The sequence below is a fragment of the Podarcis filfolensis genome (genome assembly GCF_964270895.1).
Source record: "Podarcis filfolensis genome assembly, chromosome: 16".
NCBI classification, from domain to species: domain Eukaryota; kingdom Metazoa; phylum Chordata; class Lepidosauria; order Squamata; family Lacertidae; genus Podarcis; species Podarcis filfolensis.
This window is the reverse complement of record NC_139620.1, coordinates 4,899,481-5,017,076: the sequence shown is the minus strand read 5'-3', so window position 1 is coordinate 5,017,076 and position 117,596 is coordinate 4,899,481. Positions and strand designations below refer to the sequence as shown.

Below are 117,596 nucleotides of genomic sequence, written 5' to 3'. Positions count from 1 at the left end.
CTGAACTACAGCCTTTCTGCTCTCAGAAAACCAGCAGACAGGTTGATTGAAGGGCCATGGGACTGGCATAAACAGCAAGTCTGTTTTCTCTTGCAGACAGCCTGGTACTAGATTGCAATGGAAGGTTCTTTTCCTTGACAAGAGGGATGGTAGCATAGCCATCTTCTAAAGGACAGTTGCAATGGAAGGTGGAACAAACTTGTCTTTGGCTGCCCCGGAGGGGAGGACCATAACCAATGGATCCAAATGACAAGCAAGGAGAGTCTGACTCAACATTAGGAAGAACTTCCTGACTGAGCTGTTTGACAGTGGAACAGACTCCTGCAGAAGGCAGCGGGCTCTCTTTCATTGGAGGTTTTTAAGCAGAGGTTGAATGGCCATCTGTCAGTCACTCCTGAGCTGTGGTTCCTGCATTGCAGAGGGTTGGACTAGATCAGGCATCCCCAACCTGCGGCCCTCCAGATGTTTTGGCCTACAACTCCCATGATCCCTAGCTAACAGGACCAGTGGTCAGGGATGATGGGAACTGTAGTCCAAAACATCTGTAGGGCTGAAGGTTGGGGATGCCAGGACTAGATTGTGTTTGGGGACACCTTCCAACTCTACGGTTCCTATCCTTCATGATCCCATGTCCACCCAGCTCACTGCCTGACACAATCTTTGCTTGGGTGGGTCGATTTCAGAATAGTGGAAGTGACCTGGAGAAGCATATATTCAGGGTGGGAAGTGGGTAGGTGAAGTCTCTAGTGGTGCAGAAAGGTGTTGGGTGGCTTTTTCAGATAGGATTGGACAAATTCATGGAGGAGGAGAGGGCTGTTAATGACTGTTGTTGCTGTTGTTTAGTCGTTTAGTCGTGTCTGACTCTTTGTGACCCCATGGACCAGAGCACGCCAAGCACTCCTGTCTTCCACTGCCTCCCGCAGTTTGGTCCATAGCTGTCAACTTTTCCCTTTTCTTGCAAGGAATCCTATTCGGAATAAGGGAATTTCCCTTAAAAAAAGGGAAACGTTGACAGCTATGGTTTGGTCAATCTCATGCTGGTAGCTTCGAGAACACTGTCCCACCATCTCGTCCTCTGTCGTCCCCTTCTCCTTGTGCCCTCCATCTTTCCCAGCATCAGGGTCTTTTCCAGGGAGTCTTCTCTTCTCATGAGCTGGCCAAAGTATTGGCGCCTCAGCTTCAGGATCTGTCCTTCCAATGAGTGCTCAGGGTTGATTTCCTTCAGAATGGACAGGTTTGATCTTCTTGCAGTCCGTGGGACTCTCAAGAGTCTCCTCCAGCACCAGAATTCAAAGCTGTTGACTACTACTAGCCGCAATTGGCTATGCTCTCAGTACCAAGGCATCTCAATACCAGTTTCTGGAAATTGCAGGAGGAGAGAGGGTTCTTATGCTCAAATCCTGCTTGTGGGTTTCCCAACTGGTTGGCCACTGTGAGAAGGGGATGCTGGGCTGGATGGGCCATTGGCCTGATCCAGCAGGCTCTTCTCACCCTTCTTCTGTTAGGGACCAACCTTGCACCAGACCAGGTGGCCGTTCTCCTCAATGATGCCAGAGAACTGAGCCTGGGAAACTGACACCAGCCACAGACCCTTATCTCACGTGTCCTCATCTTGCTCTTGGTAACCAGACCAGCTCAGCTTTCTCCGCTTTGCGTAATTAGATAAGAGGAGGCTTTATTACTCTCCCGGCAGCGCTGTCCCTTCAGACTCGTGGGGCGGAATCCCCACATGGCCAAGCAGTGGAAACTGCTCCATCAGGGCACACAGGACACTGCTTTGCTGATGTCCTGGTCTGTCTTCAACCAGCATCCACCGGCTGGCCTTCCTCCTTATGTGCAGTCCTGGGTGTGTCGATCCTGGCCGTCTAAGGTTGTGCATGCATTAATCATAGAATTGGTGAGTTGGAAGGGACCCTGAGGGTCATCTAGTCCAACCCCTTGCTACAACGCAGGAATCACAGTTCAATAATCCCTGACAGGGATCCAACCTCTGCGTAAAAACCACCACAGCCTTCCGAGGGTATTCCACTGCTGAACAGCTCTTTCCTTCAGAAACTTATTCAATTTATTGAGAAAGTTTGTTTAGGAAATATTAGGAAGAACTAATTTGGTCAGAATCTCCTTTCTTGTAACTTGAATCCATTGGTTCAAGTCCTACCCTCCAAAGCAGGAACAAACAAGCTTGCTCCATCTTCCATGTGTCAGCCCTTGAAACATTTGAAGGTATCTAGCATATCTCCCCCCAGTCTCTTCTTTTCTAAGCTAAACACCCAGCTCCTTCAACCATTCGTCATAAGACTTGGTTTCCAGACCCTTGATCATCTTGGTCACCTCTGCATATGTCCCAGCTTGTCAATAGTCTTCTTAAACTGTTGAGCCCAGAACTGGACACAGTATTCCAGGTGTGGCCTGACCAAGGCAGAATCTAGTGGTACTATTACTTCCTCTGATCTGGATGCTACATTTCTGTTGATGCAGCCTAGAATAGCATCAGCTTTCTTTGCTTCTGCAAAGAAATGGGCCCAAGTTACTGTAGCCATGTGCATTAATTTCAATGGGTCGGTTGAATAAAGTCTTAAGGTACTGCTGATCCCCTCAGCTCCCCTTGTGAGCACTGTGACTGTCATACTGAATCAAAGCGGGTGCAAAAAAATGCAAAACACCTCTCTTATCTTTTTTGACCAGCAAATTCTGGTTGGACATGTTAGAGGATTTACGACCAAATGCTTGGAGTGGAGCCAGTGGGCTGTCCAGATTTGTCCTCAGAAGCAGGATAGCCGATCTACCGAAAGCATCCCAGGCTGATGCTTGCCCAATCATCTTTGAAAAGCCGCCAAATAAAGAGATTCCGCCACATCCTTCGCATCGGCCTTCATTCCTGAGCATTAAGTTCTTAAGCTTCTTGTCATTTAAACACAATTGCTTTTTTGGGGTGGGTGGGAGGGAAGAAAACCTGATTCCCAGAATCCAGGATGAGCAATCTTTCTTTCTTTTGTCCCTTTTAAATATTTGAAAACAGCCAACGTGGTCTTCGCTATCATCTCCTTCTGCATAGCAGGGGGTTGGTCTAGATGACCCTCTTGACCCCTTCTATCTTCTCAGCACATGTGATATCCAGACTTTCCTCAGGAGATTTCAGCCTTCTGGAGCACTGATCATCTCTTGATGGCTTCCCCCTCAATCCTTTCCATTGTGTTGATGGCGGGTCTTGCAGCTCAGTGGCAAAGCATCTGGTTTTCATGGATAAAGTCTTGTGTTCAAATCCTGATGGCATCTCCTGGTAGGGCTGGGAAGGGGCTCCGTGCCCCAAATCCTGGATTGCTGCCGACATTCAATGCAGATAATAATGTGCCAGACAGACCAAGGGCCTGACTCTATGTATATGAAGCAGCTTTCTATTTTCCCGTGTAAATCAGTGTTCAGAAACATGAGGACTAGAAACTTGCTTTATTTTTAGGGGAAGGGCTGCAGTAAGTGGCAGAACACACACTTTGTGTGGCATCTCCAGGCAGGGCTGGGAATATGCCCTGCCCTGCAAATCTGGAGAGCTGCTGCTAGTCAGTGCAGACAGTACTGGTACAGACTGGCCCCCATGGCCTAGCAGCTCCCTAAGTCTATTTTATTGGCATGAGCATCAGGCATTGAATGCAACCCTGTCTTAGCAGCGGCTGTGCAGAATGACAGCTACCAGTTCTTCAGCTTTGAGACTGAGGTTGCAGTGAGTGCCGCTAGCTCACACCTCTGCCCCCAACCCCCTCCCGCAATATTGCAAATTATCCGAAAGGGATCTATGCTGCCGATTGCAGACAGCCTCATCTCTTCTCTCCCCACCAATTATATGGCAAGAGTGGCATGTTTGTCGGTAAACACGCCAGTCAGGAAAGTGCCGTCGTTCCTTGCCGTTCTGGCTAATTAAATGAAATTAACTAGTGGCAAAGAATGCTCAAATGTGCACAGGGCAGCTCTATCCCTTGAGCCGCTAAGACCAAGTGGCCTGGATCCAGCCTCTGCTTATTAACCTCCTATGAAGGAGTGTCCACCACCTTCTGAGAAAGTCCATTCCAATGTCAAACAGAAATGTCAAACAACCAGAAAGCTCAAGTTTAGTCAGAATCTCTTTTCATTTGGATCCATTTGCTCAGGTCCACCCCCTCTGGAGCAGAAGAAAAGAGCTTGCTCCGTCTTCCATGTGATGGCCCTTCAGATTTTGGAAGACGGCCATCATCTCACTTCTTAGTCTCCTCTTCTTCAGGCTAAACATCCCCCTCAACTGTTCCTCATTAGGCTTGGTTTCCAGACCCTTGATCATCTTGGTTGCCCTCCTCTGCACACATTCTAGCTTGTCAATATCCTTCTTAAAATGTGGTGTCCAGAACGGTCACCTTCTTCCAGTCCAGGTTGACGTACTGGGCGGAAATCTCTCTCTCTGCTTCAGTTCCCACAAGCACCGACTCCTCTCAGCCCTTCAGAGTTGCTTCCTCAATCCTGTGGGGTTCACCGAACCCTTTGACCATCTTTGTAACGTTCAAGCAACCGTGGTGATCAAAGGAAGACTCAAAGTGGTGAGGAATGTTCTGGTTTGGGGCTTGATTTAGACCCTGAAATTTAGGGGGAAGGGTGCATTCCCAAGAACCACAGTTTAAATATTTTCTCTTTTCTTCCCAAGACATACGAAATGGGTCCTTTCTCTAATCATCGCTTTTTATTTCAACATTTGGTTTCTTCATGCCCTCATAAACTCGGGGGGTGGCAGAGTGCAGAATCTCCCAGTTTTTATTACAGTTCCAGAGATTTCATTCCAGATTGGAGGAGGGGGAGAGGCCCGTCGGTCGTATTCCATTCCATTCCTCCTATTTATTTTGTGTGTGTTACGTGTGTTGTGTGTGTATGTGTGGTCCGAGCTAACAACTGTTAAAAAAACAACTCCAGGTGGGGTTAGCTACGCTAGTCCGTGGTAGCTAAAACAACAGCACGTCCTTTTAGCAACGAGCAAATGTATTGTGGCGTCAGCTTTATAAGGGCTTCAACGGCTCCCCATCAGATGCATGGCTACTCCAATACAGCAACCCTTCTCGGTGTGGACCCACAGCTGGGGTGGATCGGTGGAAGCTTACTTGTAATTAAAGTAGGCAAAAGCTGAAATATGTGTCAAGGGAGATCAAGGGTGAGGGGGAAGAAGGCCGGAAAGGATGGGAGGCAAATCCCCAAAGAGGATTGTGTCCCAACTAAATCCGGCTCAGAGTAGACCTATTTAAACCAAGGGTCATTGGTAACTTACATGCACCAGCTTAGATGCCTTTAAAAGAGAACTGGGCAAATTCATGGAGAAGGCTATTGAGGACAGCCAGTGTGGTGTAGTGGTTAAGAGCGGTGGACTCGTAATCTGGTGAACTGGGTTCAATTCCCCGCTCCTCCACATGCAGCTGCTGGGTGACTTTGGGCTAGTCACACTTCTTTGAAGTCTCTCAGCCCCACTCACCTCACAGAGTGTTTGTTGTGGGGGAGGAAGGGAAAAGGAGATTGTAAGCCGCTTTGAGACTCCCTAGGGTAGTGATAAAGCGGGATATCAAATCCAAACTCCTCCTCTTCTTCTTCTTCTTCTTCTTGATAACTACTATGGCTACTACGCCCAGCAATGCTTCTGAATCCCAGTTGTGCTTGAATCCAAAATTGACTTCAATTGGGGGCGGAAGGTGTCCGGATTTTCACTTTTTGAAATATGGCAACCCTAATAACAGGAATCTGGTTGGAAAACATGAGAACAGGATGCTGGACTAGTAGGGCCATTGGCCTGATCCAGCAAGCTTTTCTCAGGTCAGCCCCTTGATTTTGGTGCATTTACTCTGAGTAGAATTTAGTTTGCAGCAACCAGGAGGGTCAGCTCTTGACCCAAGATAGGCAAGATATATTCAGCTGCCCGTTAGAAGAGCTTAAGTAGGAGTCCTAGCCAATCCGAAAGCGGGATGGAGGAGCCAATCTTGGGGGTGGGGTGGGGGGCTGCAGGAAAGAAGGGGGGAGCATCAAGCTTGTGGCGCTCCCAGGAAGTGGGGAACATTGGCAGCCACCCCAATTCCAAGCCCACATCCTGCATGAGTGGCATGGCTGGACTCTGGGCGCAATGCATCTGTGCATGACTCCTGCACGTGGGAGAAACAATTCAAAACGCTGCATCCCAAAAGCCGAGCAATGCATGCACTGCAACACGCCCTGTCCCCTGTACGCGTTCCCTTTCGTGTGATTCCCTCCTGTGCCGCTTTATGCAGGCAGTCTTAGATGGGGACAATGTCTGTGCGGACAAGACAGTGCTCTGTGCGCCTTCCACCCTCAGAGCTACGAAATCTATGGCCTTGTCCTTCCGAAAAATATCCACGTGGGACAGCGAAGAGTTCCGACTACCTGTTGCTGATGTTTGCTTTGCTGCTTTTCCGAAAGTTCTGTGGATGCTACAAAGCCAGCTTTTTAAAAAAAAAGAAAAACACTATGCAAACCACCCAATAAAATCTTAAGTTTTTCTTCCTTCTCTTTAAATATCTCTATATATACGTATATTGTTTCTTGAGCCCTCTCATTCCAGGCAGAGATTCTCTCTCTCTTTTTTTTTTCTCTGCGAGGTTTCCACAAGAGCTTTGCACGTACGAGTGTATTAAACCCCATATGTGATTAAGCTGGGGCTTTTCTTCTCCAGCAAAACTGGCGCGGAATCTCGGCTCCCGGCGCCAAGAAGCAAACGGTTGGCCTTTTGTCCTCCTCTGCCCTTAAAAAGCGGGTCTGTGGTGAGCCGTGTGAGAAACTCTTTTTACTGCAGCTCTGCAGAAAGGCCTCTGAGCGAAGAAAGAAACTTGCCAGTAAATGGAACGGCTGCAGGGAGACGAAGAGGAGGGACATTTGCAGAGAAGAGAAGTTTTGGCAAACGGGGTTTTGGTCCCTTTTGCAATTAAGCGCTTAATGGCGCAAGCCTGCTCCCGAGGTTTCCTTGGGGGCGGGTGAAATGTGTAAGCTAAGGCTGTGTACACACTTCGATCTACGCCCAGTGTCCTTCCACCACTGGTTCTGGAAGCGCTGTTCACAGAGTGTTAGCCACAATCCGTCTCTATTGAGAAGTTTTTAAATGTTAAACATTTTGTGCATTTCATATACGTTGGAAGCTGCCCAGAACGGCTGGGGTAACCCAGTCATATGGGCAGGGTACTAATAACATTATTATTATTATTATTATTATTATTATTATTATTATTATTATTAGTTTACAAAACTCAGCTTTGGTCCTTATTAAGAAAATAATGACCGGGCTGTGATTTTATCATAGAAACATAGAATGAGTTGGAAGGGACCCCTGGGGTCATCTAGACCAACCCCCTGCTGCAGTGCAGGGATCACAGCTAAAGAATCCCTGACAGATGGCCACCCAACCTTTGTTTAAAAATCTCCCATAAAGGAGAGTCCAGCATCTTCCAAGGTTGCTCATTCTACTGTAGAACAGCTCTTATTGTCAGGAAGTTCTTCCTAATGCTGGCGATGTGTACACAGTCTAAGGATGCAATAATTGCATTGCTGGGTTTCAGTCTCTCTTTTATTGTGCAAGCTTTCTGCTTCCGCCAAGGCCTTCTGCAGGCTCACAAGCAGCCAGGTTAGGAATGGTGAGCATATCCACTTCCTGTTTTCAGGCCCTTCGTCACAGGTATTCTGCTCCCGAATGTGGAAGCTCTGTTCTTAACTGTTGCTGCTGATAGCCACCTGTCCCACACAAATTTCTTAATCCTTAAAAAAAAGGGGGGGAGGCATCGATGCTAGCAGTCATCACTGCATTTTTGCAGAAGTCAATTCAATAAGCTGTTCATACCTTGACTCGAACCACATTTTCTTTTGTTTGTCCTGTACTTACTGCTAATTACTTTCACAGGGTATCTTCTCCAGGGCGGGGAAAATCCATGATTTTGTAAGCCTCTATCATGTCTCCTCTTCATCATGTTCTGCGTTGAGTAAACTAAAAAAGCCCCAACTTTCTTTGATTTGAGTTTTCTCTTTTCTGTGTCTCCTTCTCCTCCAGCTCGGGGATATGTGTTTGGCAAAAGTGCAAAAAAAAAAACCCCTGATCCGGCAAATGGCTTTGATCGCCCATAATGCAAAGCCATGATTTATTAAACTGCTGGTGAAACCATGGCTTAAGTGTTGTGCTTCAGCCCTGCCCAACGGTTTCACTGTGCTTCATTCACTGTTGGCAAACCATGGTTTGTTGTTGACTGATGAACCTTGGTTTGTTTTAACTACAGGGTGATGTTATGAGTCAACCAGGCCTCCCCTCCTTAACCATAGCTTGTTTTCACCACATTGCCCTAGAAGCTTGCCAAGCTACTAAGGAACAAAGCAAGAGCAGCAAGGAAACAAAGCAAAGTTTGGACCACTGTGGTTTGTTTAATCATCTGTGAGACAAACCATGGTTTGCCAAACAAGCCATTGCCTGGTGTTAAGCACAAACTAGGTTTGTACATTTGTTTTGTCTATTTCCTCTTTCTCTTTGCCGTTTGTGCATTTCTCCCCCTGCCAGTTCTCAATGCCTGCCTTTCCTCTCTCAAAGTAAGCCTAACTCTGCACTGATTTTTATTGTGAAATCTTTTTTAAAGCCCTCCCGGTTCTTTGTATATGCTGTGTTGCTCCAGCCTGCTGCAGCTCTCCTTTGATATTTAAGGCTGTGATGAAGATAAGAATAAAAACACTGAATGTTTTTAAAGGCGTGTCCTTTTCCTTTCTTTGCAGGTGTTGAGTTGGAATTTGGTGTTGTGCTTGTTCATTAACGTGCTTAAACAGAAGCAGATTTAAAAGTCTAAGAGCTAAGCCACATGTCCAACAGAATTAGCTGATACTGCTTTTCTGCTGCAGGACCGATTCAGACATGCGGGAACACATCCTTGAAATATTTTCCATTAAGCACACACATCTGCAGGTAGAAATCTAGCATATGGAGGCAAAAGGTTCCAGCGCAATCTAGAACCACATTTTCTTAAAATGTGTGGAAGCATTTAAAGAATACTTGGTACACTCCCATCTTTCTTTTGCCCATCCTGGGTCTCGCAACATCCAGCTTCATTGGATGCTTGTGAGTTTTAGTGCTACAGTGCACTAAAGGTAAAGGGACCCCTGACCATTAGGTCCAGTCACGAATGACTCTGGGGTTGCGGTGCTCATCTCGCTTTATTGGCCGAGGGAGCCGGCGTACAGCTTCCAGGTCATGTGGCCAGCATGACTAAGCCACTTCTGGCGAACCAGAGCAGCGCATGGAAACGCCATTTATCTTCCTACTGGAGCGGTACCTATTTATCTACTTGCACTTTGACATGCCTTCAAACTGCTAGGTTGGCAGGAGCTGGGACACAGCAATGGGAGCTCACCCCGTCGCGGGGATTTGAGCCGCCGACCTTCCGATCAGCAAGCCCTAGGCTCTGTGGTTTAGACCACAACGCCACCTGCGTCCCTTTACCTTTAACCATCTTCAAATATCTCAAGGGCTGTCACACGGAAGAGGGAACAAACTTGTTTTCTCCTGCTCCGTGGCTTCAAGTTACAAGAAAGGAGATTCTGACTAAACCTCAGGAAAAACTTTCTGACAGTAAGAGTTGATCGACAGAGGAACGGTCTCCCTAGGGCAGGGGTCTGCAACCCGCGGCTCCGGAGCCGCATGTGGCTCTTTTACACCTTTGCCGCAGCTCCGGGGCAGATACTAGCGAGGGGAGGAGGCGCATTGTGTGCCCCGACACTCCCCACTGTGGCGGGTGCTGTACTGGCTGTGACGTCACATGGGGGCGGTGCGTGCGTTAGTCACGCACCGTCCCGACGTCACCTTCCCACCCGCCCACCCGCTACATTGTAAGGGGCATGTACGCTGGTCACTGTTTTGAAGGGGAGTGAAGAACACACACACACAAAAAGGTAACTTGTTAATTTAACGTTTATTTCTATGAGGAGGAGTAATTCTGAGGGGTCAAACAAAGAAATAATAAAAAAGTGACAAAAAAGTTATTTTTATAATGACGAGTTTTGCGGCTCCCAGTTTTTTTTCTTCAGAAACGCGTCCAAGTGGCTCTTTTTGTCTTAAAGGTTGCAGACCCCTGCCCTAGGGAGGTTGTGAGCTCACCCCGTCCCATCGTGGGGGTTCAAACCGCTGACCTTCTGATCGGCAAGCCCTAAGCTCTGTGGTTTAACCCACAGTGCCACCTGTGTCCCTTGCTACAGTGCAAACATAAACAGAGCCTGGCTCTCTCAACTGGTTCAGCATCCTGTTATCACAGTTGCCGTTCAGATGCCCCAATGGGAAACCAGCAATCAGGATCTGAACACGGGGAAACTCTCTCCTCCTCTGGTTTCCCAAAACTGGTATTCAAAATCACCACTGCCTCTTGTGGGAGGGAGTTCCATAGTTTAACAATGCGCTGAGTGAAGAAGGGCTTCTTTTTATCTTCCAACATTCAGCTTCCACGAATCGTAGTTTTGTATGAGAAGGTCTCCTCTTTCGTGCCTTTTCTCAAAAAGTTGCAGCTTTTCCTTATAGGGCAGTCACCCCAGCTGCTTGAACGTTTTGCCAGCCGTCCTGGGTGTCATGAATGTCATTCTGCCTCCATCACCTTGGAAATGTGCATTCTGCAGCGCCGAGTGCGGCGCCCTAACAGCGGGCCAACAATGGGACAGCACCACACGTATGTGTTTGCCTCTGGCAACGCTCTCTCAACTCTCTCCGCCAAGAGCATTGATAAACCTCCCCACAGCCTCGGCCGCCTCATCGGCGTGACAAGAGACAGCCGTTCCTGGTAGGAGACGCTTGCATTGTGTCTTCGCAGGGCTCCATCGTTTTTGATTTGCTAACAACGGGTTGCATTTTATTCCATTATGTAACGGAGGCACCCGGCAGTGCGGCAGAGATACGGCGGACATTCCGGCGGTGGTTCATTGTACGACATCCACAGTACCGTCACATTTAGGAAAGGGGGAGGTGGAGATGGTGGTGGTGAGGGGGACCTGGTGCAGAGCAGTTTGGATTTGGCTCACTTTCCTTACTGGCATCAGAAACAGCCAGTGTGCAGCCCTGCTGAGAGTGGCAATGGTGGGGAGGCTCTCTATAAACAGCTGCAATTTGCTTGACACATTTTCGGTTGTTGTTGTTTTTTCCAGAGCATGTGATGCACCCAGATTCCTTGTCATCTGCCATTCAAGACCCTTGATTGCTCCCTCTCTCTTCTTTCCTTCTTGTCACCCCCTTTCTTGCTACCTCTGGGGTGTCTGCTGGACCAGCCAATCGGCAGCTTCCTTAAGCTTCACACCATATAAGGAGAAGTAGGAGCCAGGAAACCCTAGTGCACCACATGTGTGCAGCTCTCTGTACACACACAGAGAGACAGACAGCTCCTGGTCACCTGATCGGCAGAACAGACACTAATCTTATTAGAGGCCAAATGAAGCAGAACTTCTGTTCTCCCCTGCCTGCTGCCTGCCTTCCTCACTCCTCATAAAAACAAGGACAGAGCAAAACGATATTCCTCTCTCTCCAGTCTCCACTGTGTGCCAGGCAGTGCTTTGGAGATCCCCAGGGGCAACACCGACCTCTGGGACTGGTAAAACAGGTGTCTTGGCATTGCCAAAACCAAAACCAAAAAATAAATTTTAAAAATGGTGACGGTCTTGGAATAAAGTAAAAATGGTCATCGGCATGGTGAGTTTATTCGCATGCCGCTTCCCTGTGGCCGAGCCATGTTTGAAGTGGCCCAGAACAACACACAGCATAAAATATAACGACATTCCAAGATAATGCACGAACAATTGCAAAACAGAGCCACAGCAAAAAGCCACGCTAAGGACAGATCTTGAAGCTAAGGCTCCAATACTTTGGCCACCTCATGAGAAGAGAAGACTCCCTGGAAAAGACCCTGATGTTGGGAAAGATGGAGGGCACAAGGAGAAGGGGACGACAGAGGACGAGATGGTGGGACAGTGTTCTCGAAGCTACCAGCATGAGTTTGACCAAACTGCGGGAGGCAGTGGAAGACAGGAGTGCCTGGCGTGCTCTGGTCCAGGGGGCCACGAAGAGTCGGACACGACTAAACAATAACAATATCAATAGGGCAAACAAACATCTCATGTCAATAAACATGTAAACAATGCCCAAGAATAAAGTACAAAAGAGCCACAAACTATACCTTCCCCCCCTAGTAGGGGGTGGGACAAAGCAGGTAGAGAAACTTGCCAGTGGCTGTTCTAGCAAACTCTTCCCAAGGTTGCAAAATCAAAATTAATTGTGCTGGTCCCGGGGGGAAGGTTACCGTTGGCGTAGTCAAAGTCCGGTCCTGGGTCACTAGCCTGGAAACAGTTCACAAGGAGCGGGGCGAGGTCCGAAGCAGGAAGCCGGGCAGGGACAGGAACACTGGAGGGTCAGGTCTGGGTCCGGGCAGGAACAGGTACTCAACAACGACGTTGCTCCCGCAACCTGGGACCGGGCTGACTGGCCTTTATCTTCTCTGAGGCCAGGGGCGGTCCCGGCCCCCAGGAGACCCGCCTCTCCTGGCCTTAAGGCGAGCACTCCTCCTGGGAGAAACCAGTTTCCTTCGCCTCTCTGCCCTGAGCCTCTGCAGTTCAGGAGAGGCCGAAGGGTTACTGGGCCCAGGGGGAGACTCACCTGTAGGCACTGAGTCCTCAACCACCTCTGGAGCCAGAGTGGATTCACCTGGTGCCTGCTCCTGAGGATCCGGCACAGGTGCAGGCGCTTCAGAATCAAGGCCCTGCCCCAGTTCAGCTGGCCCTGGAGGCGGGGACTCCTGTGCAGGCTGGGATTCCTCCGGTTCAGCCTCTGAATCAGATTCCCAGGCCATCACATTAATGCATAATGAACAATGGCTATGGTCTGCGTCCACAGTCAGAGACAGCAATGCTTCTGGATACCAGTTGATGGAAGCTTCAGGAAGGGGGAGTCCTCTGGTGCTTGAATCCTGCTTGTGGGCTTCCCACGCCCACCTGGTTGGCGACTGTGAGAAATGGATGCTGGACTAGATGGGCCAGTGGCCTGATCCAGGAACAGGCTCTTCTTGTGTTTTTAGGGTTGTACAGAAGCAACCATCCACAGCAAGATCACCTTCTCAAAGTATGAAGAAGGAAACACAGTCACAACATCCATATCTGTAGCGATGTAGGTGATTACATATCTTGTAGACCCATTTCTGGGTTTCCTTTGTGGAATTCAAGGCAGCGTGAATGAGATTCCCATAAAGTCACTATCCAGGCCATGACTGGACCCAAGTCTGGTTTGCTTCTTCAGTGCGGAAGTCTCAGATACCTTCCAACAAGAAGTGGTTATGCTGTCTCAGTGGCATGCCTTCTGGTGTTGGCAGAACCTCAACAGTCTGGATGTGAGTGCAAAGGGGACTTCCATCCAGGAAAGAGAGACAATCACCCCGGGTGCAAATCTGATCAGTTAAAAGGGAGCCTTGATTAACCTGTTGAACAAGTTCCCCTGAACCTGTCCTAGAGCATCCAACCCATTAAAAAAAAATTTTTTTAATGGAGATTCTTCATAGATATAGGCATATATTCATGCCATGAAGAACCCTGTTTCTGTCCTCCCTCTGCCCTTTCCAACTTCTCTTGGCTCAGAGAAAGCAACAAAGAAATCTTGTCATTTGCCTGCTTCCGCTTTGAGAAAATTCCCGTCTGAGGAGGCTTGATAAGGTCAGCAACATACGCCAGTCAAAAAAAAAAACCTCCCAAATGTCAGCTGTCTGGACTTGCTGGGGTCTGGGTGGTTTGTAAGATTTCACTGGAATATTGTTGTCTATTCATCTGGGGTTATTTGTTGAGTTAATTGACTATGACTGGCCTCCTCTGATAGTTTCTGATGGAGGGCGGGATAAAAAAAAATTATAATAACTCTTTTATCCACCCCCACCCCACCAATGAACTTCTTTCTCCGATTTCTTTTATTTTGGTGTTGCTTGTTTTGCTTCATTCTGGAAGTAATGTCTCTACCACCAGACTGGTTGAAAGAGGCAGGGAACTTTCTTAGCCCTGCTGAGAACTCAAAATAAAGGACTGGTGCTTTATTTTTTATTTTTTTTTGTAAGAATGGACTGGATCCAGACTAATGTTCAGTAGATCCATCACACTCAATAGGACTTAGTAATAGGGTCACCATATTTTGAAGAGCAAAAAAGAGAGCACATTTGCCGACTTCTGCTGTTCACTATGGATCACTATGACGAATCTACCCATGAAAAGAGGATTTGTCCTGGGAAAAGAGGACATATGACAACCCTAATTTTAGTGGTTCTACTATTAGCATGACTAAGGCCACTGGGTACACATTACTCCTCCTCCAGCACTCTCCCATTTGAATCTGCTTTCACACCACAATCCACACCAGGGGTTAGCAAACTTTTTCAGCAGGGGGCCGATCTACTGTCGCTCAGACCTTGTGGGGGGCCAGACTATATTTGGGGGGGGGGAGAAAAAAGAATGAATTCCTATGCTCCACAAATAACCCAGAGATGCATTTTAAATGAAAGGACACATTCTACTCATGTAAAACCCATTGATTCCCAGCCCATAAGTGGGCTGGATTTAGAAGGCGATTGGGCCGGATCTGGCCCCTGGGCCATAGTTTGCCTACCCATGATCCACACTGTGTTTTGGTGTGTGCCCCCCCCCCGGCGCAAACCAGCTTCAAGCCGATTTGAGAACACAAACCTTAGACATCGAAAGAGACATCTCATAGAAGATGGAGTGAGCTTGTTTTCCCCTGCTCCGGAGGGTAGGACCCAAACGAACGGATTCAAATGACAAGGAGATTCTGACTTAACTTTAGGAATAACTTTATGTTCGGCAACAGGATGGACTCCCTTGGAAGGTGGTGGACTCTCCTTCCCTGGAGGTTTTTAAGCAAACGTTGGAAGGCCACCTGTCTGGGATTCTTTAGCTGTGACTCCTGCATTGCAGGGGGCTGGGCTAGATGACCCTCCCAACTCTATGATGCTGTTATCCTATATCTTTCTGCCCACTTGTGCGTGGACAGACGGTGGGCAACAAGGAAACACATGCAACACAACTGATGCATACGGCAACATGCAAATGCCATTTGAAATGCAGCAGCAGCGGTGGGGAACAACCTCACTGCATTTTAAGCTGGTAATGTGCACAGCCTCTCCGCCTCCCCGCAACCCCCTGACCTCAGCTTTGATTTCAGCAAAAGGGGCTCAGGAAGCCCTGCCATTTAGATAATTAGAAACTGACAGATGGCTTCAAATGTGCTCTGCCATCCTCCTTATCCAGCCTCCTCCTCCTCCTCCTCCTCCTCAGAGCGGACACCTGTACTTCTCTGCGTTTTTGCTAGTTCCATATTTGCAAAGGCCACCTTTTCTCCCCCTAATTTCCCATAGCTCTTCTTTTAAAAAGTAAAACAAATGAGACGGCCGGCTTTAATTCTGTAAGAAATAGCGCTCCTTAGGCTGCAGCACCCGCTCTCCAATGAAGTTGAATGCTGGACGATTCGGGACAGATAAAAGAAAGGACTTCATTGTAGCACAGAGTTAAATGGTGGAACTCGATCTTGCAGGAAACAGTGATGGCCACTAATCTTGGTGGATTTAGAAGAGGACTGGACAAATTCAGGGAGGACAGGGCTATCGGTGGCTACAAGCCATGTTGGTTATGCTCTGCCTCAACAGTTGGAGGTAGCAATGCTTCCGAATACCACATGAAGCCACAGGAGGGGAGATTTGTGCTCAAATCTTGCTTGGGGGATTCCCACAATAGGCATCTGATTGGCCACTGTGCAAACAGGATACTGGGGTAGATACACCATTGGCCTAATCCAACAGGCTTTTCTTATGTTCCTTGCTACCAGACAATTCTCATTCAAAGTATGCCTGGGATGAAGCTTAAAACAGTGACATCTTCTGCGGCTCACGGTAGGCATTCCAGATTCTGTCCATTTAGCTAAGAAGTCAAAGACCTTCGTGGACTTCTTTCTTTTCTCAATGCAATGGGTGAATAGTGGCTCTGAGTGCCTACCCTCTCTAGATCCTTTCTTCTGGAGACAGCTTCTGGGGGAGGGTGTTTCTGTCCCTTCACAGCCGGTCTTGCAACTTACACCAATGCTCTTTTGCGTGCCTTTCCCCACCACCACTGCACTTATCTCACACTACTGTTCAAAAGGGGTTCAAGGCAATGAGAGGATGTATAAATATATATTAAAAAGAAGACTGTGCATGCAGGTTGCAAAATTCAGCCCAGCAGGCGCTGCCTGCAAGTTATAGCAAATACACTTGGGAGAGTGATCTGCCCTCCTCTGCTCCTCCCAATTAACCTCCGTCTCCAGGGCCTGCCCCCATGGCATCACTGGATGTCAGCCCATGACATCACCAGAGGCCGCTCCATGTCTCAGGTTTGGGCCCTGAACTCTCAGGCTCTGGGATGCTCCTGACCTGGCAACTCTACTTGACACTGACCCTGCTGCTAAGTAATCATTTCCCCCCTCTTGCAGCTGCATCCAGGAGAGACAGGGGACCAGGGAGAGCTACATCCGTACCGTCTTCATTTAGCAATATTCTATGCTTGCTGTCTTCTTTTTTTGCAGCCAGGTTTAAGCAGCACGCTTTGAACTATGCAGGGATCACAAAGTTCAGCATGAGATTAGCTAGACCTAAAACTGTCTCTGGCAAATGTTTGATCCTGTTATCCTGCCTCTTCTTTTAAACCTCCGACGAAGGAGTTTCCGCAGCTTTGCTCGGCTGCTTGTTCCTTGCTCCCAGCGAGACAGCCGGGCCTTCCCATCTGCTCCTCCATCGCGCTGCACGGCTTCCCGCTGATAGCAGCCGGGGCACGTGCTTTGCCTTCCATCGCGGTGCAGCAGCCAAGAGAAAGTGGAGCACACCCGTCCGCAGAATCTGGCTGTGAAATCTGGGTCCCAGTTACAGCCAACCTCATTGCTCACTCCAAGGCGATGTAAAAGAATCGAAATAAGCAACGTAAGCATCCTGACGTTTTTTCCTTATTTGAAGTTTAAGCAGGCCAAGGTTGGCCCAGGCCCAGATAGAAGACTTTGAGAATGTAAGATGAGCCTGTGGGATCAGGCCAATGGCCCCATCTAGTCCAGCATCTTTTTCTCTCAGTGGCCAACGAAATGTGCTATGCTCTTATGAGAGCGCTCTTACACTCAGGTCCAGCTTGTGGTTTTCTCATAGGCATTTGAAGCTGGACTAGATGGGCCATTGGCCTGATCCACAATGTGCCACAATGGGAAACCCACAAGCAAGACCTCAGCACCACAGAACTCTGTACCCCTGCAATTCCCAGCAACAGGCATTCAGAGGCATGATACCGCTAATGGTGGAGGCAGAATATAGTAATCACAGCTAGTAGTCGCTGATGCTAACCTCCTAACCTCTGCCTGTACCAGTTCAGAGGACTCATAGATTTGTAGAGTTGAAAGGGACCCCAAGGGTCATCTAGTCCTACCCCCTGCAATGCAAGAATCTCAACACGTGGTTCCCCCATACCAGACCCTGCTTAGCTTTGCAAATGTGGTAGCATTTTTATTGCTGCACCACTCTAGACAGACTTTCTGTGGTCCCTGGTATGTGCAGAGAGATAATACAAAAGCATGGAAACAATTCTGGCTGTTATTGGAAATGGAATGTCACTGAGAGTGAAGGGAGAGGGGTATCCCATCAACACCCCTTTATTCTGCCAAGGATAGATGTATTTCCAGATGCCACTATGAATCTCTCTCCACAGTGAATCAGCTGGGAGTGGGGTGGAGTAGGTGGCTCAGCCCGATTTCTGAGCAGGATGGCTTCTCATCCAGCGATCCAGGTAAGATGGAACTGTCCTGTTGCCTGCAGTGGAACAAATCTTGGGTGTCAAACTAAGGATTGGGTGCTGAAGTGAGCTTTGCAGAGAGGATGTTACAAAGTGCTGGTTACCTGCAGCTAGCAAGCAAGGAGTAGAAGAGCAGGTGGACCCCCCCCCCACCAGCCTGAAAGAGGAAGTTGCAGGAACACTCAAAATGTACACACACAATGATGATGTTTTGCAAGGCAAAAACAGTGGTGAAATGAAAACAGCCCATAATTTCGCTTAGATGAATCAGTAGCGATGCAGAGACAGGAAGCTGTTCAGAGTTGCGAAGGGAGGAAGGCGGGAGAGGAGCTGGGAATGGTGTGTGCGCGCAGAAAAATCCAGTTCACTAACAACTGGGTCAATGGGTTAGTGGATAAAGAAGCTTTGAAGGATAATACATGTTATTATTTCATGTTCGGATTATGAATATGGTAATTTGAGTGTTCCTACCCAGATTGCCTGTATCAAGTAAAGGGCAGGCTCTCTGTCGCATCTATGCTGCTGAGTCAGTTCAAACATAAATATTTTTCATATAATCATAGAACTGTAGAGTTTAAAGGGACCCAAAGAGTCATCTAGCCCAACCCCCTGCCATGCAGGAATCATGTTTATTTAATAAATCCGTTGGTGGAAGTTTGATTTGCTTCTCCAAGTTCATGCAGTTATGACTGTTACAGTCTTTTTTTCCTGCCCCCCTAATGTATCATTACATGCCACCAATATCTCTGAGTGATGTGAGACTCCAGACACACACACACACACACACCCTGAGAACAAGACAGAGTGACTCACAGCATTAACACCCCAACAAATCTTGCTTCTCCATTAGTAAGAGCTTTGGATCCCGCACAGATCAAGCATGTCTCTGTGTCTCCGGCTTCCAGCCTGCTTCCAGCTCAGTTCACACATGCCCAACTGGCTTTTGTTCTCCTACCTAGAAGCTAGTTGGGAGTGGAAATGGAGAAAGGGCTAGAGGGTAGCACCATTTAAGTATCCTCATCAGCATCCCAAAAGAATGAGGTAGGTTGCAAAAGATACAGCTAAGTAGCCAGCTAAGGTCACTGTCTTACAAAGAAACTTGTCTGACTAGTTCGGCGATAGAAACCTCTATTAGATTCTAACCCTCTCTGGGTGCAGGACCCCAATAACTAAAACGGGCTCAGGGCAATCACCCAGACTGACCCCCCCCCACACCAAACCCACAACAGTATCCTGCTTCTGTTCTAGTCTGTCTCCCTGGCTCCATTCTGTTTCCGCCTCCTATTTCATGTTTGAGGGATCAGCAACTGACAGTCCCTGGCCAAATCAAGCTCCCTGCAGGCTACTGTTATTTGCTATCCCGAATCATAATCAAGAAGGTGAATCAGAGGGCACCAGAACTGGGGTTTCTGTGACTGCTTGTCACAATCCGCTACATGTTTCGCATTACCAGTGGTGCAACTGTCCGGTTTCCTTCAACCCCCTCGGGCCCCTTCTGATTTATTAGCACCCTTCTTAAAACTGCTGTGGTGGGAACTGGCCATGGTACTTTGAACAAGTCTAAACTTCGCAGTTCTGAAGTTTATTTTTCTTTTCTTTTGGGAGTCAAAGCTTTGCACTTCTCACTTTCTAATCAGGTTGCAGGTTGCAACTTACTTACTTAAAAGGCAAACCACCACCACGTTTTTGGTTCTTTCTGCTGTTAAGGATTTGGAGATATTAAATCGAGAGCATGCCCCTGGAATCGCTTTGAAAATTCATACATTTAATTAGGGCAATTTTTTTTTTTGGTATTTGCATAGTTGCTACTCTAGCGTAGTTTCCACATCCCGCTAACTTCCCCAGGAGTGTTATATTCCCCCCACTGCTTGTTTTTTAAAAAAATAGAGAGATAAGAGCATCTTTTCATCTGTTAATATCATTATACTCCTCCACATACTCATGAGAGTAAAGAACATGAATAAATCTCAATCAAAACCAGAGATTCCCTAAGCTATAAATATTCAGCAATTTCCCCAACAAGGGGATGCATAATTTTGCCTTTTGGAAAGGTTTGTCATTGGGTTGTTCTCACTTGCAAAATATATTGGCTGCACACAGTTTATTCTCTTATTCTCTAGCCATGTTTGTGATGTTCACATTTCCCCCTAGGCTTTTTAACTACTACTGTAAATCAATTTCTGCGTGTTTCTTGAACAAAAAACCACATTGTACATTCATTAAGGTGCTGTTCTGACCTGGTAGATTCCAGAAGACAAGTGATGAGAAGGATCTGCAAGGTTGATTATATTTTCTAGGCAGCCCACAAAGATCTTGCCATTGGTTTTAGTTCAACAGTTGTTCTGTCTCCATTCCAGTCAGGCTTGTGCAGGGAATGATGCAACTGTTCCCAAGTTTTGAATGTCAAGGAGAATTCAGCTGTCTTGCAAATTATTGTTACACACCACTCCAATCTCTGAGTGGTGAGAGATTCCAGGGGTTCTAGGCACTTACCCAGGTTTGGTTTCCTTGAAATGAAGGTCAGTGGAGACCTTGGTGTCTTTAGGATATATGGTTTTATTTACACAGTTGTTGTTGTTGTTGTTGTTGTTGTTGTTGTTTAGTCGTGTCCGACTCTTCGTGAGCCCCTGGACCAGAGCACGCCAGGCACTCCTGTCTTCCACTGCCTCCCGCAGTTTGGTCAAACTCATGCTGGTAGCTTTGAGAACACTGTCCAACCATCTCGTCCTCTGTCGTCCCCTTCGCCTTGTGCCCTCAATCTTTCCCAACATCAGGGTCTTTTTCAGGGGGGTCTTCTCTTCTCATGAGGTGGCCCAAGTATTGGAGCCTCAGCTTCAGGATCTGTCCTTCCAGTGAGCACTCAGGGTGATTTCCTTAAGAATGGAGAGGTTTGATCTTCTTGCAGTCCATGGGACTCTCAAGAGTCTCCTCCAGCACCATAATTCAAAAACACAGATGTACAACCTGAGCATAAGATGGAGGGGCTCACAGAATTAGCATCTCAACAGATCTTGCTTTAGATCCCACACAGATATAGGATCCCAAGAATTTGAACTGACTCAGGGCTTCATCCAGACTAACCCACCAAAACCCACAACCATACTAGTTAATTAAGCCCATGAAACTAAATGTGAATTTTCCTTCAGCAGTTGGGTTTCTCTGAAAGGAAAAGGGCAAGATCCTCAATTAATTCCCAGGCTGCACCCTCATTCTTCTCTAACGGTGTGGTAGCAAAATAGCAAACCTTAAGCCAATCTTGCATATACCAAAAATAAACCAACCCTTATATTTCCCTTTATCTTTAGTGACTTGAGAGACAGAACTGGGAAGACAAAATACACTCGCAGATCATCGCTACTATATCAGATGCTGAGAAAGGAGAATTCCTATTATCAAGCTCAACTGAAGTGCAGGGTAGAAAACACATTGCTTCTTTGTTTTCATGGGGAGGCATGACCTACCACCAACAGCAAACAAATAGCCTCTGGCAAATGCGTATCAGCAGTGTCACTAGGAAAACAAGAAGCACTCATTCTGCTTGGTCACTGCAGACAGAAATAAAGAGATGCTTTTTCTCATGAAATCGAAAGATGTGAATCAGTCTTGCTTGGAACTGGGAGAGAAAAGAGACTGTTAAGTTTGTGCTTCATGAGAAGGCAGTGCAGCGCCTTCTGGGCTTTCAAGCACATCTCAACAAACAGAAGGCAGATAGTAAACTCCAGATAATGTTCTCACTTGGTGCTGGAGCTTGCAATGGAACAAGATCTGTGTGAGAGAGAGAGGGCTGTAATGTGCAAGATAGGGCTCCCGAACCTTTAACAGTTGGGCTGAATAGGGAATTTCAACAGACGTAGCTAATATTAAATTTGCAGGAACCCTGCCAGTGCCTTCTGTTGCATCTAACTACCCTATATGGCACATGTTTGCTTATGATATGGCATTTGGTATCCATCAGGACGACTTGGGCCTTGAACCACGAAACTGTGGTTTGTATGCTCATACCTCTGATGCAGCAGAGCTACTCAAGACTATCATGTGAAGGACTAAGAGGCTTAGCCTCTTCAGGGCCAGCTCAGTTCTGTCCTCACACATAGGCCAATGAATCTCTGTGACCTGGCCCTACAAATGATTCCAGGAACTCGGCTACATTTTGACTTTGTTGTTGTTTAGTCGTTTAGTCATGCCTGATTCTTCGTGACCCCATGGACCAGAGCACGCCAGGCACTCCTGTCTTCCACTGCCTCCCGCAGTTTGGTCAAACTCGTGTTGGTAGCTTCGAGAACACTGTCCAACCATCTTGTCCTCTGTCATCCCCTTCTCCTTGTGCCCTCCATCTTTCCCAACATCAGGGTCTTTTCCAGGGTGTCTTCTCTTCTCATGAGGTGGCCCAAGTCTTGGAGCCTCAGCTTCAGGATCTGTCCTTCCAGTGAGCACTCAGGGCTGATTTCCTTCAGAATGGATAGGTTTGATCTTCTTGCAGTCCATGGGACTCTCAAGAGTCTCCTCCAGCACCAGAATTCAAAAGCATCAATTCTTCGGCGATCAGCCTTCTTTATGGTCCAGCTTTGACTACATTAGTCAAAAAACAGTGTTTTGAATGTGTTATAATAACATGCAGCACCAGATGGTGCTATAGAGCAGAAAGCTTTCTATGTGGTTTTACATAGCGTTTCCCCCCCTTTCATTATAACAATTTAATTTCTGACTTATTTATAGCATTTTTTCCCGGTGTGTAGATCCACCCATGGATCAGTTGTTGCTTTTTTATTTGGGTAACAGTCTTCTTAGTGGTGGGATCCACCTTTGTGTGTGCTAATTGCTGGTTTTGATATTTGATTTCTTGGCTCAGCTGTTTTCCATGCTTATTTTTTTGTGTAGTGTTGATCTGTTTTATATATTGTCTGGCTATTTTATTGTTGTAGGCTGCTGTGACTTCTATATTGAAATAGGCGAGGTATGCATTTATTAAATACATATCATGCATACTGTATCCCCCATGCTAGTTTTATATATACCAATGCTGCATACATGCCATACATTTAAAGCACACCCATCCACCAAGAATCCTGGGAGTTGTAGTTTGTTAAGGGAATAGTTGCTAAACTACAGCTCCCAGGATTCTTGGGTGGAAATTTCAAGTTTGCATACATTTTCAGCTGAATTTAAGGGAATTTTTACATGAAATCAAATATGTACACTGGTATCTTGAATTCAGAATGATTTCCTGCACCTGATGTATTGGTAGCACAGAAAAGCAGCTTCTTATGAAGGTCAGTTAGATAATTGGAGCTGGGCTGGATCAATTTGGATTAGCTTTGATCGTATTCAGCTGTCCTCTCTCTCACACACTTCCCCCCACCGCTTCTCTCTCACACACACCACTTGCATTGTATAGTACAATTAGAAATGGGAGGAGGACATATGGTGCAAGCAAATGGCCAACTAGTAGTAGGCAGGTATTAATGCAATGTCTAATTTTAACCCTGAGCCTAGGCTTGCAGCTACTCTCTTAAGGCTAAGTGAGTGGGAAACTGGACTGGCCCTTCCTTCTTATCCAATAAGAGTTTGTTGGTATTAAGAACACACCACACACAGAAAGAACTCCTCACTACAATCTATTAAAAATGTATTTAAAAAAAACTGGGGAAACTATTTTTTCTCCTTTTTGTACTCCCACAGAAAACAGCAGATGCGGACAAATGAAAGGAGTCACTAAATGCATTTTGGTCCCTTAAAATGGCAGCTGTGTTTCAATTCTATTAGTAACACCAGCAAATAGATTGCGCTGATTCAGAGTTGTTCTTGGGGCATAATTTCAAGTGGGGCTGGTTTAGCCCCCAGATAAAGCACCACTGAGCAACAACTATCTGCTGGCACCTTGCTGGGATTGGGGAATAAGAGGCTTCTTGGTGTGAAGGACATAGCTCTCTGACATTCTCTAACTTTGTTGCAATGTTTCTTACTATAGAGATTATTGTGGGGGGGGGGTGTACAGGAAATAGATTTGTTTGCTATTATGTGTCAAGAATATGCTAGTTTCTAAGCTGCTTCACAAGCACACAACCTGGGAAGCCAAATGGTGAATTACATGAAGTTCTTCTGTCAGCTCTGTACCTCCCCATCCCAGGCCAATTTTCTATGAATTCAGTTTCACTGGATGTCCCACAATTGTTTCCTTTCCCAAGAAATGTGGCTTGCTGACTAAAAGAAAAAGCCCTGCTTGCACAAGAGCCATTCACATGAGCAATGTTAACACTGGAGCCATAAACACGCACAATACTGTAGCTCTTCTACGAAATGGAAAATTGCAGGTTGCATGTTGGCATATTGGTGGAACTGACTTCCAGAGTTTTGAGTGTCATTTTTAAAAATATATATATTTACAGTCTCTATGCTGTATAAAACTCAGTCCTGTCTTCCCAGTTACCGGTAATTGGTCACATGGATTGATCAGCTGTTGTAGGTATGTTTTCAGAGACTAGGGCCTTTTCTGTATGAGTGGGTGGTGCCCATTGCCTGGAATGCCCTGCCAGTCAATGTGTCAAGCAAGCCTCATTGTTGTCCTGTTTTAGGCAGGTAGTGAAAATATAACAGTGCAAAAATGTCATTTGGCTGGTCATTTCCCTTTTTCTTGTTTCTCTTTGATTATTTAGTTCTGGTGGTAGCTTCTGGAATTTGTTGTTCAGGTTTTGGCTTTTTACATTGATATTTTGCTTTTATGATGGGATGTCAGAATGGGGATCGTTACATATTTTAATAATGGCATGATGTTTGGATTTGTTAGCTGCCTTGAGCTCCTTTTGACTGGATACTAGGCACCGACCATAATGTAGAGATTGAATGACATATCAGATTAAACAGCCAAGCCAAGGCCTCTTAAGGATACCATAGTGCTTCATGCCAGAAAAGGCATCTTTTTGTTGGAGAGAATGTACATTTTTGAAACACTTTTTTACAAGGCCATCACATACCAGACAAAGTGGCAAAAGGCCCTCCAGGCTGATGGGTGAAGTGATGGCTTTCAGCCACTGGACACTGCCCCACTTATTTTCTAAGGGAGTGATTTACAGCCACTAACCTCTCAGCTGGTGAGCAAAGAGGAAGTTGGAGCAAGTCCATGTGCAACTCCCCCCCAAAAAAACCCCAACAACACAAACCCTTAAGCATGTCTTACAGCTGTCCCTTGCTGAATAGTATTTTTGATTCTGCACATCTAACAATATTGAAAACATGCTATTCATTCAGGGCAGAAGAGTTTAAATGATACTGATTTCTTGGCTCCAATGCTACTACACATGTGAATGGTCTCTGTGCCACTGGACTACAAGTGTAGCCTTATGACCTTGCTTTGTCACCAAAGAGCTCTTAAGCAGCAGCTCATATCCTTGGCTCCAACTCCTGAACTATACCGGTTCTTAACTGAAGAACTGAGAAGTGCTCTAGGCTGGCTTTCAGACACAGCTGCTCAGTGCTGCAACTTCTTCTGTTATCAGCCACTGACCTTATGAAGCTTGTCTCTTTAAGGAGGTATGGACTGTAAGCTCCTAACTCTTTCCTCTTTGACTGGAAGCCGGAATACCAACACACCATCTAGTCAGCGCCTATGAACTTTTGTTGATTTATTGTGCCAAGGGAAAGACAATAGGGCAGGGGTGATGAACTTGTGGCTTGCGGTTTGGCCAGTGTTGATTAGTGCATCTTGCACTGTTGCTCCATAATAATAAAAAATAATCATAATAAATTTTTATTTATACCCCGCCCTTCCCGGTTCAAAAACCGGGCTCAGGGCAGCTAACAACAAATTTAAAACACTTTAAAACACTTAATTAGAAAAGCAGCATAAAATACAGTATAAAAACATGAATAACAATGAAATTCAAAAATCAAAAATCAATTAGATAATCTCCAGGGCTAGCTAGCTGAATTGGTCCTACTTGGGCCAGCGAGGAGGCCAGGGGAGAATTAGCTGTGGGGTCTCAGAGCAGGTGATCTTCATAAAAGGGGAGGGGGAAGGAAGAGAAGGGAAATAAAAGATCAGGCTGAATTCAAATTAAAGGTCAGGCGAAATAGCTCTGTCTAACAGGCCCGACGGAAGGAGGTTAAATCCTGCAGGGCCCTAGCATCACAGGAGAGAGCATTCCACCAGGTCGGAGCCATCACTGAAAAGGCCTTGGCCCTGGTGGAGGATAGTCTGACTTCCTTAGGACCCGGGACCTCTAAACTATGGTTATTCATGGACCTTAAGGTCCTCTGTGGGGCATACCGGGAGAGGCGGTCCCGTAGATATGAGGGCCCTAAGTGTAAATGGCTTTTACACTTAACCTTTGTGGCACTTGTATGGGCTGATCTGTGGAGGCCAATAGGTGCATTGTCTCGCTCAATGGCGTGGAGGGGTCTTTGACACAGTTGGAAGAGAAACCCATTCTATGACATGTTATGTCATCTTCCTGAATTCAAGAAACACATTTAGAAAAACTTATGGACTCCCTCATAAGCCTTTGCTAACCAAGTGCCAGAGGCAGATTTAGGGCAACGTAATACCCTTACCTTTTAAGCGATGTTGCAAGGGATGCAGGTGGCGCTGTGGTCTAAACCACTGAGCCTCTTGGGCTTGCCAGTCAGAAGGTTGGTGGTTCGAATTCCCGTGACGGGGTGAGCTCCCGTTGCTCGGTCCCAGCAGTTCGAAAGCACGCCAAAAAGTGTAAGTAGATAAATAGGTACCGCTCCGGCGGGAAGGTAAATGGCATTTCCATGTGCTGCTCTGGTTTCGGTGTTCCGTTGCGCCAGAAGCGACTTAGTCATGCTGGCCACATGAGCCAGAAAAACTGTTTGTGGGCAAACACTGGCTCCCTCGGCCTGTAAAGCAAGATGAGCGCCGCAACCCCCGAGTCGTCTGTGACTGGACTTAACTGCCAGTGATCCTTTACCTTTACATTTAAGCGATGTCACAGTACTGGGTGAGCAGCTGAGGAGGGCGCTTCTCACCTGGCTTAAGCCAGTGCCAAGAGGGCTTGAGGAGGGGGTCAAATGCTGGCCTTGTACAGGGCAGTATATTACCAAGGTCTGCTCCTACTGGCACCCTTCAGATGTTGCTGGCCTCCAACTCCCGTGAGCCCTAGGCAGCATGGCAATGTCTGCTCTAGGACCTAGAGTCTATAGGCCACTATTGTATCCCCAGGAAAGGCAGCGCTCATATTTTTATAAAAATGGAATTTTAGAAGAATTACGTTAAGCACGATAGTATTGTAAATGCAAAACTTGATGTTCCGCATATGGAAATAGGGACATCCTTGTGACATCATGGTTTTCATACCAAAGATCCCTTCCCAAGCCTCTTTCTTGCTGAAGGCTTTTCACTGACCCGACATATATTGTGTTCATTTACTTGTGTTATGGGGAGAGGAAGAATCCACAAGCTTTACCTTGGGCTTCCTGCCCCCCACCATTTCAACTGTAGCATGCTGCGCCACTATAGTCTTTTAAAACAGTAGCTCAGGAAGCATTGTAAAAAGTAAAGGGATCAAGGACACCCCGGCCCTGAGCCCTCAGTACTGTTTGAACTTCCCTGGAGAGGCAGCTGAAAACAGGAAGCATGGCAGTGCTAGCAAATAACATTAATAATATTTTAACAAGGTGTCCGTATCAGGCAAAAAACCAGGGACAAAATAACATCACGCAGGGCAAGGCATATGGTGGTATAACTATGTAACTGAAATGCATCCTGTGGAAACTGACCGCCATTTGGCTTTTGAGCCTCAGATATCATTACTGACAGAGACAGTTGGGAATTTGCTTTCATTACTCTTTGAGCCCGCCCTTGACATTAATTAAAATAGTTTCACTAGGAACACTCTACTGCCTTTTTCCACAACTGCTACTATCTCTGTTAAGATGCACTTTCCATAAAAACTGGTCACTATTTGGACCATCTGCCTTCTGAACCCTATCTCAAACACTCCTCAGTGCTGTAACTTCTGTGCTTTTACTGCCCCCTACTGCTTGTTTTATAACCACTTATTTATCCTCAAAATATACTAGATTTCTAAAAAGGGTTTGCCATGAAGAAGTCCATAATGTAAATAGCTGTGGCTAAAGAAATATATACAGATGATAAAGGACTTTGAATAAACATTCAGATGTTTATCATCTCTTACTTAATATGTTATAGTAACACTTCAGGAGTCAAAGTGGGTTCTGCAGATCAGAGAGACATGCAACTTCTTCTCCTCAAGCACTTTGAAGAGTTTACATGCAAAGTACGAAAGAGGAATTATTCTTTCATCATTCAGGCTGAAGGCTCATTTTCCTCCCCCAAACCTGTTTCATGTAGAAACACAAGTGTGACAAAAAAAATTCCCAAACCATAGTTGACACCATAAGATGTAAAGGCAGTACTTTTAAAAGTACTGTATGAAATTATGAAAGCATATTTAAGGACAAGTAAGAGCCTTTAAAAAACAAACAAACTGTTGCAAGTTTCCTCTGAAACTGAAATTGGCCTAGCTGGAATGAGACTTAAAGGATTTTGCCTTGTTTCATATTAATGGTGATTACACCCACCCACTTTCTTGTTGTATCTCCGAGTTCCAAGTGATTTGGTGCATTTGAAGTCAGGAATGTTAGAGTGGTTGATGATTCCAGCTGCACAAATAAAAGGTGGGGGGCACCTAGCTTGCCAGTAGTACATGTGAGAAGGATCTTAGTAAACGACAAGCTGAACATGAGTCAAAAGTGTGATACAGAAGCAAAACAACGACAATGCTTATGCCATTCTGGGCTGCATTAACAAAAGTCTAGTGTCCTGATCAAGTTCTGGGCACCACAATTTAAGAAGGATGTTGACAAGCTCGAATGTGTGCAGAGGAGGGCGAGCAAGATGATCAAGGGTCTGTAAACTAAGCCTTATGAGGAATGGTTGAATGAGCTGGGTATGTCTAGCCTGGAAAAGAGGAGACTGAGAGGAGATATGATAGCCATCTTCAAATATCTAAAGGGCTACCACATTGAAGACGGAGTAAGCTTGTTTTCTCCCACTTTAAAGGGTAGGACCCAAGTTACATAAAGGAGATTCCAACTAAACATCAGGGAGAACTTTCTGGGTAAGAGCTGTTTGACAGTGGAACAGTATCCCTCAGGAGGTTGTGGACTCCTTGGATGATTTTAAGCAGAGATTGGATGGCCATCTGTCATGGATGATCTAGTTGAGATTTCTGCATTGCAGAGATTTGGACTAGATGGCCCCTGGGGTATCTTCCAACTCTACAAACCTACAATTTTATTATTCCTTCTCCTATGACTACTGTCATGGTGCATCTTTCTTACAAGGAGCATTTTCCAGAGTAATGTCATTTATTAGGAATTATTTTAGTATTTTTTCAGTCGTTTATCCAAAAACTTTTTCTAATACGAGCTATAAACCAACATTATGATTTAAAGACTAATTAAGCCAAAATAAAATTACTAAACGTATTATCAGGATTTTTATGTAACAAAATAGCAACATGTTTTTAAATTCAGCAATATTAGCGCTCTCTACTTTTGCGAGCCAGAAACTGTGGTTGAATAAACAATGTTATTTAGTGATTGTAGTAGTATTTGCTGCTCCAACAGCTTAATGAATAACTTTAATTCATCTAGGAGTTCATGCATGTAGGTGAGTTTTTCATCTTTTGACATGTTATTGGATGGGTCTGACAGACGGTCTACCATGTTAGATAATTTCTCTTGAGATTTTAAGGTTTTCAGTTTAAGACTTACATTTCTGACCGACTGTGTTTCTCTGGCTTCTCTTTTCTTTGGAAATGCTCCCATTTTTCTCTCTCTTATTTTCTGTTCCTTTGTGTTGATCAAAAATGTATCCTCAAAACTACCTTCTTTTTTATGAAAACTGGAAACGTTTCTCTTCATTCTTCTTGATAATGTACTCTGGGAGCTACTTGGGGTAAAATAAGAAGACAAACTGTAAGAAGAACTATAGCTATCAAAGGGTTTTGAAGAAACCAAGTGTGGCTTCCCTGGGTATGTTGATCTTCTTCTTCTTGTTCTTCTTCCCTTTAGTCCTAAGAGTTGTCCTTCCTTGACATTATAAGTGATGACTTCATTGGCTTTTCTTCTTTTACGTTCATTGGAATGTGTGGAAGTTGCCTGTGATTTAGATTCCTTCTCACCAACATAGGTACTTCTTACACATCTAAGATTTTCTTTCTGCTCTATGGCTTTCTGAATTTCGTCTTCGCTATTCTGTATGTTTCTGATCCTACATTCGTGCCTTTTGAACCTTCTGGGAATCCAGTCCTGTCTGTCTGCAAACCTTGGTTTTGTACTTCTTTCCAAATGCTTTCTAAATCTTCCCCTTCTTTTATTGGAAGGTTTTTTCCCCCTTTTGTTATGTGTCCAACGCTTCTTCCTCTGCAAAATGCCAACCATGACTTGAGTAAAACATCCATAAATGCTTAAGTTTGAAAGATTGTATTAGAAATAGCTCAGACACATACTCTGCACCTCCTAGGCCACTATGCTTGTTAGATCACTGGAAAGATAGAAACTGAGACCCCTGTCTCCTATTTCTCCCTGTGGGAAAATATGGAACAAAGCCTCAGTCAGGCTCTAGGGTCTCTAGTACTCCTTCTCACATAGGGGCAGAGCTTGAAGCTCAACAGGGGAAATGGCATATAAAAGAGCCCAATCAATCCCAGTTCTGTATGTGATCATTTCTCCTCATTTTTGGCCTCCCCACATGTGATTTTATTTAGTTATTAATCCCTGTATTTTTATTAGACTGGAGGAGTCCACACCAGTTTGAATTAGACTGGAGTAGTTCATACCAGCAGGCATCCCTTTTGTGTTTCTCCTTGCCTTCTAATTGGTCGATTCCCTTATGCCAATTAACTACGGTACTAACAGGGTATGTTCTCAGATGGTGGCATACAACTTAAAAATAAAATTCCCCACCCAGTAAGTGTGCAAAAGCACAGTTAGGCAATGGTAAATTCTCAATGCACATTTCTGCAGTTTTGTTTTGTTCAAATCTGAGGGATCCAAAGAAGTGTGTGTGTGTGTTGCAAGGCCAGGCTTCTCTATCCAGAAGCACACCACAAATAGTGACAAGCATGGCCAGAAAAGAAACAAAAGAACCAAGGAAGTCACAGGTGTTGAAACGGATGTGGCAGAAAGTGACTGACCCACTCACCCACCAAAACTGTCTGCCGCCCCAAGTGGAGTAGTTTGAAACCCAATTTCCTGCAGTTGATTGTATTATCCCTGAATTGGGTAAACTCGAATTTACAGGAGACAGCGATAAGACTGGTGTTTGAGGGTAACATCATGCGTACTACACAAATTAAATGAGGACACAAAACAGCTATCAACACGTAGTAAGATCCAATGTGAACAAGCTCTTTATATCATGATTTACCTGCCACATTAACTGCTTCCAAAGCACTGGTTTGCTGGGCTGCAAATCGCTAAGAATTTTTGACACCACTTCATTTGATTCTTGAACAGCCTGGGGGACATATGATCCAAACGGTGCCTCTACTGAAAGAAATTAATGTGAACAAAAGCCTGTTTCTAAGGACATATTACTCTGAATCCTACCTTAAAAGCAACTGAATGAGAGCAGCAATGGCTTAAAGCAGTGGTTCCCGAACTCTTTTCTCCACAGACTACCTGAAAATTGCTGAGGGTCCTGGTGGACCATTTAATGATTTTTCTGCCTGCTGTAGGAAATGTAATGTGTTTTGCACAGTGCTATATGATTTTTAATTTTATTTTTATTGCTTTGTAATACAAGAAACAAAATATACAATAAATATACAATTAAAAATCAGTATTAATATTCACTATACAAGCAGAAGACTACCTGAATGAAGCTCCCAGACCACTTTGGGAACCCCTGGCTTAAAAGTGTAATGGAACATTTTGCTAAAAGCAAACTTCTCCCATGATAATGAGATGTTTATCATGCACCTTTTAATATAGTAGAAGTCCAACGAAGTTCAATGAGGTTACTCTTTTGTAACCTTGTAACCTTTATATTATTTGTGTGGACGCTGCATGCCAATGAATGTTCTAGCCTGGAGTACCAAAATCCCTCTTGGAACACAGCTCTTCCTCCGAAACCTTCATCCTCTGTTCCTGCTACCCACATATGCCCAGTTTCTTGCCAAACAAGTCATTTAAGGTACCCCTCTCCTGATACTCCTCCTCTGGTGGTGTTGTACCAGCTTCTTCTAATCTACCTCATCACTATCACCTGTTCCAGAAACACTACATTTCATGTGGACTAGGGACAGTGGAGATTCTCTTCACTTGCAACTTTGCTTCGTTATCACACAAAATGGTTTTCTGTGTCTGCAGGAATACAACTACAATACTAAAGCTATACTCAAGAAATATAATCTCTTAGATATCCCTGCAGTCAATACATTTGGGAAGTATTAGTGAAGACCTGGTTCAGCAATGTTAGGTTCAGCAATGTCTCAGTTACCATAGGGACTAGCAAGTTCCTTTAAAAAATTCCCAAGGCTTCTAACAAATACCTTGTTCACGTGTGTTATGTTTTCAGCCAGATCCAGCATAAATATATAGCTGGAAGTCTACATACATATATTCAGCATATTACTGTTATTTGGGAAATGCTGACCAATGACTTATAAGCACATCTGTGGTGGTGATAAACATTTCATACCTGATTCCTTTTGGATGATGATAATATCAGGTTGAGCTTCTTGTGCCTTCATGGATTCGCTGGTAAACTTATCCATTTGTTTAACTCTAGCCTTAAACAAGCAAACAAAATACCACAATAAAAGGGACTTGTAAAATACTGTGTTTACATTGCTAAAAACTTTTGACAGTATATGTTTGCTGGCTCATAAATGCTAAATGCTTTCTTAAATTCCGAGATCTGTGTACATTACTGACCAAGGCAGATACAAAATAAAATTCACAACTTTTTTATCATAAGCAACTTCATAATTCCTTAAAACATCAGGTCACCATGATGTCTTGGCAAATTTCAACATGGACATATTTACTTACGGTCCAGTTGTAAGGTTGGTGGGGTGATAACATGTAGGACAGAATGAACCAATAGGTACACCAATGCAAGGTCATAATACTTGTTGCTAGGCCAGTATCTCGTAAAAGATGTAATCTCAGGCATCAGAGGCACTGCTCCAAACAATTGGAATAGGAGTGTTATAACCTCTTGTAGCTGTTTAATTTGCTGAAAATGATTTTCACAGATGTATTCTCCGCTTTCCTAACAGTTCAAAGCAGCTGATAACCATAGAGAAATGCCATCCATAAAGCCAATTAACAAAAAAAGAAATAAAGACATTTTAAGGAGGGTGTTGCCTATTTTCTTAACTTTAGTTGATAACCAAAGTGTCAAGATCTTCTCATACAGCTGGAAGAGGTGCACTAGATAATCCTTGATCTTCTGAAGGAGCAGCAATTGAAAAGATTATATATATATATATATATATATATATATATATATATATCCCCCGCACATCTGGCTGGGTTTCCCCAACCACTCTGGGCGGCTCCCAACATTGTATTAAAAACACAATAAAACATCAAACATTAATTTATTATTTATACCCCACCCATCTAGCTGGGTTTTCCCAGTCACTCTGGGTGGCACCCAGCACGTAAAAAATAAAAATAAAAAGTCAAGCATTAAAACTTCTGTGTCTTCCAAAAGTCAGATAGTTGTTTATCCCCTTGACATCTGATGAGAAGGCATTCCACAGGGTGGGTGCCACCACCGAGAAGGCCCTCTGCTTTGTTCCCTGCAACCTCACTTCTCGCAGCGAGGGAATCGCCAGAAGGCCCTCGGAGCTGGACCTCTGGTGGGCTGAATGATGGGGGTGGAGACGCTCCTTCAGGTATACTGGACCGAGACCCTTTAGGGCTTTAAAGGTCAGCACCAACACTTTGAATTGCGCTTGGAAACGTACTGGGAGCCAAGGTATGTCTTCCAGGACCAATGTTATGTGGCAGTGGTGTCCAAACTTTTTTCAAAGAGGGCCAGATTTGATGAAATGAAGGGCCATGGGGGCCGACCAAAGGGCCAACCAAAGTTGTTGACCTGGATTGAAGTTGTTGAGCTTTTTTTAGGATTGAAGTTGTTGAGGTTTTTTTAGGATTTTACCCCAGGAAATAAACTGCCACCGGGGCCGGATTAAACTGACCGGCAGGCTGGATTAGGCCCCTGAAACAGACTTTGGACATGCCTGTTATATGGTCTTGGCGGCCACTCCCAAACGACTCATCTTGAACACCCAGAAGGATAGTAACTGAAATGGCCTCAAACAAGAGGATGAACAAAGCCAGCCCACCTGGATTCCCGTCTTCTCGCCTCGGGTGGCAAAATGGCCCATGATGCCATCCCTGAGGATGAGGGAAGTTCAGCAAGCCAGGTAGCGGGTCCAGGATGCCAAGATGAAATTGGGCCCCAACCAGCAGCCCTGAAAATAATGTATCATGGAGGCCCAAGAGCCTTTCGGATTTCTAATGCCAGGCTTGTTGGACAGCCAATAATAATAATAATAATAATAATAATTTATTATTTATACCCCGCCCATCTGGCTGGGCCTCCCCAGCCACTCTGGGCGTCTTCCATAGAGACCCAAAATACACTAAAATATCACACGTTAAAAACTTCCCTGAACAGGGCTGCCTTAAGATGTCTTCTGAATGTCAGGTAGTTGTTTATCGCTTTGACATCTGCTGGAAGGGCGTTCCACAGGGCGGGCGCCACTACCGAGAAGGCCCTCTGCCTGGTTCCCTGTAGCTTTGCTTCTCGCAGTGAGGGAACCGCCAGAAGGCCCTCGGCGCTGGACCTCAGTGTCTGGGCAGAACGATGGGGGTGGAGACGCTCCTTCAGGTATACTGGGCCGAGGCCGTTTAGGGCTTTAAACGTCAGCACCAACACTTTGAATTGTGCTCGGAAACGTACTGGGAGCCAATGTAGGTCTTTCAAGACCGGTGTTATACGGTCTCGGCGGCCGCTCCCAGTCACCAGTCTAGCTACCACATTCTGGATTAGTTGCAGTTTCCGGGTCACCTTCAAAGGTAGCCCCACGTAGAGTGCATTGCAGTAGTCCAAGTGGGAGATGACCAGAGCATGCACCACTCTGGCGAGACAGTCTGTGGGCAGGGAGGGTCTCATCCTGCGTACCAGATGGAGCTGGTAAACAGCTGCCCTGGACACAGATTTGACCTGTGCCTCCATGGACAGCTGTGAGCCCAAAATGACTCCCAGGCTGCGCACCTGGTCCTTCAGGGGCACAGTTACCCCATTCAGGACCAGGGAATCCTCCACACCTGCCCGCCTCCTGTCCCCCAGAAACAGTACTTCTGTCTTGTCAGGATTCAACCTCAATCTGTTAGCCGCCATCCATCCTCCAACCTAGCTTTTTGGGACGGATTTGTCTCCAAAAGATCTGAAGTTAACTCCTGAAAATTACATCTTGTCTAAGCTTAGCTCCGCAGGCATTCTGAATCCCTTCCAAGTTGAATATGGAGCGCTCCTAATTTTTATTTCTCCAATCTCACCCCCCGCTCACATAAAAAATAAACTTGTTGCTTTCTAGGAACAGGAAAGAGGTTTTTACCTGATATCTTACCGAGTTACCTAAGGAAAGGAAAAATGGGGAGAGTTGCACGATTTAACAAGGCAATGGCAAGAAAGATGACTTTACACACTTCTTCATACAGAATTGATTAGAGAATCAAAGCAGAATCATCATCCTTTTAAGAAGGGTTGACATGAAATAGATGACAGCTGAACAGTTGACATTTTGATTTTATTACAGATATGCCAACTTAAAACAGTTGCTCTGAGAATGTACCATTTAGTCTTCAAATCTTTTAATATATCTTGCTATTTTCATTCTGTGCTCTCACAGATTATTATTTTTTTTGCAAATTAGGGGTATGATCCAAAGTTAAGCACAAATTGCAGAGCAATTTGATGTATATAACTCAGAATGTCAATGGAACTTATCTCAGTCACAAACATGTTTAGGGTTCCAAGCTTAATTTAAATATATTGAGAATGTGGTTTTTTTGAAATAATGGTGTTTAGGCTGGTTAGTCAACCCGCATACATAATTTTCTCTTTTAGAGTGAGAAAAAGCAATTTATTCACAGCTGGGTGACTCATGACTAAATTGCATCACTTGGCAACACTTGTGGTTGGACTACTTTTCAGGTTATTTATTCCCCTTAATGAACTATTTCTACCTTGGTTAAAGATACTTGCCTGCGCAAAAGCTTACCTGAAATGGGATAAAAAGGAAAAATTAACATAAAAAAGACAAAGACGAATGTCTCCCTAGTGGCCATAATCCTCAAGACAGCAGGTGAGAAAAACAAGAGAGGAATAGTAGGAACCTTTAAAAGGCAAGGGGAAAAGATGAAAAGTTAACATTTTAATGAGGGATCCCAATTCCTTAGAAATGTGTATTTCCTTGTATTGATCTATTTTTTAAAAAAAGCAAAAATTGAAACGTGTGTAAGGATTAGTTTTAAGCCCCAGTCAAAAAGGGAGTTATTTTCAGTCAGGATGGAAGGATCGCCTATTCAGTGGTCTGGGCTAAAAGCTCATTTTTATGTAGCAGTACTTAGAGGGGAAAAAACCACGCAGTAGTAATAAATAGGGGGTGCTTTGCTTGTTCAAAGAAATGTCTAATGCCCCTTCTGGCATTCGTTAATCGCAATTGCTTCAAGAGGCTGGAAGGCGAGGGGACAATTCTGAGGTAAAAATAACACAAAACCCGAGCGCACCTGAGGTAACGACGGTTGGAAATGCGCGGGAAAAGCTAGCTCTCCCTCGCGCGCCACTTCAAAGCCTCCAACGCCTCTTTCCTCCCCCGCCAACAGCCAGCTGCGCCTCTCGAGGCTCGGATTGGACAGAGGGCGGGAGGGAAAGGGAGACTGCGCCAAGCGCCAGCCAATCCCCGGCGACGCACGACCCCTGCGGGAAACCCCGAGCGAGAAGCGGCGTTTGTTTGTGTTCTGTCGTCGTCGCCGCCGTCTTCTTCCCGCCTTCTCTGAGGGAGTCTTGGCCACGGAGCTTCCGGTTTTCCTCTGCCATTTTGAAATGCCCCATTCCCAGGGCGGAAGTGGAGGCTGCCCGTAGAAATGAGTGGGGGAAATGAAACTCTGCTCGTGTTTTGTATGCAATTCTCTTTGCATTGCGAGTTTTTCAATGCAGTATTCAAAAATAGACTGCAATCCATTATCTTTCCATTCCAGGTTGGTTGTGCTTGGATGGCAGACAACTTTGCAGTGTAGTTCACTAAATCTGACAGTGGTTTCGACAGCCCTGCAATGACTCTTAATGACCCCAAATATTTCCTCTGCAAAAGAAAATATCTTGGGGGAAATCTCTCCCAGTAGTTCTTTTCACTCCAGTCAAAAGAAACACGTTGTGTATGATTAGGGGAGCTGACAATAATTCCAGAAACTAGAGTATTTGCCATTGCAAAATAATGACCCACACTGGCCAAAGTGAAGTGATCTGCAAACCTTTTTAGATATCTTGACAGGAGGCAAGCTACACTCTCAATTTTTTTCTTGTAGACTGCCCTTTTCTGTGATCCTTGCGTGTGGTCTTTTCTACAGTCTTCTCAGTACATAACCACACCCTTTATATTTCTTTATTTCCCAGTGGCCATTTCTGAGGAGGTATATAGACAAATTAGGGCTACTGGTTCAGGGGTTTGGAAAGCCAGCCCTGTGAGGAAAAGTTGAAGGAACTGGGCTATGTATTAGACCATGGGTAGGTAAACTATGGCCTGGGGGACGGATCCGGCCCAAACGCCTTCTAAATCCGGCCCGCGGATGGTCCAGGAATCAGCGGGTTTTTACACGAGTAGAATGTGTACTTTTATTTAAAATGCACCTCTGGGTTATTTGTGGGGCCTGCCTGGTGTTTTTACAGGAGTAGAATGTGTGCTTTTATTTAAAATGCATCTCTGGGTTCTTTGTGGGGCATAGGAATTCATTCATTATTATTTTTTCAAAATATAGTCCGGCCCCCCACAAGGTCTGAGGGAGAGTGGACCGGCCCCCTGCTGGAAAAGTCTGCTGACCCCTGTATTAGACTGAAGGCAAGTAGGATTGGGCTCTTCAAAGACCGGAACGGTGCTCACCACATTCAGAAGAGGGCAAAATCAAGTAGGCTTAGTACAGTGGTGCCCCGCAAGACGAACGCCTCGCAAGACGAAAAACCCGCTAGACGAAAGGGTTTTCCGTTTTTCGATGCGCTTCGCAAGATGAATTTCCCTATGGGCTTCCTTCGCAAGACGAAAGCCCATAGGGAAATCTCCAGGACAGCGGGGAAGCGCAGCGCGTCTTCCCCACTGTCCTTGGACCTCCTCCGAAGGCTGGCGGTGGGGCGGAGACCTCCTCCCGCCGCCAGCCTTCGGAAGGCTCCTCCGAAGAGAGACCTCCTCCGAAGAGAGACCTCCGAAGAGAGACCTTCTCCCCGCGCCAGCCTTCGGATGGCTGTCCTGAAGACTTGAGGTGGGAGGAGGGTTTTCCTTCCCACCGCCAACATTCAGAATGCTGTTCTGAATGTTGGCGGTGGGGAGGAAAAACCCTCCTCCCACCGCAAGCCCCGGGAACAGAGGAGAAGCGCTGTGCGCCTTCCCCTCTGTTCCCGTACCTGTCCTGAAGGCTTGCAGTGGGGAGAAAAGCCCTTCTCCGCACCGCCAGCCTGGCAAGCGGTCTCCATAGGAACGCATTAATTGATTTTCAATGCATTCCTATGGGAAACCGTGCTTCGCAAGACGAAAAACTCACAAGAAGAAAAAACTTGCGGAATGAATTAATTTCATCTTGCGAGGCACCACTGTATATGCAAAGGTTGATTTGGGCTAAATATAAGGAATCTTGACTACTGCAATAGCAGGTTGGCAATAGGGCAAACTAGTCAAAGCAGTGGTGGGATCTCTTGTACTCCAGCTCTCCAAATTTATAGGAAGCTGCCTTGCACTGAGTCCATCTAGTATTGCCTGCACTAACTGGCAGCATATTCCATGTTCTCGGACAACCAATCTTTTCCCCAGCCCTACCTTCACGGCCTAGGACCCTCATACCTACGGGACTGCCTCCCCCGGTATGCCCCATGGAGAGCCTCAAGGTCTATAAACAGCAGCACCCTAGAGGTCCCGGGCCCTAAGGAAGTCAGATTAGCCTCAACCAGAGCCAGGGCCTTTTCAACACTGGCCCCGGCCTGGTGGAACGCTCTGTCTCATGAGACCAGGGCCCTGCAGGATCTGATTTCTTTCCGCAGGGCCTGTAAGACAGAGTTCTTCCGCCTGGCCTTTGGCTTGGAGCCAATTTGATTCTGGGGAAACTCAGGCAGATGGGTGGGGTATAAATAAATTATTATTATTATTATTATTATTATTATTATTATTATTATTATTTTCCTTTCTCCTACATTTTAATATTTTAATGTTTCAATATTTTAATGTTGTATTTTAATTTCGTTTTTAAGTTGTATTCATTCAACTTGTTTTTATTATTGCTTGTTAGCCGCCCTGAGCCCGGCCTTGGCTGGGGAGGGCGGGGTATAAATAAAAATTATTATTATTATTACCTGGAGATACCAGGGATTGGACTAGACAGCATCACAATACTTTTATAGGGGTTTACAGGCTAAGTAACTATGGTAAACCCCAACGGATCTAGGCCCTCTGGGGTGTACAGGAAAGTTCTCAAATAAGGATTGATACACACCTCCCTTCCAAGTTTTCAAAACAGTAATTTTACTTCCAAGAAGTTCAGACTACCCCCCCCAATAACAAATCCTCACATTTTCAGATTGAAAATCTTTAATTTAAAATTTACATCACACGGGGGGGGGGGGGGAGGGCAGGAGGAACACTCACATTCTGTTACAACTAAAATCCATCAGAAGTGTGCTGTAGGTATTTATTTAACACTGTCATGGCTTTTTCTCCCCCTCCCAAAACACAGTTGCACAAAAACCAATTACCTCCAAGTTTGTGTCTTTTCTCTCTCTCTTTAGAATTTGAAAAGGAATCGAACACACTATATACATACTGCCATATAAAGAGCATCCAAATAGGACAAAATTGCTACAAAATATAAAACCCACCCTTACGTATTTTCATTAAAGAACCCACCAAGCCAAAAAAAAAAAGTTATCCAGAGGCTCTGTAATACTCACCCCCCACCCGTTTTAAAAAGAAGAAAAAGTTCTATTTTGCTCACACACTAAAGCTGACAACTCAAAACTGTGGCAATGTAGTTAGCTGGTTGTTACGTTTACTACATAAAAGATCCTTAGAGAAGATGTAAAACTATTGAAATACATACTATGTATAACCATGCTGGTGCGCTTGGTTTCATTTTACTCCTCTGTAAAAAAATAACACACAAAACCACCTTTCAGCCTTATAAATGGTCAAATACAGACTAGTAGTAGTCATTCATTGAAGGTAACTTGGGGGGGGGGAATCTTCTAAAAATCACTGATTCGGCCATTCATGTTTTTGAACCAGTGCAGGAGTTTGATGCACACTTGAGAGATCCCTCAACCACTAATTTTAAAATATGAAACTGGAGCAGAAGGCAGATTTCCTGCATAAGGAAATCTACTCCCATTGAGATGAATTGGGTTAAGATGGCTGCTCAGTTGTTCTGTGGTGTCAATCACAGCTCAGATAGTACTATAGCCAGAAAACCTTACATGTGCAATGGATTAGTACAAGCCAGATCCAACATTTAAATACTCTCTTTGTAATGGAAGGGTTTTATTATTTGCCGAGCCTAACTAAATTAAAAACAAAAGGGTATGTGGAAAGGTGAGGGGGAATCTGAATGAATACAAAGTAACTGTTTTTAAACACAGAACCAGCAGGACAACAGTATACGCTTTTTAAAAGTTTCTAAGATTCATTCATACACAAATGTAACAGGATTGGAATAAAGCTTTACCAAGTCCTTTCAGCTAAGTCATTTTTTAAAAAATCCAAGTCTTCCTATTAAAATGCCTTTTTGCATTTCCTTCTGTTCAAATGCCTCTTTAGAGTTAGCTGTGAATATTTCTGGGGGGCGGGGGAGAGAAATACTGTTTCGCAGAGCTTCTCAAATGCAGTGTCATCAAAACTTAAGAGTCCAATGTCACATACTAAACATGTCAGAACGTGTGTCTAATGTGTTATTTATATTCACAGGCAACTGTAGTAAGGGGAGGGGCAACTCCCATCCATCTATGTAAAAATACCCCTTTTTATCTAAAACCACATTAGTGACAGCTTCTCCTAAGCAGGACAGATAATAAAAAAATAGTATCTCTGGAATACAGCTGTGTGTTACTATTTGGGTAAAATATTTAACAATCCAAGTTAGTCTATCGTTTAAGTAAGAACAGCAGGAGTTCTCAAGAGCCCAGTATGCCGTTTGCTGTTTTTTGTTGTTAAAAAGCAATCTGCAAAGAAGATCCATAAAAACAAGTTTTGTTGCCAGCCCAAGGCTCATTGTCTTTGCTTTGCTGAACAAATTTCTGAAGGATTCTTGCCCAAATGTTTTCCCACAGCATGACCTGCACTTCTAAGGGAAGCAACTGCAGGCCTGTCATCAGCTTAAGGTTAGCATGCAGACAATTGCAAGGTTGATCCACCACAGCCCTTTTCAGGACACCTTCTGACAACAGCCAACCTCACTGCAAGCTTCACCGAGGGCAGGGAAACAGCAAGGCATTTCAGTGACCCTTTCCCAGAAGTAAGCTGCTTGCCCACCCTCCCCACCCCAAATGATGTGCTCTAGGCCTCGCCACATGGCTTAGTCTACCTGCCAACTGTTCCCTTGAAAGGTGACATATAAAGAAATGTGCCTCTCCTATGTATATATTTTAATGAAAGCCTGAAAAGCTTCAGGGTTTAAAAATAAAAACGAAGGGAGGGGGGAGGCGTCTAGAATTTGCATCAGAAATATGAATCCTGTTTCCACCTTATAATGATCAGAAAGATAACACAAAGGAAACAGCAAACTTGAAAGAACTTTTAAGTAAGCATTTCCAGGTTACTGGTGTGGGTGTTAATGAAATGTTGGTTTTGCTTTCTCTCTTAAGCGTTTTGGGTCTCGCCTTTTCCAAAGAGCTCTGCTCAATCGGGCCAAAGCCAAGTCCAGTTCAGTGGAGAACCAAATGCCTACGGGAAGCCCACAAGCAGAACAGCATTCTCCACATTTGTGATTCCCAACAGCTGGCATACAGAGGCATTCTGTCTCCAACAGTGGAGGTAGGACAGAGCTTTATATCTTCTGTGAATTTGTCTAACGCTCTTTGAAAGCCATCCAGGTTGGTGGCCATCACTGCCTCCTGTGGGAGTCTTTTCTCAACAGCAAGAACAGGATGGGCCTTGGGCCTGATTCTGTAGGTCTCTTCTTACATTCTTATGGAAAAGGTCTGACTCAAGAGAGCTGATCCCATGCTTTCCATAGTTACATAGATTTTTTTTAAAAAAATGAAAAGAGGTGTGTGTGTGTATATAAAGTGTATGAGAAAGCAGAAGAGCAAAGACTTCACCTGTTTGTGCATTCTTCAGATGCCCTTTTAAAATAAGCCAATTGCTATTATCCAAATTCTTGACTTCATGCAGCCTTTGGTTCACATCATATATAAGCCTCTCTAAGGAAAAGCTGGATTATCGCACTGCAGTGGATCTTAATTCAGTGTACAATCTTTAAAAGTCTGGATTAAATTAGTTAAATGTTTTGCTTTAACTGTTACTAGAACTAACAGCATGCTCACATAAAAATAGGGGGGAATCTGGAGTAAAATGTTTCTAGGGGAGGTGGAGGGGGGGGGAGACAACTGGTTCAGTGATTAAAAAGGGATGAAACAGTGTTCTCTCTGCACATGATCCAGAGTGGGCTATTATGTCTTAGTTGGAATGATAAAAAGGGCAAAAATAGTAAAAACACACTTCCTATAAAAAGTTAACACATTAATATCTTCTGTAGGGATACCTAGGATACATGGAGACATACAAGTCTGCATATCGCTATTGCGTATCCTGCAACAAAAAATGCACCTGGTCCTATTTTCTTTTCCTACAACTTAATCGTCGTCATCGTCTCCCTCATCTTCTGCTGCACGTTTTCTCTTCTCCCCTCTGACGCCTTCCGCTGCAAAAAGGAAAGGAGAATGTTCACTGATGTTAAAGCTAAGGCTAAGCACACTACAGGGACGCGGGTGGTGCTGTGGTCTAAACCAAAGAGCCTAGGGCTTGCTGATCCCCGCGACGGGGTGAGCTCCTGTTGCTCGGTCCCAGCTCCTGCCAACCTAGCAGTTTGAAAGCACGTCAGAGTGCAAGTACAAGTAGATAAATAGGTAAAGCTCCAATGGGAAGGTAAACCTGTTTCCATGTGCTGCTCTGGTTCGCCAGAAGCGACTTAGTGATGCTGGCCACATGACCCAGAAAAACTGTTTGCGGACAAACGCCGGCTCCCTCGGCCAGTAAAGCGAGATGAGCACCGCAACCCCAGAGTCTTTCACGACTGGACCTAACGGTCAGGGGTCCCTTTACCTTTAAGCACACTACAGCATGTCACACACACACTGCCTTATTTCTACCTCTTCTGGACACTTACACCTAGTTTATCAAACACAAAACAAATACCTCGACATGAAATTGGCTGAACAGAAAGAAGAAATTATGCGTAGTCTGAGCCATCAACTGTTCAATGTATCAGAGCAACTGGCATATTACTTCCTTCTATTTTAAGTATATAAAAAAATACAGATCAGATGTTTTCCTAAAGGCAATGAATCAATTACGGTATTGTTAGTCTCTCCCCCCCCAAAACAGTCCATGAAACAGAGGTTAAGGGCTGCTGAGAAGTCTTCACTAGAAACCTTCACCCAAATCAATTCCCCAAATTTTGTGAGCTGATAACCTGGGTGCCTTGGTTTACAGTGTAGATACACCCCAAGACAAAACTAAACAACCTCAAAAGCAGGACATTGGCTGTATGGTGACCTGTCAGGTACCAAACAACCCCACAACCCCTGTTTTTCCAGCATCATCTGGACAGACAATGGGAGAATCTATGAAGTCTTCAGGGCAACGTCTTATGTGGCTAATGAGTCATGTATTGAAGTCTATTTCAGCTCTTGTCTTTTGTTGTACGGGAAGATAAGCACTTCAGTAATAAAAGGAGGCTATTTCTAGTGGACCACAGAAAAATCTCTCCCAGAAATCCCCTTCTGTTGTGGAAAAATTATGGAATGAAAGCTGGATGTTACAGAAAGGAAAACACTAATTTAACACTTCCATTTGATTGCACCAACTTACAACCTTTTAGAAAAATATAGTCCAGCTGTAGCAACTTTATAAAACCTAAATATAGGTTGCAAAAAAATTATCAGCTATTTAAGGCAGAGATGGCAAACCTATGGTCCTTCAGATGTTCTCAGCTCCCATCAGCTAGCATAGCCAATGGCCTGGGATGATGATGATGGGAGTTGCAACCTCACAACTTCTGAAGGGCCAAAGGCTTCCCTCCTCTGATTTACATCAACCAAGTATAAATTCAACTTATGTTGGCTTCAGATGCCCCCTTCCTCTAATGGAATGTAGCTCTTTCAAGCCTGAGGAAAGGAACCTTTTGGATCCAAATTAGGAAGTTTCAGACGTTTTAAGAATTCAAATGCAACTTTATTTACATTCAGTTGAATATGAAACTTACCTTCTTCTTCTTCATTCTCCTTCTCCTCTACGTAATCATCATCATCTTCTTCATCCTTAAGAGGGAAAGAAGTTGATGGTCTCAGAAGTTCAGTATGATTTACAAAGTGAAACCAATACTCCTAATCGTACTCTAATAAGGCTGCAAGACATGGCATTCCCAGACTGTTGCATTCTATAAAAAGCAAAGTCAAATTTCTCTGTGCTCAACTAAGGCAAAAGTCAAAAACAGCTAAGTCAAGAGGGTCAACTCATTCCAAAATGCTTGGGAGTTGTTTAAGAACACACTATTAGAAACTCAGTTGAGGTGTATATCACAGGTCAGGAAAGGTACCACAAGGGCCAAGATGCTGGCATCAAGCAGTCAGAGAAGCTTTTAGAGGCAAGAAGGCGTCCTTCAAAAAACCAAAGTCTTGTCCAAATGTAGAGAATAAAAAGGAACACAAACTTTGGCAAAAAAAAAAAAGTGCAAGCAGACAGTGAGGGATGATAAAAAAGGTAAACATTGCTAAAAACATTAAAACTACCAATAATAAGTTTTTAAAATATATTAGTAGCAGGAACCCTCTAGGGAGGTGGTTGGACCCTTGGCTGACAAGGGAGTGAAAGGAGGACAAGGAATTTGTGTAGAAGCTGAATGAATTTTTTGCATCTGTCTTCACAACAGAAGAGACGAGATAGGCCATTGGCCTGATCCAGCCAGCTCATCTTATGTTCTTAAATTTTTACAATTTGGAGAAGCCGATTACAAAAATAATATGCAATGGACAAACTGTTTGCTACTGAATTGCAGGATTTCTCTGGTGTGCAGGGAGAATATAGCCAGTGTCTTGTACCTGCCTTGACATGCACCTCAGCGACATATAGCCAGAACCAAGTCAAGTATCTTGCCTTCCTGTTTCACTGCTCATTTGCTTATCTTGTTCTCAATTTGTACTCTTGGGACTTCTCACTAACTTGTCCTCAGCCATTTCATTTCCCGCTAGGATTCATATTCCCTTCACACATCTGCAGCATTTGTGGCGCTGAGCCCCCGATAAAGAAAACACTCGTTTTGTCGGGATCTATAAAGTACATTTTCAGATGTGGGTACATTTTTAATGCAATACAACAGTCCCTGAGTTCTATAGCGATAATTTCTCAGCCATGGGATTGTACACTTATTCCCGTCTTCCTCTGATGACTCTTTACCCGTTTCCTAGGGTTCCCTGGTCTAATCCTAGTAACATTACTTTTAGTCTTCTGTCATTCACAGCTTGGTTGATTTATTTTGAACAGTCCCATCAGCAGCATTCTCTCGCAAAATAGGCTAGAGTCCAAGATCTCAAACCACAGCTTTTGCTTCAACAATATATATGCCGGCACATTTATACAATTTCCATTATTTCTGTGCTGTCCATGGGAGCATGGCGTGGACAAAATATACTCTTTTCTGCACAGCATGCACCATTATCTAGGTTGCATGTTTTGGAACTTGAGAGGGGAGGGAAGAAGAGCATAAAATTTACCTGAATCTCTTCTTTCATTAAGTACGAGAGGCCCACTTCTTCCTCCTCTTCCTCGTCTTCCCCTTCACCCTCCCCCAAGTCTGAGCCATCGTCGTCTTCCTCATCATTCTCTTCATATTCTCCTGGGGGACCAGCTTTGTCCTCATCTTCTTCATCCTCATCTTCATCCCCATCTGAAGGAAAGCTAACGCTAATGAGATGCACATGGCATGTGCTTCCAACTTCTGACACAGAATTTACAGGTTCAAACCCACAGACTCAAAAAACAAGCACATGGTAACAGTCCTCCTGGGACATGACTACTTCTGAATGCATCGCAGCAATTTGCAGGCTTGGAGGCTCAAGAACGTCCCCACCTGTGCTATCGTGTCAAGGAGGATTTTCGTTTAGCCTTCATCCCAATGTGTGTGTGTGGGTTTTTTTTTGGGGGGGGGGGGCAACATTTCAAAACGTGATTCTCCACCTGCATTCCCAGGAGGACTATAACACGTACAATTTTTTTGGAATGTATAGATCAGTTCAACATCCAATCAAATGTTAGCTCTTTTCCAGACGTTAGAACAGCGATTCTAGGAACAAAACCGAATATATGAGTGGCTTGTACAACGTTATATATAGCAAACAATTTTTTTAAAAAAACTAACAAAATGCATTCTTTACGCGACATTTACGTTTTGCTGCTAGGTGCACTGTAAGTCTTTTTGGCACATATATAAAAAGTATAGTGTGAATAGTGAATGTTAAACCACACAATTGACATGCCATTTGCTCCAAGCCTGTGACTTGATATCCAACCTAGAAAGGGTATAATAACTAATCACCAGACGCGTTTACAAAGAGTTACCTTCATCCTCTTCATCTTCTGAGTCGGGGGCCTCGTTATCCTCCTGATCAAACCCATCTAGATACGTAATTTGCTGGAGCAAGTCAAACACGCTTTCTCTGTAATCCTCCAGGTTTGTGATCTCACAGTTAAACAAATCAAGACTCTTCAAATTCTTAAGATTTTGCTGAAAAGAACAGAACGGCACATTAGATTTCTACGTCAACAGAAAACACCTTTTAACGACACCTTTAGATGCTTCATTATTAGGCCTGCCAACTCTGCACAAATGTTGGTAGCCCAGTCTGTAACATTACATCTGCAATCTAGGAATTAGCCCTAATTAACTTACTTCCAAGCAAGCGTGGGTTGGATTGTTCTTTATTTTATATACACACACCCCACAACTCCAACCAAAATGGTCAAAGGCCTGGAAACGATGCCTTATGAGGAACGGCTAAGGGAGCTGGGCAGGTTTAGCCTGGAGAAGAGGAGGTTAAGGGGTGATATGATAGCCATGTTCAAATATATAAAAGGATGTCACATAGAGGAGGGAGAAAGGTTGTTTTCTGCTGCTCCAGAGAAGCGGACACGGAACAATGGATCCAAACTACAAGAAAGATTCCACCTAAACATTAGGAAGAACTTCCTGACAGTAAGAGCTGTTCGACAGTGGAATTTGCTGCCAAGGAGTGTGGTGGAGTCTCCTTCTTTGGAGGTCTTTAAGCAGAGGCTTGACAACCATATGTCAGGAGTGCTCTGATGGTGTTTCCTGCTTGGCAGGGGGTTGGGACTCGATGGCCCTTGTGGTCTCTTCCAACTCTATGATTCTATGATTCCACAAACTAACATGACTTACAAACATAAGCAGGCAAACATCAGTGAATTTTCTAACTGTAACCCTACCACTGAGCTAGAATGGTGGTTTCCTCCAAAAAATTGGCCACTGCCCCCTTGGACCTATAAACTCATCCCCAGTGCCCTCTACTCTATAAAAAGCATTTATCAGAATAATGGTTTCCACAACCCAGTAGGGAAGATAATAATAGAGATATAGAGACTTCCCTATATATTTAAGTCATGATTCTGGGTAGATGACTCTGTTTTGAACACTTCTACAACATTTACCATCATTATTTATTAAATTTCTACACCGCCCTTCGTAAGAGGATCACAGGGCAGTTTGCAATATGAAAACACAAAAATACATACCATAGTAACAAACAAAACAATTAAACCCTCTACACAGCTTAAAAGGCCATAAACTGATTAATTAGCTAAAGGTCTAGGAGAAGCGGAATGTTTTTGTCTGGCATCTAAAGGTATGTAACAAAGGTGCCAGGAGAGCCTTTCTGGGGAGAGCATTCCACAAATGGGGAGCCACCGCAGAAAAGGCCCGTTCTCATGTTGCCACCCTCTGGACCTCTCACAGAGGAGGCACATGAAGAAGGACCTCAGAGGATGATTGCAGGGTGCTGGTGGGTTTACATAGGGAGAGGCTGTCAATACATTCCTTCAGTGCTCTTAATAATTTATTCGTGTAGGGAGACAGTTGTTGGCAAAAGAGCTCTACTATGAAGGTGGAGTTACATGTTCCAGGCTCCAGTCTGATGGAGGCAAAACTGATTTAACCACTCCATGCATGCAAACTGTGCAACAACATGCAAAATAGTCGCAGCTACCCTTCTTGAAGCTGATCTGTCCATCTCCTGTCCAGAATACGAACCTCTAAAGACATCTAGACTGTCCTTTATAAATTATGTCGACTTGCTTTAGCATTGTGCTTTAAACTCAGCTTATGAGATTTGTGCCTTTATATACCTGGTTACAAGCAGAGAAACATTTACCAACACCTATTGTGCAGTCATGCCATCTAGTTATCCTGTCCAGCGATGCTGGGCTGAAATTATTCCAGGTTTCTAAACACCACGATCCTACGCAAAGCTGCCAGTTTTGAGTATGCTCCAGTGGACACAGCAACACTGATTTCTAAGTAAATATGAAATCGGGACTACTTTGTACAAATACTGCTTTATACTTACAAGGGCTTCCACGGTGCTGAGATCTTTGATTTTATTACCACTCAGATTTAGGTATGTGAGATTCGGACATCTCTCTGCCAGGACTTCCAGGCCTCCGGAAATTAGATTATCACTCAGTTCCAGCTACGGTGCAGAAAAGTATCATATGATCAGGCAGATGTTTTCCAACTTTTCCCATGTCCATATTTTAGTAAAACCATGCAGCTCTAGGAATCTAAACAAACTTTTTTTAGATACTATCTAAGGATGGTTGATTGCATTTTGACTTCTTCAGAGCCAGACAAGAATAGCAGTTCTAATAATCTTCCTCACATCATTATCCAAGTTTGCACCTAACCTACAAGTATACAATCATTTCCCTGCAAGCTTAACTGTAACAATTTCTGCTCAGCCATGAAGCTTGCTGGAGTGGGCAGGTTGTTGCTTCTCCACTTAACCCACCTCCACAAGGCTGTTTTTGAATGGACACGAATATAAGAAACAATGAAGGTAAATTTAATCCCTTTAAACCTTGGAACTCTCTGCCCATTGCTATCAGGCAGTTGCCTTTGCTGCGAGTTTCAATCCGTTCTTAGTCTATTGTTTTTAACTTTTCAAAAGTATTAAATTATTGTTATTTTTTTCTATTGATAATTTCTGTAAACCGCTGCAATATTTTTTCCACGATCAAGTGGTATACAATTTTCATGAAATAAATGAAAAATAAAAAGTCATGTGCAAACATGTTTAAAATGATATTGCCAGGAAAAACACCCAAAAATACAGACATGCAATTGAGAGCAACACAGTGTCCTCAAAATGTCCTGGACCACAACTCACACCAGCCACAGCCAGCAGCACTATGCTAAAGAAGGCTAGGATAGTGTCAAGAGCAGGCCTGGAGAGACCTAAATTCATAGACGAGCCGACAGGACCCGCACTCCTGCTATGCAAGCAGCATCGCTAACTGAGCTCAACAGGAATGGGCTAAATATACCCAAGGATTTAGGGAGCTAATCCTATGCGCTTGCAACCCACTGGCCAAACAGAACTAACTCATTGTTGCATTCTGGTCAATACTCACCTTTCGAAGCTTAGTCAAAGTGGGGAGCTTGGCGAGTGATGACAGCTCCACGTTGGCCATGCTGAGAAACTCTAGCTCTTTGAATGTGTCATTCAGACCTTCGATTTCGCCATTGCTAGACCGGCAATTGTCCAGAACCAGCTCAGCCACCTACAAAAACAGGACACAAGTCAATTTCAAGCTGAAGAAAGACCTATGCTCCCTGTCACATTCGAACAGATATTATGGGTGTTGCTCAACTAACTTTTACTCGCAGACCTGTTGAAATTAATGGACCTAACTTAAGAACAAAAGAAGAGCCTTCTGGATCAGACTATGGCACATCCTAGTCCAGCATCCCACTCACCCAGATACCCCAAATGCGAACCCACAAACAGGACCCGAGCACAAGAGTGCTCTCTCCTCCTGGTATCCAGAAACATTTCTGCCTGGCTGTGGAGGCAAAGCATAGCCATCATGACTAGCAGCCACTGACAACCCTCTCCTCCATGAAGAGTCAAGTTCACTAATTTCAGTGGGTCCACTCAAGGATAAAACTTAGCCAAAGTAAATGCAACGAGTGCTACTCAAACTACGTACAGTCATATCTCGGGTTGCAATCGCTGCGGGTTGCGCGTTTTCAGGTTACGGACGCGCCAAAACCCGGAAGTACCAGAACAGGTTACTTCTGGGTTTTGGCGCTTGCGCATAAGCGGCGAATCGCATCACGCACGTGCGCAGATACGGCACTGCGGGTTGCGAACGTGCCTCCCGCACGGATCACGTTCGCAACCCGAGGTTCCACTGTACTGAAAAGAGGCAACAACATTTTTGGAACAGCTTGATTCATTCCCACCCACCCCTCTTCAAGAAACCAGAAATGCACAATTGAGTTCTTGAAATGCACAATTTAGTCAAGTTTAAAACAACACATGGCTTACTTTTTGTCTTTACAGTACCGTACTCTCAACAGTGCAGAGTTGCTTTGCATTACTAAATGCCACAGGAGCTGTTAGCTCTTCAAGGCTTAACCTGCAAGGAGCAGGGAGGAAGGGAAGGAAGACTTTCCCTGCTGCCAATCAACTGCAAAAGGGGCGAGACAGAGCAAGTGTTTGTCCTGACCTAAATGCAGGAACATCTGCTGGAGCCAGAGTGTCGTGAGTTGAGCAGCAGGGAATTGGAAAAGGCCACAAGGGGGTTGACTCTGCTCTTTGAAACAACACATGGCAGTGGAATTATAACTGAAGTTTAGCCAGGCCACCGCTGCCCCAGCCCCAGCAGAAAGCAAATTGTGATCTTTGTTCACAACTGAATTTGACATATTTCATAAGAGCCTGCTGCATCAGGCCAGTTGCCCATCTAGTCTGTTCTCACAATGGCCAACCGGATGCCTGTGGGAAACCTGCAAGCGGGAATCAAGCACAAAAGCAACACTCTTCCCCCCACCTCCTGCGGCTTCCAGAAGCATCCCCGCCTCCGATTGTGCATGGCTAATAGCCACCCGTAGCCTAATCCTTCTCCAAAAACTTGCCAATCCTCATTTGAAGCCATCCGTGCTGGTGGCCATTACTGCCTCCTGTGGGAGTGAGTTCCACAGTTTAACTACGTCCTTGTTACTTTATTATTTATTAGATTGATGTACAGCCCTTCATCGCAAGATCTCAGGGCAGTTCACAAAACGTGCATGCTTTTATCTGTCCCGAACCGTCACAGGATATCCACATGAGAGAGGGAGAAAAACTTTTCCCTATCCACTTCCTCAACATCATGCATAATTCTATACAATTCCACCATGTTGCCTCTTACTTGCGTCTTCTCTAAACTGAAAAGCCCCAAACGCTGCAACCCTTCAGAAAGTCCACACACATTTTGTGGGAAGCAGCTGGGAGAAAATCTAAAAAACGAGTTTCCCCAGCCCCAGCCTCTATACCCAGGAGGTTTCCCCCAGCGCCATATCCATCCAAAGGCAGGGTTCAAAGAAGACACCTGAGACTTCTGTGCCAAGCCTTTTGGGGGGCTGTAACACCCAGGACTGCCCCTATCCATTATGAACCGGAAGGCACAAAAGGGGAAATATTTGCAACCAGTTTGGGTACATTTGTGGCTTGGGGCAGCCACCACATCCCGTTCTCTTTTCTGCTTTCTCTGTGGCTGGGAGTGAGCTTGGAGCAAACCAGGCCATGCAGCGTTACCTGTAATACTCTTTTGACACCAGCACTTCCACGGAAGAGACATTATGAGGCGGAGGAAGTTACGAGCTTCCCTCTCTCCCTCCCTCTCTGGCAAGGCTGATTCTCTGCGAACTCCTGCCATGAACCTTAGCTTTTAGAGAGGGCGGAGGGAAGAAGGCGGTCGCTTTTGTCTCATCCCCACCCACCCACCCCCAGCGCGGAGCAAAAGGGACTCAGCCACAACGCAATCGCCTTATCTTCTGGAACCATTAGGGGAGCGAGCTTGCACAGGGAAGCGAGCCGGGGGGGGGGGGGCATATGACGCCAGCCATGTGCTCTCTCTCCGAGAGCAGGGCAGAACGGCACCCGAGGAAAGGGTTGGGCAAGACACGAATAATTAAAAATAAAGCCGAGGCTTCATTTCTCAGTGCGTCAAAAATGCCTCGTTTAAAAAGGGCGCGGGTAGCATGTTAAAAAAAATTAAAATCCTCCCCCATCGCTTTTTTGTGCAAGGCTACAGGAAAGCCCAAAAGCATCTGCGTAGTTGGACTAAGATGGATTCGGCGTAAGCCCAGCGACTTGTTTATCAAGCAAGCAATCTACGCAGCCAAGTTAAACTCGCATAAATAAATGCCCCCTTCTAACAACAGATTTTTTTATTAAAAAAAAGTTTAAAGGGGGGGTTCCCAGAAGGGCTCTCCTGAATATTTCCTCGGGGTGTTACAGAACAAAGGGGCCCTCCCTAGTTTTGTTTTGCAAAAAAAGCCACAACCCAGCCAAAGCCCGATCCTTTTCCCCACCGTCGGCGAAAGGGGACGCGTGACCTAGATTTGACGGAAGAGCAGTTAACTAATGCAAAGAAAGCGAGGGAGGAAAACTTTTAATTCGGAAATACTTTCTTACGCGTTGCCGGGGGGGGGGGGATTCACGCTCTCCTAGCTTGGCGGTTACGTACATAGATATATATTTAATTAACCGCTTTCGGGGCGGGGAGAGATGGCACCGAAGCATGACCCAGATTTCTATTTCTTTTTCCTTTTGCGCCCATCATGGGGAGAAGGCGGCGCCAGGAGCGGAAGAGTTAACCCCCCCATGTCCTCTTTCAATCACGGTTGGCAAATTTACTTAAGCTCGCCACGCAAACCCCCGTTTTAGAGGGGCAGAGAGAGACAGACAAACCGGGCGGAGATGGGGGTCTTGTTTCCAGGCGCAGCGCCGGGAGGGTGGAAAGGAACCAGCGCCAGCACGAAAGCAAGCAGATGCCATCATTTGAAAAATAAAACCTCGCCTTTGGGGAGACTTTGCATTGGATCGCATACGCGGCCCCCCCACAAAAAGGAGATAAATTAGCCCAAGTTGTCCTTTTGCAGAACGGGAGAGGAAGTCCAGCATGGCGAAAAAAATAAGCGCGATCGAGTCCAACGCGCCCTCTCCAAATGCGCCCATCATCGCGCACTTTTAGCGCAATGGAGATTTCGCCTCGCCAAGAAGGCAGCGTGGAGGAGGGAAACCCACCATTTAAAGAGAGAAAGGGATTAAGGGGAGGCGGAGAGCCGTTTGGGATATTCCGCGGGGGGAGGGCTAAGGGATTTTTTTAAATTTTCATTTTGGAGTTTGTTCTCACCTTCTCGGGCGCCCGGTTCCTCATCTCCAGGTTGATGCGCTTCTTCATCTCCATCGCCCTCCCGCCTTTGCGCGCCGGCCCTGCGTTGGAAAAGCCCCTCTCCAAAAAAACAAAAAAAAGTGGAGGGAGGAGCGCAAAACAAAAAATATTACCCAAAGGAAGGGACCCCCCCAAAGCGGGGTGGAAATGTATAAAAAAGGAAGGAGCCCCGTCCTCCTCTAAATCAACCCAAAGGAGCCGGTGCAAATGAAAGTTGGGAACTCCCAGGTGCTAAGGCTGCTGCCGCGGCTCCTCTTCCAGCCCAGAGCCCCCCCACCCCCGATCCCTCCTCCTCCTCCTGCGAAACACGCAGCTCCTTTCCCTTCAATGGCCGCTCGCACACTGAGCCTCCATGACACGGCGCATGGGGCCCCCTGGCAGACGCCCCGCCTCCGCCCGGCCAGTCGCCCTTGCGCGCGCGCGCGCGCTCTCTCTCCAAGCTCAGCGGGAGGAGAGGCCGGGGCTCCCCTCCTCCCAAAGCCGATTGGCCGCGAGCGGAGAGAAAGCAGCCGCCAGTGGCTGGGCTAGGCGCCCATCGAAACCTTGCCTCCCGCCTTCCCGATTCCGCCTCCTCCTGCTGATGCCGCCGCGCTGTGTTTTCTTTTGTGTGCGCCTTTGGCGCGCTGGAAGCAACGCGCGGCTGGGCTGCGGCCATTGCAAGAGCTGCGCGGCGGGCAAACGTTGGGGCTGGCACGGTGCCTTGCAGTGGCCTAAGAGGTCGCCCTTGCTGGTTTTTTTGCACGCAAGGCCTCTGGCTCGCTTCCAAGGACCTCTCCCTTTTTCCTTCCATGAGCTTTACTGCATATATAAGTACATACAGTATATATGTGTGTGTATATGTATATACACACAATATATATATATATATATACATACATACATACATACATACACACACACTATATATATATATAGAGAGAGAGAGAGTTGTTGTTTAGTCGTTTAGTGGTGTCCGCCTCTTGGTGACCCCCTGGACCAGAGCACGCCAGGCCCTCCTGTCTTCCACTGCCTCCCACAGTCTGGTCAAACTCATGCTGGTAGCTTCGAGAACGCTATCCAACCATCTTGTCCTCTGTTGTCCCCTTCACCTTGTGCCCTCCATCTTTCCCAACATCAGGGTCTTTTCCAGGGAGTCTTCTCTTCTCATGAGGTGGCCAAAGTCTTGGAGCCTCAGCTTCAGGATCTGTCCTTCCAGTGAGCACTCAGGGCTGATTTCCTTCAGAATGGAGAGGTTTGATCTTCTTGCAGTCCATGGGACTCTCAAGAGTCTCCTCCAGCACCAGAATTCAATAATAATAATAATAATAATAATAATAATAATAATAATAATAATAATTTTTATATCCCGCCCTCCCCAGCCGAAGCCGGGCTCAGGGCGGCTAACAACAATAAAACAGTACAAAAGTACAACACAACACAACACTCTAAAATCATTCATTATAAATTAATTCATATCAAGCCACTGGCAACCATTGGGCCAGAGCTCCATGAAGATTGCCGAAGGAGGGGGTCAGGCTGTGCCCTGGCCAAATTCAAAAGCATCAATTCTTTGGCCATCAGCCTTCTTTATGGTCCAGCTCTCACTTCCATACATCACTACTGGGAAAACCATAGCTTTAACTATATGGACGTTTGTTGGCAAGGTGATGTCTCTGCTTTTTAAGATGTTGTGTTCATTATATTATATTATATTATATTATATTATATTATATTATATTATATTATTATGGATTATGGACCTAATCCAGTGGTTCCCAAACGTTTTGAGGTGGCCGCCCCCTTGGGTTCCGTAAATTCACCCCACTGACCCTATAGCGCAGGCGTCAGCAAACTTTTTCAGCAGGGGGCCGATCCACTGTCCCTCAGACCTTGTGGGGGGCCGGACTATATTTTGAAAAAAATATGAACAAATTCCTATGCCCCACAAATAACCCACAGGTGCACTTTAAATTAAAGCACACATTCCACTCATGTAAAAAAACCAGGCAGGCCCCACAAATAACCCAGAGATGCATTTTAAATAAAAGGACACATTCTACTCATGTAAAAACACACTGATTCCCGGACCGTCTGCGGGCTGGATTTAGAAGGCGAATGGGCCGGATCTGGCCCGCAGGCCTTAATTTGCCTACCCACGCTATAGCGGTTCGCAGGACCCACTAAGGAAGATAAAAACCCAGTAAAATTCAAAACAGGGACAATTAATTGCTTCTTTAGTCAAAATCTAGTTAAAACCTAATATACTTTAGTTAATTCAACAAAATGGGTGAACTTGATGCATGGATACCAGCTTTTCAAAGGCTGATTTTACACCTCCAGTGCCCCACTACCATCCCACTGCCTCTTAGTGCCCACCCCCAGAGGGGGGTTATACCACCCACTTTGGGAATAAAGTGAGATGAGCGCCGCAACCCCAGAGTCGGTCACGACTGGACCTAATTGTCTGGGGTCCCTTTACCTTTACCTATGTTTGTGTACAGTTCTCTTCAGTGACAATTTGCTGTGGAGACAATTTTTGGTGCTTGTCAAACAGGAGGAGAAAGACTTGGAGAACAGAACAAATTTATCGGGGGCTTTTATATGCATCCCCCCCCACCTTTTTCTCCAAGGAGCTCAGGGTGGTCTGTACATGGTTCTCCCCCAATCATTGATCCCCACAATTTCATGGGATACCTTAGGCTGAGAGGCAATGACTGTCTCCCCCCCCCCCCCCAAGTCACACCTGTGAGCTTCATGGCCGAATGGGGATGTGAACCCTGCTCTCTCAAGTCTAAGTTCTACACTCTTCAGCACTGCACCACATTTAAAGTGCGTCTCCCCTGCCTCAAAAATCCCGGAAATTGGTTTTTTTAAGGGTGCTAGGAATTTTACCTGTAGGGTTTATCATTTATTGAATTTACTCCATGCTTCCTCTCAAGGAGCCCAGGGCAGCAGACACTCTCAATTTTGAAACAAAAACATTATTATACAGGTAAAATGTTCCCCCCAAAAGTTGATGATGGAGAGAGGCACGCCTTGTTAGGGAGAGCAATTCCACAACTGGGGAACCACCACTGAAAAGGCCCCATTGCAAGGCAGCAGCAACCAGGCTTCCTCCGAAGGCGGCACCAGCTACCAGGTCTCACCTGCCAGTCATAGGGGCCAAGATGTTTGGTCCAGGAGAAGGCCCAGGCTGTATCATATTTTTTCTGACATACACACAAACACACCCATAGTGTAGTGGCAAATTCAGAAGTACAGTATCCCTTCATGATAAGGTAAAGGGACTCCTGGCCATTAGGTCCAGTCGTGACCGACTCTGGGGTTGCGGCGCTCATCTCGCTTTATTGGCCGAGGGAGCCGGCATACAGCTTCCGGGTCATGTGGCCAGCATGACTGAGCTGCTTCTGGCGAACCAGAGCAGCACACGGAAATGCCGTTTACCTTCCCGCCAGAGCAGTACCTATTGATCTACTTGCACTTTGACGTGCTTTCAAACTGCTAGGTTGGCAGGAGCAGAGACTGAGCAACAGGAGCTCACCCTGTCGCGGGGATTCGAACCATCAACCTTCTGATCGGCAAGTCCTAGGCTCTGTGGTTTAACCCACAGCGCCACCCACGTCCCTATCCCTTCATGATAGTCACAGCCAAATCCCCTCACATTGGGGATTTTAAAAGCAGAGCTTAGATGCCCACCTGTCGGAACCTTGAGATGTGATTCCTGAATTGTAGGGGGTTGTACTAGGTGACGAATCCCTTCCAGCTGTACAACAATTCGATGGTTCTATGAAACACTAATAGAATTGTAACACACACACACACACACACACACTATGTATAGAAGATCTATTAAAACATATAGTTGCAATAAAATCACCACAGTCCTTTCCTTAGATGCAGTCAGTTCCCCATACCTGTTGCAATAGAAATGTCTTCCCCCGCTGGCAGAAAGACAACAAGGAAGGAGCCTGTCTATAACTTCTATTGGAAGGCAAATTATATAATGATATAATTTTCCAAGATTATGCAATCACCTTATGATTATGTAATGATCATAATTGGGGCTGTTTTGCATTGATCAATGAAGATCTCTTGGCATTGCCTTTCAGTTAGCTCTAGAGGAAGAAGAAGAGTTTGGATTTGATACCCCGCTTTATCACTACCCAGAGGAGTCTCAAAGCGGCTAACATTCTCCTTTCCCTTCCTCCCCCACAACAAACACTCTGTGAGGTGAGTGGGGCTGAGAGACTTCAAAGAAGTGTGACTAGCCCACGGTCACCCAGCAGCTGCATGTGGAGGAGCGGGGAATCGAACCTGGTTCTACTAGGATAAATGATTTGGATTGCTCCTATGGTCTTGTTCCTGAGTGACTTGCGTTGTTATGTAAATTCCACTTGTCCTTAACAGTACTTGACCTTGTTCTCCTGAAGCCCCTTTGCCTTTCCGTGTTCTTAGATGCTTAGCTTTGAAGCATGCAGGACAATTCTGCTTCAGTGTCCTAGTGACCCTGGGAGCCGATCCTTAATGGCTGTCTCACCTTTTACTCTGATCGGCTTCAATCGGCTTCCCTTTCGTGCTGATTGGGCAGCTCTGTGTTTCTGGAGACAGGAATCCTGGTGCGGTGCTCATCTCGCTTTATTGGCCGAGGGAGCCGGCGTACAGCTTCCGGGTCATGTGGTCAGCATGACAAAGCCGCTTCTGGCGAACCAGAGCAGCACACGGAAACGCCATTTACCTTCCCGCCAGAGCGGTACCTATTTATCTACTTGCACTTTGACGTGCTTTCGAACTGCTAGGTTGGCAGGAGCAGGGACCAAGCAACGGGAACTCACCCCCATCGCGGGGATTCGAACCGCTGACCTTCTGATCGACAAGTCCTAGTCTCTGTGGTTTAACCCACAGTGCCAGCCGCGTCCCAAGAGAACAATAGAGGGCCATTAACAATACAGGAGAACTCCTTCCCTGTTGCCCTGAGGTGTAAATAGAGACAGGGGTTGCCAAGGTGATGGGGTGTATTTTTGAGCAAGGGTAATGGGAAGAGGAGAGATCCATCTTTGGAGGGGACCGGCTGCAGACTGCTTGCGCTGCTTCCTCTTGAAATGACCATGCGGTAAGATCTGGACACCCTCCATGCAGACTGAAGGTGTAAATAAGTGAATAAACCATATTTCTTAAAGCTGTGACAGTCTCCACTGCAACTTCAATTCTAAAAAAGGACACACACCCTGCGTGGGTGCCTGGGGAACCCATGGGCTCTCGCCACCACTTGGCAGAAAGAGGGGCAGGCACCCGACTTTTGTAGCTATATGCTGTAAAGAATCTTGAAAGGTTTGGGGGCTGCTTTTTTAGCAAATCACCACAAGGTGGCACGATAAAGCCACCAATACCAAATTACTTCAAAACATTTACTGTAATACAGTACACTGTAATAGGGCTTTATGGTGTCAGGGAACTGGAGAATCACAGTCCAGTTGCATAATACTTATTTTTGCAGAAGAAAGTCCCACTCGTGTTCTGTAGGGGCTTACAGTGGCACCTCGGGTTAAGTACTTAATTCATTCAGGAGGTCCGTTCTTAACCTGAAACTGTTCTTAACCTGAAGCACCACTTTAGCTAATGGGGCCTCCCGCTGCAGCTGTGCCGCCGGAGCACGATTTCTGTTCTCATCCTGAAGCAAAGTTCTTAACCCGAGGTACTATTTTTGGGTTAGCGGAGTCTGTAACCTGAAGCGTATGTAACCTGAAGTGTATGTAACCCGAGGTACCACTATAATCCCAAGTAAATATGCTTAGGAATGAAGCCGTAGTCTTAAATGTTTTTTTAACAGGCCTGTAAACCAATTAATTAGAGAATCCTTAGAACCTGTTGACTGATCAATGAACTAATTAATTGATCTGCAATACAGGTGTCCTTTTAGAGATATTGAAGGAAGTACAGTGATACCTCCGGTTGCAGACAGGATTCGTTCCGGAGGTCTGGTCGGATCCCGAGGTTTCCGCAACCTGAGAATCGCTTTTGCACATGCACGCACAGCGAAACCCGGTAAAATACTTCCGGGTTTGCCGCGAGGGCACCCCAAATCTTGTCTGGGGCTGTTTAAGCTCTGGTTTTGAATGGCATTCCCTGTTGAGGAAAACAATTAACCATTCTTGGCCGGGGTGGGGGGTCATGTAGTGAAGCTCTGACAGGCCACCAAAAAGAAAAAAACTGATCAGAAGTCCTTGAAAGATGGGGGACTCTCCAATATTAGAGATTTTTAAGCAGAGGTTGAGACTGATTCCTGCATTGCAGGTGGCTGGGCTAGAGGTGTCTCTTCCAACTCTACAATTCCATGATTTGGCTGGTCATCTAATTTGAAGGCAAGCTCTGCATTCATCACTGGTGCAGGAGTTTAGCTCAGGGGTGGTCAGTCTTCAGATTTGGGAAGATTTACTTTGTTGTTGCTTTTTAACAGAGCCCTGCAAGACCCCCCAACCAATATCAGAAACACTTAGAATGAAAGGATTCCAAGCCAAAGAGTTTGAGTATCGGAACCGAACAGAACTCTCTATTCCCTCCGTACAAAAATCTGCACCTAGCTTACCCTAAGCCAGCAGTGTCCAAACTTTTTTCAAAGAGGGCCAGTTTTGATGAAGTGAAGGGCCGTGAGGGCTGACCAAAGGGCCAACCAAAGTTGTTGAGCTTCTTTTAGGACTGAAGTTGTTGAGGTTTTTTGGATTTCCCCCCAGGAAATAAACTGCCACAGGGGCCGGATTAAACTGACCGGCGGGCCGGATTAGGCCCCCGAAACAGACTTTGGACATGCCTGTCCTAGGCTTTCTTCATTTCGTAGTGTAATTCATGGCAAAGTTGAGTGTGGCTGGGTGTCTCTTTGTTGCTGCTACTCTTAAAAAGATTAGGTACCGAAAATCCTTACCGCTCAACTGCAGATTACCCAGAGATCTCCCAGGATATTTCCTGGTAAGAAGATTGGACAAATTCATGGAGGAGGGGGGCTCCTCCATAGCAATGATGGCTATGCTGTGTTTCCACAGTCATAGAGAATAATGCTTCTGAATCCTAGCTGCTGAAAAACACAGGAGGGGAGGGTTTCCTTGTGTTCAGTTTCCCAGAAGAGGCATCTGGTTGGCCACTGTGAGGATAGGATGCTGGACTGGATGAGCCTTTGTCCTGATCCTGCAGGCTCTTCTCGTGTGCTTTTATCTAGATTTACACACACCCACACCCCGCCTAGTGTAATCTATGAAACCTCGTGTTATAAATGTCTTCTGGGATCTTGAGAGGGTGAAATCTTAAAACATGTCAACAAAGCGTTCTTCTGTGCTAATCTGGTGTCCTTACAATCATTGAAACGATCTCTCAAGTGATTTTTCTACTGTAGATTCTCTATCAATGGCTGAGAATATGCAACTGTTCCCCTTACAAGAGAGTGTGATAGGAATTTTGTGGTCTTAGATATATGTTAAATGTTCATAAGTGTGCCAGCCAAGCATGTACATAGATCAGCACAGGAAGACCGACCTGAAACCATTTTGATTCCCAAACTGAGCAAATGTTTTCTCTGCAAGGTCAAAGGAAAATGGAAAATCCTCCCCATTGTCTTTTCCTTCACAAATCCTGTCTTAAGGGCACATTTAAGATATGAATAGGGTGTGAGGCTGTGACCTGGCTCAGGAACTAAATATTTATCATTACAAAAGACTGGCCAGGTTCCCCAGGCAATCCAATCAAGTGACCATTAAACAGGTAACGTGGCTGACATGAGGTAAACAAACCATTCAGATTTCTGCTGTAAACCGCCCTTTCTGTTTTGTAGGTATGATGTATCTGGGGTGGTGGTCTTGGGTTACACCCCTTCTGTGATGTATGTATGAAGTATGGAGGGGTAGTCTTGAGCTCCAGGGCAGGGAATTTAAAATGTCTATATAAGGCCTTGTGCGCCATTGTTCTGAGTTCCTCCTCCCTCCTGCGTGTGGTGAGTGAGGACCCTGTTGCAACAGATCAATAAAGATCAGGCTTACTAACTGCTTTGCTTCTCAGTATTCTCTGGTTGGCCTCTGTTATTTTCTCCCACCAATAGGGAACCTATGTAAGGACTCTATATTGGCTCTTGGATACCCCATAAGGGAAAAAGGGCAGATTTTTGTTCACAACAAGAGTTTCCTGGTTGACCTTTAAAGACCCTTTTGAGCATCTTCCGAGAGGGGGTCTCATAAATCCGTAACCAAGCAGCTGACAATATACCTGTATGTTCTGGTACCTCTTAAACCCGCTATGATTGTGAACTCCTAGCCTATCATCTTCGTTCTCCTGAGGTTGTGATGTTGTATAGATATATTTATAATACGTCGTAATTTATTTGGTTGACCATAAATAAATATTTGACTGGACTAAGTTTGTATCTGCACCAGGAAGTGTGGATCGGTTTCATTATAAACGCCAGGACAATTTGTTGTTTTGCAACAGACACATTATATCACCCTCTCATAGTCCACACGCAAATAGGCACATCACACGTAAGGAAGAGAATGGGAGAGAAACAGATGGCTGACCTAAACTAGCCTTTATGGTGCTTTTTCCAGCTTCCCTCTGAATAACAATGTTGGTATTCTTGAGGTGTCCTGCTTATGAGCATTGCCCTGGATCTACCCAACCCTGGGAGTATCCTTAACATTTGAGCTAAGACAACAATGCCCATTTACACCACAAAGAACTCATAACCCACCTACTTTCAGCAGCCAGAAACACCATAACCAGACACTGGAGAGACCTGTCAGGAGTAAGCATGGACCAATGGTACCAAATAGTATGGGAAACAGCCCTACTAGAAAAATTAACTAATAAACTGAAACTGACACGGGGACAAACAGAAGAAGACACCTTCACCCCGGTATGGCTCCCCTTTATCACATACACAGCCCAACAGGACAATGACAATAATCCACCAACAGCATACAAATCAATATGGCTAACCTGATCCAAAACACCCACCCACCTCACTCACACACGAAAACAAAGATCACCACAGCCAATCACAAACAAACAATCACACCCTAGGCCAACCCCAACCTCTCTCACCACCAAAGGAACACAAGTGAACAACACAAGCATGCTGACACCAAACTCTACATACATTAAGCATAATAGAAACACCGCTACCCGACCCCACCCCCATCCATCTCCCCTCCCTCCACCCCCCTTTCTTTTTTTTCTTTTTTTTTTCTTCTCCCCCTAATGCCTCAACAAACGAAACGGATTTGTAAAAATGTTACATGGAAAAAAAATACACGAGGCATTACACTTACACTGTAAAACAAGAAAACCCTTAATAATAATAATAAAAATAAAAACCTTAACATTTGAGCTTGTCCACACATACCCTAAGTAGCACACTGTGAGCAGTTGTTGTCAGGATCTACTCAGAGGTCGCCAGCTAAGTTGCTTTTGCCAGTTTCCCATATGGGCATCTAGCCGGTCGCTGTGAGAAGAGGATGCTGGACTAGATGGGCCCCTTTTTTCCTTACCCAGCAGCGGGGCTTTTCAGATGTTTCTATGGAGGCTCTGAGTTCAGAGGCAGTCTATCAAGATTCCAAGGTTCTTAGGGGCATTTGGTTGTTGTGAGAACAGGAAGCTGGGCTAGAAGGACCATTGGCTTGATCCTGCAGGTTATTATTACGTTGCCACCTTGCTGAAGCTGTCAAGCAGTGCTGGAACCACAGAAACCACACAGTCAAATCTTCCAACATGGAACTCAGCCGATTTTCAGTGGCTGCCATTTGCCGATAATGCGGGCCAGTTGTTTGAACAGTGAATGGATATTGCCGACAACTCTTGCCATTAAGCAGGTGCCAGATGGTAGGCAAATACCGTATTTTCCGCTCCATAAGACACACCTTTTTCCACCTAAAAAGTTAGGGGAAATGTCTGTGCGTCTTATGGAGCGAATGTGTGGTTGATCACTGGCTCCCTTTCTGTTGTTTTTTTTAAAGATATTTATTGAAGTTTTACAAAAACATAAATTTACAAAATGAAAAAAGGTCATATAAAAAGAAAAAGATACCAAAAAAAAATACATGAAAAAGAAAAAAGAAGAATAAAAATACAAAACACAGAAGACTAATAGCTAAAAAAGAATTAAAAACAAATCCATTTTTTGTAACTTTAAACTCATTATCTTATTTCCTTGGCCTCCTCACACCTCCCCTTTTTGTATTCCCATTTAAATAATCAAATCAGCAAATCCTTACCCTCTTTTGTTTATCTTAACTCTGTATCTTAACATATTATAACTCTGTATTTTCATCCATTATCAAATCAATTTTGCATATTCTTGTTAACTTTGTTGCTAATGCCACTTATTTTCAATCCAACATCATTTTAACACTCATTAATTTTACAGTATTTCTGAAATAGTCTTTAAATTTCTTCCAGTCTTCTTCCACCAACAATCACTGGCTCCCTTTCTGGCCCCGTCCCCTTGCCCAGGCCTCTATTGTTGAATGTTCTGCAGATGGAGGCTGTTTGTTTCCCCAGCGACATGTGACTGGCTGATTAGATTATCTGTCTGGAAACTGTAGAAATGGCTCCCTTTCCTTTCCTAAAGAAGCTGCAGAACTGTGAGTTGAACCCCATAAAAACAGGATTTTTTCCCTTTGCGAAGTAAGCTCAACAACTTTGAGCTGATCCTCAAAAAAACAGGGCTTTCCCCCTTTTCTCCTCTAAAAACTAGGTGCGTCTTATGGTCAGGTGCATCTTATGGAGCGAAAAATAATGTTTTTTTAGATGAGCAGAAGGTAGGGGTGTACAAGGGAATCGTTTCCTGTTGTATGCAGCACTGCTTCTGTTTTGCTGCAGGCCGCCTTCTGCCAAAAACGACACTGTTCATTCTGCTGCTTGCTATGGCAGACTTACATAATTTATTACATAATTTACATTGGCGTTACGGCTTGCTATGGCAGACTTACATAATTTATTACATAATTTACATTGGCGTTACGTTATTCTGCCACCATTAATTTCAATGCAAATGGGCAGGGGAGACTCATCAATTACGTATCGTTTGCAGATTCCATCTGAATTTTCCAATATCCTTTGCCGAAAAAGACATAGGCAGGGACCACACTAGGATTCTTTGCTCCCTCCCACCCCCAAACATCAAAATGCTTTCGATGCTTCCTAGAATTTAACAAACAATGTCCCGTGAAGAGCCTGTGTGCCTTGCATACAAAAGTTGTTGTGCCCATGGAAGAAGTTGTGTGGTTCTTTTGATCATAGCAGTACTGTAGGAAAATAAGGCATTTCATTCACAGGTGTAGGAAAGTTCCTCTTTGGCACTCAGGAAGACATTAAAACAACAAATCCTGTCACCCAAGCAAGCAGATTGCATCAGATCTGGAACAGAGAGAGAGAGAGCAAAGAGAATCCATTAAAAATAATTCAACAAAGGTAGAATCCACGGACCTATGAATTACCCAGGCTTATCTAGAGACATTCCCTCACTTTAGCTTTGCACATCTGCAGAAATTAAGTCACCTACTCAGACAAAAAGCATGCCTGCATTATCAGAGCTGGATGCCTGATTTAGCAAGAAGGACAGGATGCCTGTTCTCTTGCAGACTAGCACAAGGCCATGTTTTTCCTGCACAAACTTTCTTTGAAATCCAGAACTGTGGAGTTGGAGGGATCTATCCCTGCCACCTACAATGCAGGAATCACAGCTCTCGACACATCCTTCATACAGTCTGAGCAAGCAGATTGTCCTAACAATGTCTTTTCACGAAGAATTGCCGATGAAAGAAGAATGGCAAATGAAATTAATGGACTATGCAGAATTAGATAAATGAACAGGAAGGATTCGAAACCTGCGGGATCAGAGATTCTTAGAGGACTGGAGTAAATATCTGAGCTATTTGAAAAGCAATTGTGATAAACAGATTACGCTAGTAGGACTGCAAGAAGTTCTGTAAGGAGGATTATGTGAAATATTGCAAGGAAGACTTTGAAAAGAATTCTCAGTTAAGGACAATTAAAAGTAATAGAGAAATTATGAAATGCAGAACAAGTGATAAAGAACGGAAAATCTTCAGAGGCTGTTGACGGAAGTCTAAAATATTGTATAAGATAAGAAGTTATGTTAAATGATTGTTGGGATTTATATGTTACAAAATTATTAAATATGTAAAGGTAAAGGGACCCCTGACCATTAGGTCCAGTTGTGGCCAACTCTGGGGTTGCGGCACTCATCTCACTTTATTGGCTGAGGGAGCCGGCGTACAGCTTCCGGGTCATGTGGCCAGCATGACTAAGCCGCTTCTGGCGAACCAGAGCAGCACACGGAAACGCCGTTTACCTTCCCATCGGAGCGGTACCTATTTATCTACTTGCACTTTTGATGTGCTTTTGAAATGCTAGGTTGGCAGGAGCAGGGACCGAGCAACGGGAGCTCACCCCATCGCGGGGATTTGAACTGCTGACCTTCTGATCGGCAAGTCTTAGGCTCTGTGGTTTAACCCACAGCGCCACCCGTGTCCCAATATATATATAAAAAACCAATGTCTTTTCACGCTATCTCTTACAGTCAAGAACGTAAGAAGCCAGCTGGTTTAGGCAAATGACTCCTCCAGTTCAGAATCCTGCTGTTGCAGTGGCCACCCAGATGCCGCTTTTGGGAAACCCGCAAGCAGATTCCAAGCAGAAGAGCAAGTTTCCAGCAACTGGGATACAGAAGCATTGCTGTCTCAGTGCAGCCTTCCCCATGAATTTGTCTAATCCTCTTCTAAAGCCTTCCAAGTCGGTGGCCTTCTCTACCTCCTGTGGCATTCCAACACTTTTTTTACATCTCTTCACAGTGTATTACTTATGATCTGTGTGTGTGTGGTTTGGGAGCTGCATGGTCAGGGGAAAAACAATGCTGTCCAGGGTTGTAAAGACTGCGGAGAGAATAATTGGGTGCACTCTTCCCACTTTGGATCAAATCTACGCTTCCAGGTGCCATAAGAAAGCTGCAGAGATAGCGCAGGATAGTGCGCACCCCAGAAATGATCTCTTTCAGCTTCTGCCTTCTGGAAGAAGGTACAGGGTTATAAAGACTAGGACTAGCCGCCTGAGAAACAGTTTCTACCCAAATGCGACTTTGGTTTTAAACGCAATGTAAGGTAGTCTGTATGGGAGTATATTGTATTTAATTATGGGGTATCAGAGTTTTTAGGGGGCTAACCAGGCTGGGATAACTGGGATAGCAGGCTTGTTGGTTTTGAATGTCTTATGTAGATTTTTTTTTCTCCCCCAATTTCGTTGTTCTGTATGGGACAATGGCAATAAAGATTATTGTATCGTATCTACTCCACAGGGACATTGTCAAAGCAGATAAATACGATGAGAACTTCTGTACCTCCTAGTGTCGCGCATCGAGGAATCGCAGGATGACAGGTAGAGTGTGGAGGAGACTAACGAAGAACAGGGCACAGCTGCAAGGGTGCAAAGGCCCGGTGGAGTCATTGGGGTGCTGCAAAAGGAAACAGAAGGCTGTGCGTTACTTCGCAAACATGGATCTTTGGTTCTAGGGCTGGCAGGGAAGGGCTGTATTGCTCGGAAGCTGCCACTGCCCCCCTCCAGTTGAGGCACACCCCTCACACCAATATTTCGTGTCTTTCTGCCCCTGGTGCTCCTCTGCCTCCTCTTTGCTTGCTGACCTGCCCTCTCTGAGCGAGCCACTGGCGAAAGGAGCGAGAAATCGATCTTTCAGTGTGGCAGAAACTAAAATCTTTGGAACATCCCTGCCTATTGATTTCAGGCAGGTGCCTTCAACTGTTCTCTATTTGGTGCTTGCAGAGAAATATTTTTATTTGGGCAAGCCTACCCAGATGTTTTAGAGAGCTGGTGCAATTTTACTCTATTATTTTAACTTTCCGAAAGTTTAATTTTTTCCTCAATGGTAATTTTTTACTTTAAACTTTTTTGGGAAACCGCTTTGAGGTTTTTTTTCTTTTTCTTTTTTACAACCAAGCAGTATATAAAGGTAAAGGGACCCCTGACCATTAGGTCCAGTCGTGGCCAACTCTGGGGTTGCGGCGCTCATCTCGTTTTACTGGCCGAGGGAGCCGGTGTACAGCTTCCGGGTCATGTGGCCAGCATGACTAAGCTGCTTCTGGCGAACCAGAGCAGCGCACGGAAACGCCGTTTACCTTCCCGCTGGAGCAGTACCTATTGATCTACTTGCATTTGACGTGCTTTCGAACTGCTAGGGTGGCAGGAGCAGGGACCGAGCAATGGAAGCTCACCCCGTTGCGGGGATTCGAACCGCCGACCTTCTGATCGGCAAGTCCTAGGCTCGGTGGTTTAACCCGCAGTGCCACCTGCATCCCCAAGCAGTGTATACATTTTATTAAATAAATAAAAAAGAGAAGGTGTTAGCCTCTATGCACATTGCCCCAGAGGAGGCATCTACTGGGCCAACCAGGAAGGAAGGGGGACACTCAGCGATGGCGTGGGGAGGGAGGGAGGATGGCTAGCAGCATTCTGTACTGCAACACTCAGTGCCTAGCCTCTCGACTTGCTCCTACAGAGACTTAACACCCCACTGAGGAGTGGGTGGGATTTAACCTGTAGATTCCCCAAAAAGCGACTTACTTTTTCTATTTCTTCGAACTCATAATAATCCAATGTATCTGGAAAGGTAAAAAAAAGAAGTAAACACTTAATTTATGCATTTATTAATTTATATGTTTATTTATTAATTTATGTATTTATTAAACTGCCTTTACTGAATATGTGGATGGACAACGTGGATGATTTTTGCTCTAAAGTGCTTTGGACACTGGTGTCAGCTGCAGCCGGGATTTCAACAGTCCAGCAATGAAAATCCTTGGAGGTCATAAATCATAGAATTGTAGAGTTGGAAGGATCTGACCTGAGGATCATCTAGTCCAACCTCCTGGAATGCAGGAATATACAGCTGTCCCATACAAGGATCAAACCTGCAACCTTGCCATTATCAGCACCACGTTCTAACCAACTGAGTAGGGGATCTACAGTTGATTTTTGTGGTATACAGTCATACCTCATGTTACGTTTGCTTCGCGTTGCCGCTTTTCAGGTTACGAACGTGGCAAACCTGGTAGTGTTTACTTCCAGGTTCACCGCGCACACAGAAGCGATCTGCATGCTTCTCACATGCACAGAAATGCTCTATCGCACTTCGCACATGCACAGGACCAGCACTCTCCTTACGGACTTTTCAGGGTGCGAACGGCACCCCGAAACAGATCGCACTCGTAAGTAGAGGTACCACTGTATAAGAACTTCAGATTTAAGCCACCTAAGATACATGGGAGCAAGTGGGATGATATTTTTAAACCAGCAATTGTAGAATTTTAATTATTATTATATTACTAATGTAATTACCTGGACGTAGTTGGGGCTGGTTTTTTTTGGGGGGGGGTGTAGGGAAAAACTGTATTTGATTGCTTGTATTTGATTATATGTTGTTCTTATATTCAACAAATAAAATATTATTTTTTTAAAGTATGCACTTTAACCACTGCGGGGGGCGGGGGGAGAACTTCAGCTATTGTGGAAAAAAATACACATAAACCGCATGTCTCTGAGGGGCTGGATTAGAACCAGAGGTACCCTTTTAGGTCATCTGGTCTGGTGGGATTTTATTTCCTATGCTTTGGGCTTAGATGCTCAAAATTAACCATCCTCTTGTAAGCATTCCAAGTTGGTAGTTATCACTGCCTCCTGTGGGAGGGGGTTCCAAAAGTTAAATACAGTTGTACCTTGGATCTTAAACGCCTTGGCTCCCAAACAAACTGGCTCCCAAATGATTGAAACCCGCAAGTGAGTGTTCCGGTTTGGGAACGTTCTTTGGAACCCGAACATCCGACGCTGCGTCCGATTGGCTGCAGGAGCTTCCTGCAGCCAATCTGAAGCCACGCTTTGGTTTTTGAATGTTTAAAAGTCAAACGGACTTCTGGAACGGATTCCATTTGACTTCCAAGGTATGACTGTATGCACTGTGTGAAAAAAGGCCTTTTATCTCTCCTGATATTTCCCAATTTCCAACATTCAGTTGATGAAGAAAAGGTTCCCTTGCAGCTGAAAGTTCAAAAACGGTGGCTTTAAACTGGCCCTGCTTCACTGAGGCCCCCAAACCCGAGGGTCTGACCCCAAACCTTCTGGTCGGTTGGGGTGATCCAGTCAGATTTGGCCAGTCCATAGGCCCCAAGTGGGCCAAATGACACTCTCCACACTGTTACAGTAGATCCTTCCAGATCATCATACCATAATAGTCGCTGTCGTTCATGTAAAAGTCCTCAAAGGTATCTATGAGGAAAAAGTTGTAAGAATACTGAAGTGAGTAACAGAAATCATTGAAGACCAGGGTACTAATTCTGAATATTGACAAATATTCCTTTCCCACTTGTGCAAAGAATAGTCGTAATGTGAATCCCCCTCTGCCACTGTTAACTCTGAGGTCAGGTCAGAACAATTAATTTAATCGTGTTTATTAATTCATTGCGTTTATATCCCAGCTTTCCACCCAAGGAGGTGTACTACATGATTCTCCCTCCTTCTCATTTAATCCCCACAACCCCCCTGTGAGGTGGGTTAGGCTGAGAGGCAGTGACTGGCCCCCAAGGCCACACCCAGTGAGAGCTCCATGGCCAAGTGGGAGAATTTGAACCCAGGTCCTAGTCCAACACTCTAACCACTACACCGCACTGAAATAAAAACCGAAATGTACAATTGCAGTCATTAGAGACTTCCAATTCCATTAATGGAACAGGCAGGTGCCAAGTATATTATTATTATTATTTTCTTTTTAATGGAACATAATGAAATAAAATAAGGAACCCCATTATTACTACCGTTACTGTTATTATTACCTTACCCTCCCTTCACCCTAGGTTGCAACCATAAAACACAACACGGTTTAAAACGACTTACAATCACCAAAATAAGTGCGTCCTAAAAACATCTACCTCAAGGATCAAAGGTGTTCACTGGAAGCTACAGTATACAATGCAGGTTCCAGGGCACCTTTGTGGGACCACAACTTGGGGGCCACCACAGAGACGGCCCTCTCCCCCTGGTTTCCAAACTTTTGGGGGCCGCCCCCCCTTTGTTCCATAAATCACCCTCCAGTGCCCCCTACCGTATAAAAAGCATTGTTCAGAATAACACTTTGCAGGAACCACTAAGGAATATAGTATGATACAGTTCTAAACAGTCAAAATTATTCAAAACCCAATGAAACCAGTTTAGTTTAATGAATTCAAATGAAACTGACATATTTAATCCAGTGAGACCAGCTTTTCAAAGTCAATGTCATCTCCAGAGCCCCTTGCCTCTTCGCAACCCCCTAGGTAATCCCACCAACCCCCAAAAAGTGGTATCTCCCAATTTGGGAACCACTGGTCTGAATGTTACATTGTGTGATGTATTTGGTAAGACTTCCAATTTGTTTTCCGACGCACCTGCCAAAACACTGGTTTGTCCTACCGTACCTCCAAAGCACAATTTGGGAAAACCAGCATGCAGTATAATGGTTGGTGGTGATTAACAGATAGCTCTCTGTGCAGTTGTTAATACTCCCCTTAAAATTGCCAAAGTATGATGGATTTTCGTACCGTTGATATAAAAGGAGTAATTCTCGCCGGCTTCCTCGAATCGTATAGTCACGCCAGCGGTGTTCCTTTCTAACAAAGCAAAATTTCAAGCCTGTGAGCACGACACAAGAGATTTGTTCCGGATATTGACAAATGCCTCTTCTACACATAAGCCATTGGGGTCGTGGCCCAGATACAGAATCCTTAAGAGGCCTCCGATGATGGCATCCTTGATGATGGGTCAAATCCTTGGTCTGCCCCATGCTGTTCCATGGTCCCTGGTACCCGTATCTCTTTCCCATGGAAAATACCTCTGCTCCCAGACCTATGCTGATCAGTCCAAATACCGTATTTTTTGCTCTATAAGACTGACTTTTTCCCTCCTAAAAAGTAAGGGGAAATGTGTGTGCGTCTTATGGAGCGAATGCAGGCTGCGCAGCTATCCCAGAAGCCAGAACAGCAAGAGGGATTGCTGCTTTCACTGCACAGCGATCCCTCTTGCTGTTCTGGCTTCTGAAATTTAGAATATTTTTTTTCTTGTTTTCCTCCTCCAAAAACTAGGTGCATCTTGTGGTCTGGTGCGTCTTATAGAGCGAAAAATACGGTGCGTCTTATTGAGCGAAAAATACTTCCTTAATGGTAATAATAATAATATTAATTTTTTTTATTTATTCCCCGCCCTTCCCAGTTTAAAAACCAGGCTCAGGGCGGCTAACAGCAAATATAAAACATTGATTAAAATGCAACATAAAACAGCATAAAACAGCATAGAATACAACATAAAATGCATCATCAATATCAATAATATTCAAAAATTCAGGGGTCATTTTTGCAAAAACAAAACTAAAACCCAGTCAGTAGACATTGAATGATCACCAGGACTAACTGGCCAAGTTGGTCCTACTAGGGCCAGCAAGGAAGTGTGTGGAAAGGAATTTAAATGTGGCTCCCAGAAAGGGTTTCTTCATAGAAGAGGAAAAGAAAAAGGGAATAGAGGATCAGGTTAATTCAAATTGAAGGCCAGGTGGAATAGCTCTGTCTTACAGGCCCTGCGGGAGGAGATCAAGTCCTGCAGGGCCCTAGTCTCGTGGGACAGAGCATTCCACAAGGTTGGAGCCATCACTGAAAAAGCCCTGGCCCTAGTGGAGGATAGTCTGGCTTCCTTAGGGCCTGGGACCTTTAAGCAATTATTATTCGTGGACCTTAGGGTCCTCTGCGGGACATACCAGGAGAGGCGGTCCCGTAAGTACGAGGGTCCTAGGCCTTAGCGAGTCAGGAGATTCTTGAGGAGATATCACAGCACATACAGTGGTACCTCTGGTTAAGTACTTAATTCGTTCTGGAGGTCTGTTCTTAACCTGAAACTGTTCTTAACCTGAAGCACCACTTTAGCTAATGGGGCCTCCTGCTGCTGCCACGCCGCCGGAGCACAATTTCTGTTCTCCTCCTGAAGCAAAGTTCTTAACCTGAAGCACTATTTCTGGGTTAGCGGGGTCTGCAACCTGAAGCGTATGTAACCTGAGGTACCACTGTAATTCCACAGAAGAACTTGCTTCAACATTACACAGTGATGGCCAGCAAGACTTCCAAGGAGGACTGGACAAATTAACAGAGGAGAAAGCTACCAATGCCTATTAACCACAATGGCCGTCCTCTGCTTCTATGGTTGGAGGAAGCGATGCTTCTGAATACTAGGTGTTGGAAACAGCAAGATGAGAGAGGGCTCCTGTTCTGGGGTCCTGTTTGCAGGCTTTCCATAATGGGCATTTGGTTGGCCACTGTGAGAACAGGATTCTGGACTGGAAGGGCCCAATCCAGTAGGCTTTTCTTATCTCCTCAGGGATCTCCTGTCAAGAGCACAGCTCCACAGCTTGAACCCCCAGTCCTCAGAATAAGGCAATGGCTGCAGAGGAAACTATCAGGCCTTTAAATGTCCAGATGCAGGATTTAGTCAGTGATCTCTAGTCAATGAATACATAGACAAGGCTATAACTATTTGCAGGAGTTGGGCTAGATGCCCCTTATTTTTATTTTGATAAAGTAATAATCATAAGCTATGGTTTTCCCAGTAGTGATGTGTGGAAGTGAGAGCTGGACCATAAAGAAGGCTGATCGCCGAAGAATTGGTGCTTTTGAATTCTGGTGCTGGAGGAGACTCTTGAGAGTCCCATGGACTGCAAGAAGATCAAACCGATCCATTCTGAAGGAAATCAGCCCTGAGTGCTCACTGGAAGGACAGATCCTGAAGCTGAGGCTCCAAGACTTTGGCCACCTCATGAGAAGAGAAGACTCCCTGGAAAAGACCCTGATGTTGGGAAAGATTGAGGGCACAAGGCGAAGGGGACGACAGAGGACGAGATGGTTGGACAGTGTTCTCGAAGCTACCAGCATGAGTTTGCCCAAACTGTGGGAGGCAGTAGAAGACAGGAGTGCCTGGTGTGCTCTGGTCCAGGGGGTCACGAAGAGTCGGACACGACTCAACGACTAAACAACAGCAATAATCATAAATAAATAAGAATAAAAATGTGCACCCCACCACCGAGAGCATTCCATTGTAGCTATCCAGCCTCCCAAAATTTCAGCACCTCTTGTGATGGTTTGACCCCTTTCTGTTTTATCAATACAAATTCTACTAACACCCTCCATAACTCCCCAAAATCATTTCTCCTGCCTATTCCCCGTCTTACCTTAATGACACGTTAATTTATCATGAATAAGATGCCCCTATGAATGGCTTCAGGACACTGCTGAGGCAAACCGTGGTCCTGATACCCACACTTTGGTCCCTCTCCAAGGTGCTGATCTTGCCTTGCCTCACCTTCCTGTCTGCCTGGTACCCTGGGACAACTGACCCCTCCCTCTTCCTCAAGCCATCATGTCTGCATGTGGATCTGGACCATTTATTTATAAATTCATTTCCTATAAAATCCTCAGGCTGTCATTCTATAACATTTACTTATAATTATGCGTAAAAATAACACATGGGGAGACAAATCCTTATTCATGTATCCACACGAGCGGCCTGCTTAACCCCGAAAAAGAGAAACTCTGGCTCAATAATCCAACCACCTTTCAAAGTTCCCAGCAGGAGTGAAATTGAGTAAGCCAGAGATGGCTTGGTTTAGTCAATTTCCCCCCTGCATTGCTTGATTGTGGGAATATTTCTGTCAAGGGCCAATCGGTGTCCCCAGGAACACTTACTAAAGAGTTCTTCATGCTCTCCATCATAGCTGCTAAGTGGATATCGATTGTAATTACATTTTACATTTTGTTATTTTTCTGTTATTATGGCACGTAGCCTGGAGATGCTTACATGACAAGTAGTATATATGTGTTGTTTTTTAATAAAGGCAGCACCCACCAGATATTATAGAACAATTTAAGATTGCAATTCCGAACTGATGAGCCTGATATCTGTAGTTCTATTCTTTTTAAAATATATATATTTTTATGAAAGATTTCTTGGTTCGCAAAAGTATGTGCAATGTCTCTTTTTTCAAGTTGCATTTTCTATGGATCAGTTTCATTTGCTGAGACATTAGCGTTACATCAGGAAGAAAAGGGGGAAAGAGGTGGAGGGGGGAATGGTGAGTGGGGTGGGGTTGGGTGGCAATGCTTCTATTCTACTTAGTGTGTGTGTGTGTGTGTGTGTGTGTGTGTGTGTGTGTGTGATGGCCTGGGACTTGGGCTCGGACTCGGAACCGGAAGAGTCTCGGTCTGCACCAGATCCTCTGCCTCAGACGGCAGCTGAACCGAGTCTGGGGCCTGATCCTGAAGGGCCCCAGTCTGCACAGGTTCCCCTGCAACAAGCACCAGCTGGGCCGAGTCAGGGGCCTGAGCCTGCCCTGGCTCCAGATGCGGGGATGACCTTGTTGCCCTCTGCTGGGCCATCACTTACAGCTGCTCCACTACCAGTTGGGTCAGGAGAGGCTGAGGCGGCCTCTGGGTCTAGTAACCCACCAATGTCTCCCAAGCTGCAGAGACTGAGGTCTGAGAGAAGGAGGGACCTGAGTACTCGCAGGAGGAGTGCTCGCCTTTGGGCGAGACAGGGAGGTGAGTCGCCGGGGGATCAGGACCGGCCGTTACCCCATCAGAGATAAAAGGCTGCTGGAGCAACATTGCTGCTTGCTGGAACCTGCCTGTTGCTCTGTGCCTGACCTAGCCTCGTTTCCTGCCTTGGCCCTGTTGGACTGACTCCTCATGGAATCCTTGGATTCGGGACCAAACCTGGACCGCGTTGCTCAGGTTAACCCCCGGGCCCAGCATAATGTGGGGTTTTGTGTCAGTGTCACCCACTGTGTGGGTTCTCTTTACTATTTGTCTATGTTCCTTTGGTGGTGAGAGAGGTTGGGGTTGGCCTAGGGCAGGGGTCTGCAACTTTTTCAAGGGGCTGGTCCACAGTCCCTCAGACCTTGTGGGGAACGGATCCCGTTCGCAACCAGAGGTACCACTGTACTCGCTTAGTTACTTTGCATATTTCTTGTATGATTGATGTCCAGATCTGCAGTTCTGCTCTGAGTAAGGACTAAGATTGGATGCAACTCGTAAATGTTAGTAATGAGCAGGTCAGCCACTCCCCTGTGAGGGGGAACTGGAGTTAGAACGTTAGGAGAGCCTGCTGGATCAGACCAAAGGGAGCCCATCTAGGGTAGCATCCTGTTCTCACAGTGGCCAACCAGATGCCCCCATGGGAAATCCACAAGCAGGACCCCAAGCAAGAACGTTCTTCCCTCCTATGGTTTTCAGCAACTGGGATTCAGAAACATTACAACCTCTGACTGTGACGAGAGAGCTTATTTGTAATGGCTAGTTGACATTAAGATCAAACGTATCCATTCTGAAGGAAATCAGCCCTGAGTGCTCACTGGAAGGACAGATCCTGAAGCTGAGGCTCCAATACTTTGGCCACCTCATGAGAAGAGAAGACTCCCTGGAAAAGACCCTGATGTTGGGAAAGATGGAGGGCGCAAGGAGAAGGGGACGACAGAGGACGAGATGGTGGGACAGTGTTCTCGAAGCTACCAACATGAGTCTGATCAAACTGTGGGAAGCAGTGGAAGACAGGAGTGCCTGGCATGCTCTGGTCCAGGGGGTCACGAAGAGGCGGACACGACTAAACGACTAAACAACAACAACAGTTGACATTGATAGTCCTTCTCCTCCTTGAATTTGGCCAGTCCTCTTTTAAAGCCATCTAGGTCCGTGGCCATCATTGCCTCCTGTGGCAGGGAGTTTCATAGATTAATTATGAAGTTATCAGGAGGGCCAGTCCACTTTTTGGCTACCGTAGTCTCCAGGTTCTAGCTCCATAGACAGTAGTAGTAGTAGTAGTAGTAGTAGTAATAATAATAATAATAATAATAATAATAATAATAATAATAATATAATATATTATTTATACCCCGCCCATCTGGCTGGCTCCCCCCAGCCACTCTGGACGGCTTCCAACAAAACACTAAAATACAATAACCTATTAAACATTAAAAGCTTCCCTAAACAGGGCTGCCTTTAGATGTCTTCTAAAAGTTTGGTAGTTTTTTTTCTCTTTGACATCTGGTGGGAGGGCGTTCCACAGGGCGGGCGCCACCACCAAGAAGGCCCTCTGCCTGTTTCCCTGTAACTTGGCTTCTCGTAGTGAGGGAACCGCCAGAAGGCCCTTAGCGCTGGACCTCAGTGTCCAGGTAGAACGATGGAGGTAGAGACGCTCCTTCAGGTATACTGGACCGAGGCTGTTTAGGGCTTTCAAGGTCAGCACCAACACTTTGAATTGTGCTCGGAAACGTACTGGGAGCCAGTGTAGGTCTTTCAAGACCGGTGTTATATGGTCTCGGCGGCCGCTCCCAGTCACCAGTCTGGCTGCTGCATTCTGGATTAATTGTAGTTTCCGGGTCACCTTCATAGGTAGCCCCACATAGAGCGCATTGCAGTAGTCCAAGCGAGAGATAACCAGAGCATGCCCCACTCTGGCGAGACAGTCTGCGGGCAGGGAGGGTCTCAGCCTGTGTACCAGATGGAGCTGGTAGACAGCTGCCCTGGACACAGAATTGACCTGCGCCTCCATGGACAGCTGTGAATCCACAATGACTCCCAGGCTGCGCACCTGGTCCTTCAGAGGCACACTTACCCCATTCAGGACCAGGGAGTCTTCCACACCTGCCCGCCTCCTGTCCCCCCAAAACAGTACTTCTGTCTTGTCAGGATTCAACCTCAATCGGTTAGCCGCCATCCATCCTCCAACCGCCTCCAGACACTCACACAGGACCTTCACCGCCTTCACTGGTTCCGATTTGAAAGAGAGGTAGAGCTGGGTATCATCCGCATACTGACTCCTCCCTGAACTTCCTTCCCTTTCTAGTCATCTGTTCTGAAGGGTCGGGTGACTTGTGATGTCTGGGGTTTCCCTTCCTCGCCACTTGCTGTGAAAGTTGTTTCCCTTCTTCGTCTTAAGGAATTTCCCTCATTCTTTACCTCTGACACTCAGTCCTTGGTCGGGAGCCCAACCGTCAACTTCTTATTTATTGCACAAGATCTCATATTCATCTTGATTGTTAAAACAAATCTCAAAGTGACTTACCCCCCAAAAAAGAGAGGGAGAAAACAAAACAGTGCCATTATCAGCAAAACGACAGTTTTTCAACATTTTTAAAAAGTAAAAAAATCAGTGGTAAGCTAAAAACCATATTAAAATGCTGTCAATAATCTACATATCTGGATAAAGGTAAAGGTAAAGGTACCCCTGCCCGTTCGGGCCAGTCTTGCCAGACTCTAGGGTTGTGCGCTCATCTCACTCTATAGGCCGGGAGCCAGCGCTGTCCGCAGACACTTCCGGGTCACGTGGCCAGCGTGACAAGCTGCATCTGGCGAGCCAGCGCAGCACACGGAACGCCGTTTACCTTCCCGCTGGTAAGCAGTCCCTATTTATCTACTTGCACCCGGAGGTGCTTCCGAACTGCTAGGTTGGCGGGCGCTGGGACCAAACGACAGGAGCGCACCCCGCTGCAGGGATTCGAACCGCCGACCATATGATCGGCAAGTCCTAGGCGCTGAGGTTTTACCCACAGCGCCACCCGCGTCCCTACATATCTGGATAGGAATGCCCAAACAAAAATAGTTCTTAAGCAGGTGCTGAACAAAGTACACAGCTTTATGGCTCAGTTGGTAGAGCGTGAGATTCTGAATCTCATGGTCCTGGGTTCAAGCACCACACTGCACAAAAGATTCCTGCAACACAGGGGGTTAGACTAGATGACCTCTGTGGTCCCTTTCCAACTCTACAGTTCTATGACTCTATATCAATAGGCAGGGAGTTCCAAAGTGTGGGTGCATCTTCTGAACTCTCCCCCCCTTGATACACCTTAGAATTCGTCTGGTTTGTTTCAAAGAGGGGCAGGCTTAGCATTTGCACATGCACATTTGGGATTAAAGGCAAGTTCCTCTTCATTGGGGATCTTCTGCTCATTTATGAAGTCAGTTTGACCTGATGCTTCTTCTTCATTCTGCCCAGAGAGCAGTTTCACAGGCATCCTGAGTCAGCTCATCGCCTTAATCATCTTCTTCTTCTTTGGCGATCCCTCGTAGCCGAGTAAGATTGTCTTCCATAAACACGGTTTGAACAATGAGTCCGTAAGTGACTGTAGAGGCCAATTCTGGATCCGCATGTCCTTCCACAGTGGGGACATTGGTTTCTGGGAGGGAGTTGATCATGGTGTGGATTTGCCAAGCGTGCCTTCTTCTTAGCACGTTTCTCCCTTGCGTCCTGAGGTCGAGTGTCTTCAAAGCCCATGACACCTTTGCTAAAGGCTGTTCTCCAGTTGCAGCAGTCGCAGGCCAGTGTTTCCCAGTTGTCGGTGTTTATACTACATTTTTTTTAGATCTGTCTTGAGACAGTCTTTAAACCTCTTTTGTTGACCACCAGCATTACACTTTCCATTTTTAAGTTTGGAATAGAGTAGTTGCTTTGGAAGACGATCATCAGGCACCCGCACAACATGTCAGCCTGCACAGAACCCAGCCAGCTCTGAAACAGAATATAGTAAAACTACCCCAAATCTGAAAGCAACAAGGATCCATTCAATTGGGAAATAAATGCAAGGACTTAGAGAGAGCCCTGCCACTGGATCAGACCAAAGGGGACCCATCCAGTCCAGTCTCTTGTTTTCTCAATCGCCGGTCAAATGCCCCAAATGTGAAGCCTAAAGCATGGTGTTGAGTGAAACAGCAACTCTCCTAATTTTTTGGAAACTGGCATTCAGTTAATATCTGCACCATATATAAAGGCACATTTACTACACATTTGGAACATGGGTGGCGCTGTGGGTTAAACCACAGAGCCTAGGACTTGCCAATCAGAAGGTCGGCGGTTCGAATCCCCGCAGAGACTTATAGGGTGCCGCTCCCCGATCTAATTCTTCTTTGCTCACAACTTCTACATGAGCAAGGTTGGGGTTAAGAGAGGGGTGGGATAAAGGAAGCACCTAGGTTCTAGACAAAGGGATGCAGGTGGCGCTGTGGTCTAAAGCACAGAGCCTAGGGCTTGCCAATCGGAAGGTCGGCAGTTTGAATCCCCGCAATGGGGTGAGCTCCCGTTGCTCGGTCCCTGCTCCTGCCACCCTAGCAGTTTAAAAGCACGTCAAAGCGCAAGTAGATAAATAGGTACTGCTCCGGCGGGAAGGCAAACGGCATCTCCATGCACTGCTCTGGTTTGCCAGAAGCGGCTTAGTCATGCTGGCCACATGACCCAGAAGCTGTACGCCGGCTCCCTCGGCCAATAAAGTGAGATGAGTGCCGCAACCCCAGAGTCGGCCACGACTGGACCTAATGGTCAGGGGTCCCTTTGCCTTTTTAACTACACATTTAAAGCACATAGTGCCACCCCCAAGAATCCTGGGAGCTGTAGTTTGTTAAGGGTGCTGGAAATGGCAAACTACAGTTTCCAGGGTTCTGTTTTTTGGGGGAAAGGACACACCATGTGCTTTAACTGTGAGTTGAACGTGCTTTCAATAAACGGTGTGGCTGTGACCTCTGAAGCATTCTGCCTTCTGCTGCAGATTAAACTCTGCCCCCCCCCAAAGCCTTAACTGCTCTTGTGCTCAGTTCCTACTTGGAGGTTTCCCAATGAGTCATGAGAACAGGAGGTTTTGCTTATGTTCTTCTGCTATTAGTGTTTTCGGATGATGTTATGGCCTTTGGCTTGTGCAATAAATGTTTATCTTCTGGCTAACTGAATGTTTCACAAGACTTTCTTTAGAAACAAATCAATTTATGGCTTCTCCGTGACTTTGTAAAATATTAGCTATAACTTTCCTTGATGATACCTGGGAGGAAAGTCATAACGTTCCCCCACACCGAGTAAATGAGTAACTACTTCCCATTTCATTTTCTTTTTCAAAAGCAGCTAAAATGACATTTGAGGGTAACATTATAACTAATCATTTCTGTCCGTCCTCCCCAGCTGCCTGCCTAAAGTATTCATTCCTTCTCATTCCCTTAAAAAAAGAAACGAATAACCTGCTAAAAATGAGTTGGTAAAGTTTGCCTGATTGCAAAGCGAAATAAAAACAAAGATGCTCTTTTAAAGAAAAACCGTAGCTTTTAAATGGCTTTCCTAGGTCCGAATGCTCATTCAGATGTTTTGAGACTCAAAAAAAGCCTTGCAGTTATACCTAAATGGGTGCAATGTCCAAACTTCCTCCATAAGCCGGTCTGTTTGGGACAGTCACCCGTCTGCCTGAAATCTCACTGGGTCAAAGCAAACGAGCAAAAGGCAAAAACGACAAGTCCAAACCTCCTGAATGAAGCAGATGCAAGAGATCAGGCAACCTACCTACAAAACTTTGAAGGATAGCGGTGAGCAGGAATAAGGCTCCCATCTTCACGCCTGCCATTGTTCAGACGTCCGGAGGGTCTGTCAGAGCACTCCTTAGCTGAGGAACGGTGCGACTGCTCCTTTCGCTGTCTTAACAGGAAACACCACCAGTCACCACCACCCTCTATTGTGAAACAGAAAAGGCTGGATGCAAAGGGGCTTTTCGCTTTGACAAAATAAAAATCTCCCAAGATATTTTTCTGGAGAAACCCGTGTTGTGCAATCATCATGTTGGGTAGGCCAAGGAAACGGGTGTAACCCCTTCAAGGAAAGATGTCTTCTTCCAGGGGAGGAATGTTTCCTTATCACCTCTGCCACTTACGATCATTACAGGGTTACATTTTGTCCCGTTCAGAGTAGACTCACATTTTTGTTGTTGTTTTGTATCCCGTGCTAGTCCTGTTCTGAGTAGACTCCCTGAAATTAATGGACCTAAGTTGGTCTGGTTTATTCATTAATTCTGCTCTCACTGGATACAATTTGCTTTCAACTGCTTTTAATAGGGAATCTTAAAATGTTGTCACCCATGCTGGGACCTGACGGGTAATACATTGAAACTTTGCTTATTTATTTCTGCAGAAGGAATCGTCTTGATTAGCAGGAGCAACATTTTGTAAGTATTCCTATTGCTTTAATGGATTTCTAGCCCAATGCTTAGGGATTATTCCATGGAAAGAGAAAGCTTTAGGCTCCAGATGTTGATGGACTCCAAATCCCATCAGCTCCAGGAGTCAGTGTGGCTCATAAGAACATAGGAAGAGCTTGGCTGCTGGATCAGGCCCAAAGGGAGCCCATCCACTCTAGCATCCTGTACTCACAGTAGCCACCCCATAGCTGTCAACTTACAGATTTGAAAATAAGGGACCAGCAGCCTTGAAAATAAGGGATCAGCAGCCAAAATAAGGGATTTTCCGGGCACAGGTATGTTCAACTTCTGAGCCAAAGGCAGAAAGCCCAGCCAGCAGCCAAGCGAAGCCTCAAGCGGTGGTTCCCACAGCGCAGCAACCCGGCAAAGGGGATGCAGCAAGGAAAACCACTGTCACCTCTCCGCTGGGAAGCGCTGAGCAAGGGCGAGTCCCCAGGCAATGCAGCCGATTTGATTGGTGCAAGGCATGCAAGCTCCACCCCTCAGTCGTTCTTAGACTCCTTATTGGGTGAGCAACGCAGCCAAGCAACACAGTTGGAGCCTCCCTCCTCCCTGGCCGGCAGGGAGGGAGGGAGAGGAGCTGCTCCCTTTGAAACCTGGGAAATTTAAGGGACATCATCAATAAGGGACAGCAGCGGGACCCAGCACTGGGATAAGGGAGTTTCCCACCAAATAAGGGACGGTTGACAGCTATGAGCCACCCAGGTGCCCCAAAGGGAAACCCACAAGCAGGAATCAGGCCCAAGAGCACTCTCTCGTCCTGGGGTTTCTAGCAACTGATATTTGGAAGCCTTCCTGGCCCCAAACGTGGTCAGGGATAATGGAAGCTGTAGTCCAGTTTCTGCCAGTCAGTGTAGACAACACTAAGCTATATGGACCAATGCTCTGGCTGGGCATAAGGCAGATTTCTTATGCCCTTATGTATAATGGTGATCAAAAGTCATACGATTTCTTATTTTCTTTAGGAAGCAAAGTTTAAGGGTGAAACAGGAAATTGCAAAGGTCAAATGGATGGCGCTGTTGGTCGAGCCCGAGTACATTTTGATGTCTTCATTACTTCCTTTATAGGTTTTCAGAGGAGTTTCGTTTCCCTCTATGGGGTGCAGGCTGAGTTGGTTATTTGCCAGCGGGTTTTCGTGGCTGGGGTTCTGAGTTAAATTCATTTTTGAGGGGGTCTTGAGTGCTCCCTCCCTCAGAGAAGCCTGCCTTTCTGTGTGAATCTCAAATTTGATATTGTTTGGTCCAAGGCCACCACTGCTTCTGGGGCCTCAATCCCAGGGGGGGAGAGGAGAGCCCTAGAGCAGAGACTCAGACAGAGTGGCAACCGGGCACCATCCTCTGAGAGCCAGTAAACTCGGCTGTGTCTTGTATGCAGAAGCATGTTGCCTTCAACACAGGAGGAATAGCACATAGCCATTGTTGCTAGTAGCCATTAATAGCCAGTACATTTCTGAGCACAATTCAAAGTGTTGGTGCTGACCTTTAAAGCCCTAAACGGCCTCGGTCCAGTAGACCTGAAGGAGCGTCTCCACCCCCATCGTTCAGCCCGGACACTGAGATCCAGCGCCGAGGGCCTTCTGGCGGTTCCCTCACTGCGAGAAGCCAAGTTACAGGGAACCAGGCAGAGGGACTTTTCGGTAGTGGCGCCCGCCCTGTGGAACGCCCTCCCACCAGATACCAAAAAGATAAACAACTACCTGACATTCAGAAGACATCTTAAGGCAGCCCTGTTCGGGGAAGTTTTTAATATTTAATGCTGTACTGTTTTTAACACTTGATTGGGAGCCGCCCAGAGTGGCTGGGAAACTCAGCCAGATGGGCGGGGTATAAATAATAAATTATGATTATTAATATTATTATTATTATTATTATTTATTATTAGTCCTCAGTGAATTTGTCTAGTCTTCCTTTAGAACCCACCTTGGTTTTTGTGATTGTTTTATAAAACTGTTTTTAATTTTGCGTTTTAATGTTATTAATTAATTAAGATTTATCAAATTCATTAAATCCTTCATCTGAAGATCACAGAGCAGTTTACAATATAAAATCACAGTATTTCCCCTCCATAATGTAACTCACCTTAGGGCAAAGAGAGGGCACTCAGTGTTTATTTATTTCAAGACATGTTTACACCGCTTAATTGTAATAACAAACCTCCGATCAGTTTAGAGGGAAAAAATAAAACAATAAAAGTATCAATAAGAAAAATCAACAATTTAAAACTTTCTGAAAATTAAAACGGCAATGGACTAAAAAAAACTCTCACTGGCTTTCTTAAAAGCTCGGCAGGCTTGTCTAAACAATGTTTTAGCAGGCTCCGACAGTGCAGTGATCTCAATAGCCTGGAGTTCCAATGGAAATAATAATAATAATAATATAATAATAATAATAATAATAATAATAATAATAATAATGTGTGACTGCCGCAGCTTAGTGATCCACTGTGTGAAGTCTTTCTTTATATAACTTTTATTAAATTTTCTAATTTACATTTCATTTAAACAACCTTAAATCAATGATTTCCCTTCTCTTCTCCGTGGTTCATTTTGCATACCATACATCCCTGCATATTTTACATGAACTAACTAAACCCCTCAGTAATCCATTGTTACATCCATCAGAACTTCATTTACACTGTTGAATTTATCATAATTTGAACAAGCCTTTTCCTTTTGCCCATCCTGGGTCTCCCAATCTACAGTTTGACTGGGCGGCCCTGTTGTGTTTCGTGTATGGGTTCTGGCCCTGTTCTTACGGTTTCATAAGAGGATTGGACAGATCCATGGAAGCAAAAGCTATTAAGGGCCACCGGCCCCAACGGCTGTGCTCTGCCTTCACCATCAGAGGCAAGAATGCTTCTGAATCGCAATGTTCGGGTCCTGCTTGTTGGATTTGCACAGGCACCTGGTTCGCCACTTTGAGAACAGGGCGCTGGGCTAAGCAAGCCATTGGGATGATCCAGCAGACCCTCCAGGTGTCCCAATCTTCCAAGATTTACAGAAGCCATCCCAGTTTCTGATTTGACCCTGGAATATCCCGCTTTCCCCCTTGGGACGGGCCTGTTTTCATCAGAGAAATGCTGGAGGGTGTGAGCAAACTCTGGATCTTACGTTCTTATGAGCCTTTATGCTAGTACAGTGGTACCTCTGGTTAAGAACTTAATTCGTTCCGGAGGTCCGTTCTTAACCTGAAACTGTTCTTAACCTGAAGCACCACTTTAGCTAATGGGGCCTCCCGCTGCCGCCGCTGCGCGATTTCTGTTCTCATCCGGAAGCAAAGTTCTTAACCCGAGGTACTATTCCTGGGTTAGCAGAGTCTGTAACCTGATGTGTCTGTAACCTGAAGTGTCTGTAACCCAAGGTACCACTGTACTTTGACCTTCCTGTTCCTGCATCCCCATCCCCCACCCTGAAAAAAATAATTCTGCCCCTGCCTCCATTATCTTCCCCTGCTTTCTCCCCATGACGATTTCTAAATTGCAATTCCCTTGGGGCAGAGACCTCTCTCCCCTCCAAATGTCACACCAACTCATAGGAGTGGGGATTAAAAGTACAGTGGTACCTCAGGTTACATACGCTCCAGGTTACATACGCTTCAAGTTACAGACTCCGCTAACCCAGAAATAGTACCTTGGGTTAGCTTTGCTTCAGGATGAGAGCAGAAATTGCACGGTGGCAGGAGGCCCCATTAGCTAAAGTGGTGCCTCAGGTTAAGAACAGTTTCAGGTTAAGTATGGACCTCCGGAACGAATTAAGTACTTAACCCGAGGTACCACTGTACTACCAAAATGATTAAGGTTTTAAATGATAATTTTAGGTTATATTTTAGTGATCAAGATTTAATATACAGTGGTACCTCAGGTTAAGTACTTAATTCATTCTGGAGGTCCGTTCTTAACCTGAAACTGTTCTTAACCTGAGGCGCCACTTTAGCTAATGGGGCCTCCTGCTGCCGCACTGCCACCGCTCGATTTCTGTTCTCATCCGGAAGCAAAGTTCTTAACCCGAGGTACTATTTCTGGGTTAGCGGAGTCTGTAACCTGAAGCGTCTGTAACCCAAGGTACCACTATATAGTGGGTGGGATGTTTTTTGGGAGGGGCAGGAAACCTCTTGCGGCTGCCCCTGGCAATACAGCAAGCCCACCTGAGAGACTTCAAAAGGGAGCGGTACTTACATGTCTGGAGGGAATTCAAGAAGAAGCCACAAGTGACAGACCTCAGGAACGCAGCTCAGCTTTGTTAAACTGAAAGCGAAAGTGGATCTCAGCGCACAGAGAGGAGGAGGAGGGTGGGGAGGCCTTTGGGGAAAGAACAGAAACTGCATCTAAATTTGGGTTCTGGGGAATTTTGGAGGGCTGGTTCAATCTCGCCCAACCGCATTGGCCCAACAGCCAGAGTTGAAAATTGTACGCACTTATTTATTTAACGAAGATTTTTGCAGCACTTGGTTGTAAAAAAACCCCGAAACGACGCCTCTTTTGCCGAATCGTTGGAATACTCCGTGCGTCTTATTTGCTATGGATTTAATAAAACGAAAGCGAACCTCAAAGCAGTTTACCAAGCAGGGAAGCAATAAAGCAAATTCCAGCAAGCCTGCAACTCACATGGGGTCGAAGTTCGAGGATCTTCCTGCCTCTTGATATCTGGAAACTCTTATCTTCTCGGCACACAATAAAAAGCATATTTGTTAAGGCAAAGTCTGTCCTGACATGCAGAACATCAGCATGTTTTAATCTGATGTTTATTGTCGGCTTTTTAAGGGTTTAAAAATACAGTAAGCCCGCAACTTATACGCACATTTAACTTGTGTGTATTCATCTTTACGTGTGTGGGGGGAAAATAATAATTTTTAATTAAAAAGGGGGGGAAATGACTTTGGCCATCCCAACCGCCATCAAACCCAAAGTGTTTTGACTATGCGTGTCAGGGGCTCAGGAGCAGGAGCACAGGGGAGAGAGGAAATGGAGAGCGAAGGGGAAGAATCCGAGGGCAGCGTAGGGGAGTATGACAGTAACCCGAGAGATTCCATGAGCTTCTCCAGCGAATCAGAAGATTCCCAGAAGGGGGCGCCGATGGTCAGGGCAAGGGGGGTCCCAGGGGGGACGCACCAGAAACAAGGAGCCAGAGGGGAACCCCAAAGCAGCAGTGGGGGATCGGGACCAGTTTCCCCACCAGAGCGTAGTGGGGGGGAAGAGTCACATGTGTCAGGGCCAGCATCTCCTCCAGCGGGGAGAGAGAGTGAGTCAGGGCTGACCACGCCTCCAACGGAGGGGAGGTCAGTTGCAGCTAGCCCCCCCAGAGGGGGAAGCAGTGACAGCAGCAGTGAAACGGTCAGGAGGAAAGTTGCTGGCTGGGCGCGCGCGCCAAGTTCAAATGTACAGGCGCGGGGGACAGCAGGAGACCCGGATTGGGAACCAGCTCCTAAAGCCCGCCGGAGGGAGGGGGAAGGCTCAGGGGATTCAGCGTCAGAAGAGTCTAGAAAGGGCGAGACCCCAACGGACAGGCGGAACCAGAGGCGGAAAGAACAGAGGAAGAGGTGGAGTAAGGCTAGAGTCTTAAACTGGTGTCTGGGGGGAGGAGACTCAGACGGAGCATCAGCGGTCTAAAGGTTGAGACGTAGAGCTGCACGCTGCGGCTCTGGAAGTGAAACTGAACTTCAATAAAGACTTTCGTATTTAACAACAAAGTGGCGTTGGTCCTTTGTGAGCTGGGACCTGGGGCAGCTCTGACAATGCGCAATCTTGATGTGTTTCAAAATGTTGCCACACTAACGCATCAGTTTCTTACAAATGAGGAATAAGTATTATGAGGCAACTGTAACATTGCCAATTCTGCCAACCGAAGCGGCCTAATGGGCGAATATGGTCTAAGGCGATCTCACAGGTACTTTCATCCCAAGCTCTTAAGGGCTTTAATATTCGAACAGTAACACCTTCAACTTGGCCAGGAAGCAAATTGGCAGCCAGTGCAGGTCTCTGAGCACTGGTGGCATATAGGCTGCTGAGAGTTGTAGACCAGTCCCCTCTGGAGAGCCAAAAATTCCCCCATGCCCAGTCTAAATGAAACCTCCATGTACAGCAGCAGTCTACCTCTGAGCGAATGGATGCAAAGCACCCAGTGAAAGCTTCTCTCTGTTCATTGCTGAACCCACTGGCTGCTGATCAAGATGGAATGAAATCCGTGCTAGCGGCGGCCCAATCCACAAACGTGCTCCTTGTGTTTGTTGCTGCGTGATTCAGATTTCTGGAAAAGGGAGAGGAAACTTGGTGTGTGTGTGTGTGTGTGTGTGTGTGTGTGTGTGTGTGTGTGTGTTGTTTGCTCTTAAGTGTTTGTGCTGGATAATTCAGCTGCTGTCTGTCCGGAACTAGGTATGACATAGCTTCATTGTTTAAGGAAGAGGCTGAATGCTAAAGCAGAAAACACCTGCAGGAGTTAGAGGCGTCTTGGAGGAAGTGAAATCCTTCTCCTCTTCTTCTTTTTCCCCCTTCCAGGAAATGAAGTAAGCCAGCTATTGAAGAATACACATTTTGCTCACTTCCAGATTAGAGACCATGCCATTTGACAGACCTGCTGCCTGTGTTACCCAAGAACATAAGAAGAGACATGATGGATCAGGCCAATGGGCCATCTCGTCCAGCATTGCATCCTCGCAGTGGCCACCCAGGGACTCCCAAGAGAAATCTGCAAGCAGGACATGAGCGCTTAAAGCCCTAAACGGCCTCGGCCCAGTATACCTGAAGGAGCATCTCCACCCCCATCGTTCTGCCCGGACACTGAGGTCCAGCACCGAGGGCCTTCTGGCGGTTCCCTCATTGCAAGAAGCATAGCTACAGGGAACCAGGCAGAGGGCCTTCTCGGTGGTGGCACCCGCACTGTGGAACACCCTCCCATCAAATGTCAAAGAGATAAACAACAACCTGACATTCAGAAGACATCTGAAGGCAGCCCTGTTTGGGGAAGTTTTTAATGTGTGACATCTTAGTGTATTTTTGGTCTTTTGTTGGAAGCCGCCCAGAGTGGCTGAGGAAACCCAGCCAGATGGGCGCGGTACAAATAATAAAAAGTATTATTATTATTATTATTATTATTATTATTATCATTATCATTATCATTATCATTGTTATTATTATTGCCCTTTCCCTGGTATTCAGAAGCACTGCTACCTCTGACTGTGGAGGCAGAGCTGAGCCATTGTGCCCAGCAGCCAGCAGTAGCCTTCTTCCCGAAACTGTTTGATCCTCTTTTAAAACCATCCAAGTCGGGGGCAATCACCAGGCCCTCCTATTTTCCAGGGACAGCCCCAGATTTACAGAAGCCATCCCAGTTTCTGATTTGATCCCGGAATGTCCTGCTTTTGCTTAAAAGTAAAGGTAAAGGGACCACTGACCATTAGGTCCAGTCGCGGACGACTCTGGGGTTGCGGCGCTCATCTCGCTTTATTGGCCGAGGGAGCCGGCGTACAGCTTCCAGGTCATGTGGCCAGCAGGACTAAGCTGCTTCTGGCGAACCAGAATCTACTTGCACTTTGACGTGCTTTCAAACTGCTAGGTTGGCAGGAGCAGGGACTGAGCAACGGGAGCTCACCCCATCGCTGGGATTCGAACCGCCGACCTTCTGATCGGCAAGTCCTAGGCTCTGTGGTTTAACCCACAGTGCTACCCGCGTCCCTGCTTTTGCTTAGGTTGTCACTATTTTCATCAGAGAAATGTTGGCGAGTATGGAGTTATGTGACACCCCCCCCCCAAGCCAAGGAAGGTAAAAAGGGAAAGGGAAAGGACCCCTGGACGGTTAAGTCCAGTCAAAGGTGACTATGGGGTTGCAGTGCTCATCTCGCTTTTCAGGCCGAGGGAGCCGGCGTTTGTCCACAGACAGCTTTCCGGGTCATGTGGCCAGCAGGACTAAACCGCTTCTGGCACAACAGAAGACTGTGACGGAAACTAAAGCGCACAGAAACGCCATTTACCTTCCTGCCAGAGTGGTACTTATTTATCTATTTGCACTGGCGTGCTTTCGAACTGCTAGGTTGGCAGGAGCTGGGACAGAGCAGCAGGAGCTCACCCCATCGTTGGGATTCGAACCGCCAACCTTCCGATCGGCAAGCCCAAGAGGCTCATTGGTTTAGACTGCAGCGCCACCCGCATCAAGGAGATAAGTAACCAAACAAGCCAAGGAGATAAGTAACCAAACAACCTTTAGAAGGCATCTGAAGGCAGCCCTATATTGGGAAGTTTTCAAATGTTTTATTACGGTTTTATATATGTTGGGAGTTACCCAGAGTGGCTGCAGCTGCCCAGTCAGAATTACTATTATTATTATTATTATTGACTTTGATGTCCCTATTTTCATCGGATAAATGTTGGAGGGCATGCATCACTTCCTCCTGTAAGGCGATGAGTCTTCTCTCCACTGGAGAGAATATGCCCCCAAATAATATTGATTTCTGGGAACTCTGAATAGAGAGCTGTGCTGCTTTTGCACTGAGGTCTTGTTTTCAGGCTGTGATAGGAATTTTATGGTCTTAGATATATGGTAATGTTCATAAGTGTACCAACCAAGCACATACCGGTACATAGATCAGCACAGGAAGGCCAACCTGGAACCATTTTGATTCCTAAACTGAGCAAATGTTTTCTCTGCAAGGTCAAACTGGAAAAGCCTCCCCATTGTCTTTTCCTTCACAAATCCTGTCTTAAGGGTATGTCTGTGTTTGAACAGGGTGTGAGCCTGTGACCTGGCCCAGGAACTAAGTATTTATCACTACAAAAGAATGGCCAGGCTCCCCAGGCAATCCAATCAAGTAACCTGCCAGACAGGAGATAAACAACAACAGGAGAAAAACAGTATTCAAATTTCTGTTTTAGACCGCCTTTTCTGTGATGCAGGTGTGATGTATCTGAGGGGTGGTCTTAGGTTACACCCCTTCTGTGATGTATGTATGATGTTTCTGGGAGTTGTCTTGATCTACAGGGTGGCAATTTCAAAAGTCTTTATAAGGCCTTGCACACCATTTTTCTGGGTACCTCCTCTCTCCTGCGGGTGAGGGGAGCACCCTGTTGCAACAGATCAATAAAGGCCAAGCCTACTGGCTGCTGTTTTGCTCCAAGTAATCCTGGTTGGTGTCTTTGTTTTTTGTCCAAGGGAGCCCTCGGATTTTTCCGTTAACAAGGCTTACCATTGGAGCATCTGGTTAGCAACTGTGAGAACAAGACACCGGGCTACAATGGGCCCCCTTTGGCCTGATCCTGCAGCAGCCAAGCTCTTCTGATATCCTCACCATGCTCTTTCTGTCTGTCTGTCTGACTCATCAACTGCAGTTCCTCTTCATATGCAGATTACTGAGATGGTGGAGAAGAAACAGCTCTCTCATTTCTGGGTACTTCCTAGCTGCTTAGCAAAGGGAGGTACTTTGCTCCCTTCAGCTGCACAGAATATTATGCTTTTAAAATGTAGTCTTCATGGAACAACCACCGCCTTTGACTTTCAAAGTTGAAAGCAGGGGCTGTCCCAGAATAACTGAATGCGTCACAATGGAGAATGCATGCAGAACATAATGCTTAATGTAGATCAAAATCTTTATTTCACCTGAAAGCATGCAGCGAAATTGTGGGTAATATAATCTGCATATGTGGTCCGAGAAAGCTAAAGCCATTTAGGAGCATTAGAGTGGTACCTATTCATCTACTTGCACTTTGACGTGCTTTTGAACTGCTAGGGTGGCAGGAGCTGGTACCGAACAACAGGCGCTCACCCCGTTACGGGGATTCGAACTGCCGACCTTCCAATTGGCAAGCCCTAGGCTCTGTGGTTTAACCCACAGCGCCACCTGCATCCCTTTGTCTAGGACCTAGGTGCTTCCTTTATCCCACCCCTCTCTTAACCCCAACCTTGCTCATGTAGAAGTTGTGAGCAAAGAAGAATTAGATCGGGGAGCGGCACCCTATAAGACTCTAACCTTTTCTTCCCGCAAAGAAACAAATCCTGTTAAAAGCAGCCCTGTCTCCTGAAACTTCCTTCCCTGCAGTGTGGCGCATAAGAACATAAGAAAAGCCTGTTAGATCAAGCCATTAGCCTGAAGTAAACAAAATCTGCGCTTTCTCCCTTATGGGGTATCCAAGAGCCCGTATAGAGTCCTTAAGTGAGTTCCCTATCAGTAGGAGAAAATAACAGAGGCCAACCAGAGAATATTGAGAAGCAATAAACATTAGGAAGAACTAAACATTAGGAAGAACTTCCTGACAGTAAGAGCTGTTCGACAGTGGAATTTGCTGCCAAGGAGTGTGGTGGAGTCTCCTTCTTTGGAGGTCTTTAAGCAGAGGCTTGACAACCATATGTCAGGAGTGCTCTGATGGTGTTTCCTGCTTGGCAGGGGGTTGGACTCGATGGCCCTTGTGGTCTCTTCCAACTCTATGATTCTATGATTCTATGATTCAAAGCAGCTAGTAAGCCTGATCACTTCATTTTCAGACCACACATGGAATACTGTGTCCACTTCTAGGCACCACAATTTAAGAAGGATGTTGACAAGCTGGAACATGTGCAGAGGAGGGCAACCAAGATGATCAAGAGTCTGGGAACCAAGCCTTATGAGGAACTGTTGAAGGAGCAGGGTACGTTTAGCCTGGAAAGAGGAGCGATAGTATAGCCATCTTCAAATATCTCAAGGGCTGTCACACGGAAGAGGGAACAACTTGTTTTCTCCTGCTCTGGAGGGCAGGACTCGAACCCGTGGCTTCAAGTTACAAGAAAGGAGATTCCGACTAAACCTCAGGAAAAACTTTCTGACAGTAAGAGTTGATCGACAGAGGAACGGTCTCACTAGGGAGGTTGTGGGCTCTCCTTACTTGAAGGTTTTAAAGCAGAGGCTGGGTGGCCATCTGTCATGGATGCTTTCGATGAGATTCCTGCATTGTAGGGGGTTGGACTAGATGACCCTGTGGTTCCCTCCTACTCTACAATTCTATGCTTCTTTGAGAGGGCAAGATTCTAGTCCTCATGGTTCCAATCAAAGCACTGAGTTAGGCAAGAGCAGAGGAAGCAGACCATTGTCCCATGTATCTCAGCACTGTCTACACTGACTGGCAGCAGCTCCCCAGGATTTCGAGGAAGGAGACATTCTGTGCACAAAGCAGGTGCTCTAACCACTGTGAACTACAGCCCTTCCCTGCTACGTAGGTGATGGTTTTTTGTAGCTCGATTCTATTTTGGAAGGTGATTGCATCACACCCTAATTATCAGGCGAGGAGTTTTGAGGGACCCAGAAGGGAAAGAACAGATGAATGAGTTTCCTGCTGGAACTCGTCTCAGTCGCAGAGAATACCAAAAATGTCCCAAAGTGTTCTATGCGCCAGAGGAAACGTCTGAGGAAGGATACTGTTTGGACTCTGTCTGCAGCTGCCACATGAGAGGGACGGCCGTGCATTTAGAAAAGGGGAAAGAACCTCAATGTACAATATAAAAGGAAGGAAACTTTACAAACCTGTGGCTGGCAGCCAAAGGAGGCTGGGGACTAAAGAGCATTTCCTCACTTTCATCCCCATCTGACCAGCATTTTGTAGTCAAAGCATCCTGAAACCCCAACGCCCAACTGGCCCCTTCCCCAAAACTTGGGCACATACCTATGGTGGCTGTTTTGATTCCTGCCTCTAAGTCAGGGGTCAGCAACGTTTTCAGCAGGGGGCTGGACCACTGTCCCTCAGACCTTGTGGGGGGGCCAGACGATATTTTTTGGGGGGGGATGAACGAATTCCTATGCCCCACAAATACCCCAGAGATGCATTTTAAATAAAAGCACACATTCTACTCATGTAAAAACACCAGGCAGGCCCCACAAATACCCCAGAGATGCATTTTAAATAAAAGGACACATTCTACTCATGTAAAAACACGCTGATTCCCGGGCCGTCTGCGGGCCGGATTGAGAGGGCGATTGGGCCGCATCTGGCCCCCAGGCCTTAGTTTGCCTACCTATGCTCTAAGCGATCTTTCCTTGGCTCAGCCAAAAGGGGTCTTTGCGTTGCCCATCCCTAGCCATCAAAATCCCGTTCCCTCTCCTGCCTCCTCTGCTGTTGTGGCGAATAAATAGGATAAAATGTGGGCTTAGCATCTAGCCAGAGAATTGTAGAGTCGGAAGGGACCCTGAGGGTCATCTAGACCAACCCCCGGCAAAGCAGAAATCACAGCTGGAGAATTCCTGGCAGACGGCCACCAAACTTCTGCTTAAAAATCTCCAAGGAAGGTTTGCCGCCTCCTGACAGAGTCCATTCCACTGGCAAACAGCTCTTCCTGGTGTTTAGTCAGAATCTCCTTTCTTGTAACTTGAAGCCATGGGTTCGAGTCCTCCCCTCCAGAGCAAGAGGACACAAGCTGGCTCCATCTTCCATGTAACAGCCCTTGAGATATTTCAAAATGGCTATATCTCCACTCAGTCTCCTCTTTTCCAGGCTAAACATACAGTGGTACCTCGGGTTACAAACGCTTCAGGTTACAAACACTTCAGGTTACAGACTCTGCTAACCCGGAAGTAGTACCTCAGGTTAAGAACTTTGCTTCAAGATGAGAACATAAATTGTGAGCCAGCGGTGTGGTGGCAGCTGGAGGCCCCATTAGCTAAAGTGGTACCTCAGGTTAAGAACAGTTTCATGTTAAGAACGGACCTCCAGAACGAATTAAGTACGTAACCAGAGGTACCACTGTACCCAGCTTCTTCAACCATGTTGTAAGAATTTTAAGGTCTCAAATATAGAATAAATATTCATAAATGCACGGATATCTAAATATATGAACCGTGTGTCTGAAATAGCACGGGAGAGCAATCCTGAAGCCATTTTGACTCTCCCAATGACCTCAAATATTCCTCTGCAGTAAGGGAGACAAATGGGGAAAGCCTTCCTATTGTCTTTTTGCTCGCAAATCCTGTCTTAAGGGTGTATCTGTATGAGAACAGGGTGAGCCTGTGACCTGGATTCGGGAATTAAGAGTTAACCATCACAAAAGAATGGCCAGGCTGCGCAGGTAATGCAACCAGTGACCATTATCAGGTATCCTGGCAGACAGGATTTCTGCTGTAGACCGCCTCCTTCTGTGATGTATGCATGATGTTTTAGGGGGGTGGTCTTGGACTACAAGGTGGGCAACTTCAAGAGTCTATATAAGGGCTTGTTCAGGGTTCCACCTCCCTCCTGCATGTGGTGAGTAGGGACCCTGTTGCAACAGTTCCTTGAATAAAGATCAGGCTTACTAGCCACTTTGCTTCTCAATATACTCTGGTTAGCCTCTGTTATTTTCTCCTACCCATAGGGAACCTTAGAACGACTCTATATGGGCTCTGGAATACCCCATAAGGGAAAAGGGAACAGTTTTTTCTTATAACAACCGTTCCTCATAAGGCTTGGTTTCCAGACCCTTGAGCATCTCTGTCGTGCTCCTCTGCACACGTTCCAGAATGACGTTGGATAGAACATTTCTGGAGCAGTGGGAACTGCCCCTCTCCCCAGCACACCCATGTTTCTTTAGAGGGAAATGAGCTGGTTTTTCAAGTTTGATGCTGCACTTGGATGAGAACAGCACCGATTGGCTAACACCCAGGAAGTCACGAAGGCGCTTCCTCCCTATCCAATATCAGACTCTTTAAAATGATTCTTTCTTTCTTTCTTTCTTTCTTTCTTTCTTTCTTTCTTTCAGGCAAACCCTGAATGTGTGCATGTGTGCAAGCAGACAAATGTGATGCTTGGGCATGGGCAAAAGGAGATGATCTCCATGAAAGGAAGAGGAAAGGAAAGGTTTTCGACTTACTTAGCATTATAAATTATCTGCATATTTACATGTCTATTATAATTGCTCACTGTATTTTATTCATTATTATTTATGTTTCATTATAGGTTATTATTTCAGCATTCTAACTTATTTTATCCAACCTTAACAAGTAAAAAGACACAAACACAACCCAAGACCAAAAGAATAGAAAGGTTGTCTCAGGCAGAAGCGTGGCATTTATCAAGGGTGCCTCTATCTGGTTTGAGGCGCAGGTCCTCGAATGTACCTGCGGTCTGTTTCAACCGCATAGATGGACAACTTCAGCCTAAATATAACTCTGAAATGGCAAGCTAGAAGCCTGGTTTCCTGTTTTCAGCTTGGGGGGGGGGGAGACAGATGAAAAAGGCCACCAGAGAACAAACACACTCCTGTGCTTTTCTAGGTAAGCCTAGCCCAAATGATTTTTGGCATGGGGCTAGTCCTCATGAGCTTTGCCAAGCTGGCAAGTTAGTCTGAATCAGGGGTGGGCATCTCAGATGATGGCAACTATAAGGTAAAGGTAAAGGACCCCTGACAGTTAAGTCCAGTCGCTAACGACTCTGGGGTTGCGGCGCTCATCTCGCTTTACTGGCCGAGGGAGCCGGCGTTTGTCCACAGACAGTTTTTCCGGGTCATGTGGCCAGCAGGACTAAGCCACTTCTGGCGAAACCAGAGTAGTGCACGGAAATGCCGTTTACCTTCCTGCCGGAGTGGTACCTATTTATCTACTTGCACTGGTGTGCTTTCAAACTGCTAGGTTGGCAGGAGCAGGGACCGAGCAATGGGAGCTCACCCCGTCACAGGGATTCGAACCGCCGACCTTCCGATTGGCAAGCCCAAGAGGCTCATCTCTGGCCAATTGGCCATGTCATCAATTGGGGAGCTGAACAACATCTGGATAGCTGGAACAGATTGTAAGCCTGTGGATCCTTCTTTCCAAATCCTGTTGTTGCCTTTGACACAGAGGAGTGTGCCTTTGCGGGTGAAGCCAAACCATTGGCAGTTTGCAGTGCCTCCTGTGGCTATAGAGACCGATAGGGGAGAGACATGTTTTGTTGCAGCTGGGGCAGATGAAGGCGTCCAGTTGTGCTGCTGCAGATGCATCATGGCTTTTCTTCTGTCTGCACTCATCCCAGCCATCATTCCTCCTCCAAGGGGGAACCCCTGATTTAATAGTGTTATAAATGAAGGAAGTTAGAAAGGAGCAGTGTGACATTTCCTGGAACCTTAAGGATCGCAAAAAAGTGTGACGAAGCTCATCTCTTCTGCAGACCCTCCAAGTGTCCCTATTTTCCAGGGACTGTCCTGGATTTACAGAAGCCGTCACAGTTTCTGATTTGATCCCGGAATGTCCCACTTTTCATTAGGGCATCCCTATTTTCAACAGAGAAGTGTTGGAGGGTATGGAGTTATCCGACCCCTGAAGGCAATCCTGTACAGGGAAGTGTTTTTTTAAAACAGTAAGTATCTGTTTATCATGTTTTTATGTATATTGGAAGCTGCCCAGAATGGCTGGGGCAACCCAGTAAGATGTGTGGGGTATAAATAGTAAAATTATCATTATGGAATGGGACGTCCCTGTTTTCATCAGATAAATGTTGGAGGGTATGCTTCTGCAGTTAGAGTGTGATGGCCTGGGATTCAGACTCAGAGGCTGAACCTGAGGAATCTCAGCCTGCACAGGAGTCCCCGCCTCCAGAACCAGCTGAGCCGGGGCTGGGGCTTGAGCCTGAAGGGTCCTCACCTCTGCTGGATCCTCAGGTGCAGATCCACCAGCTGAGTCTGCTCTGGCTCCTGAGGTGATGGAGGACCCATTGCCTGCAGGTGCTCCACTCTCAGCCCTGTCAGGGGAAGCTCAGGTTGCCTCTGGGTCCAGTAACCCTCCAGCCTCTCCTGAGCTGCAGAGGCTCAGGGCAGAGAGGCGGAGGGAACTAAGTTCCTGCAGGAGGAGTGCTCGCCTCCAGGCCAGGAGAGGCTGGAGGGTTACCGCACATTCTACTCATGTAAAAACACACTGATTTAGAAGGCGATTGGGCCGGATCTGGCCTCTGGGCCTTAGTTTGCCTGCCTATGATTAGAAGCATGCAATCCAGTCCCCTTTTGCATCAGGCCAACTTCCCCTTCCACAGGTGGAGGCGCCAATCTTTTCCCCTTGCAAGGCTCCTGCACCTTGAACAGTGTTGCAGGGATTTATGTATGGGTTTGGGGGGGGTTGCCCTTCCAGCAGATATCATGCACATGCAGCCCACTACCAAAATCAGCACAATCACTTTTGTGACTTTTGTGATTTCTCCCCACAAAACACTTTGTCACAGTTTCTTCCTATCTATTCAAAGGGGCTTTCCTGCACGATACCAAATGTAAGAATTCACTGATAAATGTTTCTCTGTACTGGCTCACTGGGAAAACTTCAGAAATTCATATAGACATGTGAGCTCAGCTACTCAGGAGCCCCTCTGCCTGAGTGATAATTCCTGGCATCCTGATACCTGAGTGCCAGACAGGTAGCCATTCCAGAAATAACAAGCCCAGATGAAGACAAAAGGGTGTGATTTACTTGGCTGGTAAAGGGGGAAATGTAAATATCTCTTTTGTTACACTTGATGGGTGTTTGGTGGAGGGCAAGGAGAACCATGGGGCAGGGTCCAGGATGCTCAGATTACTGCCACCAGACCTCCCCTTTCATGATGTAACCATGATGTATTAGTGATGTAGTTGGGGGGGTGTAACATGGGGATTAAAGGTAAAGGGACCCCTGACCATTAGGTCCAGTCGCAGCCGATTCTGGGGTTGCAGCGTTCATCTTGCTTTACTAGCCGAGGGAGCCGGCATACAGCTTCCGGGTCATGTGGCCAGCATGACTAAGCCGCTTCTGGCAAACCAGAGCAGCGCACGGAAATGCTGTTTACCTTTCCGCCGGAGCGGTACCTATTTATCTATTTGCATTTTGATGTGCTTTCGAACTGCTAGGTTGGCAGGAGCAGGGACTGAGCAACGGGAGCTCACCTTGTCACGGGGATTAGAACCGCCGACCTTCTGATCGGCAAGTCCTAGGCTCTGTGGTTTAACTCACAGCGCCACCCGCGCCCAACATGGGGATTAGCAGCTAATAAAAGTTTGAGGGCTCTTTTGTTTGGGGCTTCCATCTTGTTCCACCGTGTGGCAGGTGGGAGTCCTGTCACGACAGTCTTCAATAAAGACCAAGCCTACTGGCTGCTGTTTTGCTCTGGTATTCCTGGCTGGTGTCCTTGTTTTTTGTCCAAGGGAGCTCTCAGATTCCTCCGTTAACAACAGCTTCAGGGCGAGCAGAGAAGCAGAAAGGGGAAAACGTAACCTCAGAACTAGACCGTAAGGCCACCCCCATCCTCTCTCACCACCAAGGAAATGTAACGAGTGAGTAGTAAGAGAATCCGCACAAGTGATGCTGACACAAACCTCACCCCACCCCACTCACCATTCCCCCTCCCCCTCTTCCCCCCTCTTTTCTTCCCAACCTAACACTGCATGCAACGCTAATGTCTCACAACAAATGAAATGGATCTGCAGGAAACACAACCTGAAAAAAGAGACAATGCAGGGTTGTTGTTTTTTGTAGACTAAGAAATCTTTAATAAAAAGTAACCTCAGGTGCGGTGTTGCACAAAGTACCCACTGTTCAATTTCTGCTTCTCACACAGCTGTTCAAGGCAGAGGAGGAAAAGTTGGCAACTCTTGTTTAATCAAACACAGGGCTTGGGGAGATTTTGGAAGTAGGCAACGGAAACCTCATTCTTCTCTACCTTATCTTTTGTTTATTTGTTCAGTGCAAACAATTCAGGGTTTCTTTTTCCACTGTTGCTCAGAAAAGTATAAATATCTTGACCAAAGCTACCTCTATCTTTGTGCGGTTTCCTTCTCCTGTATGTGTGAGAACCACAATAATACAACTTAAACCGGCTCAGGTTTGGAGGTGCATAGACTTGCGTCAGAAATGCCCACAAACGCCTCAGGGACATTCAGATCCCAGCCCAACCCCAATAGCAACCCATCACCTCACCTTGCCTTCTAAAATAACATTAAGCAGGCTTTCTGCAGAGCAAAGGAGTGGATTTTTCATTTTTTAAAAAAAATCTAAAGCTTTCTGTTTTAAAATGTCTCCTTTCAGCCAAAAAGGGTTCAGAGAATGGCTTGCAAATCACACACACACACACACACACACACACACACACACACAAATCGGTCTTGACCTTCAGGCTTAGGAGTTAAAAATGTTGTTGTTGTTTAGTCATTTAGTTGTGTCCGACTTTTCGTAACCCCCTGGACCAGAGCATGCCAGGCACTCCTGTCTTCCACTTCCTCCTGCAGTTTGGTCAAACTCATGTTCATAGCTTCGAGAACACTGTCCAACCATCTCGTCCTCTGTCGTCTCCTTCTCCTTGTGCCCTCCATCTTTCCCAACACCAGGGTCTTTTCCAGGGAGTCTTCTCTTCTCATGAAGTGGCCAAAGTCTTGGAGCCTCAGCTTCAGGATCTGTCCTTCCAGTGAGCACTCAGGGCTGATTTCCTTCAGAATGGAGAGGTTTGATCTTCTTGCAGTTCATGGGACTCTCCAGAGTCTCCTCCAGCACCACACTTCAAAAGCATCCATTCTTGGGCGATCCGCCTTCTTTATGGTCCAGCTCTCACTTCCATACATCACTACTGGGAAAACCAGAGCTTTAACTATACGGACCTTTGTTGGCAAGGTGATGTCTCTGCTTCTTAAGATGCTGTCTAGGTTTGTCATTGCTTTTCTCCCAAGAAGCAGGCATCTTTTAATTTTATGACTGCTGTCACCATCTGCAGTGATCATGGAGTTAAAAATACAAAACCCCAAAGGAAAAATGGATTGGGAGGGAGGAGAAAAAAGGAGCCAGTCAGATGGCTGGCATACAAATAATAAAAGTATTATTATTATTATTATTATTAACAATGCACATAAGTGAAATAAGAACCATTGAAGCAAATAATATATGAAATGTAAAAAATATATATCAAGATATATGATATGCAATTATGGCATGCATCATCTAGAAAATCTCAAACGTTTTAATTTCCAGAGACGTAAAAAGCAACTTCCACTTTCTCAGAAATGTACCATCCTCTTGCAACCTCTCTCGGCTGTGTATATTCTTTGACCCATCAGATGTCAAGGAGATAAACAACTACCTGACATTTAGAAGACATCTGAAGGCGGCCCTGTTCAGCGAAGTTTTTTTTAATGTGTGACATTTTAATGTATTTTTAATCTTGGCTGGAAGCCGCCCAGAGTGGCTGGGGAAGCCCAGCCAGATGGGCGGGGTAAAAATAATAAATTATTATTATTATTCGTTGCTTCTGATGAATGATTGTTTCAGCTGGAACCATCCTCGCTGTAGCACTCCCCCCATCACTAAAAACACCCCCCTCCCTGACCCCCAACCTGCATCTGATCTGCAGCTTCAAGGAAGAGGTCTAGTCGTGTGGCCCCAGCTTTTTGCAAAGAAACACCTCCCTGTGGGCGGTTCAAGGTGGGGATGGAGCCACTGAGAAAGGTCACTGTCTGCCTCCCAGGCAGACAGCGAGGGGGAATCAGGAACCTGAATTCAACAGAACCACCACTGAACCTGAATTGTTTGAGACGTCGAACCGACAGCAGGACTGCAGCTCAGTTTTGATGCCCCTGGTACAGTTTTGAATCCCAGAGCTTAGCTATCAGGTTTCGATAGGCAGATTTGGGTTGCCTCTTCAGGACAGATTGGCAGGTGTTTGGAAGCACCCAAAAAATAAATCTATTTTTTGATGAAAATTGGGGGAAGATTTGGGTTTGCTGCAGCGGATTTTGAATCCCAGAGCTTAGCTCTCAGGTTTTGTCCCATATCTGAAGATCTCTCGTGCTGTTAAAAGCCGGCCCTATTATTCGGCAGATTTGGGTCACCTCTGCAGCACAGGTTGGTCAGTGTTTGGGAGCACCAAATGGTTTTCTGTTTCATAAATATATTTTTTTGATGAAAATTGGGGGAAGGTTTGGGTTTGCTGCACTGGAGAGCAAAGCACTAGTCCACATCTTCCTGCTTTCATGGTTGAGGAGAAAAGCAATCATCTAGCATTCCTATTCCAACAACCTTCTCTGGATTTTGCCGGCTTCGCTCCCACGGAATTTGTCACACAATCCCGACGTTTCGCCCTCGCCCAACAAAGGACTGCGCAGAACCAGGAAATGTTTGTATCTTTTCTTGGGATTGTGCTACTTTCTCTACGCAGTAAGTATTTCTGGAACCTGGTAAGTTTAACAATTCGTGGTGAGATGCATCAATTTGCAAATGTTTGTTAAAAGGCTGTATTGAAATATTTATCCATTTTCACAAGCATTTCCCATAATATATACCTCATTGTATAACACATGCATATTTGTGAACAATTAAGCAAAATATGTGCATTATTGCAAGCAATTTCCCATAACACAATGTAGCTTTGTTTTCACATTGTTTTCACTAATAGCTGCACACTTTTGGGTTGGAGAACTACCTTGAAATATTCAGAGTAATGTGAATTTTGTAGGAATGCTGTGTTTCAATCTGCTTATGTTTTCAGGAAGCACAAATTAGGTTGGTTCCCACTGAAATGAAAGCTGAACAAACTTCTCTCCCACCTCAAATCTTCAGCAGTCTTGACAAATAGCAAGATGCACTTCAATTAAACGATGAGTGTTTCTGATTTTCATGATGCCATTTCCTTTAACTTCGCAAAAAGAAACACATCTTTAATTCTATATAGTACAATCTACCGATTCAGTTTCAGTAATCAGTAAAGTATATTTATCTCTGCGCACATTGAATAAATATTTGAAGTTTCTTATTTGGAACCTGGTTTAGGAACTTGATTGACATGTCTCCTTCCCTAAGGAGCAAAAAGGAGGTTGGTTTTCTTTTTGCAGCTCTCAGTATATAAAGTTGCTTAAGCAAACTTGTTTGGCAGGGCAATTGCTCCCCACAAGAAATCTGCTTGGAATTATAGTAGTTGCTAATTATGTAATGTAAAATTTGTGATGCTATGTGACACCCGCAGTGCTTCTCATTTTAGGGGGTAAAACTTAATTTTTGCAAATTTCTTCAGTGAGGGGTTTTAAAACTATGTTTTGGTGTGCGTGGAATTCAAATCTGCCATTATTTTTGTGACTGGACAACATTTAGCTTGGTAAGGCTATGTTTGGCGAAGAAGCACATAAACTGCTTTCAGAAAACCAAATACCGTACTTTAAATTTTTCTGAAAATGTCAGGTGATGCTGAATTAGCAGCAGCAGGAGGAAATAATTCATAATAATAAATATAACTGCAAGTGCTTGGCAATTATTTTACTTACCAAGCAAAGCTAAATTATATTAATTTAGCCTAAATCTCTTTGGCATTCTCAAGTTATGTTACAACTTTTCAGCACCCCTCACTTTCGGAAGTTGAAAAATTCAACACATCTGACAGAAATCAATTTTTTTGTGTGCATCCTTTTATTGAGGTTTAGTAATCCTGTATCTTACCCCATCAAGTGACAATCCAGACAGGGGCAGGTAAAGGGGGAAGCAGCAAACAGGTCTGTCATATGCACCCTATTTTAAAATAAATGTTTTATAGTCATGGGTTGGTCATCTTGGTTTTCAGTTTAGTGGGACAAACCAAATAGGACCAACCACACATCCCTTTGCTTCCCTGTTGCAGCTGCTGGATCACGGGGGATCACCGAAGTCCCTCAGATGCTGGCATCTCCTGGCGCCACTGTCAACATCAGCTGCAACATTCCAGAAGGGACTTTTGTGTCGGTAGTGAGCTGGTACAAAGAGGAACAGGAAGGGAGACTGCATAAGATTGCAGAGATTTATACCACTCAAAAACCCGGAGCAAAAAACCCAAGCCAAGTGAATCTGACCCGACACAACATCCAGGGAAGAGATTCTGGGCTCTATTACTGTATTGGAGCTACGGCTCAGAAATTCACCTTCCTGAGTGGGATGAGGCTGATCGTCTTAGGTGAGTGGCTCAGCAGATGTCAAATGCTCTTGTTCATTTAATATACACCCAGTCCATTTGCAAACCTGCCATAGGCCCCTAAAGGTAAAGGGACCCCTCACCATTAGGTCCAGTTGTGTCTGACTCTGGGGTTGCAGTGCTCATCTTGCTTTATTGGCCGAGGGAGCCGGTGTACAGCTTCCGGATCATGTGGCCAGCATGACTGAGCCGCTTCTGGCGAACCAGAGCAGCGCACAGAAATGCCATTTACCTTCCCACCGGAGCGGTACCTATTTATCTACTTGCACTTTGACGTGCTTTCGAACTGCTAGGTTGGCAGGAGCAGGGACCGAGCAATGGGAGCTCACCCCGTCGTGGGGATTCGAACCGCCGACCTTCTGATCGGCAAGTCCTAGGCCACCTGCGTCCCTGCCATAGGCCGCTAGCAAGTTTCAAACAACAGCACACAAATAACTGCCCAATATCTCCTCAAGTGAAGACCCACGAAATAATTGAGTTTCTCCCCAACACCTTTTAGTTAATCCTTTCACAGCTTCGTTATCTGCCGCAAATGCCTGCCTGCCTGGTTTCCTGCCGCAGATATATTTAAAGACATTTTTATTTGTTTGTCCTAATCTGTTAAGCATTCTGCTCCCCAAACCTTCTGTTAATTTTGCTTTGTGGGTCTCTCTCCACCCTGCTCCAATCCATGTCTGGACGTAGCTTCCACTACTTTAAACAAGCTCTCTTGCCTTTTTCGTTTTTAGGTTTCGTGACGCTGCTGTTTAACCACGCTGGCATCTTCAGTGGCAGGGATGGGAAACGTCAGGCCCGGGGTGTGTGAATGTTGCCTCTAGGCTCCTCACTCTCAGGGCCTGGGTAGACCCCCACAGGCCATGTTCCCACATTGACCATGCCCTGCCCCCTTCAGGTCAACACCCCTCACTGTGTCTGCTCCACCCCCCAGTTTAAATGCTTTCGCCTGGCTGAAATGTGCCACTGAACAGCGATAACGCCTCTTGCTGGGTGGAGGATGAAGACAGGGTTGCCATATTTCAGAAAGTGAAAATCCAGAGCCAAGAGTTGTTGACCTTTCCTTTCGCAAAGTTGCTGAGCTTTAAAACCACTTCCTGAGCCATCTTTTTACAAACTTCGGCAAAAAACCCCACAACCAACCCACTTCCAGAATGGGTTGCCATACGCCTGGGTTTTCCCGAAGATTCGAAACAGCTGCAGAAAATTGATGTTTTCTTGATCTGCGGAGTGTTTGTTTGATTTTATTTTGTGATCATGGTGAGCAGCCAGAAGCGATCTTATCTTAAGTGGCTCGCCCTTTCAACTTCCTTTCAACAGACCCTCTCCATTGTGACTGGTTTCCTCTCTCGAAAGTAAAAGTGGCTGCGCTTGACTTTGCGAGGGGCTTTTTCCCACTGTCCTCTGTCTCCGCAAAACCACACAAACGTGTGGCACTTGAAGGGGATGCATTGTGCAATAAAACAAAAGGAAATAACGCCTTATAAACACAGCATCCGGTTTGAAAGTCCCGTTTAGCCCCCCCCCCCCAGCCCAGTAGAAAACCAGATAAGCCTTTTGGGCCTGCTTAAATTTGCGAGAGAGGGGGGCTTGTGCCTGGTCTCAGTTGGCTTCCACAGTTGTGGGGGCCACCCACAACTGATGTTGCAGGTGGACATCTCAATGGAGCCTCTGAAACAGATTCTGAAGGGACTCTGGTCTGAAACCACTTGGAACCAGTGTGATGCTCCCATTCTCATTTCTCCTGCTTTCATGGCCACCTGAGGCAAGAAAACAAGATGGCACCTTCTCCTTCCACATACAGAATCCAACTGGGTTGACACTGGGATTTCATTTAAGCCCCAGACCCAGAACTGCCTGTCCCTCTGTGTGCAGGGCAATCTGCCTTAGGAGACGGGGTGAGGGGATGGCAGGAAGGGGTTTGCCCCCCCGCCCCCAATATCTGCCATCTGAGGGTAGCTGTGCCTCATTCTAGCAAATTGTGATCTCCATTCTGGGACCTTCTGGTGCCGGGCAGGAAATAAATGTAGTAATATGACTATTAATACTAATACAGTCCTACCTTGGAAGTCGAACGGAATCCGTTCCAGAAGTCCATTCGACTTCCAAAACATTCAGAAACCAAAGCACAGCTTCTGATTGGCTGCAGGAAGCTCTTGCAGCCAATTGGAAGCCGCAGAAGACCCATCAGACGTTCGGGTTCCAAAAGAGCGTTCGAAAACCAAAACAGTCACTTCCAGGTTTGCAGCGTTCGGGACCCAAACGTTCAAGAGCCAGTGTGGGGTAGTGGTTAAGAGTGGTAGACTTGTAATCTGGGGAACCGGGTTCGCGTCTCCGCTCCTCCACATGCAGCTGCTGGGTGACCTTGGGCCAGTTACACTTCTTTGAAGTCTCTCAGCCCCACTCACCTCACAGAGTGTTGGTTGTGGGGGAGGAAGGGAAAGGAGATTGTTAGCCGCTTTGAGACTCCTTCGGGTAGTGATAAAGCGGGATATCAAATCCAAACTCTTCTCTTCTTTGAGAACTAAGCTGTTCAAAAACCAAGGTACGACTGTACTACTAGTAGATATTGGTAGGGCTAGGCTTAATCAACTATGGCTTAGATTTAGATTATGGTCTGTAGCATTTGCTTTATTTATTTATTGCATTTACACCCCCACATTTTTCTCCAAGGAGCTCCAGGTATTGCACTTGGTTCAGCTGCTCCTCACTGATCCCCACAACAACCTATGAGGGAGGCTAGGCTGAGACCAGCCCAAAGCAAGCTTCCTGAATGGGGATTTGAACCCAGGTCTCTTCCAGGCCCTAGTCCAACCCTCTAACTCCTGCAACGGTCGTTGGGATGGCTGTTTATTGGGTCTAGTTCTTTGAGGAGCCATGTCACCCTCATGAAACCTATAAGAGGGATTAAGATAACGATCTGACGAGCTATTCTCATGCGATTCTCCTTCTCTCCTAGGTTCTTCTGGGCCAAGACTTTCCCTCCTTGCTCCTTCCGCTGCAGAAGACACGGAGCTCTCCCACCACCTTCCCCTCCTCTGCCTCCTGATTGACGCAAACCCTGATGAGGCTGCTTTCTCCTGGGATATTGGTGGGGAAACCTCTCAGGGCCGGAAGGATGGTGAGGTGATCGATGGGGAAGGAGCCTTCACCGTTTGGAGTCTGAAACTGATTCCTCCAGAGAGATGGAGCCAAGGGATGGCTTATTCCTGTTCAGACCAGGAGAAAAGAAACATCAGTGCAGTGGTCCCTTCGAAGACAGTGTCTACAACCCAAGGTACCTTGTAACCAAATAGCTGGTTCAGTTTATAGCTTTTCCATGGACTCCATTTCCCTAAATGGTGAGAATTTCCAAGGGCACATACCATTCCTGTGGGGCCATCAGGACATGACTTTATTGGGGTGTTGCAAAAGTCCTTAAGATCGTAAGAAGTGTCTGCGGCCTCAGGCCAAAGGGGGGGCATCTAGTCCAGCATTCTGTCATCACAGTGGCCAAACAGATGCCCTAAGGGGAAACCAGTACAGTGGTAAAGGGACCCCTGACCATTAGGTCCAGTCGTGGCAGACTCTGGGGTTGCGGCGCTCATCTCGCTTTACAGGCTGAGGGAGCCGGTGTACAGCTTCCGGGTCATGTGGCCAGCATGACTAAGCCACTTCTGGAGAACCAGAGCAGCGCACGGAAACGCCGTTTACCTTCCCGCCGGAGCGGTACCTATTTATCTACTTGCACTTTGACGTGCTTTCGAACTGCTAGGTTGGCAGGAGCAGGGACCGAGCAACGGGAGCTCACTCCGTCGCACGGATTTGAACCGCCAACCTTCTGATCGGCAAGTCCTAGGCTCTGTGATTTAACCCACAGCGCCACCCGTGTCCTCATAGTACAGTGGTACCTCGGAGGTCTGTTCTTAACCTGAAACTGTTCTTAACCTGAAGCACCACTTTAGCTAATGGGGCCTCCTGCTGCCATTGCACCGCCGCTGCATGATTTCTGTTCTCATCCTGAAGCAAAGTTCTTAACCCGAGGTACTATTTCTGGGTTAGCTATACAGACTATTTCTGAGTCTGTAACCTGAAGCGTCTGTAACCCGAGGTACCACTGTAGTTAGGAGCCGAACGCAAGAGCAACTCTCCCCTCCTGTGGTTTCCAGCATTGCTGCTCCAACTGGGCAGATAGAGCATAGCCACTGTGGCTAGTAGCCATCAATAGCCCTCTCCTCTGTGCATTTGCCTAGTCCTCTTTCATCATCATCATCATCATTTAGTATTCATACCCTGCCCATCTGGCTGGGTTTCCCCAGCTACTCTACGTGGCTCCCAACAGAATTTTAAAAACACGATAAAACATAAAACATTGACAACTTCCCTAAACGGGGCTGCCTTCAGATGTCTTCTAAAAGTCAGATAGTTGTTTATTTCCTTGACATCTGCTGGGAGGGCATTCCACAGGGCGGGCACCACCACTGATAAGGCCCTCTGCCTGGTTCCCTGTAATCTCACTTCTCACAGGGAGGGAATAATAATAATAATTTATTATTTATACCCTGTCCATATGGCTGGGTTTCCCCAGCTACTCTAGGTGGCTCCCAACAAAATAGTAAAAAAACGATAAAACATCAAACATTAAAAGCTTCCCTAAACAGGGTTGCCTTCAGATGTCTTCTAAAAGTCTGGTAGTTGTTCTTCTCTTTGACATCTAGTGGGAGGGCGTTCCACAGGGCGGGCGCCACCACCAATAAGGCCCTCTGTCTGGTTCCCTGTAGCTTAGCTTCTCGCAGTGAGGGAACCGCCAGAAGGCCCTCAGCGCTGGACCTCAGTGTCTGGGCAGAACGATGGGGGTACAGACGAGGTATACTGGGCTGAGGCTGTTTAGGGCTTTAAAGGTCAGCACCAACACTTTGAATTGTGCTCGGAAACGTACTGGGAGCCAATGTAGGTCTTTCAAGACCAGTGTTATGAGGCCTCGGCGGCTGCTCCCAATCAGCAGTCTAGCTGCCGCATTCTGGATTAGTTGCAGTTTCCGGGTCACCTTCAAAGGTAGCCCCACGTAGAGCGCATTGCAGTAGTCCAAGCGGGAGATAACCAGAGCATGCACCACTCTGGCGAGACAGTCCGTGGGCAGGTAGGGTCTCAGCCTGTGTACCAGATGGAGCTGATAAACAGCTGCCCTGGACACAGAATTGACCTGCGCCTCCATGGACAGCTGTGAGCCCAAAATGACTCCCCTTTTAAAGTGCTCCAAGTTGGTGGTCTTCCCTGCCTCTTGTGGGAGAGAGTTCCATAGATTAACTTGCTCTCCCCTTTGTCCTAGACTGGTCCACCAGCCTCCACAGTCACTGACCCCCTTTTTCTTCCTCTCTCTTCCACCTCTCCTCTTGCAGAGGACTGCAGGAACATATTGCTGATTGGGATACCCTGTTTAGTCATCGTCCTGCTGATTCCCCCTTTGGTCCTGCTCTGCAGAAAACTTCGATCTGGAGGTAATGCCTTTGGGGAATGAACAGCATCACGAGGATCTGTTCCTCAGGTTTTCCTTCTGGTTAACGTTTCTTCTTCTTGTCCCGTTTCTCTTCCCAGGTAATGCAGATGCACCAGTGAATCGACTGCCCATGAGGGAGATCCCACAGGTAATTCACCATCTCTGCATAGTGAAGTTTTTATTGATTTATAAAAAATATCTGTACACCGCTGTGTCATAAAGAATATATAAAAGCGGTTTACTGTGATAAAAGTATAGAACCGTACAATAAAAACCATAAAAAGAAGCTGAAAACAGACATTGTGAAAGGATGTGCTCTTAATTGCTGGTATAGTCCTGTTTTGTTTTGTTTTGTTTTGTTTTATTATTTTATTTTATTTTGTTTTTTTTATAAGATATTTATTAGAATTTTCCATTTTATACAAACAAAGAAAAATTAAAAAGAAAAAATAATAAAAACACATAAAGTTCATAACTTATTTTTCAATAACATATTTCCCTGACCTCCTCATGCCTCCCCTTCTTGTATTCCAGTTCAAATTGTTTATCCAGCAAATCCTTATCTCGTAGCATTACAATTAAACCCCATTATTTTCTATCTGTCTTCTTAAATTATTGTAGCTTAAACTCTTACTTATATACAAAAAAGGACAATTTTTTCATATTCTTGTGTACCATTACAGCTAGAAACCACTTGATTTCAATCCAACATCACTCAACATTCATTAATATATTATTTTATTTTATTTTGGACCTTTAAATGTCATAAACTACTATTGGGCAGCTGAGAAAAGAAAAATATTCTAGGGGTAACACCCTGAATTTAAAAACTCCTTTTTTGATCTAGTGAAAATGCTCCTTTTTAAAAAAAAAAAAAAGGCATTACTTTTCAATAGTCATAACTTTGTAATGTTGCTTTTGCAACGGAAAGTGCGTAAGGCTCACGAGGTGAAACTGACTAATAACCACAGGAAAACAAGATCGCTTTTAAAAAAAATCAAAATGTTAAATTGGTCCAAGAAAAGCGGGAAGGGGTGCCGCTTTGTTTTTGCAAATGTAGAAAATTAAAAAAACACTGAGTGGCCTCTGGCTTTTCCATTTCCCGTTCTAGACCGAATATGCAGAAGTCCGTTGCAAGAAATGAAAAGTCCCGTTCAGACCAATCGATACAGTCAAGCATGGTTTATTACAAGGAGAGACAGAAGGAAGGCAATCAAATGCCAGAAGTTTAATATATTTTCCTCCCCACTTGCTGAATGTTGATGTTTGTATTAAACTTGATGTTTCCTCCATGAATGTCCTCATTCTCAAGAATATCCTCATGTATTTTGGCTCAGAGCATCGGCTTCACATGCAAACGGCCCCAGGTTCATTCCCCAATGGCACCTCCAGGGAGAGACCCTCCAGAGCTGCTGCCAGCCCGTGTGGGTGATATGGAGCTATATGGACCAATGGCCTGACACAGCTTCCGAAAATCATAGAGCTGTAGAGTTGGAAGGGACCCCAAGGCTCATCTGGTTCAACCCCTTGCAACCCTGTGCCATTGCCCTCTCTCTGAAGGACCTTGATATCTCCCTTACAACTGTTTAGTGTTTCTCAAACTTGCTGTTGGACTACAACTCCCATCATCCTTAGCTAGCAGGACCAGCAGTCATGGATGATGGGAGTTGTAGTGCAACAGCAAGTTTGAGAAATGCTGCTTCACCTGCTCCATGCATATTAGGGATGAAGAACGTCTGTTGCCTTCCAGATACGGGTTACGGAAAAATCTAGGTGCAAGGCTGCTCAGTCACCCAGCTCATCAGGCAGAGCCCGCGGGTCCCTGCGGAATAAAGGAAGGAGTCCAGCCAACCGGAGCAAATAGCTGTAGACCAAAGTTTATTGCGCAACAGGTTCAAAGAGGGATTTTGAACCCCGAGGATGGGGTGACAAAGACTTTTAAAACTTTCCCACCATATCCCAGAATACAGTTTGTACAGCATCATTGCTACATCACTGACATGTCACAAAAGGGGAGGGGTAGACAGGGGTTACACTAGTTTAACCTTGGCAAACACGTCCAGACAATTCCTTGGTACAAGATTAGCATAAGCAGACATGTCAGGGCAAGACTCAGGTATAAGATTAGCATAGGCAAACACCTCTGAAGTGCCATCACCCACTTCAGAGAACTTCCTTTGCATGTCTGGACCCCTTGGCAAGTCTGGTGATGGGATTAGGCTTTCCTTGGCCAACATCAGCTCAGCAATTGTCACCTCTGGCAACTTCCTGGAGTCCTTTTTCAAGGGGAAAATAGCTTTGGAATGGAGGAAACTGGCAAAGGAATTAATTTTATATTATTTTTTATATTATTTTAAAAGCTAGGTAACTTCCGTGAGCTGTCAAGTTGAAAGGATACATTCAGGCATAATATTTGCAACATTTAACAACTTTAAAGATGTGGGGCCCCCCCCCTGTAATTTCCATAACAACTCCCAACACCCACCATGGCCCCAGCTATCTCTCCCCTTTTGGTGCTGCTTCTTCTTCCTGCTCCTCTCCCAATATTTCCCAGCTTCTCCTTTCTGCAGTCTCTGAACTGTGACCTTCCTCAAACCACTGTTCTAAATCTATTCTGTTTCCCTCGTCTCAGAAAGTGCAGGAGGAGGGGGTGTGGTCTCCATCATTCCTCCTCAGTCCAGCCCCTGGTGTCCAGTAGGCTGAAGTTCCCAGCTGCTTTGCCCTAAGCCATCTCCCTTCGGCGATCCCTCGTAGCTGAGTAAGATTGTCTTCCATAAACACGGTTTTAACAATGAGTCCATAAGTGACTGTGGAGGCCAATTCTGGATCCACACGTCCTTCTACAGTTGGGGACATTGGTTTCCGGGCAGGAGTTGATCACGGTGTGGATTTGCCAAGCGTGCCTTCCTCTTAGCACGTTTCTCCCTTGCGTCCTGAGTTCAAGTGTCTTCAAAGCCCGTGACACCTTTGGTAAAGGCTGTTCTCCAATTTGAGCGCTCGCGGGCAAGTGTTTCCCAATTGTTGGTGTTTATGCTACATTTTTTTAGATTTGCCTTGAGACAGTCTTTAATCCTCTTTTGTTGACCACCAGCATTACGCTTTCCATTTTTAAGTTCAGAATAGAGTACAGTGGTACCTCGGGTTACATACAATTCAGGTTACAGACGCTTCAGGTTACAGACTCTGCTAACCCAGAAATAGTACCTCGGGTTAAGAACTTTGCTTCAGGGTGAGAACAGAAATTGTGCTCCGGCAGCAGGAGGCCCCATTAGCTAAAGTGGTGCTTCAGGTTAAGAACAGTTTCAGGTTAAGAACGGACCTCCGGAACGAATTAAGTACTTAACGTGAGGTACCACTGTAGTTGCTTTGGAAGATAATCATCAGGCTTCCGTAGAAGCCTGACCAGTCCAACAAAGTTGATGTTGAAGAATGATTGCTTCAACACTGGTGATCTTTGCTTCTTCCAGTACACTGGTATTAGTTCGCCTGTCTTCCCAAGTGATGTGTAAATTTTTTTGGAGACACCATTGATGGAATCTTTCAAGGAGTTGAAGCTATTGCAATGCGCTGGAAGGAACATTACCAACATCTCCTTAACCACAACTCCCCCATGGCTGCTGAGGTCTTCTCACAAATTCCGCAAAGACAAGTTAGAGATGAGCTTGCAGTATCTCCAAATCTGGGAGAGTTGTGTACAGCCCTAAGCCATAAAGAGATACTGGGACAGGATGCCCTGAATGTGTCCCTGAGGATGCTGTTACCTGGCCTGGAAAAGCCACATACAGAGGAGAAGCTCAGGAGGAGGAGGAGGAGAAGCAGCGCTATCACACCTGAGACAACCAGGTCTGCTTTGTAGTTTTGGCAGTCTGTGCTGGAAGCTGAACGAGGGAGAGAGAGAGGCAGGCGAATCAGGGATTTCTCCCATAGGCAAGGAATCCAGGACTTCCATTGCTCTGTTGGTTTATTGCAGTTGTTTTTTATATATTGCAGACCACCACCTAGATATTTTATACAAGTGGGTGGTGTTTTCAATACAGTGGTACCTCAGGTTACATACGCTTCAGGTTACATACGCTTCAGGTTACAGACTCCGCTAACCCAGAAATAGTACCTCGGGTTAAGAACTTTGCTTCAGGATGAGAACAGAAATCGGGCAGCGGCGGCGCAGTGGCAGCAGGAGGCCCCATTAGCTAAAGTGGTGCTTCAGGTTAAGAACAGTTTCAGGTTAAGAACGGACCTCCAGAATGAATTGAGTACTTAACCCGAGGTACCACTGTACGCTAGTTAACAAAATGAATGCAGTTAAGATCTCGCTCGCCATTTCTTTTTCAAGCAACATCAGAGAGTGGCAGGTTTAGGAGCAGGGCATCAGAAGAATGTAGGAAGATATTAGTTGCTGGATCATGCCAAAATAGCCTCCAACATTTCTCCGATGAAAATAGAAATGTTGTTGTTTTTCTTGTTGGACTACAACTCCCATCATCCCTCGCTAGCAGGACCAGTGGTCCTGGATGATGGAAGTTGTAGTGCAAGTTGGACCAAGTTGGAAAGTCCATGGAACAAACAATCGAAGGTGGATCTTTCTTCGGCGTTTGCAAAAGCATTACCCATGAACTGTAGGCCTGTGAAAAGAGGGAACTAAATAAGACATTTTGTGCAACAGGCTGAGGTAACTCCTTGAGAGTTACGACGGCTGATGCAACAAAAGCCAAAAAAAGATAGGGAAATGCCCAAAGCATTCGTGTGGTTAAAAGAGTTAAAGGAAGATACAGTGCAGAAGAACTTTATTACAGAAAAAAGCAATACTAAAAACCTGAATAGATGCTTGTTTTTAAAAGACAGAGGCCAACCAGAGAATATTGAGAAGCAAAGCAACTGGTAAGCCTGATCTTTATTGAACTGTTGCAACAGAGTGCTCCCCCACACACACATGGAGGAGAGAGGAGAAGGACCCAGAACAAAGGTGTGCCCGCCCTTATATGTTGTTGTTGTTTAGTCGTTTAGTCGTGTCCGACTCTTCGTGACCCCCTGGACCAGAGCACGCCAGGCACTCCTGTCTTCCACTGTCTCCCGCAGTTTGGTCAAACTCATGTTAGTAGCTTCGAGAACACTGTCCAGCCATCTCATCCTCTGTTGTCCCCTTCTCCTTGTGCCCTCCATCTTTCCCAACCAACATCAGGGTCTTTTCCAGGGAGTCTTCTCTTCTCCTGAGGTAGCCAAAGTCTTGGAGCCTCAGCTTCAGGATCTGTCCTTCCAGTGAGCACTCAGGGCTGATTTCCTTCAGAATGGAGAGGTTTGATCTTCTTGCAGTCCATGGGACTCTCAAGAGTCTCCTCCAGCACAGAATTCAAAAGCATCAATTCTTTGGCGATCAGCTTTCTTTATGGTCCAACACTCGCTTCCATACATCACTACTGAGAAAACCATAGCTTTAACTATACGGACCTTTGTCGGCAAGGTGATGTCTCTGCTTTTTAAGATGCCCACCCTCAAACTCCAGACCACCCCCAGAAACATCACACATACATCACAGGGGGCAGTCTAAAACAGAATCCTGAGTGTGTTGTTTATCTCCTGTCTGGCAAGTTACCTGATTGCATTATCTGGGTTTTGGACACTCTTTTGTTATTATAACTACTTAATTCCTGAATCTAGGTCACAGGCTCACCCTTAAGGCTCACACCTTAAATGTGCCCTTAAGGCAGGATTTGTGCGCACAGAGACAATGGGGAGTTTTTTTCAGTTCTTCCCTCCATGCAGAGAATCATTTGGTCCGTTTGGGAGAGTCAAAATGGTTTCAGGACTGTCTTCCTGTACTGTTTCAGACATGTGGTTTATGTATTTATGTACGTGTTTGCTTTGTACATTTAATTTATATATTTGAGACCTTAAATTCTTGCATTGTTTATTGTGCATTATAACACTGTGACACCAGATGGCGCTGTGGAGTCCCATTTTTGCCAACATGATTTCTCATACAAAGCCTGCAACGCGTTTAACTGAATAGCTTCTTTGATGCGTCTAGATCCAGCCGGAGTGAAACCAAAAGGGCAGTTTCCTCTTATCCGTAAGCCTGAGGGGTCTTTCCCCCCCTGCCCTGCCTTTTTCTCTCGGGACGCCCAGCTGAATTTATTTGCTCATTGTGCTTACAATACCGGGCCATCGGGAGCCTTGTCAGGCCTGGCTGCCGGAGGCGAGGCGAGAGAGGCGATTCTCCTCACACCTGAAGTGTCGCAGCTATAAAGCGGGGCCAGGCCAAAGCCACACAAACTTTTGCTTCCTGTTTTTATTGTTCTTGCAAGTGAAGAACACGGGCTCGGGGGTGTCAAAACCAAGAAGGGCAGAAAACCAAAAGAACAGAAAGATTGACTCAGGCGGGCGCTTGGCTTTTTTTAAAACTGAAGGCGCCTCTAACCGAGGTTCGTATGCAGGGACCCATGACGTCCCTGCGGTCAGCGTCACCCAGAGCTGGACCGCAAAGAGCCACCTAGAACTCTGTGTTTCCGCTTTCTTTTCTCTGTGCTTCCATGAACAGGGCCAGCCAAAGGATCTATCATGATGGTGACTTTATGTTGATGCCAGAAGGACAGTTAGTTCAGCTAAACTTCTGCCTTCTGGGTGGAATAGATGCTGGAATAGATGGACCATTGGCTTGATCTAGCAGGCTCTTCTTGTGTTACTCTGCTTCCTAGTCTGGGAGAGACCAGGGTTCAAATCCTCCCACAGGGCCATGAAACTCACTGGGTGTGATCTTGAGAGCCAGACACTCATTCTCAGCTAACCTCCCTTACAGGGTGGTTGTGAGGGATATGAAAGGGGAGGGAGGAGAAGAACGATGTACACCACCTTGGACCCTTGAAGGAAAGAGGGGGTGTAAATTGTTAATGGAGAAATCTGAGGGCTCGCTTGGACAAAAAAACAAGGACACCAGCCAGGAATACCAGAGCAAAACAGCAGCCAGTAGGCTTGGCCTTTATTGAAGACTGTCTTGAGAGGACTCCCACCTGCCACAAGGTGGAACAAGATGGAAGCCCCGAACAAAAGAGCCCCCAAACTTTTATTAGCTGCTAATCCCCATGTTACACCTGCCCCAAACTACATCACTCATACATCATGGTTACATCATGAAAGGGGAGGTCTGGTGGCAGTAATCTGAGCATCCTGGACCCTGCCCCATGGTTCCCTTTGCCTTCCACCAAACACCCATCAAGTGTAACAAAAGAGATATTTACATTTCCTTGTTTCCCAGCCAAGTTAATCACACCCTTTTGTCTTCATCTGGGTTTGTTATTTCTGGAATGGCTACCTATCTGGCACTCAGGTATCAGGATGCCAGGGATTATCACTCAGGCACAGGGGCTGCTGAGTAGCTGAGCTCACGTGTCTATATGAATTTCTGAAGTTTTCCCAGTGAGCCAGTACAGAGAAACATTCATCAGTGAATTCTTACATTTGGTATCGTGCAGGAAAGCCCCTTTGAATAGATAGGAAGAAACCATGGTGAAGTGTTTTGTGGGGACAAATCACAAAAGTCACAAAAGCGATTGTGCTGGTTTTGGTAGTGGGCTGCATGTGCATGATATCTGCTGGAAGGGCAACCCCCCCCCAAACCTATACATAAATCCCTGCAACAAAATTAATCATCATCATCATCAGTGCTATTTTTCTAGAAAAAGAGGTGCCAGAGCTCACCACGAACTTCTCCCTTCTTCTCTTAGAATGGCAATGGTGTCCGCTTGAGAGGTGGCAAAGCTGAGCTCCAGTGAGCTCCGGCTGAAGGGGGGAAAAGCTCTGATGATTAGCAACAACAATAATAATTCCCGAACACCTTGCATAAAGAAAGGAAACATGCCATAAATTATAATCTGAAGGCAATCCAGACGAATACCAAAAGCATCAAATAACCTCCAATCTATAAAATTGCAGGCAATGTTGAATGCAGAAAAAAACCTACCACCCTTGTCTTGTTGCCTGGGGAATGGCCCAATCGGTCATTTTTGAATTCTGTCCATTTCTCAATTTTCCAATCAGTTTTAAGCAATTTTATTTCTTGATAGGAGCTGCCCTGTAATAGGTCAGCCTATAAGCACTGCGATACTGTTAAAGAAACAGACTGCTGGGCATTTCAGAAGGTTTATTGTTTTCCATCCACTTGGTTACAGGGCTTGATGTTGAGAGTGACAGATATTTTTCCACCAACCCTCAAAAAATCTCTTTGCATGGGTCAGGCTGATGCCAGAATGAGCATCTGTTACAGGTACAGCTGTACCTGCCAAAATCCCCTATTTTGCCAGTCTGTTACATGCTCACCGGGGACGCAGGTGGCGCTGTGAGTTAAACCACAGAGCCTAGGAC

At 45.7% G+C, this 117,596-nt stretch overlaps 4 protein-coding genes across 15 annotated transcripts; 1 reads left to right on the top strand and 3 right to left on the bottom strand.

Annotated features, from left to right (window-relative positions):
• Positions 1-29,314: 29,314 nt before the first annotated feature.
• Positions 29,315-37,329, bottom strand: LOC310751821 (uncharacterized protein). 8 transcript variants are annotated; one of them, XM_083591539.1, is made up of 7 exons: positions 36,652-37,329; positions 36,144-36,258; positions 35,478-35,497; positions 33,224-33,295; positions 32,540-32,630; positions 31,265-31,386; positions 30,268-30,420 (listed from the first exon to the last, which is right to left on the bottom strand). In XM_083591539.1, the coding sequence occupies exons 1-7, from the start codon at positions 37,060-37,062 to the stop codon at positions 30,355-30,357; spliced, it is 897 nt and encodes a 298-aa protein (XP_083447665.1). In that variant the 5' UTR covers positions 37,063-37,329; the 3' UTR covers positions 30,268-30,354. The 8 variants fall into 8 exon arrangements, 1 of the variants encoding a protein (XP_083447665.1); XR_014542670.1 differs by lacking the exons at positions 30,268-30,420; positions 33,224-33,295 and adding an exon at positions 29,315-30,258 and having other exon boundaries at positions 36,652-36,897; XR_014542671.1 differs by lacking the exons at positions 30,268-30,420; positions 33,224-33,295; positions 35,478-35,497 and adding an exon at positions 29,315-30,258 and having other exon boundaries at positions 36,124-36,258; positions 36,652-36,791.
• Positions 37,330-39,692: 2,363 nt separating this feature from the next.
• ANP32E (acidic nuclear phosphoprotein 32 family member E) lies at positions 39,693-54,256 on the bottom strand. 2 transcript variants are annotated; one of them, XM_083591555.1, is made up of 7 exons: positions 53,805-54,256; positions 50,031-50,180; positions 48,968-49,090; positions 46,947-47,112; positions 46,103-46,275; positions 44,596-44,650; positions 39,693-43,032 (listed from the first exon to the last, which is right to left on the bottom strand). In XM_083591555.1, the coding sequence occupies exons 1-7, from the start codon at positions 53,856-53,858 to the stop codon at positions 42,965-42,967; spliced, it is 789 nt and encodes a 262-aa protein (XP_083447681.1). In that variant the 5' UTR covers positions 53,859-54,256; the 3' UTR covers positions 39,693-42,964. The 2 variants fall into 2 exon arrangements, with proteins under 2 accessions (XP_083447681.1, XP_083447682.1); XM_083591556.1 differs by lacking the exon at positions 53,805-54,256 and adding an exon at positions 52,202-52,302.
• Positions 54,257-62,270: 8,014 nt separating this feature from the next.
• LOC310751894 (uncharacterized protein) lies at positions 62,271-86,487 on the bottom strand. 4 transcript variants are annotated; one of them, XR_014542678.1, is made up of 10 exons: positions 86,120-86,486; positions 81,258-81,423; positions 71,456-71,524; positions 70,107-70,148; positions 68,451-68,488; positions 67,213-67,326; positions 64,819-65,213; positions 64,275-64,767; positions 63,174-63,781; positions 62,271-62,488 (listed from the first exon to the last, which is right to left on the bottom strand). XR_014542678.1 is itself a non-coding variant. In XM_083591651.1 (7 exons), exons 2-6 carry the CDS (start codon positions 81,316-81,318, stop codon positions 67,216-67,218), a joined length of 321 nt encoding a protein of 106 aa, XP_083447777.1. In that variant the 5' UTR covers positions 81,319-81,385; positions 86,120-86,487; the 3' UTR covers positions 64,769-65,213; positions 67,213-67,215. The 4 variants fall into 4 exon arrangements, 2 of the variants coding, with proteins under 2 accessions (XP_083447777.1, XP_083447776.1); XR_014542679.1 differs by having other exon boundaries at positions 81,258-81,389; XM_083591651.1 differs by lacking the exons at positions 62,271-62,488; positions 63,174-63,781; positions 64,275-64,767 and having other exon boundaries at positions 64,769-65,213; positions 81,258-81,385; positions 86,120-86,487.
• A 14,779-nt stretch (positions 86,488-101,266) lies between these two features.
• On the top strand, positions 101,267-110,537 carry LOC310751806 (uncharacterized protein). The gene is made up of 6 exons (XM_083591499.1): positions 101,267-101,994; positions 103,445-103,753; positions 106,725-107,042; positions 109,144-109,242; positions 109,340-109,389; positions 110,353-110,537. The coding sequence occupies exons 1-6, from the start codon at positions 101,811-101,813 to the stop codon at positions 110,383-110,385; spliced, it is 993 nt and encodes a 330-aa protein (XP_083447625.1). The 5' UTR covers positions 101,267-101,810; the 3' UTR covers positions 110,386-110,537.
• The last annotated feature ends 7,059 nt before the right edge of the window (positions 110,538-117,596 follow it).

Coding starts and splice junctions, on each gene's coding strand:
- LOC310751894 (XM_083591651.1), bottom strand. CDS start 81,318: ATGGCAGGCGTGAAGATGGGAGCCTTATTCCTGCTCACCGCTATCCTT. Junction 70,149..71,455: donor TTACTCCTTTTATATCAACG/GTACGAAAATCC, acceptor TTTTCCTCATAG/ATACCTTTGAGGACTTTTAC. Junction 67,327..68,450: donor AGTTCGAAGAAATAGAAAAA/GTAAGTCGCTTT, acceptor TTCCTTTTGCAG/CACCCCAATGACTCCACCGG.
- LOC310751821 (XM_083591539.1), bottom strand. CDS start 37,062: ATGCAAAGAGAATTGCATACAAAACACGAGCAGAGTTTCATTTCCCCC. Junction 32,631..33,223: donor CACTTTGGTTATCAACTAAA/GTTAAGAAAATA, acceptor TGCTTGTTTAAG/GCTAGAGTTAAACAAATGGA. Junction 30,421..31,264: donor GGAAGCAGTTAATGTGGCAG/GTAAATCATGAT, acceptor ATTTTCCCACAG/GGAGAAATAGGAGACAGGGG.
- ANP32E (XM_083591555.1), bottom strand. CDS start 53,858: ATGGAGATGAAGAAGCGCATCAACCTGGAGATGAGGAACCGGGCGCCC. Junction 49,091..50,030: donor CTTTGACTAAGCTTCGAAAG/GTGAGTATTGAC, acceptor TCTGCACCGTAG/CTGGAACTGAGTGATAATCT. Junction 43,033..44,595: donor GGAGAATGAAGAAGAAGAAG/GTAAGTTTCATA, acceptor TCCTTTTTGCAG/CGGAAGGCGTCAGAGGGGAG.
- LOC310751806 (XM_083591499.1), top strand. CDS start 101,811: ATGGTTGAGGAGAAAAGCAATCATCTAGCATTCCTATTCCAACAACCT. Junction 107,043..109,143: donor GACAGTGTCTACAACCCAAG/GTACCTTGTAAC, acceptor CTCCTCTTGCAG/AGGACTGCAGGAACATATTG. Junction 109,390..110,352: donor CCATGAGGGAGATCCCACAG/GTAATTCACCAT, acceptor TTCCCGTTCTAG/ACCGAATATGCAGAAGTCCG.